This window comes from Aulostomus chinensis, chromosome 23 (genome assembly GCF_037954235.1).
Source record: "Aulostomus chinensis isolate RoL2024-O1b breed Wild chromosome 23, RoL_Achi_v1.0, whole genome shotgun sequence".
Lineage (NCBI taxonomy): Eukaryota > Metazoa > Chordata > Actinopteri > Syngnathiformes > Aulostomidae > Aulostomus > Aulostomus chinensis.
In genome coordinates this window covers 18,972,761-19,115,095 of record NC_141342.1, presented here as the reverse complement: position 1 = coordinate 19,115,095, position 142,335 = coordinate 18,972,761, and the positions used below count along the sequence as shown (strand labels likewise).

Genomic DNA, 142,335 nt, shown 5'->3' with positions numbered 1-142,335 from the left:
GGGGGGAACCAGAGGAGGGGGGGTGTAAGGAGAAATGAAGAACTTCAGCAATGCGCAAGGCAGGTAGAGACAGGACAAAAAATTAAGAGAGAGAGAGAGAGAAAGAGAGAGAGGGAGAGGGAGGACGTGTGTTCTCGGAGGTGGAGAGTTAAGATGTGGCAGACAAAGAGAGAGATATAAACAATCATGAGCTAGCTAAAGTCAGGTTTACAGCAGATCAGTTCTCATGTTTCCACAGCTGCAACGTTCGTGTAGTTCTTCAGTAGACACCATCCCTGCAGATTATGTTGCAGTTCCTCATTATTTATAAGAGTAACGATCAGGAAAGCAGATGCATCCAGTTGTTAAGCTCTAGGAAAAGTGTTTAGAAAAGGAATGCAGACAGCGTGGACATGTTGAGGGAGAGGGCTGAGACGAGTCCAGTGCTGCATGTTTATATCCTCCATAATCTCACTGGGTTCTAGCATGAGCCCCTCTTGCCATGGTAGTCCCATCTGATGTCTTTATCTGAACAAAACATCTACAATTCAACTTTCAATATCCACGTTTCTGGAGGTTTTCTAGAACATACAAACTGAGAAGGGAGTCCTAATTTGTTGCTAAGCCTCCCACTAGCCCAGGTGGCTCTGCAGTGGTCTCTTTGTTTAAGTGCAGTCATTAGAGTCAGAGGGGTTTGAGGGAGCAGGAAGCTAGGTATCCTGTGGGTGGATTCTGTCATTATGAGGTTAAGTATAACCATTAAACTTAATGAAAAGTCTTTCGGCGCTAACTACTAGCCACACGCTGAACTGATTCTTAAAGGTGTCCACTTGGAAACCCGATGACATTTTTCACCCTCTGTCTCTGAGCCAGTTATCGAAAGCAGCTTTACTGTGACATCAGATCCTGTACAACAATATTTGAGTAATCTGCATATTTGATTCTGTTATAGGATCTCCACATTCTTTCCTGGGCTGGACAATATGCTTCTGCTAAGACCATCTGCTTTGAATGAGCAGCAAAGATGAGTCACCCGGTTCAGACTTTGCCTCACAGTTTGCTCATCAAACCAGTGGGATCCTCAAGCAGCGAAGAGCTTATTTCAGATCTAAAATGTCAGAAAAGTGGATTTTGGGAAATGTAAGATTCACACTCACACAGCAACAGTAGAAGCATCAAACTACTGGAGCTAAGTGAAGGTACCATACACGCATATTCACCCACCATCACCAGACAATTTCTGCCAGAATGGACGGCTCCTCCCTTTTTTTCCTCCCTGTGGTCGATTCTTACATTTTTTTGTCTCCATACTTTTTTTGTTCCTCCTCTTTGCACCTCTTTGCCAAGTATACTCCCTTTGTTGATGTGGCAGGCCTGGGAAATGAAAAGTTCATACTTCATGTCAGGCAAAGCCTTGCAAGGAGGAAAAGAAGAGGAGGAAGAAGGAGAAGAAGAGGAGCCACCTTTTTTTTTTTCCTCCTTTGCTTGCAAACGTGGACAGAGAGAAAAAAAAATAATTTGGGAGCAGAATGAAATGACACAGAAAGTCAAGTTGGCCGGATAGGCATGCAAACCCTGTCTGCTCGATTTAGTGATTCATTCAAAAATATCTGCATAGAAAGCGGACTTAAAGATGACGGCAAATGTAGGTTGAGTCTTCCATAATCAGCAGCATCTAAAGGTACCTTAATCTTCAATTCACTAGTTGATGCTTCTGGGCTACAAAGTGTTTCTTATAAGGAACAACAAATAACAAGTCAGCAAAAAGAACACGTTTCACGGCCTCCATTTTTTTTTTTTTTTTTTTTTTTATAAAAAGGTCACCTGAGATGTAAATGTGTTCAGGGGAGCGACAGCAAAGAAATGACAGAACAAGGTGTGAGTCAGAGCCAGTGAACGAGTTCTCGGTGACTTTCCATCGTGTGACGTGGAGAGAGGAGGGGGTGAGAGAGAGAGAGAGAGAGAGAGAGAGAGAGAGAGAGAGAGAGAGAGAGAGAGAGAGAGAGAGAGAGAGAGAGAGAGGCCAACCAGACATCTTGCCTTTCATTCCAAAGCACAGCTGAAGAATACAAACCAGGGAGGGACATGACACTAATCTATATTTGGGCAACAGGCTGCAGCCAATCAGAGCATGAGCATCCATTGTCTCCGCCCACTCCCAACTCACCCTAAACTCTCCACCAGTTTATTATTGTTAAATATGTGACGTGGACACCTTAAAAGCAGTCTCGTTACCATTCCTAACCTCTTTGGCTCAGAGAATTTCTCCTCTGAAACTCCTCCATGGTATTTCCTTTGAAGAGTAATTCACTAAGCCTGTGCTGCAGTCTTCCAACAATGTATGCAGATATCGAAGTATGAGGGAGGCTTTCCACTCCCGATACCTCGATCATCATCATCATAAAATGTAAATGCAAGTCACTTCAGCCCCCACTGACACCTCCCCCGCTAAATTCAGCGTGGAGGTCACAAAGGTCTCAGCCAGATCTCTTAGAGGAAACCACTTCTCAACACCAGGGTGCTCCATCTGAGCAGTGACGTGGAATCTTAACCCAGACTGCGCAGCGTCATGTGGGCTAGCCTGACTGGACGGGGCTACACGTACATCTCACCTTTAAGGTGTTGTCCAGTTACAGTGATACTTCACCCAAAAAAGTGTAATTTACCTTTCAACGAGTCCCCGTTAGGTGACTGGCTCTCAGGAAGAGCATTTTTTTCAGCTAAAGGAGACTAACGAATGACAAGAAAGAAACTGTCCAAAATGTCCATTGAAAACTGAATGCTTCAGTCATTATACTCTGTGTCTTTACCTCGCCATGTGCTCAATCTTCCATAAACGCTTGAAAAACAAAGGTTTGGTTTATGGTTTGGTGCATCGAGCCAAATTAAACTGTGTGATGGATTTGTGTTTGCAAACTGACATTTGGACAGTTGTTAGAAGTTGATCTCCCTTAACGTCAGGCTAAAAAAAAGTGTGGCTAATGTTTTCTAACATCTGGAATTACTGATAAGTCATGCAGGGGTAAAAAAAAAAAAAAGTCTGTTGTGAGTTCAGTACTGTTTTCTGTGAGTCATTTAAAAGCATGTAACGCTTTTGGTTGACGTATCACTTTGAATCTGGGTTCCTCTCCCCAAACGTGAGCAGCCAGCCTCTCAAACACAGTCATGCAGATTGTGTCTCTCCTGATTGCTGCCAGACGGCTTCATATGCTTTGGAACCAAGTTCTTGGACTACAGTGCTGATATTCAGTGACGACAGATGGTCTTAAACTGAACTAAACGCTTGTAAGGATGCAGTCAAGTCAGCATCTCATTAAGATTAATTGCCAATTCTCTGCATCACCATGTGGAACAGCAGCCTCCTCCCCCAATGGGTTTCAAACAGGCAGGGGGTCAGGGTTTACACTTTCATGGCCTAAGTGAGAACACATCTCCTCCAGTTCCAGGCTGCGTAAAACCCACCGCCCCATCGTTGGCTCCCATTACCTGCTACCCATTAGCTGAGAGTAAGAAGGCCACTTTATGAAGCCCTTCACCGGGGAGCCTGATCTCTTCTTAGTCTAAAATGCTGAATAACCAGCAAAAGCTAAGTGGAAACAATCAGTACCTTTGCCTCAGGTCGGAAAGAACCTAAACATTAATCTAAGTCATATTTAATACCAGTCTATGTACGTTCATTTAAGCCTCTTTTACACAGGCCAATAATCAGCTTGTCTGCAATGGGAAATGGTTTAATCGGTATTCAGTCCAGGTCGAATGACCTTAACAGGCTCTGATTGGCACTGATGGAAACACAAAAGTTGGTGGAAACTGTAATTTGAGGTCTGCTTCCGGTGTGATGCTAGAACACATTAACCTTAAACCTAAAGGTTGCAGTCAGGTGCCGGAAGGAGATTTCAAGCTCATCTTTTTATTTTGATGATGTCTGGGCCCTTCATAATCAACTATCACCATCGTTTAAGGTAGAATAAAACTTCAAGCTCAACAAAGAAAATCAACATTATCATATGTCTAGTTTAATATGCTGATAATATTGTATTTTTTTCTTCTGCTTTACTTATTAAAAGAAGCAGGATGTTCTGATGGGCACAGTCATTAATTATAGTCAATGTTATAAGTCATAAATAAGTCAATATTATTATTAACAATTAAGGGGGCTGCACTTTTCCATATTAAGTGTGCCATAAATATGACAGTGGACTCCAATTCAGTCCGCATCAGGGGACTCTTTCAGACCCTTAGCCCCCTACTGTCAGTTTTCCAAGGGCCCCATACTGGTTTCTGGCTCCCAATTTAACTACAGAAGCACCTAGAGCGATTGTTAAACACCCAGGGGTGCTGAAACACCTCACATAAAAAAAGTCCTTGATCTTCTCAGTTGGTGGATAATGAGAGCAGCAAGAGAGCCGCTTTTAAACAGGCCCTTACGTATGAATTTCAACTTAAACCAATCAGCACTTGTGGAAAAGGGCTTTTTTTCCTTCAAACCAACAGGAGCTTTGATCTACTGGTGGCGGCGATGATGGAATACAGTTTTATGATATAAGACAACAAATGTGAAGTGTTGAAAAGATGCTTGAGAGGACCATCCAGGAACACTCTTCAGAGCGCACATTCGTCTGCACTGAGGAGGCAAGGCACTTGTTTCAGTGAATATCGATCAGACAAACTGGCTGCGGCAGAGACAATGTTCACTCAGGTTGTAGCACCAGCGTCCAAAAACATCTGTTTTTTCACTCTTGGACAAATTTGGGGCTCAGCCATGAAACGCATCAGACAAGGATGTGCCTGGGAAAGAAATTAGGAAGAAGATAAAGCAGTGTCTGGGAAAAGTTTTGGGAAAATTTTGATACCTGTTGCAAAACCATATCAAAGAGTGAGATGGAGCATGTCAATAAAGAATGCAATAAAGAAGAAAACTTTATATCTAGTTATTTTATCTATTTTATAACATTTCTTTCTTATTTCAATATTCCGACTTAATATCAGAAACAAAGACCTGGGAAATATTTCTTTCCAACGAGGATGATCAAGGATTGGTCAGTCACTCCAGAAAGTTTTTGCGTGATTTTAAATTGTGTGCTGTATGCATATTTTTGATGAAGTATTGACTATTCACAAGGACTGCTGGAATACTGTTGTATTTGACGAGCCAACTGCAAGCACCGGCTAGTTAGTTGGGAGTTTTCTAGCACAAGTTCAGCTGAGCTCCGCCCTGCTAATAAAGAACCTGATAATTGACAGTTTCAAGCTTTCTACCTCAGCATACTTTCATTTTGTTCTATCAATTACTCAAACTTCACTGCAGGAAAAAATGCACTCTGACAGATTAAAGGCAAGTTGATGGTGTAACAGAGAATCTACCATTTGTGTATTAAAGTTCACCAGTGTTGAAACTAAAACTGCTCCTGGACAAGCGTTTTGTTTCGTCTCGAAGGAAGCTGAGACTAAGTATATTTCAAATGTCACTGTGGTTTGTGACTTCACTTCTCACAAACTGGCAGCCCCGGCTATGCTGCCTGGTTTAGCTGAACAGTTATTCAAATGGTTGTTTGAAAACTGTCCAGATCAGAGCATTGCTGGTACTTTTGCCTCTATCTGTTTCAGCTCTCCCTCTCACTCTTCTTCCTTCCTTCCAGCTCTCTCCCTCTCTTGATTCATCCAGGCTGAAGACCAGGAATAAGAGGAGACAGGAAAGAAACTCCACAGCGACTGTGTGTGTGTGGGGCCAAGAACCAAACCCAGTGGCCTTTTTTGTGCACAGTATAGCCCTCTAATTTCACATTTATTTTTGGACAAGGGTTTATTGAACTCTCCTCCTCAACACAAAAAGCAAGGACCTCAGTCACTGGTGTGCTCACTAGGTGCCCTCTCTTCCCATCTATGACTCGGACAGATCTATGATGCCAGTCTTTGAGTTGTAGTGCATATATCATTGGAGGTCGGTCCGGTGTAGACTGATGGAACACGGAATTTTTATTGCTCTTACGATGCAGAAGAATAAGGCTTCAACATACCGCTAATGGGACTCAAGAATGATCTGAAAAATGTAGTTTCAAGATTATCAAACCATATTGCTGCCACCATCTTTTTTTCTGGCAGTTTTGCTAAACAACAATCTATAACTCATGCACCTTTGCTACAACCAAAAACAAGAAGTCAAAGCAGGAAAGAGGTACAAAATGTTGCTTAATTTCACTAAGAAGGACTACAAAAGTGCCAGTCGTAATACCTTTGATCAATTCAAGAAAAGGCAGAAATACTAGCATGCCGAAACATCTTATAATAATGGCTTAAATTACAGAAATACAGGTGAGATTGGTGCTAGGCTGGCTTTGCAGATTTTTTTCTTCAACAAAGAAAACCTAATTAATTGAGCAAGGTGCAAATATCCATCAAGTTCAGATGCTGACGCCTTGTTGCTACAGCTTGCTCACAGCCTGCAGCTAGCGCTAAGGCTACAGCCGGATCTAGGGCTTTCACAAGCTCTCAGGCCCCAGCCACATCTACGGCTGAAACAGGGGGAGCGGTTTGTCTTTAAGAGACGTTTTAAAAGATGCCGTTAACGACAACATAGCCACTTTTAAAATTCCTGAAGCTGCACAGCACAGCAGAAATGGAAATATCTGTGCCCTGATCACCTGGTTTCATAAGTATCCAGGTGTCTAGGCACCGTAACAAGACGCAAGTTGCATGGAGCTGAGCAAAAAATTACAGTTCTGTGTTTTTAACGACAGCATGGGGCATCAGAAAGACCCTTACTGACACTGACGATGACAAACGAGACTTGTCAGTGATTATTACTTTACTTTGACGGGCACCTAAAATAAGTGGGTGATTACTTGCGACTGACAAGATTACTACTGTTACCAACAACTTAAACAAAATGAAGGTTTCTATTTTCTCAGGATGATGAAGAATTATGTGTGTGTGTGGTTTGTCAGTGTCTGTTGGGATGGTTGTCATTCGTCCATTCCTGATGTTCATGTGCTTTATTTCAAATCTCATGCAATTATTGTGTGTGTAACTAACAAGGTGCAAAAATTACTTTAAAAAACAACAACAATGTGACCGATTGCCTACGTCACACAAGACTCTCAGGTCCAGTAAAACCGAAGAGCGATTTGTTTTGGGCGTATTTATGTGTAAAATCATGAACCTAGCAAGGAACTTGACGCAGATTTTTACTGGCGGTGAATGTTCTGCTTTCAGGACTACTGGCTGTAAAACTGGCCACTTTTGCTAAAAAAAAAAAAAAAAAAAGGGGGTGAATAATTTACTCTTGTGGCTCTCTAGATTTTCCAAATGTTATCAGAAGACATGACTCCCCTCTTGATGTCTTTGGACTGTGGGAGGAAGCTGGAGTACCAGAGAGAACCCACGCAGGAACAGGGAGAACATGCAGACTCCACACAGACAGATCCCGTGCTCAAGCTGGGGCTCGAACCCAGAACCTTCTTGCTGTGAGGCGACAGTGCTGACCACTGCACCACCGTGCCATCCGTGACAGACACATATTGTTTGGTATATAATCGCAATGCAGTTTTTCTATTTTTTGACAAACATTTGGCTCAAATATAGAGATAAATACAACAGTAACAGAGGGGCGCGATTAAGACTGGGGAATATTTTCATTTCATGAGACCCCTAAGAAAACAGTGCAGTACAACAATGAACATCCCTTTACATAATAAACCCAGCAAACTCTCACGCTGTACCTTCTTCCTACCCCTGCCCTACACTGTAAATTTCAAAATGCCACATATTACCCATCCTACCCCTCAGCATCATCCTCCATATGTCCTTCCTGAACAACATCTGAAAAGTGTTAGTCCTGCATTTCCAGGGTGACACAGGAGGCAAACATAAATCTTAACTCCTCCTCCAGCAGCAGCAGCAGCAGCAGCAGAGGTTTTTGAACATGTGGCTGGCACCAGGATACTTCATCATGCATGAAATTCTCCTCCTGATGCCGCCATTATAGAACCTAAACATAGTAAACAATGCATACAATGGCAGCAAAGCAGACACTGATGGAACTGTCAGCATCAAAGATATATCTTCAAGAGCTGGGAAATCTGGTGATAATACAGTCACAAAATTAAGAACTGAAAGATCTATTTAGTTTGTGAACTGACTTTGTGTGTGTTGTAGAATAGTGCAACAATAAAGGCAAAGTCTTCCGCTACAGCAAGCTATTAAACGCTATCGATCAAAAAAGGAAGGCAAGGCATGGCAAAAGGAAGTATAAACTCCTATCAGCATGTGTGATCTAGTTTGTTTACTTTACTCAGAAAAATGGCATTCTCAAAGCTTCTGCTGAGACTGGATGAGGCCTGAAAAGAGCAGCAGACTTCAGTAAGTCAGAGTCAACGTACACAAGCACAGGCACAGTTTTTGGGAAATGTTGCAAACTGTAATGAAAAGCAAATCGGTGCACAGTGAGTGTCTGCCAAGATCTTCTTACAAAGTGAGAACAGTTGCAAAGGAAGAGAGGGAAGTCATCTAATCTCGCAGCTTAACTCCCGTCCTCCTCTAAAATGAGGGAGAAAGAAGAAGTTTCTCTATGTGGCCATTTAAATGATTTAAATCGTACACACTCCCTGGGCTAAACAGTGGGTGAGGAGAAGTCATTTTTACCAGTGCTGGATGTTAAGGGGAGGGAGAACAGACCACACTGCATTCTTTTGTATTGAGCTCACTTTTTTCTCCTCAACCCTTCTGAAGTACTCAGCAAACTTCGGGCTGGACTGTAAACTCGATCTAATGGAGCACTCAGGGATCTACTGCACATGCTCAGAGGTGACACCCGTTTCCTCTTTCCCAAACAGACATGGAAGTCCAATGGAGGAATCATTAATTCAGACGTTGCGAACTGGATTCGACCATAATCTTCACCATCATCACCAGTATTTTGTCAGACTGAAGTGATGAGACAATGGTGGGATGCTGCGCCGACTAAAACATATTTTACTGGGAGTTTTAAAGCTCGTGTGTCAGAATACAGCTGAGAGTTAGAGTAGCCCGGCTCAAGTAACTGATACACATCTAACGGATGAGCCCCTTTCAAATCAAATCAAGGAAAACAAACCCAAAAATCTACATTTCTTGCAATGGCTTACCTGAATTTTTAAATTCTATGTTTTTGAAATTAATACAACGCATACTTCACAATTAAATGGCATAAATTTTATGCCATTTTCCTTTAATTATCAAAGATCTATTGAGATTTCTTTGTGACCGTGTCAGACAATAATTAAGCCTTTACCCGACACCAGGGAGGTTCTGTTTTTGCCCATGTTTCTTATTTACTTGTCTGTCAGCAGAATTACACAATTCAGTACAAACAACCAGGTCAATATTTCACTGAATATGGAGGAGCACAGGCCAAGAACGCATTAAAATTTGTTTTTAACATTGTTTTTACCCACGTCTGTTTCGTTAGCAGGACTGTGTCTATGAGCAAGATTATACAAATAAATACTAGGCAAAACTTCACTTAACGTGGGGGAGGGGCAAAGGAGAACATATTAATTTGGAGGATGATGTGATTGATATGGTGCAAAACTGCATGGTACTTGTTTTTGTTTTGTTTTTTTACATTAATGTAGCAGCTAAGCAAAGCCAAGGTGGTGGAGATGTGTAACAGAGGACAGAAACCACATAAAATTTTGTGGCAGATCTATTTAACATAGCTTGGTAGTATCAAGCCCCCCCCCCCCCCCCCGGTCATAATTAGTTCTGATATTACCTTAATCGGGCGGCACGGTGGTGCAGTGGTCAGCACTGCTGCCTCACAGCAAGAAGGTTACAGGTTGAGACCCGGCAGGTTCTTTCTGGGTGGAGTCTCCATGTTCTCCCTGTTCCTGCGTGGGTTCTCTCTGGTACTCCAGCTTCCTCCACAGTCCAAAGACATCAAGAGGGGACCAGGTTAATCCAGACTCTAAATTGACCATAGGCGTGGCTGGGAGAGCCAATGGTTGTCTGTCTCTATGTGTTGGCCCTGCCATGGACTGGTGACCTGTCCAGGGTGAAGGCTGCTGGGATAGGCTCCAGCCCCCGCCACCGCCACCCTTAACAGGATAAGCGGTAGAAAATGGATGGATGGATGGATGACCTTCATCAGTCAGAAATCTCATTGCTATTTTCGAAGAGTAGTTTTTTTGAGATGTAAGACTTCTGAGTAACACTTCATTTTATTTAAGTGGACACTTAAAATGTAAAATGTATCACACAAAGAGAACAAATAAACACAGTAAGTGTTATTTACCCCAGCAGACCATCCCAGTGATTTCCTGTCTCATGGTGGAGGGACTCCAAAAAACCCAAACAAGGAGACACTTTTCCATCCCTCACTGCGATGAGTTGGCATTATGTCCTGAAACACAACAATGACACAAGACATGACTATTCCTAAATATTTAGGTTCTCATATCATATACCATCTATAATATTAAAACTAGTCTAGGATTTTTTATTTTTTTTTTAAATTTGCAGGGCCTCACAAGTTTTCTTTTGCTCCATACAGCAAAAGTAACATCTGACGTCATCACATGTGGCACACAGATGAATACGCATAGACTGGCGTTGCCTCTCAGGAGCCAGATTCTGCAAAAGAGAAGACAAAGTATCAGGAACAGGGATTTTGTACCAGACTTGAAACTTTGAGTTCAAGATTGACAAAACTTTCCTGCACACATTTGTTGACCAGAGTTGATAGAATATCAACAATTGGCAAGAATTCTTGAGAAAAAGAGAGGAAGGAAAAAAGCAGAGCATGAATTCCTTCTCTGATAACGATCTATAGTGGAAAAGGGGCTGAAATTATTCCAATCTGTGACGTCTTTCCCTCACAAATTTGGATTATCAGAGCAATGCCAGCTATATGGAGCAAAACAAACCTCTCTCACTCTTAGTTGATAAGATAAATGTGAACTTAACCACTTATTAAAAGTAAAGACGTCAAGGTTAAAAGTTGTCAAGGTTAGTTTAGCATAAACACTCACATTAGCCTGTGCGAAATGATGGTTAAAACATATAACAACAGTTACAAAATAAATTAAGGTTTGGATTACGTTTTGTAAACTAGTAAGAGGAGTGTGTTGTCGCTATTTTTTACCAGCCAGCTTGAGCAATTAGCTAAAAAGAACAAGCTATTTTCTTCATCAACCTAGCGAGCTAACCTACGCGCTAGCAAGCTAACCAAATAGCAACGGAATTATTCAGGGGAGCTGTAACTCACCGGGTACGTGATGAGAACAAAGGTGTGTTTTTAGTCACACGGGTCCTGGTTGTCAGTCATTGTCTCAGGTGGGAACAACACCCCTCAAAAATGTCACAAACGGTTAGGAGTGAGATGTTGGACGGCTAAACTCGCGGCTAGGCTAACTCACTTAACCGTTCGTACCAGCTAACTTCGGCTAGCAGTGGTGACATCTACCTTTGTATTTTATGCACTAAAGAGGAAAGCCAGGGTAATGAAGTTTGGAAAGTAATATGAAGAATATGGTTTCTTTCTTATGATAAACACTTGTATAAAGCTACATTTTCATGTTGCTGTCATCATGCTAGAGCAACAGGAAGCTTCCTACTGTACAAATCAGCCACTTCTTCTGTGAGCAACTCCGTCTTTGAATTTTTTCTAGAGAGTGAAAAAAAAATAAAATAAAAACATCCAAAACAAAAATATGTTGTGTACCCTTACAAGAAACACAAGCCTTTCCTTTCAGAAGCAGAAACAAGGTCATATTTGGCTTCTTTTTTTTCTTTTTTGCACAAAATATAACTAGAGTACAAACCTACTTCTGTTTCAACAACAGACGGTGTTGTCTTAATGTGACTGTACTGTCTTATGTGCCACTACAGCTCGATAATAACTGTAATCAGAACCTATTCTGATGTTCATCTTTCATGCGTGTAGGAGATGAATGCTATTGCAGAGAGCCACAGCAAAAATGCATTCCACGCAAGGCTCATGTAAGTTACCTTTCCTCTTTTTCTAAAGTGACGTGAAAAAAAAAAAAGAAAATCTAAAGATTAAACACCATCGCAGGCAGGTTAGACTTACGCTTTTAACATCTGCTCGTCAGTATCTTGGAAAAAATACGGACAAAATCCTAAAAGCACATTGTAAAGTTGTCTTGTCTCATGGTAAAATTGTTAACTTTGACTCAGCAAACCTTTACGGGGTCAACAGCTGCAACCGTTCATATCAGTATTTGAGTTGATACACACACTCATGAACAATAGTCATTGCATTCATGTTCATGGGATAAGAGTGCATATAAAATCACAACTTTGCCCTGACTATCTTAGCACTTAAAAGTGCTGGGACATTGTGAGTTTTTGTTTCTGTGGCTGAGGGGAGAGTATGAGTCATCCAACAGATGGGAATTTTTTTCCCCACATAGTTACAGGCTTCCCTATTTCCATTTTCCAGTCTCCCTCAGTTGGAGTTTACCTGCTGTCTATTCTGCCTTTCTTTCCTTGAATGCAGAGAAATAATGCACTTCTCCTACTTTCACTCCATCAGAGCACCTAAAGCCTCCTCCTACACACTCTTCTTGCTTCCTGTCGTTCTTTTCCTCTCTCTTACTCCCTCCTACTTTCCCCCTGTTTCCCCTCACATGTGACCATCTTTGTAGGCACCAGTATTTATGAGGGCTTGCCGAGGGGCGGCAGGCAGCTGCAGTAACGACATTTCCAGACAGCATCCCTGAGCTCATTTCCCTCTGATCGGGGCCTTGCGAGCCTGCCCCGCGACGGAGCGCTCGGATCGCGGCCCCATCCTTTAAACTGTGCAAAAGTTTACAACTCCTGATCGAATGTGAGAAATCAAGGTTGCTTAGCATGGCTCAGACAAAACACAGCATTATCCTGAATATAAATCAATACCAGTCTCCTATGGGCATACCAGTTGAGCAGATAACGAGGAGAAAATCTGAGGTTAAAAAAAGGGGGGGGGGCAGCAGAGTTAAAGCACAGACCAGTTTTCCCAGATGTTGGGAAATACTGGTGACGAACCACCCTGAAGGGACTGCAGGTCAACTGGAAACATTCAGACAGGAATGGGTAGAAAACTGCAGCGTGAGGTCATTTGTGTTTCTCCTCAAAATCTGTTAACATGTCAGTAAGAGTTTACTAATTTTTTTAAAATAATCTGGAGGTTAAAAATTGGAAATAGTTGCTTGCATATGTATCCAGTTTGGAAATGGCACTTTTTCCTTTTTTTTCTTTTTAATCTCCCATATTCTGTCCTAATTCCGTTGTGCAAACTCCCCTCTGCCTTTATTGGACAGGCTCCCTCACAGCTTGAACTATGGTGGCTGGGAAATATGACACCTCCATGCACAGTGGGGCTCTTTTGTTTTTTTGTTTTTTCATGTCTGCTAGCATGTAGATAATCAACATAATTTTGAGGGTTTGTCTGTGAATTTACGGAGTTAAACTGAAGCGCAGAACTCATTTCTTGTGGAGGTTGAGTTGTTTAGACTCGGAGGCTTTTAGCCTAAAAATGAAGACAAAGTCAAGCATTTACTTGCTGAGACACTAAGAGCAGCTCTCCACATAAACTCCTCGCTGTCCTGTGTGCTCTTTCTCTGCCCTCCTCTGTTTTTAGTGGTAACGTGCTTGCCAGCAGACTTGCACATTATCTGAAGTCAGGGAAGGATCCTGTCATATTTTCCATCCGCTCTCGGTGTCTGACTGGATGTCTGCGCGAGTGGGGGAGTGGAAGGATGGGAGGATGGCAGTAGAAGGAAAGAGGGAGGGATGGAGAGTGTGGATGGGGGCTGGGATGGTCGGAGAAAGCCAGATGCAGAGACGAAAAGAAAAACCAGACCGAGAAAGTGAGAAAAGACCTCAGTTGAAATGTGCAGTCTGGCCTCGTAGATAAGAGCGCGGCACGGCTCGTGTCAAACCCTGAAAAAAACAAATATCATGCAGGTAAACAGAGGAAACTGCCTGGCTCTGTTTTTGATATTTAACAGTCACCGGACCGTGATGGTGGCTATGGATAGTTTAGGTTGCTCGCTGTTTTTCTCTCACACACCAAAGGGGAGGTGATGTGTCACAGTAGGAGGAGTTTGGGAGAGATGGTCAGGCAGCTGAGCTGTGATTCCGATCACAGCTGGAATGGTCAAATTAGCAGGCGGCCATTTACCCACGACAGGCACGCTTCTTCTACATCGTATGCAAGCTTTTGAAGCCATTTAATGGTGGAATTTTTACTGTCTGCCTTCACATTTTAGGAGGATGCGCTCAAGTTTAGCTGAAGATCATCCCACTTCTGATGACACGCAAAAATAAATTGATACAAAAATAAAATGCTGTGTATGTGCTGTGTTATTTTTACCTCCTTTAATAGCTCCGATTGCTCTCCTACTACCATGGTTAACAGTCACAGTAATATTGATCAGATGAGACCATTTTCTAGTTTTGCGCTAGAAGGGAATTTACAACCAGGAAGAGAAAAAAAAAATCCCTTTAACAATTTTACATAGGAATTAAGAATATAGCGTCATGCACATATTCCCCATGAACAATACGGAACAAGTGGCTCTAAAATGGCAGAGAGATTTTCTGGAGGGTCACAACAACCACACAGTGACTCGTTTAACTTCCATAATGCGAACCCTTTGGTGCCATTACATTTGAGAAGGCTTGGAAAGTCACCAGATGGAATGATTTCATACCCACTGGTGTTAGCCGAGGGCTAAACTGGCTCTGCCAGCGGGCCGGTCGAAGGTTGCTAGCTTTCATAGCAATGAATGGGATCCCGCCTCCTGCGCTGTCTCAGCTCTATTTATATATCTATGGATTTTATTTTGACTTTTAGGGAGAAACACTTATGGAGTTTTTTGTTTGTTTTTTGACAGATAAGATGATCAATTCCACGCTAATATCTGTTTGTGAAACAAGGAGCTGACATGCTAAGCTAAACCAGTGACCTGGAGTCTCCACTGGTTACTTAGCAAATAACTGGGTTTTTTTTTTGTGGTCTAGAGTGAAATTTCGTGCTTGGGCCTTAAGCTGAATATCTTTCCTGTACGGTACAGACAGACCAGATGTATGTAAGTTGATTTTTTATTGTGTTTTTATACGTGTTCCAGCCTCCCATCGCATGCTAGTGCAGAAAATGACCAGCCTGAATGTAAATGACTACTGTAGTGGTGAGAGCGGTGCCCGGCCCACGAGCACTAACAAGACAGGAGTCGGGCCCTCATGAGATGATTGCCGTTCACGTAGAGCTAAACTTGAAGTCACAGTCTGTCAGTAGGCTCAAACATTCACCCTGTAATTGAGCATTTAACCATAATGCCGCGTGGAAGTCCCTCTTTTTTTCTTTTTTTTTTTTCTTTTCAACCGATGCTACTGCAGTGAATGAACTTGCAGAGTCTGAGCCACGGTTTATTTTCACTGAGGTGGCTGGTGCAGTCACACTAGTCATTTGCCAGTCTGTGCACGTATACGGCAGCCCGGAGCTGTGCTGTCAGTGGATGAGGATCTCTCCCCGGGACGCGCCGAGCAGCTGACTCATGTCAGATGTTACTGCGAGTGCAAATGTGTGAGCACTGGTCTGCCAAAGCGATTGATGCCCAACACTGCAAACAAACAGGGGGCAGCATGTTGCTGGTTGTTTCAGGGTCAGTCTAACTGAGCAACCATCTATTTTACACCTTCCCGCACGAGGAACTACTCTCTGTGTAACGTGCACCGGCACACAGGTTTCACCTGTCTTCATAATAAAAAAATGTGACAGCTCTCTGGTTACAACTCTCTATTTTTCATTATTAAAAAAAAAATAAATTCTTGCCAGGTATATTTTTACTCATTTCGAGCCAAAATAATCCCCAGTGAGATACGGCTTGTTTTTTATGACAGTATCACTTGGTTCCAAGGAAAACCTGAGGAGTGTGTCCTAAATCTTCTTCACTACTGTGGAACTGAATGGGCCACCCGGATGAAACGTTTTAGAAATTCATGCAGTTGCTTCTTTTTAGCAATCAGACGCACCGTGATAAAGAAAAAATAGATTTAAATATATATATATATATATATATATATATATATATATATATATATATATATATATATATATATATATATACACACACACACAATTTTGCATGCCATTGCATTGCCAAAAGTTCATCCTCGAGTGGAAGTTTCTGTCAGATTTGAAGAAATCCGCTCCTGGTGCTTCTAGCATGTCATGCTATCAAGAAAGGGAGGGACAAACAATGGAATCTGTTGCTGTCGACCCAAACAGGATTTGATGTTTGCGGGGCCGACACTTAAATTCATCAAACCCTTCGAATTCAGCAAACTGAGAGTTGCATTGGAGTGGGGGCTGTTGTGTTTAAGCTCCTACAGTATTTTCTATCCAGCTGATGGAGTTCACAAAGAAGAACGTGTGCCTCAAAATAAAAGAGCCAGAAATTCATTTTTGTCGTCATTATTATTTACTAAAAGCCCACATGATATGGTAAAATAATTTTGCGAAATATAGATAAATGTTTTGGCAGTGGTTGTGATAACAGCCTTTTAGACCTTAAAGATACTGTATATTGTACAGTGACTGAATGCATTTGTGATACTGTACAATTTTCCCCATCACACCCTGTAATTTGTCTGAGGCAGGTGGGCCTGCAGTGGGTCTCTACCCAAACAAAGCATGAAATGACTCTGCACAACCCCTTAATTGAAAAATAATGAACAAAAATCATGATGGCCTGAAACAAAGGCTTAACAGCGAGTAATAGTGGCCTTATCACTGACAGTTGGGCAATATTATAGGTTAAAAGAGGCCAAAACACCTGTAAACCGCTCGGCACCTAGTTAAGGTGGCAGACAAGGTGCCTCCAGGTGCTGGAGCAAGAGACTGAAGAAGGTTTGGTGTTGTTAGCGTGGAGAAGCAACAAGCTGAGAATCCTACAAGTAGAAACACGTGGGCACGGCCAGGTGAACGTATGTTGGCTACGGCTCAGGGGCTTGCTGGGTTTTACAAGCTCCACCAAGTCTTTTTAACGCGACAGCGCCAATCAGTGCAAAGCGGAGCGATGAGGTGAACTCATATGAGGTCAGGGCGCAGAGCTCTGGTCCGGAGCTGGATCGTCAAATCGGCCCCAACACAGAATTATAGTTGAGGAACACCAAATAGACCGTTTTTCACCAAGCAGAAAAGATGTCAGTATTCGCAGTCGCGATGGCTCGGTTCCATTCATTGTGGCAGTAAACTCAGCGAGTGAAAGAGGGGGAAAGTGACCCTCATTATTACCTGTCATGGCACCTGTTATTTTTCTTGCTTTGACACGTCAAACAGCGTGATTCCACCAGGAAGCCTCAGTCTAATGTTATCTTACAAAGGCGACCCAGCGCTTCAGAGCTGTCGGCCTCTGGAGGCAGAGACATTAAAAATAATCTGCAAATTTCCCCTCTGGATGTTTAACAATGGCAGATTTACACAATACTTGGAGAAAGAGGGGTACTGGAGCAGTTTTCCTGTCCGTCCATGCTTATGGAGATGCGCTGTACTGAATATATGCTGCCGTTTCCTGTCTGAAGCGTTTGGGTTCTGTTTATCATTCAGCCTCAGGTTCGACACTCACGATAGTTCTAGGTACCGTGAATCATCCTTGTATTCTATTCAATGTCAGTGGAGAGAGACATGGTGTGACCTTCAGTCTTACATCCATTCATTATTACTTATCTTGGACCCTAACGACTCCCTCTAATTACTGTCCCACATTTAAAATTCAGCGCTACACTGAAATGTGCTCCAAGTTTTTTGTGCCCTCTACGCATTGGAAACCCTGCGATTTATTTAAAACCCAGAGGTGTTAAAAGGTCAGTCCAGTTTCTCTTTTTTTTTTGTATTGACCTTGTCTGTCAGCTTGTGTTTTGGTTCGGCGTTACTCTTTATTTTGTATTTTATTTGTATTTCAAGTTGCAGAACAATAAAGCTTTCAACTAAATGAAGTATATAAATGATTCCTTTGGTTAATTAATGGTTAATTTTTCAAACCTTTCAGTCCCTACTTAAGGATCTATCTCTGGCAAATATTCTCCAGACATAAAACTAAAGGGATCCGTATTGAAATTGATGGGTTTTACTCTGTGCTTGGTTTAACAAATGACCAGTCGGTGTAATAGATTAAAAGCCCCATCATCCCTCTTTCCTTTTCAGGGAGGAAAGTGATGAAAATGCTGTCACTGTGACGACGTTTATTCCCACAACCTTTTACATCTAAGATTCATTTACTTCCTCAAGCTGACGAAGATAAACTTGGAGTTTCCTCCCCGACTTTCAGAATTATTTTAGATGATCAGAACCAAAGAAACAATGACTCTGTCCTCAGACATGCTCAGGGAAAACACTCGCGCTGCAGCTCCAAGCGCAGTTGCTGGATTATCTGAATGCAGCTAAAACACCATAAACTTGTTTTTGAGTGCTCCCAACCCAAACCACCAGTCTGAACTCTTGAGAGGCTCGCAACTCAAAAAAAAAAGAAAAAAAGATTGCAGCAACTGGAGTCCAAGGCAAACACCAGAAAATTACCGGTTCTATTTAAACACTGTCCTGTGAGCTTCGGCTTCATTTCACTTATGGAACGTTATTTGCTGCCTGAAGCTTTGACTCCATCTTCTTCTCACCTGATATTTATTTTACACGATGGGACGTAAGCATGAAAAGAAAAACCAACAACAATAAAACCTTTTCGTGAAAATGGAAAATTTTATTTTCAAGGTCAAAAATCATGTGCGTAGTGAGAAAAGCAGCAGTACTTCCATCCATCCATCCATCCATTTTCTACCGCTTATCCTGTTAAGGGTGGGGGGGGGGGTGGAGCCTATCCCAGCAGCCTTCAGGTGAGAGGCAGGATTCACCCTGGACAGGTCACACACATAGAGACAGACAACCATTCACACTCACAGTTACACCTACGGTCAATTTAGAGTCTGGATTAACCTGGTCCCCTCTTGATGTCTTTGGACTGTGGGAGGAAGCTGGAGTACCAGAGAGAACCCACGCAGGAACAGGGAGAACATGCAGACTCCACACAGAAAGACCCCGTGCTCCAGCCGGGGCTCGAAACCGGAACCTTCTTGCTGGGAGGGGACAGTGCTGACCACTGCACCACCGTGCCGCAGCAGCTGTACTTTCCTATTTTATTTAATTTGAAAGCCTGTTTTGTTTTTTTAAAGTATAAAATATGACACTTGTTGCAGTAAAACAACTTTTATGATGCTGTTCTCACACTACACCTTACGCTTATTGCCAGCAGGTAAATATCTCTGTGTTTCTTTGGCGAGGTTCCTGGTCAAGCTAACCTCTAATTAGCTATCTGCTAGCTTGAATGTTGACTAATAGCTTACTTTGTGGCTCTTCCGGACTTTCCAGTCGTTGTGCCGAATGGATAACAATCTGAGAGTGAAATTCATATTTTGAAGAGGTTACGTGAAGCTCAAAACGATTAATCAACTCTTTGAAAGTCACAGTGGTAATGACAGAGTGTGATGCGGCAGCTACTTCCTGTTAGCCCGCAGCTAACAAATGTGGATGAATAGTGTAGTTCCTAGTCTTTCCAAATGTTATCAGACCAAAAAGACGGAAGTCTGACAGGGGCATGAGTCAGTTTGTGGTGGTTATTAAACACTCAGAACAATTAACCCACCATTTTATGGACTCATTATCAACACAGGCTTCATGGAGACTCTTAACATGTCTCTGGCTTGAGGAAGGTGATGAAAACCAGGAGATAGACGATGACACGGGGAGCAGACCTACAGAGAATGAGGTGCAAGTGTCTAAAGAGTAATAGGAAGGGAGATTGACAGCTGTCTGTCTGCTTGGCAGGTGTTTGCGCTACCACCCAGGTTTCACGAGGCCAGGAACAGATGCGAAAAAATACCAGTTTTATTGCTAGCAGCACGACCAACCACGCGCGCCTCCCCGGAGCGTCTTCATTTTCAAGTCTTATTGTTAAAAAAAAGTGCCCTCGCCAACCCTGCAGGTAAAGCTGCTGCGTGTGGAAGCAACGATAGATTTAATGAAATGCCTCACAAGATAGCAGATGTTGTTCGATAGCAACATTTAAACCAAATAATATAGTAGAGTGGAGCGGCACGGTGGTGCAGTGGTCAGCACTGTCCCCTCACATTAAGAAGGTTCCGGGTTCGAGCCCCGGCTGGAGCACGGGATCTTTCTGTGTGGAGTCTCCATGTTCTCCCTGTGCTTGCGTGGGTTCTCTCTGGTACTCCAGCTTCCTCCCACAGTCCAAAGACATCAAGAGGGGACCAGGTTAATCCAGACTCTAAATTGACTGTAGGTGTGACTGTGAGAGCCAATGGTTGTCTGTCTCTCTGTGTTGGCCCTGATGGACTGGTGACCTGTCCAGGGGGAACCCCACCGCTCACCCGAGGGCTGCTGGGATAGACGTTCTCATGCTAGCGAGAGCTCAGACTCAAATTCCCACACTTTTATTGCGCCACTCTAGTTTCTTTAGTGCCGTTAAATTTCAAATGATCCCAAATTGTCTATACCTAAGGAGTAAACCTCTAAGACCTTTGCCTATTTTGTGGATTACACAAAAATTAAAAGAGCGAGTTTCAGCAACCTAAAAAAACATAATCGGAGAGTAAATTGGACCGTAAGAGAACCCGTTAAATTTGGGGACAAATCAGTTAAATAAAGCCACATTTGGGTAAACTGGTTTGTATTGTCGCATTTCTGAACTGAGGTGAGGGTGTGAAAACTCCAAGGAGCCGGAAAGGAGCTTAAAATGCTTTGAGGATGGAAGTTTCCCCAGTATCCCCCGGTCCTGGAACTGGTACCAAACGATGGTGCCGATACTCAGCCCTCGTGCTACTTCCTGTGCAGCTCTACTTCAGTGGTTGGTGCCACATTTCAGTCATGATGACATGTTTAAGCAGAGGACTTCATTGCTGCAATTTTTCCTCAAATCACAAACATCTGTCCATTTTCTATATCACAGGGGGCGGAGCCTATCCCAGCTGACATCGGGTGAGAGGCGGGGTTCACCCCGGACGGGTCCCCAGCCCGTCACAGGGCCATCAGGAGCAATTAGGGGCTCAGTATTTTGCTCAAGAACTCTTGGACATGGCCATGGACATGGGGAAGCGAGGACCGAACCGGCGACACTACGGTTGCTAGACGGCGCCTCTACCTCTGAGCCACACCGCCCCACCAAATAACACACACTCATCTGTGAATCAGCAGTTTTATTTCATGACACTTTCGATTGTTCATCACAGGACGAAGTCTCATTTTTAGAAACTCCCAATACTCCTGGAGTATTTTGGAAATGGAAAAAAACAAAAACAAAAACCTCCCTCGCACTTCAGTGCTCGACTAAAACAACAGAAGCGATATTCCACTTCAGGAGTCTAACGAGTTAGCTAGTTGGCTAACTGTCTACCAGTCATCACCGCTCCCAGCTGGTGACAACAGAACGGGTTCACGAGGTCTGAACGTGGAAAAGGAAGAGGAGGGGAAGCGTCAAAGACGGGAGAGTAAATGAAAGGTCAAACTGGGCCATGCTGTAGTTGTAGAAGCTGCAACGTGTCCACAGTGCAACCAGACTGCTTTGTGGATCTGCCAGATTTTCTTCTCCCTCTCTTCTTCTCTTCCCTCGCTGCCTCTCCCCCTCCTTGCCATCATCATCATCATCATCATCATCCCCATCGCGGGATGGCCACACCTCTTTTGAAAAAAAAAAACAACAAACCTGGATTTTAGTCACAGGTGGTTGTACATGATGGTGTGTTCAGGTTGCTTGTGGTTTACTGCACGATGGTTGAGGAAGAGCCTTTCATGTGGGGGGGGGGGGGATATTCATTCTGCATTTTGCATATTGACTTCATGTTTTCCAAAAAAAAAAGCTCTGCTTGAGGATGAAAAGAAGAAGATAATATATAATATTAGGGAAAGAGCAGGGTTCATCCTGATTATCAGGGAATTTTAATAAGAGCTTTTTCCAGGCCTGGAAAATTGTTTGAAAAATAAATACAAGTGACAGGTTTTTGAGAATGTTCTCGACAGATGCCTGCGTTTTAGGATCACGTGACTGACTTTAGAAAAAAAAACAGCTTTATGTTGTCTTACTTGAGTTAAGTGTGTGCTGGTAACTTGGGCTTTTTTTTTTTAGTGTGTGTCTTTTTTTTTTGAGTGAGAGAGAGAGAGAGATGACACATTTTCACCAAAAAGCACGGAAAAATCATGGAAAACTCATGGAAATATACTGGTTAAAAAAAAGAAGAAGAACCCTGCATGTAGAAAACGTGTGAACCCCTTCAGAGGGAGGTTTTAAATATCTGTTGGGTCTGTACAGTGAGTGATTTAATCAACAAAACAGTTAAAAGACCTTCCCTTGGATTGCTGAAGGCTCTTCCTGTAAACTGTACAACATCCAGTGGTTCTCTCCTCTTTTAACCAAATCTAAGAGCAAGATAATCATTGCGTATAAATCCTATAAGAAGACAAATTCTCCCTTTACAGTGAATCAAATGATCCAATATCCAAAAAATAAATAAAAATAAAATTAAAAAAAAAAATGAGATCAGGTGGGAGCCGTCAGTGACCTCTCAAGAGGAGTCACATGAATGGAGATCCGTGGAGGTGCCACCACGCGTCTGGAGAGCCGGCGCAGAAATGAGGACTCTCCTCATCATCCACGTTTGAGCTGAAACGTGAACTTGTTGGACATGGGTTTTTTTTTTTGGTTTTTTTTTCTAAGACGGCCCCCTCTCTCTCTGATGAAGGAGGGACTCTGCCTCCTCAACATGTACAAGTTATCTGGTGCGCGCAGGAACCTCCCCAAAAAGTTTAGGCATATAAAAGCCAAGCTAACCCATTTGTTTAGGCAGTAGGGAGTTTCTGCTAGGGTCTGGATTGGAGTTACACACAGACCGGACCCTACCGTGTATGAGAGGTGTCTGAGGAGAAAAAAGGATTCCCCCCTTGACGCAAAGAATCTACATGTCTAATATTTAGACATGTTCAGCTTTGTGGATATTCGGTTAGCGCTTTTGCTCTGCGCAACTGTGCTGTTGGCGAGAGGTCAAGGCGAGGATGATAGTAAGTATCACTTTGATCAAACGTTGATTTGACTTGTTGTGGGACCCTCAGGAAGTGGACAGCCCGCGAGGATGCTGTGCTTGAACTGGGATATCCTGACTCCAGTGATGGGGGAATGTTGTTGATGGTTTTGGGGGATCTGGAGGAAGCGAATAGGGATTTACAGACTGGATTTTTTTTTTTTTTAGTGTGTGTGTGTGTATGTGTGTGTGTGTGTGTGTGTGTGCGCGCGCGCGCGCGCTGCTCTGGCTGACGTGCAGATACACGCTCAGTGCGCGTCTTGCGCAGAACCTGAGGGTGTGCTACCTCTGATGCGCAGAGCCTCAGAACTTTAGGTTCTAAGAGCGCAGAAGCACGTAGCTCAGTTTAAAAGATGAAATGTTTAGACTGGAAGGCGTCAGGTTTAAACCCCACAACTCTGTGACGAAGTGGATTTTAAAATTGATTCAGCTCGAAAATGTGCAAAGCAGTTTGTTCTGGATTAAAGCGCAATGAAGAGGAGACCCCCCCCCCCTCCCCCTTGCAGCCATAAAGTTAAAAGTTTTGCCAAAAAAATAAAAGGCCTCATGACAGTGAGACAGTCAGATAAGCAACATTTCTAAGCCACTTTTCATCTCGGTACTAAACTGCTGCAAGTTAACTGAGAGAAAAAGACGATGGAAAAAAGTCTGACGTCGTCAGTGAAATAGTCTAGACATCAATTAATCAGCACGCAGCAGCAGGCGGCGCCGCAGAGCTCCGTTTTCTAGCTAACAGCGCCGCGCAGTGGCCAACACCGGAAGCAGCTCCCAGTCTAGGATGCCCCTTCATCCCACCTCAAGGCCCATACACTCAACCACCAGCCTGCTTGGCCCTGTGTCATTTTCCACTCTTTTTCTTTCTGCTTAGTACCTCAAACCACCTTTGGCAGAGAGAGTTAGAAAGCCTCTCGTTCTGCTTTTGCTTCTTCTGCGCAAAATGACCTCGGTTTCTGTCCCAAGGCTGAAAACGAGCAACTCTTGTTTTCGAGCTGTAATGTCACACTTGAAAAACATCCAGTCCCTTCATCAGATCATCGGTCAAACACATCCTGGCTGCTCTGAGTCTTGATTACGGTGGCTGTCGCACCTTCAGACTGCAGATCCAAAAGGCTGCTGCAGGGGAACTTTGAACCACCACAAAAGGTTATGTGGTGGGCCACAAACCAGCTCTGACTGATACCCTGTCAGGAATACCAGTAAATAAAGTAGAAGGGGTAAAGATAAGTGAGTATTTTGCTGAGTATTGTGTTCTGCATGTCCACTGTCAGGTGTAGGCCTTCTTGTGGGCCCTGCTGCAGCGGTACAAACCTTATTTTAAACCATCATATAGCCTTGATGTGGTTATTCACTGTCTTTCTCATGTTTATTTTACTATTATGCTCAAGCTCTTCATGTTCTTGTCCTCTCAGGCACATCTGGCAGCTGCACATTAGATGGACAGTTGTACAACGACAAGGATGTATGGAAACCAGAACCCTGCCAGATCTGTGTCTGCGACAGCGGAACCGTCATGTGCGACGAGGTGATCTGCGAGGACACCTCCGAGTGCGCCGATCCCATCATCCCAGACGGAGAGTGCTGCCCCATCTGCCCCGATGGTATTTTCACCTTGGTCCTCCTCACCATTTCTGCGGTTCAGATAGCTTTGTGGCGCCACCTTGTGCCTCATCTATGGCTTTCTGGCCACAAATCGGACCCCAGGCCCTAAGCCTGCCTGCCTGCTTGCTTACCAGAGGATTTTCACTCAGAAAAGAATCACTTTTGGATTTACCTTTTGTTGAGTTTTTTTTTTTTCCCCCCCTCTCTCCAATATACATAAAATGGATTATAACCACTCTTTGGCGCAGTCCACCAGTGAATATGTAACTTCCCAACAGTGCAAAATGGCGCACACGTGTCGCATGTCTTCAAAAGCAACATTTATAGCATTTACTTTCCACTGCAGAACTGACTGGGTAGTTTCACGCGCTTGGTGCAGTCATTCATAGAGTCTGCAGCTTGGCCTGCTTGTGGCTCATGCATAATTGTGTGTACAGTGATGGTTGGTGTCTTAAAGAGGTTTTGACATACTTCTCCTTCTCTTCTGCTTTTGTTAAAGAGCCTGGGATTGACGAGCCTGAGGTATTTAGCCCTTTTTACTTTGTTTAACTTGATATTCGGGTCTTAAATTCATGTGCATGCGTGGGAAGCAGAACTGAACTTCACAAAGCCTTTCAGTGGAGATGTTGGCACTTTATCCTGGGGATGCAGCTTATTTTTATGTGACGGATCAAACTTTACAGTGTAGCCTAACTCTCTCTTCTGTCTGTTTATAGCCTACTCCAGGAGCGCCTGGCCCCAAGGGAGACCCGGTAGGTTCACTCTTGCTTTTAATATGAATTATAATTGCACCCCACCTGACTTTGTGGGAGAGGTTTGTCTTTGTTTTGACAGATAAGTGGAATGTATGATTGTTTTCTAGGATGCATACGTCAGCATCCCCCCGTTTGTTGTGTTGCTAGCTGGTACAACTCAAGCATCTTGGCCTCATTTCCTCAAATTGATGACGTGTGTTTTCTTGAGGTCCCTCCAAAGTTTCAGAATTTGTCATTGTATTATAATGCGCTGGACACATACAGGCTGAAATGTACACGCCCTAGCTTTGCCTTGCCATTCTAGCGAAGCCGCTATGATGTCACTGTGGCAATGACCTTTGATAATTAGGTCAAAAGGTCACCAGATCATTAAAAGGTCACCCATCGTGAATCTGTTTGCAGACGTAGAGTAACTCGGACGTAGCAGCGAACAACAAAGTCGTCATTTAGCTCTTAACTGGGAGAGATCTTGCAGATGTTTTTTTTTCTTTTTGTTTAAACGCACAAGTAACGAGATCATACAAGAGTTCTCAGAGACTGTAGCTTTAAAGAAATGGGATCTAATCTGACATGGTTGTACCCGTAGTTATACTTCTAAATACTAACTCAGTGGAAGTAAATTGCATTATTTTTCAGCTAATCCATCATGTCCGTGTGCCATTTTTATAGGGTCCCCCTGGTCCTCCTGGCAATGATGGAATCCCTGGACAGCCTGGCCCCGCTGGCCCCGCTGGCCCCCCTGGCCCCCCTGGCCTTGGCGGAGTACGTATCCCCATGTCGGAACAAGTTCTTTCTATGACTGGATTGTGTTTACAACTGAGATCAAATCTGTATTTGTTGCATCTAGAAGCTCACCCTCATTTCTGCTGTGGTCAGTGACTTCTGTCACTGATCCTCCATTTTACACACAGCTGAGGTGAAAGGTCACGAGTGAGCTAGGGAGCTAATGATTATTTAATGGCGGGGCCTGGTCTGGTGTTTCAGTGTGACCAGTGACCTTAAGTGACACACGATTCTTCCATCATATGTTTCTAACTTTTGAAAGTGTTAGACTCTGAGTGGGACTGATACATTGCTCCAGATGTTGCCAGACTAACGCTTCATATTCCTCCCTGACAGAACTTCTCTCCTCAAATGAGCTACGTCGACCACTCCAAATCCAGCGGCCCACCTCTCCCTGGCCCAATGGTATCAAGGCTTCACCACTAAACACTCAAAAAGTCCTTTTTGTATTTGTATGAAATCATAGCTAACGCTAACTGATAGTACTCCTTAGTTTATGGTTTGCGGTCTCATGTTACAGATAAACAGGATCTAACAGCTTCTTTTTTTCATCTTTATCAACAGGGTCCTATGGGTCCTCGTGGTCCTCCTGGACCCTCTGGCTCCGCCGTAAGTATTCATTTCTCAGTTATACAACAGTTCCATTTCTGTCATACTCACTTTTTATTTCAGTGTGTGTGTAAAACGTCATAGATGTTCATGTTTTAATCTGTTGGTCTTGTCGTCCTTCAGGGTCCTCAGGGTTTTACTGGTCCCCCTGGTGAGCCTGGTGAGCCCGGAGCTAGTGTGAGTACATCAAATATTCTTCTAAACAACCGTCTCTCTTGGTTTCACGGTGATGAGTTTCTGTGAAATGTTTTTATTTCTTTCATGTATCTCTTACAAACTCTGATCTACATGACTACACTTTTTTAAAAAAAATGCTCTAAATTCATCCTGCTATTACCTCCAAGTGCTTGACTTCCTGTTCTCTGTGTGTCACTTCCTGTTGAAGTCACTGACCCACTGACACACATCTGCACACACCACTTATTGTCACCGCCTTCTCATCCTCACACACAGACACACAGCAACCTGCATAACGATCTCATGTTTACAGACTGACTTATTGAGAGATTTTTTTTTTTTTAATGTTTTTAGGGTCCCATGGGCTCTCGTGGTCCTGCTGGCCCCCCTGGAAAGAATGGAGATGATGTAAGTGAATTACTGATCAGGAGGTTGTATTCACAAAGACGTAGCTTCTAATAATTCCAAAGCTAATGATTCTTAGCCTTGATTGTGTCACTTGTCTGAATGACATCAACGGCTAACGCTAACCTGTTCTTTGTGTCCCTACAATAGGGTGAGCCCGGCAAACCTGGACGCCCTGGTGAGCGTGGAGCCGCTGGCCCTCAGGTGAGTGAAACCCATCAAGGGGGATGGATGAACATATTCCACATCAAATTACCTGTCTGTTTTAGTCATTTCATTATCAGTTTTGCCCTGTCATGCTTTGCTAATTCATTAGCAGAACTTGCATAGTTATGAACTTATAACACAACATTTTCATCTTCTTCTCCAGGGTGCTCGTGGATTCCCCGGAACTCCCGGACTTCCCGGCATCAAGGGACACAGAGTGAGTTTTTGGAAGCACGGATTTGCTACATTTTGCTTTTTTTTTTTTTTATGAGCAGCATCTTGACGTAAATCTGCTGATTTAATCTGCAGGGTTTCAGCGGTTTGGATGGAGCTAAGGGAGATGCCGGACCTGCTGGACCTAAGGTACGATAGCAGGACGTAAAGTTTTCTTGACTAGACTGATGTTTCAAACTGAAATAACCCATCCTAGAGAACATCTGCTAATCCTTCCTTCTGTCCCTAGGGAGAGCCCGGTGCCCCTGGTGAGAACGGTATCCCTGGTGCCATGGTAGGTTTCTCTCTCCATCCATTTGTTGACTTGTACGTCACATGAATGCTGTTTATACGCTGACGACCTTTTCTTTTACATACAGTGCATATGATATAAAGTCCCTGACAATCTCATGCTAAAAGCACCTCCCTTTACGTCTCCCTCAGGGTGCTCGTGGTCTTCCTGGTGAGAGAGGCCGCCCTGGCGCTCCCGGACCTGCTGTAAGAAACTTGTTACTGCCAAGTAACAACACACTTGTTTCTGCCTATTCAGAGACGTGATTGCAGCAGCTGATATCATTTCAGATTCTTTGATTCAAACTATTTTTCACTGTTATTTCTTGCTCTCATTTTCTGTAGGGCGCTCGTGGTAATGACGGCAACGGTGGACCTGCTGGACCCCCTGTAAGTATTATTTTATAAAATGATAGCACAGAAAACATCATGACTTGTCGTTATACAGCACAATGTGTGTGTAAACAGCGTTCCGTGATGCCTTTTATTCTATTTGTCTGTTGATGTCTTGTATCTTTATTCTTTTAGGGACCTACCGGACCCGCTGGTCCCCCTGGATTCCCCGGTGGTGCTGGAGTGAAGGTAAGTCATACCATTATTTATTTTTTTTTTTTTTAAATTTTGAGGTGAGAAGTTAGAACAACTGTGATGAGGTTGCTCTTTTGGTTAGGAGGACAAATAAGAAAATTCCAAAATAAGAGCCTTAAATCGTGAAGCTTTTGTTGGATACGCGGACAGGACACGTTTGTTGGATTCTCCTTAAATTTTATAACCTGACAAATGACATGTTGCACTATTTCACAGTGTACAATAAAAGCCAGTAACTTAACTCTTAGAATAAGGGTCATCCCCTTTGTTGTCCAGCTCTCCCATCATCTCCCCGTTCACTGGTGTTGAAATTTACATTTTAGCTCCAGATGATTATTGATCTGATTACATTAGTGGGATAGGCTGCAAAACAGAAAACTTCATATTCAGCCAAAGGGTATAGTATTTAACCCAAATGAGCCACTAGATGGCATCATTGAGTGTTGCCTAGTAACTTCTTCTGCACCGCCCTGCTGCGACTGTTCAACTACGACCAGACAAGAATTAAACAGTTTTAACCTGCAATAATAGTGTGAAGAAAAAATATGAAATTAGAGTAAAATTTTTATTTATGCAGCTTGACAGTAAAATGTGGGGGGTGGGGGGTGGGGTAAAACACCCTCTGTCTTCGGGTGAAGTGAGGAAGGGTAAACTACCCTCTTCTAAAAGGGAAAAAAACAGGAAGGAAAGATATGAAGAAATCACAACATATACATTATTTGATGATAAAAATTCAAATACATGTATGTTTGCATCCAGATGTTGTGTTTGCTGAGCCACAGGGGACACAACCAACGGGCCAGAGAGATCACGGGTCTAAAAGGACAAACATTATACTGAATTAATTCATATATACTGCGTTTTACTTATAATCCATATTTGTAATTTCTTATTGAATCTTTCGTGGTAAAATGCCCCCGGAGACAATCTGGTGTATGTGAAAACACTCAATATCAAGGCTCCAGATGGTTGAGTTGCTCTTGTTTGACCTCCTCAGGGAGAGACTGGACTCCAGGGTGCTCGTGGATCTGAGGGACCCCAGGGAGCCCGTGGTGAGCCTGGTAACCCCGGACCTGCTGGCCCTGCTGGAGCCGCTGTGAGTAATTATGGGATTGTCATAGTTACACATTTTGTCGAGGAAAAGTACAAAACGTGACTTGACCTGAACATGTGTGTTCTTCCTATAGGGTGCCCCTGGATCTGATGGTGCCCCTGGTGCTAAGGGTTCTCCTGTAAGTATCACACTCATTGATCACACTTAACTCTTGATCATAAACACCAGATATTATAACACCCCAACTTTCCATCCAATAGGGTGCTGCTGGTATTGCTGGTGCTTCTGGTTTCCCTGGTGCTCGCGGTCCCGCTGGAGCTCAGGGAGCTGTTGGTGCTCCTGGTCCCAAGGGTAACAATGTGAGTAGACGATGGATTATGTCATTTTTCATTTTTGGTGTTTGCATGCAATTGTGTTATACACAACCAGGAATTTTTGACAGCCTCAATGTAAGTGTGTGTTTCTGCCTATAGGGTGACCCCGGTCATGCCGGTTCTAAGGGAGAGCCTGGTGCCAAGGGAGAGACTGTAAGTCTGATTCATGGTCACCGTGCGGCATAATTTTGATCGTTTACCAGTCTGTATGCCTCTTACATGGATTGACTGTCTGTCTTTTCCAGGGCCCCGCTGGAATTCAAGGACTTCCTGGACCATCTGGAGAGGAGGGCAAGAGAGGACCCCGTGGAGAGCCTGGTGGTGCTGGACCCCGTGGACCCCCTGGAGAGCGTGTATGTCTCTGTGATTACAACACTGATGACAACTCTTTGATTGAGATAACTCCAGGGCCACGATGTTGAGCAGAATTCCTTGCATTGTGACAGTAATAAATCCATCAAAGATGCAGCAATCAGATATCTCGTCAGAAAACTTATTGAGTAAATTACAGTACATTAGAGTCCCGGGGGGATTCACCCTTGGAGATGGAACCATTTGCACCTCAGATAGTGATGCAGTTGGTGTGTCTGCTTGTTGTTGTTTTTTTAGGGTGCCCCTGGTGCTCGCGGTTTCCCTGGTTCTGATGGAGCTGCTGGTGGCAAGGTGCGTTCATGGGGGTTAGATGTAGCTCACACCATCACCAGATGACTCATTTGAACAGGTCCAACAAGTCTCTACCTCTCTCTCCTCACCTATGACAGGGAGCCCCTGGTGAGCGTGGTGCCCCTGGCCCTATGGGAGCTCAGGGATCTACTGGTGAGAGCGGAAGCTCTGGTGCTCCTGGTGCACCTGGATCAAAGGTGAGTTCTGTGACTCAATTCTTTGTGTGTTGACGAACCATCACCGAAGCTAGCAGCTACTTCACATGTGGTCTTCTTTCTGTAGGGTATGACTGGTAGCCCTGGTAGCACTGGCGCTGACGGCAAAGCTGGACCTGCTGTGAGTACCGGCTCTTTAATACTTCCTTTTCTTACCAAGTAACTTCAGCTGTTCATTCATGATTGGATGACTAGATGATTACCATGATTGCTAGGGTATTGCTGGAGCAGATGGACGCCCTGGACCTCCTGGACCTGCTGGACCAAGAGGACAGCCTGGAGTGATGGGATTCCCCGGACCCAAGGGAGTTGCTGTGAGTTAATTGCATCACAAATATTTAAAAAAATCACACACACAAAAAAACAACAACACATCTTCAAGATGTCAGAACTCTGCAGTCATGATGTTTTGTAGCTCATCACATGATGGTGCTGTTTTCAGGGTGAGGGTGGAAAGCCTGGTGAGAGAGGTCCCGCTGGTGCTACTGGCTCTATTGTAAGTATAAAAATCAAACTCTACCTCTAAAAATATGAAAATGAATGTACATAAAAGCTTATAGGACAGTTAATCACTGGTTGTGTTGGGTGTTGTGTTGTGTTTCTAGGGTGCTCCTGGCAAAGATGGTGACACTGGTGCTCCTGGACCTTCCGGAGTTGCTGTATGTATCCAGAATCATATCCAGTGTAGTTTTTCTGGCTGACTGTTGAGAATGACCATGAAGGCATCACAGTCGAGGTGGCTGATCATTTTGTTTGGTCTGGCCTGTTCAGGGACCCGCTGGAGAGAAGGGAGAGCAGGGACCTGCTGGTCCTCCTGGATTCCAGGTGAGTTCTGAGAGCATCTCTGGAGCTTCAACCCTGTCATTTCTTTGGTTTATACATGTTTTGGGTGTATGTCATTACTCCACCTGTTAAATGTTCTGCTTCTTCTTCTGCCTTTGCAGGGTCTTCCCGGACCTCAGGGCGCTACTGGTGAGACTGGCAAGCCTGGTGAGCAGGTAAGGGTCACAGGGACTACTGTGGAATCGTCCGGATTTGAATATTTAATCAAATTGTAAGCATCGAAAATCAATATTTGATTGGCTGTCCACCGGCTGGGTGATGGGAGTCAGTTGGTGAGAATGAGATATAGGTCAAACTGAACAAAGTAACACAGACCCTGTGGTAATGATGGTAGTGCAGAGAAAGGGTTTTGCACTTTGGACGCACCCAGTTTCACCAGTATGGATATTATTCAGATAATTGAAGAGTAGATTTGTTATGAATCCAACCTGTTGTGACTCCGCAGTGCAGATAGAGAAGTCTATGAGAGAAGTCTAAGTTGAAATACACCTCTTATTGTGTTTCCTTGCTCTCTTGAGCATAAAACTCTCAATAACATACATTCAGATCATTCGAACCTGTGTGTTTTGTTAGGGCGAATCTCCAAACGTCATTTACTGCCTGAACATCTCAGGCCTCACAAGTCTACCATTAGAACTTGTAATGTCGGCCCATATTTGGGGAGTGTTAGCTAGCTGGGTTACAGCGCGTACAAACACCAGTATCATGATACTTCAAGGTTTTACCTGTGTTCTTTCTCATATGTTTTATTGATCATGTTGCCAACAAATTAGTGACAAACTCTTTCTGTTGTGTTCAGGGTGCTCCCGGTGAGGTCGGACCTTCTGGCCCATCTGGACCAAGAGTGAGTGTCTCAAACCAGTTCCAGCATACATAGTGGTACCTGTGCTCTGGAGCGAATGGTGGTGACTGATGTGTTCTTCCTCTCTTCTAGGGTGACAGAGGTTTCCCTGGTGAGCGTGGTGCTCCTGGTCTTGCTGGCCCAACTGGATCCACTGGTTCTCCTGGCTCCGCTGGTAACGATGGACCTAAGGTAGGGTTTGCTACACTTGTAGAAAGTGGGAGCTAAAGACAGTCAAAGCAGTTTTTCAGTGACTATTAAATACATTTGGCAAGAAAATATTTACACAGGCCTACAAAGAACACTCAATAAGTCATTCTGATTGTTGCATAATAATAATGATAATATTAATAATATAAACTATATTTTTATCGTGCCTTATTTACAAAGATTGCAGCTCAAATTGCTCTATAACAAAGAGAAAAGAACATTCAAAACACTTTAAAATAAAAAAATTAAATTAAAATCACAATAATTAAAAAACAAAATAAAATCACAATAATTGTCATAATATAGCTTAGAGCAGGTAGCTACAGACAGTGGGACTCATTTATGTGCTTTTCTTATGTTCAGCTTTGTCCTTGAACATTATTTAACCCTCCATTTAGTCTTACAGACAGGAAGTGAAGCCTGATAGCTATTAGTCATCTTGCAAGGGTTGTTTGATAGATGTCAGCATCAAGTCGAGCCTGCTCCGCTCTGACAGAGACTAAGAACATCCTGAGACATCCATGTTGTCCCCATGGTGTGGTGCATGCTGGGAAATGACACATACGATGTGTCACTCCTCTCACAGTCCCATCTGACTTGTTGGGATTAAACAGATCATGGAATTACACCACAAACTATGTAATACAGTCTCAGAGCACACAAAACGACACTTTCCATTTGGTAAAATTATTATTTTAAATGAATGCTTTTGAGCACAGTCCCAAGATTGATTGATTGATTTTTGTGTCGTGTGGGTTTGGCTCCCAAATAATATTCCAAAGTTTATTTTGAAAAAATTAACATAAAAAACAACAGGGGGAAAACAACATGATCAGTAACTTTATTCTAGAGGTTAATTTTTTATGAATTTTAAGTAAACAACTAATCAGTTAATTTCAATATGAATTCATTAGTAACGTTTCCTGAAAATGCAGCTCAAAAGTGCCTAATGTGATACCAAAAAAAGTTTGGATTAGAATTATTTTCATTCAATTTTTACATCATTAATTATTTAATAAATTGAATAAAATAGATGTACAGTGTTTTTATATTAAAGGAATGTATAGAGGAACATGATTCCCCTGTTTTTTTTTAATAGATATAAAATCATCACTTGTGTATGCAAACACATGCATCCGTCCTTATTGTTTCCTGACGATTATATAAAACACTGTTGGTCATTCCCTTGCAGGTTATATGGGATTATAACTTGAACATATCTGTGTTTGTGTGCAGGGAGAGCCTGGTGCTGGTGGTGCCACTGGTGCCGCTGGTTCCCCCGGTATGCAGGGAATGCCCGGTGAGCGTGGCGCTGCCGGTCTGCCTGGTGTCAAGGGAGAGAGAGTAAGTGTCGATTTTGTCTCTTTTGCTCCATCGAACAACTTTTAAGACTGCGGCACTGACAGTGCATCGTGTTAGGTGTCACGCTACGTGTGAGGAGAGAGTGGGATGGATGAGGAAGAACATGATTGTTGCTAAAAAAAAGATAGTTGCCAAGGAAGAAGTCGTTTTGTAATGTTAAAGGTTAGCAAGGACTGAAACCACATCCATAGAAACTGACTGAATATTCTTCTTCCTTATGAGGCCTGATGCTGTGTCAGTGTAGGTGTTGTTTATTGATTTTTTGACAATAATCAATGATCGCGAGAGCAAATGTGAGTCATTTTACATGAAACACAACAGTCTAAGCTTGAATTTGTTTTTATTTCCTGTTTCTACCTGCTTCAGAGGCAGAGAAGTAAACTTTTTACTGGACTTGAACTATTTTTGTAAGGTTTTTTTTCCTTAGGTCTAATTGAGTTTCCCATTTTCTCAGGGTGATGGTGGCGCCAAGGGAGGTGATGGTGCCGCTGGCAAAGATGGTGCTCGTGGTCTGACTGGTGCTATTGGAGTACCTGGACCTCCTGGTGCTCAGGGTGAGAAGGTGAGACAATTTTGGTTGTTTTTTGTTTTGTTTTTTTTAAATCTATGAATATGTGACATTTCACAACACAATTTGTAGAAGTCATAAACCTGGTCCTCTGGTTAGCACAAAAACATGATAGCATTTGTTTGAAAGAAAGTGTTGAGAACCAACTTGTTCTCTCATCTGCCGGTTCTAGGGTGAGCCTGGCCCTGTTGGAGTTGCTGGACCCACTGGACCCCGTGGTGCCCCTGTAAGTTCTTTTTTAAACACATGCCTGATTAAGAACTAGACAAAACAAGTGTGTTGTGAGCCAATTGGAATCTTTGGTAAAAACTTGTTTCCCTCCAACAGGGTGAGCGTGGAGAGACTGGTCCCGCTGGACCTGCTGGCTTTGCTGGACCCCCTGTAAGAACCTCGCTTTTTTATATCCAAATTAGAAGAGATTGATGTGAATCCCAGGATGCATGTGCTGATGGCTCCTCTTGACTTTCATCCTCAGGGTGCTGATGGTCAGCCTGGTGCTAAGGGAGAGAGTGGTGAAACTGGACCCAAGGGAGATGTTGGTGCTCCTGGTCCCGGCGGACCTGTCGGAGCTGCTGGTCCTCAGGTGTGACTCTATATCAGACTTATAACCTGCACCGTGGAAAATTTAACCATCGATGCCATTTGGAAATTGTCCGATGAGTCATATCCTCTCTCACTTTCAAATGTTTGTGTCAACAGGGACCTGCTGGTCCTACTGGAGCCAAAGGTGCTCGTGGTGGTGCTGGAGCTCCTGTAAGTATCCCATCAACTTGTGATCATTAGTGGAAAAATTATTTGTAAGTAGATGACATGTACACTTCATTCATATCAAGACAGAATGATCCATAATAGTTTTCTTTTATGCCAAATCTGTAGACGTTTCATGATAGAAAGTTGTGGTGAACTCTAATAGCTGCATGTGCCATGATCAGACTACACAGGAAGTTTTGGTAATCAGACCCTGAACCATGCTGTAGCACTGTCCGTGATTGAATCTCCCAGGGTCTGGATGATTCTCCTGATACTCGATGAATCTCCCGGTACTTGATGAATCTCCCAGGGTCTAGATGAATCTCCCAGGGTCTAGATAAATCTCCTGATACTCAAGGAATCTCCTGGTACTTGATAAATCTCCTGGGGTCTAGATGAATCTCCTGGTACTCAATGAATCTCCTGGGGTCTAGATGAATCTCCTGGGGTCCAGCTGAATTTCCTGGGTTCTAGATGAATCTCTTGTTACTAGAAGAATCTCCTGTGGTCTGGATGAATCTCCCGGGGTCTAGATGAATCTCCTGGGGTCTAGATGAATCTCTTGGTACTAGAAGAATCTCCTGGTACTAGATGAATCTCCTGAGGTCTAGATGAATCTCTTGGTGCGAGAAGAATCTCCTGTGGTCTTGATGAATCTCCCGGGGTCTAGATGAATCTCTCGGGGTCTACTTGAATCTCTTGGGGTGCAGGTGAATGTGTAGGACTTAATAAACCAGGAACATCTGAGATAACAGCTCTGATTGGTAGGGGTGGGTTGTGACTTCATGAGATTGATGGAGAGACGCTGATATTTCAGTGGGAGAACATTCTTATGGGTCTCACCTATCCAGAGAGTCTTAGTTCATGCAGGTGGACCTGATAAGTCGCCTGAGGTGGTCTTGATTTATTTTGGGTTTGTCTTTTACAATGAACATGACCTCTGGCACCCTCAGTGCTTAAGAGGTTAATTGATTTTGATTGGCTGTCCATTGCCTTTTAGGTTTTTTTTATTGATCTTTCAAGGTGCACTTAATCCAGCATATAGCAAACAGGACAAGTTCCGCCTCCTCGGATCATAAGAAGCCAATCATATCACATGATAATGGCACCTGCTGTGATACGTGCTTCTCCTTTTATTAAAAATCATTTTACATCTTTCAGCAAGATGGTTCTTACTGAATTCTGTATGTATGTAGGGTGCTACTGGTTTCCCTGGACCTGCCGGCAGAGTTGGACCCCCTGGCCCCGCTGTAAGTGTCATCATCCTCCACATAAACACAATATTGCCTTTGGTGCCATAGTATCAGTTTGACTGACTCCTCACTCAATGTCTCCAGGGACCTGGTGGACCCATTGGACCTGGTGGACCTGTTGGCAAAGATGGAGCCAGAGGAGCTCGTGGTGAGACTGGTCCTGCTGGTCGCCCTGGTGAGACTGGTGGTCCTGGAGCCCAAGGAATTGCTGGAGCCAAGGGAGCTCCTGGTGCTGATGGTGCCCCTGTGAGTATAAATTGTACCTAGCTGTTAGAGGTCTTGATGTGATTCCTTCTCTCGTGCCTTTCAACTGAATGCTGTGCCCATCTCTGCAGGGTGCCCCTGGTATCCCCGGACCTGCAGGTCTTGCTGGACAGCGTGGTGTTGTAGGTCTCCCTGGACAGCGTGGAGAGCGTGGTTTCGGTGGTCTGCCTGGACCTTCTGTGAGTCAAGTTTTACTACCACTATGTTCTTCCTAAAGCTCTCCTCAGGGCTTTCAGATAACTGATCCCTCTTGCTTGTACTCAGGGTGAGCCTGGAAAGCAGGGACCCGTTGGACCTGTTGGTGAGCGTGGTGCCCCTGGACCTGCTGGACCTCCTGGACTGTCTGGTGCCCCCGGAGAGGCTGGTCGTGAGGTGTGAAACTTCAGAATCTGAACATTTAAAATGGCTGCACACAGTCTGGATAAAATTTTGGCTTCAATTGGGAGTGAATCTTTTAACACTTTGCTGCTCTTCCACAGGGATCTCAAGGTCACGATGGTGCCCCTGGTCGCGACGGACCTGCTGGCGCCAAGGTAACCTTCTTATTCCATTCTTGACCCCCCTCCCCCCAATTCATATCTTTCACTGTGCGGTTGAATCTTTGGGCCACTTTTCCTTAACAGAAAGTTCCTAATTACCCTTTAGCAGCCAAAATGCCTTATCAGGTGTGTACTTCTTTTAGGGAGACCGTGGTGAGTCTGGTGTTGCTGGACCCCCTGGAGCTCCTGGTGCTCCTGGTGCTCCTGGAGCTGTTGGCCCCTCTGGCAAGAGTGGTGACCGTGGAGAGACTGTAAGCTCCCGCCCTCCTGATCATCTCTGATCCTGCAGAAAAATTCAACAAAATTTACAAAAACTTCTGATTTCACTTTGATCTGAATGTCCTTCATTTCAGGGCCCTGCTGGTCCCGCTGGTCCTGCTGGTCCTGCTGGTGCTCGTGGAGCTGCTGTAAGCTCTTATACTCTGTATAATCTATCATATTCAATCATATTTGAGTGCACCTGAGATGGTGGGTTGACCCATGGTTTCTCTTGTTTAGGGCCCTGCTGGTGCTAAGGGAGACAGAGGAGAGGCTGGTGAGGCTGGAGATAGAGGCCACAAGGGACACAGAGGATTCAGCGGCATGCAGGGTCTGCCTGGACCTGCTGTGAGTACAGATTTCACAAAAACGTCATTGGATAAATGATAAAATTGTTTTTACACAAACGTGATTTTTTTTAAATTTGAGGTTTAATCCTTCATCTGCCTCTAGGGACCTTCTGGAGAGAGAGGACCCGCTGGTGCATCTGGACCTGCTGGACCCAGAGTGAGTGCAAACTGTCACTTTGTTTTTTGTTTTTTAACACAAAACGTCGCTCTCCACCAAGTTACCACTGTTATGAATCTACTCTAGAAAGTCAGCAATATTATGAAATGATCAACAGCAACCTGAGGTATTCTCTTGTTTCACAGGGACCTTCTGGATCTAATGGCTCTCCTGGTAAGGATGGCATGAACGGTTTGCCTGGACCTATTGGACCCCCTGGACCTCGTGGTCGCAATGGAGAGATGGGACCTGCTGTAAGTGACATTTTTAATCTTATTCCATCTTTCACCTTCAGACATTTCAAATGTGACCAAAAGCCCATCTTTTCTCTATTAGGGTCCCCCTGGACTTCCTGGACCCCCTGGTCCTCCTGGACCTCCCGGTGGTGGATTCGACTTCATCAGCCAGCCTATTCAGGAGAAGGCCCCCGATCCCTTCCGTGGCGGCCACTACCGTGCTGATGACCCCAATGTGATGCGTGATCGCGACATGGAGGTCGACACCACACTCAAGACCCTGACTCAGAAGATTGAGAAGATCCGCAGCCCTGATGGTACCCAGAAGAGCCCCGCCCGCATGTGCCGTGACCTGAGGATGTGCCACCCCGAGTGGAAGAGCGGTGAGTGCAGATCGACACCTGAAGTCAGCCTTCAATTTCATGACAACGAGGTCACAACTGAGTTCTGTCCCTCTTTTACAGGCACATACTGGGTGGATCCCAACCAGGGCTCTCCTCTGGACGCCATCAAGGTCCACTGCAACATGGAGACTGGTGAGACTTGCATCTACCCCAGCGAGACCATCATCCCCATGAAGAACTGGTACCTCAGCAAGAACATCAAAGAGAAGAAGCACGTCTGGTTCAGCGAGTCCATGACCGGCGGACACCAGGTGAGAATCCAAATGTTCCCTGCAGTCGCAAAAATCGTCCTGGAGAGATTCAGTGAAAATAACCCCCCGCACCCCTCGCTCCTCTCTACCTTACAGTTCCAGTATGGCACCGATGGAGCTGATCCCGAGGATGTCAGCATCCAGATGTCTTTCATGCGCCTGATGTCCAACCAGGCCTCTCAGAACGTCACATACCACTGCAAGAACAGCATTGCCTACATGGACTCTTCCTCCGGCAACCTGAAGAAGGCCCTGCACCTCCTCGGCTCCAACGACGTCGAGATCAGAGCCGAGGGCAACAACCGCTTTACATACAGCGTCAGCGAGGATGGCTGCACAGTACGTTTGATTTTAGCTACTTTGATTCAGCGTGAATAACCCGCTTTATGTGTGGAAAGACTTTTTCTGACCCTCTTTTTCATTCTCTTTGCAGTCACACACTGGCTCATGGGGCAAGACAGTCATCGACTACAAGACATCAAAAACATCCCGCCTGCCAATCATTGACATTGCTCCTATGGATGTTGGTGCACCTGATCAGGAATTTGGCGTTGAAGTTGGCCCAGTCTGCTTCTTGTAAAAAAGAAAGAAACATGGACATGACGTTGTTGTTTTTTTTCTAGCAGTCATCTCTAAATCCTTTTTCCTATGCATTCATTCGGCTGCCATTGGTCCACATGCTTAAAACCACTCTACTGAAGACGATGTTTGTTTCATTCCAATCATGAAAAGTTTTGGGACTGCTACTTCAACCGAAACCAACCACGAGGACACTTTAAAAAGAATCTTTTGTTTCCACTGGCAACAAGAAAATGATATATTCTTGTGTAAAATTTCCCCCTGGAGATTGAGAAAAAAAAACCCAAAACAAACGAAAAGAAAGATCCGCACAAGCAATGAAACACAGGTGACTATTTTTCTGCCACTGCGGAAGGACATTGAAAACAACAAATGATATGTACCATTTTTCTGGTGTTAAATAAATTGTAAAAAGTGTGAAGTGTCTCCTTGTTATACAATTATGACAAAAAAAAACCCGCGTGAAAGTTACTCACAAAAACGTGAAGAGCGAAACAACAGAGAAGCTCACCTTCATTGCAATATGTAGATGGCTACCTCATAAGAAGTCACCGCCATTTTTTTTTTCTTCAATGAAAAGGGTATATTTTACACAACACGAGTCCATTGGGAGGGGGGGAGGGGTACAATCATTCAAAGGTGCTATAACCAATTCAAGGTCCAGTTCTTGGTGTTTGATGGTGAAACTCTCACTGTCATACTGTAATTATTGCCACTAATGCCTGCAGAACTTTTGGTGCTACTAAATTGACTCATTGTCTTGTTGTCTATGCAGTGCAATTGTTTTCTTCTTAAGTGCTGGCTTGATAAGAACCGAACCGTCCTCTTAAAAAAAAAAAAATTGATCACTGCAGATGTAATGCATGCAATCATGTCATTGTAAAGCAAGTGACTGGTTCAATATCATGTCCCTGCCCGTGTGTTCATCTTTATGTCTGTTTGCCCCTGTGGAAAAACTCCTCTTCACTAAAAAAAAAAAACAGCACACTTCTCCCACCCTGTTGTTTATGTTGTTTGTTGATGTCTTTTTCGCGAAGGGTTTCTTAAAAAAGAATTTGAAGCAGACCCACTTTCATGGTTGAAAAGAGAGATTCTGTACTTATTTTGTACATGTATAATAATTCAAGATGTTTTTAATTATTTTGGGTGCTGAAATAAAGCATGTGAAGTGGTCTACTCAGTGGCGGAGTTTTCACTGTCCTGTTTTGCAACTGTTGTGAAACTGAAATCTAGAATTTAAAAAAAGACAAGAAAAAAGATGTCGCTGCACAACCAGGCACACCATTTTTATATTTTCAGACAGCAGGGCCTTCGGGAGAGAGGTTTAAAAAGGCGAATGTGGAAAAAGGGTTCAAACGGGGTTTTAGGCATCAACTGTTCCACAGCAGTTGCACTTGTGTTTCTATTGAGCAGCAGTGAAAACAAGGCCCATTTTTTTTACCTTCCAAATTGGCTTTTTGTGATCGATACACGGCTACAGATTTTCACGACAGTTGCTTCTGAATACCTTTCGATTTCTAACGATACAAAATATGTCGGTTGCATTAAAAAAAAAAAAAAAAAAAAAAAAGGACCCGCAGCCTCATTGCAGTTATAGGGTCATGTCTTTGTTTTCATCCCCACAAAGAAAAAAAAGAGAAGAAAACAAAAAGGCTGATATAAAACTTCCAAGAGAGTGCGTCATCACATCAGAAGAGAAGACACCAACGACATCTTGTGGGCACCTACTGCAACAACAGCTGCTCCAACGCCGTATACAAGACCAGCAGCACCTTTACTTGTTGGCCTTTCTGGCCTGACCCCCACCCCCACAGAGGGATAGGAAAATGTGATATGACCTGAGAAAAAATGCTAAAGCTGAAATGAGAAACGCCTTTTTAACCATATTGATTCAGGTCATCTGTCCCTTTGCTCAGAATAAATGCAAGAAAAAAAGAATACTGTGTGAAAATGAAACAGTTTCACCGTCCTGTAAGAGAGAATGAGACGTGGCAACACACGGTAAGCACGTACAGGGCCAGCCAGTCATTTCAGGACCTGTCAACAGAGACGGAGGCGCCACAGATTCTCTTTTTTGAGCTCATACCAAGTACCAAGGCTAATATCCTGGTGTCCATACTGATACTTTAATATTGAAAACCAAACATTCAAGATGAAAAGACTCAATTTTTTCCCCCTTTTTTTTTCAATATTTCATTTATTTAAATCAGTATTTTTTATGAGGGGATTTTATGTTTTCAAAAGGACACACAGTAGTATCAACGTTTCCAGTAATCCACTCCTTCCTACTTGTTCAACAATTAGTGGCATGTATCCTGGCAATGGCTACGAATTTGGTACGATCCAGCATGGTGGAGTATACAGTAATGTATGGCACGATAAAATACAATACCGCACTATATGATACAATGATAGACAGTACGATACATACTGTACAATGCCATACAATATGATAAAGTACAATACGATGCTATAAGTACAATACAATACCCAGCAATACGATATATGATTCAGTACAATAGGATATGATACTATACAGTATGATACAATACTGTATAATACAATACGATATGATACAGCACAATACGATACAATATCATACAGTACGATACGATACGATACGATACACGACTGTACGATACAATACAATACAATACAATATGATCAAATACTGTACGATATGGTACAGTAGGGTACAATATCCTGTATGATACAATACAATATTCAGTATGATATAATATGGCACACAGCAATGTATAATATGATATTGTGCGATACAGTAAATTACCAAATGATATTGTCCCATATGGTACAATACAACTTGGATGTCGTCTGAGTCTTTTTCTTTCACACCCCTGGGTAACGCCGTTCAAGAAACTGTACACAGACTGTGCCGCATACAAAATATCACACAAGTTGTATATTTCCACATGTAACAGCTTCCTAGACGCACAACATACATGTACGGCAGCATGTTACACCGTCATTTAGTGGTGAAACAATTCACAAATGCTCAAGTGGAGTTTCTGATATTTTTATTCGTTATGAAAACTGGTGAAGTAAAAGTGGATCATAAACAGCAAGTACAACATCTGAGAAACTGCATACTACTCATGTTATTACAAGCACTGGAAGATTAAATATTGTCCACAGCAAATTAACAACAATGTAAGAATGTGGCAGGTGCCGGCCTTTCACACAAATCCACCGCGGTTCTCATTTCCTGCAAAACAGTGATGATGAGTGGGTGGGTTCTTTGCATCAGAACTCTGCGGCCTGAATGTGGGATCTGATTGATTTTACCTGGGCAGTGTGTCACAAAAGGGGTCACTACGGAAACAAACAGAAAACAATCCGGGTTATGAAGTGATGTGATCCGTTTCATTCACGTACCCGCTCTCGGTGGTGGTCGTGCGCTGAGGGTCTTACTGCTGGGCCATGATGAGGGGGATGCTGGGGCTGTCGGACTGCAGCAGCGGCGGCCTCTCGCCCGTGCGGCTGTTGAACATGGGCAGCGTGGACAGAGGTGGAGACGCTCCACGCTGTCCAGCCATGTTCCTCAGCTCCTCGGTGTTGTCATGAATAGTGTGGTGGTGGTAGAGCTGAATCCTGACAACGAAGTGTTTGGTATTCAGTGTACTGATTACATAATTCATCAAGTGGTTGAAAGTCTGACATAAAATTTGGGGTGAGTGAATATTTGAACATTTTCCGGCACCTTAGCTGGGAATTTGACAAAAAGAAGAAGAGGTTTTTTGCTCTTCAAGCTATAATGAAAATGAGCAAAAAACAGAGTAAACTGGAAATATGTCAGCGTAAAGTACACAACTTTGTACTTACTGGTTTGTTTTTGCATTCCTTTTGGCACTATGAAAAAAAAACAAAGAATAATCTGTCACCTTCATGTATATTAAGTAACGGGTTCTTCCACAGTTTAAACAGAACACTGCCATGATTTTCCAGGCAGCTGAGGGAAATTTTTACGACCTCCCTGAAACGTCTGTTTACTCGTGGAAAATAAACCAAGAAATCCATATCAAAATGTGACTAAAGCTAATAACAGCCTAAATGATTTGATACAACAGGAAACTCGAGGTCAAAGGTCACTGTGACAGACACACACTGTGCAGGTATACTGAGGCAATGCCTAATTTCCAGATCTCAGCATGAACTGAACTCAGGAAATCACCATCATTTTTCAAACCTTCCTAGCTTTACTTATGTCTTAAAGATTTTCCAGGCATGGAATTAGCCAAATTCCATGACTTTTCCGGGTTTTCCATGACTGTATGAAACCTGAGTTAAGATCCAAGTAAGATGCGTACACTCCCTCTCGTCGGCAGAACATGATGAAGGCCAGCAGCAGACACAGGATGACGGCAAGGATCAGCGGCACGATCACCGTCACAATGTAGTCGGGCAAAAAGTCTCTGCTTTCTGGAGATTCAGGAGGGCTGAAGTCGAATCCGGACTCCAGAATCCCCGAGCCCACGGTGGGAGCGGGCGGAGGCGGCGTCTGCAGGGTCAGATCAAACTGCGGGGGGGGGGGCGGACAACCACAGAGATCATTCAATTAATGAAATATCCAAAACGGTGCGGCAACACTGGCGCCCAACCTGGGGGGCGGGATCCTTCCCTTCCTAGACTCACAGGGAGGTTCCAAGATCATCAACAAGACTAAAGACAGAAGAATGCGGTCATCATTTTTGTGCTGTGAGAAAACAGTCAGCCCTGTGAGTTGTACTCAAGTATTCATCAAGTAGCTGTACTTGACCGGAGCTGCTTAGCCTTAGCGGGTGTTTTTATGCTGACAGCTGGAGGTGGGAGGCACGATGTGCTTGCAGGTCGTCCACCTGTCCCAGTTTTCATCAACGAAACCCTACAAGTTTGTCACAAGCATCCACTGGGACTCATGGATGAACAGACAAGACTTTGGAGGTCAAGGTCACTAAGGGCATCACAAGCTAACACGCCAGTACGCTAACTTAAGTAAAAAATCTCAACTGAGCCACTGTCATTTGTGTCGGAGCAACATTTGACGAGGAGTATCTGTACTTTACACCTGTACTTTGATATATATTTTATAACAGTTGTACTTGTCTTTTGAAAAAATTGCTCCAAAAGGGAGCTGCACTCCTGTTTCGTTGTGTGCTATGCAATGACAATAAAGGCTTCTGATAGTGATCTTTGATCTTTGAAGGAGTACGTGTACTTTAACTCTGGGGTGGAGTACTTTGTTACTGCAAAAATGTCAAAAGGGAATCTGAACTAACTCTAATTACAGCTTCAATATTACCTTTTAATCTCACATAACAGTTGCAGCACAGACTCGTTTGTTTGTTTGTTTGTCTGTCGTCAGGCCTCACCAGCTCAATCTTGCACCAGCTAACGCAGTTACTGGAAATGCTGCAGAAGTTACAGTCCCCAGGAGTCTTGACTTTGGCTCCGGGTTTGCACAGTTTTTGATATTCGGCTGTCAGAGACCTCTGGAGGCAACTTGAGAAGTACTGGTCAGACCCCACCTTCACGTACACACTGACACAAATCAGATTTTAGAGACAGAAATATTGATTTTTTTTTTTTTTTTTTTTTTTTAAAGGAAGAAGAAGTGTTTCTTTTTACCCTTCAAAGTGACCTGGAACAGGCAGAGGAACTCTGCCGCCCCGGTCCAAGGCGTTGGTGATATTAACAAATTCCAAAACTGTTGTGTTCCACAGCTTCTGTAAATCCTCCTTGATATCATTCTGAACAGTAGAGGGCAGCACCTTCTCAATCTCCCTCAGCGGGAGGAAGAATTCTGCCTGGTAGGGCAGGACGGAGGCTGGGAGCGACACAGACACGTCAGATGTCAAGCTTTTACGTGCATCATCTTCTTTTTCCACAGCACACGTTCTCCTCTCGTGTTCCTGTGCCATGCATTGATGAGAACTTGGAGTCACACGTACCATCTTTTATCTCCAGGATGATGGTGTGTCTGATGGCTGCGTAGCTTCGTTTGTTGATGGCGTGAACCTGCCAGACAAGAGTTCATCAGTACCACAGCGACGCTGTGAAAGACAGAATCTATTCAATAAATGTCACGCTTGGTTTCTCGTGTTATTCAAATCTTCTTCCTATCTGTCCGCCGGCTCTGTTTTTTTGCATTAGTTATTGATAGCCTACATGTCCCAGAATGCCTCTTGGTACCCCACTGAAAGCGCTGTAAATCCTGTCTACATGTTTTTGGTCAGAGGTACAGCTGTAATATTCGATTCCATTAAAAATGTAAACGTTTTTTAGGGTAAATTCAGTTAAATGGAGACTACAGAGCCACGGCGGAGATTCGTATCGCTTCCGTTTTTTGTTTTTTTTGACAAGTTGTTGACAAGAAGACAAGAAGTTCATGAATATTTGAAGATTTAGAAGGAAACTCAAAGCTTTTGTCTCTGAAGGTTTGACGTTTACCACTGAGGTTTCATGAAGCTGAAATTTCTTTTTTTTTAATATAATCTCAGTTTAAGCTTAAAATGATTCTCCTCTACCATCTCCCACAGGATATTTTTATCCTTCTGATCCATTAACCGATTTAAAAACAGCCAGAGACACTGATGGAGTTTTTATAAATATTCTCCTAAAACGCGAGGATTGTCTGAGGAACCTGGTAGAACTTAGATCGCCCGCCAAAAACTTTTACTCCTCAGCTTCTGTAGAAAATAGAAACAAGAAATACAAACAAACTGGAAAAGATTTTGGGCTTTTATGTAAATGTAATTGCCTTCACCCAACAGTTGTGATTTAGAGAAACCGTCAAAAAAAAACACAAAAAAAAAGGGTGGGTGTCCCCTGGGTGTCACGGCCGCGTACCTCAATCACAATGCTCTCTGCAGTTGTCGGAGTGCCGTAAAGGAAGCCGTTATCGCTGGGGGTCCTCTGGGTGAAGCGGAGCCACCCTGGGAGGTCTGGGAAATTCTGCCTGTTGCACTTAAAAACCATGGGGTCGTCGTACCACTGGCCTATTTGCATCCCACCAGAGGGAGGACAGGAATAAATAAGACGTTCAAGGACATGCACATGCTAGAGGCTGACCACATGATTCCGGCTCTTACTGAAGAGTTTTGACATGGGTTCAAAGTCTTTCAGGAAAATCTCTCTGTCCAGCTCATATGTAAATAATTTCCCCACTTGAAGGGCTTCAGGGTGAGCGCTGGCCCCCCAGGCGCTGACAGCACTCACTGTGACAAAGTGTCGAAAAAAAGAAAGAAGAAGAAGAAGCAGTGAGCGACTGAGATGAATGAAACAAAACTGCAAGAAATAAAACAAAACAAAATAAAACAAACACCCCCCCCCCCCAAAAAAAACATAAATCATGACATGAGACGTGTACCACAGCTGCTGTTGTGGTAAATCCTTGACATCAGGACACCACGTTCACACCAAGTAACACAAAGTCCAGACCAGCAAGACTGGACGGTGCGGTTAGGAACTCATGAAGCTGAATATTTTCAGGAGCGGACGTACCTGCGAGAAAGAAGAACCAGCTCCTGCAGCCTGCCATCTTGTTTTGGCCCGTGATTGACAGAGGCAAGTGGAGAGGGGATGGGCCAAGTTAGACGCCGCGTCCGAGTTATTTTTGCCTCGCTCGCCTCACAACACTGGGACGGGTGTCTGGGGCGTGCGGGTCAGTGGTACTGGGACTGCCGCTGTAGAACAATAAGCTGGATGAGCGATAAGTAAAAAAAGAGATTCTGAGTGTTAAGTTCTCTCACTGATGAGCAGCAAAGCGCTCAGGATGCTCTTCTTTTTTGAAATAAATTCATTTAGGGACTGAACTTGGGGAAGAAAAACAATGAATTTGGTAAAAATCTAAATCTCTTCAGTGTTTCTCTATACTGAAAAAGTTACAGTCCCATGTCATACAATCGCCACATTTATGGCACAGGCAGTGAGCTTCTATGCAACCCATTTCAACACTTAACTTCTGCTGAAGTTTGAGTGTCGCTCTCTCCAACGATCACGCTTCTTTAACTCTGCAGTACTTTGAGATTCGCCACGGATGAAAAGTGCATTGTTAATGCTTTTTTTTGTTGTATTTAAATGTATGATTCTACTCAAATCAAAGTTTTGAGCGGTAGCCATTTTAAAATGTGTAATTTTTATGCGCGCGTCCTTTTTAATGAATTGCTCACTTTTGCAAACATACAGCCAGTAAATGTGTCAATAAAAAAAACAACCCACCAATTATTGGCTTAACTGGCTCAAGGGCACCAGCGTGTTCGCCGTGCAGCAGCACCGGTGAGAACTGCAGCTGTAGACGGCACCACCGCCCCTCTGGAGCGTGATGCACATCCTGTCTGCACGGAGCCTTCGGGCAACATTACTGTGTCCTTCAGCCTGGACCTTCACCTGCTGTGAGGCAGGGCAGGAAGGAGGGGGACGGGACGTGGAAGATAGTCAAGTCTCCATGGAACTGTCGTTTTTTGTTGTTGTTGTTGTTGTTTTCAGTGGGTGGGACAGTTGTGTTTGGCTCTTCAGTGAAATCAGCCGCCGCGGGATTGAGAAGCGGAGACAGCGTAGGAAGATGTTAAACCATCTCTCACCAAAAATAGGAAGTGCTTTGTCTACCTACAGAGTTCATGTGAAAATGCAGCCACCAGCAGCACAGATACAGGGTGCAGGAAGCAGCAATGTGGCCTGCAAATAAGGGATGTCTTATTGGTCAAGACAGTTTGAAAGGACTACAGATGTACTGGGTCCTAAAGCCAGACCACTTCTCTGATTTCTACACGGGCCTGTTGAGCTCTGGCTTGTGGATTATGTGGTTGTGGTTACCGTGCGGTTATTACCTTAGCTAATACAGCAGTGCTGTTCAGAGCGTGTCGTCCGTCTGTCTCTCAGCAATATTACACCAAAACTACAGAGTCGACTCTGATGAAGCTATACGTTTATGCTTTACGTTTATGTGTTTTCTTTCAACAAAAATGTCCAAAAACTACTAAGGTGAAGTGGAGCATTGGCCAAGATGGACATTTGTACACTTTGGGGCAGATGTTTCCTGAAAAACCGCATCATTTCTGACTGATGTGACAAACACAGGTTGCCTCAGTCATAATTGATCAATTTTTTTTTTAATGATACACCCCTCTGAGTTTGCTATGCAACTATATCCATTCACTTACTTCTTCAGCATTGGTACTTTTAGCTAGTTAGCCACTTGAAGCTAGCATAGCCAACCTAACCTACACTTCAACTATTTATTGATTACTTTTTCACTTCAGTCGTTTCCCCTTAGAAACCTAAGAAACTTCTTAACATTCTCAATAACAGCTTAATATATTAACTGTTTTATCCTTACAAGGTGACCTATTTTTACCGTTTATTAGGACATGAAGCTAATTAGCTTTAACTAGCTTCCGGCTTGCTAACTGTTTTCATATACAGTACAGCAGATTAGCTTTACTTTCTCGTAGTGTAACATCAGACTCCGTATTTGCATATATTGTATCTATTACTTGTGTATCCATGAATATTTCTTTTTTTTTTTAGTTCATTTTAAGATTTGTTGTTGTTGTTGTTGTTCAAGCTTTTTCAAATACTTGAGCGTAACACCAAGCATAGATTGCTGAAAGTATTCAAGTATTGGAGTGCTGGATCATTAGGTTAACGTTACAATGAGAGATTAAATAACTTTACTTATCACTCAGAATGTTAAATACAGTATTGTTAACAATTCTTTTGCTCTGTTACCACTTTGGCGACACATACAAAAAAAAATGCCTTTATGCAGGGCAGGCTAATGCTCACTAACCATTTCAGTTTCTTTTAGCTTCAGTCATTTCCTTTTCAATTCTTATAACACTCAGTTACAGCTTGTTTTATTTTCAACTGTTTATCCTCATAAGGTTTGTTATTTTCACAGTTAAATAGCACATATGAATGAATAGCTTCCTGCATGCTAGCTGTTTTCACAGAGTTACTTTCAGGTACTTTTCCACTGGACTCAATATGTGGATTTGCAAATTTTTTTAACTTATGGATTTATTTTTATCGATTGAAATTTTTTTTGTTCTTATTTAATTGTTTGAATTTAAATTGGCTGAATAAACCACTTTGCATAGATTGCTAAAAAAAAAAAAAAGTAAAATATTCAACTTTGCTATGAGATAATTTTACCCATCAAAACAACAAACAAAACTTTTCTTCTAGCGCTTCTTTTGTTAACAGCTTCTGATAGTCATAATAAATCAGTTGTGTGTGTGTGTGCGTGTGTGCAGGCTAGCTAACGTGCAGCTACAGCTACATCCTGGAACAGGGGAGGGCGCTAGGACCCAGCGGCTGTCTCCTCCATGCAGCAGCGCTCTGCCGCTGCGAGAGGAGGACCAGAAATCTGCAGCTCACAGAATGAAGAGATCAGAATGATGCTGCCTTTAAAAAGGGATTAAAACGTAAGCAATCTGTCGTCAGCTGCGGTAAATCCGCGGCTCATTACTGCTCTGCTTTTCGGTCAAAATGTTTTTTTTTATTTTTCAAAGTTGTTTTTTTAATATAACGATTAATGCAATCATCTGTGAGAGTTAGATTTGCAACGCTGTTACTGCAAGCGAGCTACTGACAGATGCATCGTGCTCACTTTCTCTGTTGCATTGGAGGAGAATTGCAGCGGATGCAGGCGGGCCTCTAATACGAGCTGTTGTTTTTGTTTCTCTCCATCTGCCGGTCCAGCGTGAGCGCCACCCCGCCACCGTCAGCCTGCCGGGGGGACGACGGAGATTCGCCAGTGGGAGAAGAGAAGGGAGACATGCCGTCGCTCAGCATCCGTTGCGACGCTTGACTGACCATGATGAAGACCGAATCCACATCCAAGAGCACCGGCTCTGGCTCCTCGCTCAGGAGCCCATCCCCGCATAGGAACGCGTACGAGGCGGGGATGCAGGCCCTGAAACCCGTTAAAGACAATGCTTCAAACGGGGACATGCAGGAGGGCCCCCGAGGGCGCAGGTACGGCTCCAATGTGCACCGCATAAAAAATATGTTTCAGCAGATGCAGACCACATCCTCTGTCGATGCAGAGGGGGAGGAGGGCGCAAAGAACAACGACAAAACGGTCCGTCTCTCCCTCCCTAGAGCCGGGAGCCTGAACGAAAACGTGGACCACAGCGCGCTGCTGAAGCTCGGATCCACCGTGTCCGAGCGCGTCAGCAAGTTCGACACTAAACCGGAGAACGGGCACCAGCGGGCCTCCTCCCCCAGCTACTCCAAGCTGCAGGAAACCCGCCGCATCTTCGAGCAGCAGCAGGAGAGACAACAGCAGGAAAAGCTGGCCACCACCAGAGTCCTGCTGAAGCCAGACAAGGCCTCGGGCTTCCAGGATGGCAGGTTGGACGTGGTGGCGCGCTTTAATGGCAGCACAGAATCCTTAGACAGCCTGGACACCAGTGATGCAGTGTCCCCCACGGTCAGTCAGCTCAGTGCCGTGTTTGAACGGGCAGCAGAGCTCCGGAACAACCTTAACCGCCTCTCCTCTACGCCACCACTCCCTTCCAGGGGGGTCAGTGCCAAGGTGGGTGTGTTGAACTCCAAAATAATCACCAAGAGGGTCAGTTGTACCCTTTCCAACCAGGAGGAAGACATTAGCAATCAGAAGGGTCAAGAGGGGCCTTCGAGGAGCTCCAGGAGGGGGCTGACAGCCGACAGCATCAACGGGGGTCAGTTTTCTAGTGGTTTAGGAGAGCAAAACGAGCAGAGAGAAAAGACTGTTTCGGATGCAGGCGTCGAGGCCAAAGCTGAGGAACGCTACGGCGCCAAGAAGCCCACCAGCACAACAGAGAATGGAGAGACCGACAAGCAAAGCTCCACAAAGGGCAGCGAGACGCTCAGCCAGGAGGGGGACATGGTTAAAGACGAGGAGGAGGAGGAGGAGGAGGAGGACAGGACTCTCAGAGACGACCAGTCGGGCCGAGACTCTGTGGATATCAGTAGCTACAGCGCTGTAGGGGGGGACTACGGTGGCAGCCAGGTGGATGAGGAGGAGGATGAGGAGGACGACCGCTATGAGCCTGAGTCCAGCTGCGTGGAGATTTCTGGGTTGCCTGTGGAGGAGGACCCGCCCCCTTCTAGGAAGATCCGCTTCAGCTCGGAGCCCATCAAGGTGAGCAGATGTGCAGAGGAGAAACAGGTCATCTTTATACTCTCGGAGCTTCTCCAATTAAGCTGAGCTGGAGGATTCTCACTCATAATTATTTGAGGAGGACCGTTGAACTGGCCCTTATCGGAAAAAAGTCTTACCCAGCACCTCTGTCAGCTGTTTGGATGAAATCACTCAGCTCCTGCTGCGGTCAGAAGGATGCTGACATTTTTATTTTAGCCTGGTTCAACATGGGGGTTTTGTAAACACTGCTAACACCCTCCCTCCGCTGTAGCCACACACACACACACACACACGCACTCAAAAGTGGAGGTATGAAATAAGAATAGAAGCCTCAGAGGAACATTTGTTACCTCAAAAGTACAACGTAGTCTTCAGGAGGCCAGAGGTCAGAAGCCTCACCAACAGAAAGGCTACAAAGTGAACTACATTTGTCTTCCCCAGGCATTTGTACCTTTTACATAGACACCATTTTTGAGTATCCACTAAGTGAGGAGCAGGCAAAGAATAGATCTGTCTTGTTTTTGTAAAGGTTCTCCGCCGTGACCGGTAAAAGGTCAGCAGATCGGCAGCTGATTGAGGTTGGAATGGAGGGTTTTTAGTGTTTTAGAAAGAGGAAGTGATGACTGGAATTTCATCTTTGGCCAGTCGGATGAGTGAGAGAAGAGACAAGGAGGAGGAGGTAGAGTTGGTTTTAAATGTCTCTGTGCGTCTGGGGGTGTAATGATCCGGAGAACAGCATCAGATCCTCTCCAGCTCAGACTCTCGGCTCTGCTTTTTGCCTTCAGGACTGACTCTGCCAGCTAAAGTGGGTCCTGACATTGTGCATCACACACACATTCCTTCACGCAGAAAGCCATTTCAGTGACTAAGGGCTCCTGTCCCGTATCACGAGCGATAAAGTTGCTCTATGCTCATCGCTGCACATCATCCAGTAATGTTTGTTCAGCCAAGCTGATATTTCACCAGCCAGAGAGCCTGACTCCCTTTAGACATAAATACTTTTTGAAGAGGTTTGGCAGAGATATAAAGACAATTTAAATCAATACACCCTTAAAAGAAAAAAGTTTTACATTCTGTGAAATATATTGTATCTGTGTAAGTTAGCAGATGTAAGTTAGCACAACAGGTAGGACGTCTGGTTCCCTCAAATTGAGTCGTTTTCTGTTTAATGCCTGAAATAAGGTCCGTGGTTCACTCAAGGTTCAGATGTTTAAACATTTGGGCTCGAAAGTGTGTCAGTAAATAACAAGTGAAAACAGCGGTTTGCTAACGGGTGGCGGAAAAAAGAACAGAAGTGAAAACTAGCTAGAGGCCTTGTACTTCAAGTGACAGAATTATGCTTCAGAAATCATAACCGTGGTGTTGATTCCTGAAGTTTATCTTGTGAAACAAACTGCGTATGTTCCATATACTTTTTGGAGACGCTAACTTCCAGGTTGGCACGGAAAACTACATCATCCCTGCTGCACTCTGTTGAATTAAGTTGATACGCCTCTAGAAATACACCCAGGAGTTGCTAGCTTAGCTTAGCACAAAGACAGGGAACAGGGGTAATGGCTAGCTTAGCCTCCTTAGCTCCTCCCAAAGAACATCCCCACAGCTCTTTGCCTGAGGTGCAGTCACATATGTCAGTGCACCAATCAGGATTATTGGATGATTTAGCCTCTGTCAATACAATCTAATCAGTCCACATCCGCCCAGTAAGGGTGGGATTTTTTTCAGGGATTTGCACCACATAAATTTGTAGGCTGGGAATGCAGGCTGGGAAATCTCTGCAGCGCCACAATCTTTCATCTGGAGTGGGATTTTGACACACATTTTGCCTGTAGTAAATATAGTACCTCCTTTGACTGAGGTATTGCATAAGGCCAATGATTCCAAAACAGAGGGTACATAGTTTGTCTGTGGGTATGCAAAAGTATTAGTAGTATCCTTTCACAAATAAACCAGCGTTATGTGTTTTTTTTTTCCCCCTCACTCAGTTTCTGGAAAGAACTGCTCCTATTGTTCCTCTGATTGGCTCTGACCCTGAGCCATCGCACGAGCCAATCAGAGACAGAGAAGGGCTGTGTGGGAGGGTCTTCTGGGTATGTGCCTGCTGTTGTGTGTCCTGTCCCCGCAGGGTAGCATAAAATCAAGGCCTTTAATCGAGGAGAAAACGGTCAGTAGACGCAGAACGTCACCTGACGACTGAGTCCCGACTCTTGAAACATCTACATCAGGGCCGCTAGCTCCAAGTCTGCTAGCATGAACGTTAGCACTGCTAGCATTCATGTTAGCGCTGCTAGCCTAGCCACTGGTGGTGCCAGCGCCAGGCCAGGAAAATATTGGACTTCTGTGCTGGGGCAATTTTGATGCACGAGTCTGCACCAGGGTGCTTCATTTTAAATGGTTTGTTGTGACAAACGCAGGAACTTCATCAACAAAACAAAACAGCTCCTCTAGTGTTCTGGAGGCTGTCAGTACGCATTACCTATTTTGAAATCAACATAAATAGGATTAAAACGCAGCCTGTAACACCTTATAACGCAAGCATGTGCCGCTGTATAATAAATGTTTGCTAAGCTTATACTGAGCTCCAATATGGGTGGGAGCGTGCTTCCTCCGCCATTCTGAAAATCCCACAAATCCGTATAGTCTGAGCCCACTATGTCTGTCATGCAATTGTAATGCAGGCAGGGGGAACAACCAGACTTCTATCAGAATATTTCATCCTTGGGAGATCAAAGATGGAGGAAGTGTTGCGAAGGGGTGTGATAAAGAAGTCGTAGCTTTGATAAAAGCAGAATTTGGTTGTGATCCTGCAGCCGTCATCAGAGAATAACCTCCTCCCGAGTCCCTTCACACTGTATCATTGTGCCCTTTGTTATGGAGATTGATGCAGGGGTGGATGAGAGTAAAGAGGGGGGGTTGAGGTCAAATGGGAGGGGTGTTATTATGCAGCTCAAATGTCATGCGACTGTATAACTGCCAGCTCTTAAGTCACAGTGCTCTCTTGAACAGGAAGTGACAGTTTTTAGTGCATATTTCCCCTCTGTGCTGTTATTCAGCTCTGGGCCTCGGTTGTTGTGGTGATGTTGGCTGGTTGGACGTCTTGTCCGTCTTTGTCCCCGTTTTACACTCCCCTCTGTCTGTCTGTTTCTGTCGTCTCGAGCTGAGAAAAATAGCAGTTCTGCTTGTGGTAGAGTTCACACTCGAGGCTTTGTCTGCTCCTCCTGACACTCTTTCCCTTGCTCCTTCTTTTTTTTCCCCCCTCCCTTTCACTCTTTGTCACCAGTCTCCTACTGTTAGTAAAAATAGCAGCATTGTTATCGTCACAGACTCGCCTCGCTTTCAGGGCCGCCGTCTTCTCGAACACAGGAAGCTGCCTCTCATGTCTTATTTATTGCGTTAGCTTGTTTGTTTAGGCTTCATTCAAAGTCTTTCAGTATCAGTCCACTATTTTAGCATGTCGTGTTAGCATGTACTCTCCTGATGTGCTGTTGTTTTTAATTAGTCATTCTACTTCCTTAAAACACACACACACACACACAAACACACACACACACACGATGAGATAATCTTGTGTGTCCTCGCTCCAAATACTGTTAAAATCTGATTTATTTTTATTGCAGCAGAATCCCCTTCCTCACTCATCATGTAACCTGCTCTCACTCACACTACCCCCCCCCCCCCACACACACACACACACATACACAAACACTTTCTTGTGGGTTTCTGTTGCCTAAGCAACTCTGAGTCTTGTCATCCTGTTCAAAGAACACCTATGATTTTCTTTCACGCTGTATCATTAACACAAACAACGACTGTCCTTATGCTGCGATAAACAGGAATATCAGCTTTAAGGTTGCGGCCACAACACTAAAACGCAACCTTTGGTGGATTCCGTTCAAGCTCAGGTCAGCAGACGAGAGCTCACCTGGGGAGAGATAATGCATCGCAGTATGTCCAGGTATCCTCAAAGTGTCCATTACTTGGACTCAGCGCTACTGCAGTATTTCATACCGCACATTACTCACAGCAAGGAGGCGTTGGGAGACCAGACAGATTATCAGCAAGGTCACGCTGCCCCACTTTTCCATTCAGCGGCAGCGGTGGTGGTGGTGGGCTGCGTGTGATGTGCCCAATCGCTCAGGTTACGGCAAGAAGCCACATTATGCAACGTCTCACTGGTGGTGTCTGAGAGCTGTTTTGTCACTTCTAACCTGCCATTATTGCGTCAATCACACAGCAGACGCTCGCAGTGAGCCCAGGCTCTTGTTCCAACTCGCTCCTTGCAATGATTAATTGATCCCCTGGGAAGAAAGTGAAGGATAAGGCTTGATATTCCGTAATTGCTGTATTTATCATACATTTGCTGATAATATCATATACATGTACAGTGTCATAGACGTGTACAAAAGGGTTTGTAACGACAAAAATCATCACATCCAATATTTTAAGGACTCTGTATGGCGCACAGAGCAAGTAGAAGTACGAGGTTCAGGGTGTCGGATAAAAGAAAAGAAAAACTGGTTTGTAATTAAGATTTAAATGTTGAGTCGTGCTGATTAATGAGGCGCTCGTCAAGGAGCTCAGCAGGGTGCAGATTCTAGAGATTCTGATACTCTGATAGTAAGTTTGTTAAACACCCAAAAAAGTGTGCATTCGCTTCTCACAAATAGGTGTCTTGAGCTCATAAAAACATTTTTTTTCTTTCCTGCATCACTTCTCAGTGACGCAGGAATGCAGAAAGAGCCAGCCATGTGAAACCAATGGCGACTGACGGCTAACGATAGCAGCGTAACTGTCCAGAAACATTAGTTCACAAGCTGAAGTGGATCATCTGCTGTAACCCATGTCTTCTTTATCCAGCCGTGCGCTCGGCAATCCACAGACGCTTTGTTTTGAGCTAAAAACAAATGCTAACTCTCATGTTTGGCGCCCCTTCGGAGTCGCAGCAATCACGACCGTGTCACACCTCCATTCGAGCCAACTCGCTTGTTCACAGTCGCGTTAAACTTTTTTTTTTTTTAAGCTCAGATCAAAGTGACGATGGACTCGCGTCAAGCTAAATCTCCGTTGCTGGCTCTTGCTGCATCCTGATGAAGTGATGCAGCCATGAAAAAGAAAAAAGAAAAAAAATCACCTTTCATGAGCTCAAGACACTTATCTGTAAATTTCCATCCATCCATTGTCTTCCGCTTATTCCTGTTAAGGGTCGCGGGGGGGCTATCCCAGCGTCAACAGGCGAGAGGCGGGGTTCACCCTGGACAGGTCGCCAGTCCATCGCAGGGCCAACATACAGAGACAAACAACCATTCACTCTCACACCTACAGTCAATTTAGAGAATCCAGTTAGCCTAGTCCACAATTGCATATCTTTGGACTGTGGGAGGAAGCTGGAGTACCAGAGAGAACCCACACAGGAACAGGGAGAACATGGAGACTCCACACAGAAAGATCCCGTGCCCCGAGCCGGGACTCGAACCTGGAACCTTCTTGCTGTGAGGGGACAGTGCTGACCACTGCACCACCGTGCAGCCCTTATCTGTAAATTTGAAAGGCAAAACTGGGGTTGTTTTGAGATGACGTATCACGTTAATATCAGCATAGCATTGAAGTATTTAGTACAAGACTGTGATAGTAGAACCCTGACACAGTCGTTCTTAAATAATCACTTCAGTGCAATAGAATTCATTTGCGGTCCATCTCAGTCCCCGTGCAGAAGAAGATCAAACATACCAGCAAAAAGGCAAAAAAAAAAAAAAAAAAGCAGGAATCAAGCGTTTATTCACTGCCTTGTCACGTCAGTGTCCAAGGAATGTGACAACTGAGATGAGATGAGATAAACAACAACAAAATACAAACACAAGCACCATGTACGACTTCCTTTCTACAAACTCCAGCTGGTAGCAAAGTAGACATTTGGATATTCAAAATGCAGCGCAAGGTGAAAGATGCAGGATGTTTTTTCCTTCTGATTGTAATATAATGTAGTACAAATATACACACTGCTTGTAAACAGTCATAGTATTACGGAGAGTTCCAGTAGACTCGATCAGCTCTCAGCAGCTGATGTGACTCCCCAGAGTCGCAGCGTTAAGCCCAAACATGACTGTGAAGCAAAGACTGGCCTGCCAACATAGATGGGCCCTGTCTGGTGCCGTGCAACCGTTACTATGACGAACTGACCACATCCATTATTCTCTGCCTGCATGTATTACATCTGGGATCTGGATTACTGGCCACCAATTTTAAAGGGCTTTAGAAGCAGTTACGTGACTCTTTGTATGATATAAACCGTGGCGTTTTACGCGCTGTTACGTGTTATTTTGACGGTGACTTGAAGCATCACTCATGCATTCTCTCTCTAATGGGTGGTGTTGTGGTGCGTTTGCAGCGTATTAATGCTTCAGGAAATTTCTTTACGCATCAGCGTTAATGGCTTTTGGTTAAAAATAAAAAGGGAAATAGCAGCGAAAGTTGAACGAGCCAGTAAACGAGTGCAATAAGAGCGAGAATTGTGTGACGGAAAGTTGGGTGCTAGAGAATGTGGAGACTGAGTGGAAACACTATTCCTGTTGTGAAAAACCGATGGCACAACCTCCACACATCCTATTGGCGGCATCCAAAATTAGATCTCTTTTTGGAGAGTCAAGAAGGAAAGAAACACAGCAATTGACGTGCTGCTGTGGCCGGCGGGAGGGGAGGGGAGGGAGGAGGGTTACTGACTGTTACCCAATCACATGGCAGCCAGCAGGCCGTCGTGGGGAGGGAGCAGAGAGAGCTCTATCATTTTGCCATCTCTTTGTCACGACAGCAGCATTGTAAAATGGTAGTTGTCACCATCTTCAATATCTTTTACAGTCCCAGAGGAATGCTGCTGGTGAGTGGTTGTAGCTAGCTGCCTGCCTAGCTTTTGTAGGACATCCCAGGCGGCTGGCAGGCAGAGGGAGGGAGGGAGGGAGGGAGGAAGGGAGTTTCCTGGCCATCTGTTAGCTCCTCTGACCTACTATCTGCCACAACTGGAACAGCGTCATTCTCCAGCCCTGCCCACCCCCACCACCATGCCTTTAATCCAACTGTTTGTCTTCCAAAGATAGCCACCTCACCATCGGAGTTGAGCTCCTGCTCCACATACGTAGGTGAGGTCGGGGTGATCATGTAGGACTTGATTAGTCGGCTCGGGGCGAGGGATCATCTCACATATAAAGAGAGGGAGCGCATTTTCCTCGTGGAAGTGAAAGTGTTAATCCTCTGTCTGCATCACAGCACCCGTCCTGAACTCGTCCAGGGCCGAAGGTCATCACATACATCTGATCTGGAGTGTTTTTTTTTCTCAGTGCCACGTTAAATGCTGCGTCTGATCCTCTGCAGTGTCGTGGGCGTAAAACGAGGGCGCCACAAACCGCCAGCTGTGGCGCCCTTGATCTCTAAACTCAAGGGGTGGCGCAGTGCCACGTGAGAGCGTCACAGCAGGCACGGAGGCTTTGGAGCGCACGCTTGTTTATTATTTTTTTTCTGTGTTACTTTGGATGCAAACAGTGTGTTTTGTGTGTCTGTAATCCACGTTCCGCTAATCCTTCTAAATACAAAGGTAACCTAAATCAAGACCCATTAGACTCCACCGCATGCTATCTGTCAGAGGCAGCAGCATTCGGGTCAGTTCACTTGAATTTAACCCTGGACTTGAAAAAGAAAATATCCCAATGGCTGCAAGCGCCTCAACCTCCACCACCGAGGTCACGCTTTCACCTGCTGCTCTCGCTTTGTTTTTAGGTCTTCGACAAAAAACTACCAGGGCACAAAACCTGCATAACTCAAAAAAGAAACATATATTATGTTGAGCAAGATTTTGCTTTGTTCTGTTGCTCTGGTACTTTTCAAACTTGATCCCCTTTATTATATTGTACACGACAGTTGCAGTGTTTTTTTGTTTTTTTTTTCCCCTCATCAAATCTCGCAGCACCGCTTGGTTGGAGGGTGCGGGAAGGTCGGAGGTAGAAGCCGTCATATTCCAGGGCCGGGTTTGATCGTATTCTCGTAAAATGTCAAGAAATGCGGTGAATTAACGAACACAAACTACCTGAGCCCATCACAACAAGCGTCTTTGTTTTTTCTGGGCCTGATGTTAAACCAGTAATGATATTGTCGTGAGGATGAAGGCAGCGGCTGAAGATGTGGATATTTAAAGTGTAAAGTAACACGAGAGCCACGACTGATAGAAGTGAGCGAGACGTAGATGAACTGCGAGAAAGGAACTAAGTACAACCGGACTAACGACACAACCAAGAACAGGTGGTAGAACAGGAGGGCCAGCCAGGAGCCGATTGGTCAGAGACAATAGGGACACGGCTGCGCAGACCAGGACCCTGATGAGCTCATGAGACCAGGCTGCGCAGACCAGGACCCTGATGAGCTCATGAGACCAGGCTGCGCAGACCAGGACCCTGATGAGCTCATGAGACCAGGCTGCGCAGACCAGGACCCTGATGAGCTCATGAGACCAGGCTGCGCAGACCAGGAACCTGGTGAGCTCATGAGACCAGGCTGCGCAGACCAGGACCCTTATTAGCTCATGAGATCCGCACACAGCATGAAGCTCCAGAGAGGATCATTGGCACTCTTTGACAAAAACGCTGCAGCCATTTTGGACTGATGGCATCTTTTAATAGAAACGGTACGACGTCGACAGACCCGCAGACAAGATGGCAAAATAAGAGTTTTTAGAGTTAAAAGTGGCGTCATTAAGTTCTTGACACGCTACCACGTATTCGCTGGTTTGTTCAAGGGAGGTTTTCTGTCTCTAATGGTGGTGAACGCCACTCCTCATCGAGCTTTCACGTCTGTGCCTGCCGATCACAAGAACACAGGAATTTAACTACAAATTAAGACAGCAAATGACGACAACCTAACGCCGAATCATGAAAGTCTAGACTGAACATCAACGGTCCAGAAAAACACTCTAAAATAACCGATAAACATTACTGAATTAATGATAAATTGAGAACGGCTTGTTTTTCTTTTATTTTTTTCGCGTTGAGACAGAAGAGAGGATCAATACCTCAGCTCACTAATTAATTAAATTAGAATCATTTCATTTTGCCTAATCAATTTCTCCTCTCTGCATTAAATACTGAAGTTCAATTATTTTCAGTAGATTATCTGAGAGTATAAAATTGGCTTGTATTAAATGGATAGTGTGACCCTGAGCTCTGTATTAGCGCGTAGTTTTCAAGCACACCGTTGGAGAGTAATTTCTCAGAACAGACAGCGATGGCGGTGATTTGGCTGAAGGCCACGTGTTTTAAACCCCATTCTGATGGCTTAGGAAGGCTTGAAAGTGGAAGCAGCAGCTTGTACAGTGATCAATGATGCATGAAAATACAATAATACCAAATAAATCTCAGCGAGGACGGGCTGGTTACATTTCAAAGGCCCTGTCAAAACTGACATGCTCGTCAGTGCGGGGTTGCTAGGCAGAGGGGGCCTGTGTGGCTGCGGGGCAGGGCTGAAGCTATGAGATGCTACTCTGAAACACAGACGGATGCCGAAAACCACAGAGAGAGAGAGAGAGGTGAGAGATTCACAGCATGAAAGTAAGAAGACAAAGTGTTAAATGTTGCAGCAGCGAGTACAAATGATTAAGAAGAGTAAAAAAAAAAAAAATCAAAAAAAGCACTGAATTAGTGAGGCGAGTAGAGCAAGTAAGGTGGTGCATGCATAATCACCTTGGAAGATTGACAGCGAGGGCTTTAAAATTCAAGATAGCTGACTGTGTGTGTGTGCGTGTGTGTGTGTGTGCGCGCGCGAGCGCGAGCAAGCAGCAGCTGCAGAGGGCCTGCATTAGCATGCTGGAGGTGGTTATGTAAACTGCCATGCTGTTAAGCCAGAATGAATGTGGGAAGTTGGGCCCTGTAACAGAGGCCTCTGTCTTCATAAGAGCCTCTTCTGTGGTAGCGATAGATTCCCCCCCCTCCACCCTCGTGAGGTGATGTGGCCTGGAGGAAACGCAGCGGCTGATTGAAATGGTCTATAAATGTCAATGGCATCATGCCTGCACGTCAGTTATGATTGAACCACCAACGATCTCAACCGTGTGCATCACTGACAGCATCCCCGATAAGATAAGAACACAAGTTCACTTGCACTGCTGCCTGAACATGCTAGTTGTTTTTGGGAGGCTAACTAGGAAGTTAGCATGGGTTGCCCTAAAGCTAATGGGATTTTTACACTGGATTTGTTATTATTCCAGAAAATCACCTCCTTTTATTTAGCCTGATGATTCTCACAAACTAGCACAACTTTTTTTGTGGTTTTTGAAGCGTAAATGCAACTGTTGTTAGCACAGGGCTAGCGCTTCTACGGCTCCACAGCTAGCTTAGCGCCTTTTCCCTCTCCGAGCGAGTTATTTCACGTTGTTGAGCTCATGAAAGCTTCAGTACGGGGTTTGTCTCATTTTGTCCAATGAAAATCAAACTGGTGGCACACATCTCTGCCTGTTACACACTCAGTTAGACGGGTCGTGTTGGCGCTTAGTGAACATGCCCTGATGTAGCCCAGGGGCAGCTAGCTAGTTTATTAGTCAACATTATGCTAACATCACCATCTGTACAGGGTTCATCTAAAAGATGCAAAGGAGTCCCGATGATGTGAATCAAAGGCTCCTCATACGTCGCCTGCGTCAAATACTTGGTTCCAACTGTGAGATGTTTTGTGGTTTTGTGACTGAAAGGTTTCCGGTGAGATCGACTTAATCGCCTCTTGAAGTCGCACACCACCGACACGTAAATGAAAGTACGGTGCTCTGTTTTTTTTGTCACTCGGTGACACAAACACAAGTGATTCCACGGAAACTGTGCTCACAGGAAGTGATACGTTTCAGTGTCGATCAGCAGTTTCAGTATGAGAGCAGATGAGCTGATAATTTAGAGAGGTCGTGTATTATTTTTGGGGATGTTTTCTTCTGCGGAGAGTTGGTTTAATAATGAAGCTGAAGTCATCTAATTACACAAACACACACACACACACACATCCTTGCACTTATAACTTTGTGAGGACTTTCATTGACGTAATACATTCCCTGGCCCCTCACCCTAAACTTAACCATCTCAACTGACTGCCTGACCCCAACCTTGACCCTAAACCTAACCTGAACCCGATTCTAACCTTGACCCTAAACCTAACCAGAACCTGAATCTAACCTGGACCCTAAAATCAAGTCTTGACCTTCAAACAGCCCTTTGAAGATGTGAGGACCGGCTAAAGTGTCCTCACTTTCCAAAATTGTCCTCACTCTGTTGGTTAAATACGTATTTTAGTCCTCCATAGGTAGCAAATACAAGAACACACACACACACACACACACACACACACACACAAAATCACAAAGATTCTCCCTTTGCACAAATATTGTAGAATCTCAGGCGACTCTAAATGTGACGCTTCCTCCCTCAGGTGTTCGCCACCTACCCCAACGAAGACTACGACAGGCGCAACGAAGATGTGGATCCCATGGCGGCGTCTGCTGAGTACGAGCTGGAGAAGAGGGTGGAAAGGCTGGACCTTTTCCCCGTGGAGCTGGAGAAAGGTACCCAGCATTAGAACGTCGCCTAAAAGGTCTGCTGGTACGGAGGGAACCCGGCGCCCGGTTCTTGTTAATGACTGCCTTCCTCTGCACGTCAGAGGCCTCGTGATGCGTGACTGATTCAGCTCCGTTACACGAAAACGCAGGTTTGCCAGATCCAAAAAGACTCTAGTGGAGCCAGACTGATACTGCAAGTCAGCCTGGTTGATCGTTTCCTCTGATGTCATCAGTGTGTAAGACACCACATCAAAAACTCGTGTAACAGAACAGAAAAAACAAAAAAAGATGCGGCGAATTATTTACACTCATTACATTTGCAGGGAGGTTCGTTGCCTCTGTGCTCTGATGTCATTTTAACCTGAAATATGCAGCTGCTGCTACATTTGTCCGTCGGATGCTTCTCAGATTTATACTTTTTTTTAAATCAACCACGCGTGAACCATCGCCGCTGGTCGCTGCACTGATTTATTCATTTGTATGTTGGGAGGATAAAGTTTGCCCTCCTGCCTCTGTGTCAGATTTTTATCACAAGCGTTTGATAATTTTAGGTTTCATTTAAAAGAAGTTTGGACTTTTTTTTTAAATGTACGTTGTGGCTGATGTACCGACATCAGAATTTGCTCCTTCACCCTCTCGCGGCTCCTGTGCGGCGGGTCCTCGCACGTCCGTGGTTGTAGCCTCCATCTCTCCTCGGCGAGCCACACTTCCAACATGCCTTTAACGTTATGGCGCATGAATACATTTATACACGACTATATTTAGAAGTGTGTTCAGGGAGGGTTAGAGAGGATGCGACCAGGGTTTACATAAACGATGCGTACGCGGTTTATATTAACTCCGTCTGGGAAGGAGGGAATATTCCACCTCCGGGCTGGAAACCTGTTTTCACGGATCACCTATGAGGCGGGTGAATAAAAACGCCGCTCAGTTATTTCAAGAAGGCGCCGTCGTCAGGTTTTTCTCTGTCCTCCAGGAGCAGAGAACCAGAGGAGTCCCAAATTCACTTTTTAGCTCACCAGAACCAAAACCTGTAGTTTGGGGGGGTTGAAAAAAAGAAAGTCTCCCTGCCAAGAAAAGTATGTGACATTAGAAACAGGGTCAAAGGAGACTGGTTGACTGCCAGCAAGCTGCTTGTGTTTTGTGTGAATGATAAATGAACAATTCAGCAAAGCCTGACGGCTGCTGATGCAAATTGTTTTATTTTCAAAAATGAGAATCTTTCTGTTGCTTCGCTGTGGGATTATTAAAAATAGCTGCAGCGAGTAACTGGAGATGTATTCATCATCAGAAACGAGTCTCAGCTCTTGTTACCGAATTCCCAAATGTGATGATGCCACAGCTTTGGAGTCAAAGTCACAGAGACTCTCCCTGGATTGACTGGCCAAAGCTGTTAAACCTGGATTATAATCTAACCAGTCCGCTGGCTGTCGTTCAGATGGCGACGGCCTGGGCATCAGTATCATCGGGATGGGTGCGGGAGCCGACATGGGCCTGGAGAAGCTGGGCATCTTTGTGAAGACGGTCACAGAAGGAGGAGCGGCGCATCGGGACGGCAGGTTAGTCGATCCCAACGGCTTCGCTTTAAAATTCCGTCGTTTTTTTTGTTTGTTTGTTTGTTTTTTTCTTGAGCTAAAAATGGCTTGAGAAGAAAATGGAGAACTTCTAAACTTGTCTCGTGTCTGGTCCAGGATCCAGGTGAACGATCTGATCGTGGAGGTGGACGGAACCAGTCTGGTTGGAGTCACTCAGAGCTTCGCCGCCTCTGTGCTGAGGAACACATCGGGAACCGTCAAGTATGTGTTCCGACTCTTGTAAACATCCCGAAACACACGAGTCACTCCCACACGGCGGAGGTGGGAGCCCAGGCCGTGGCTCTAGGAGGCTCATCTGTGGGTCGCTCCTCCGGCTTCATCCAGATTAAAGGTGTTTTCACACCTGCCCTCTTTGGTCAGGTGTGTTGATTGGGATCGTTTGTGCAGGTGCGACTGAGAGCTCGTTGAAGTGGTGGTCTGGATGTAGTTCCACTCAAAACCCTGGCACGGTTTGTGTTTGTGAACTTCTGAACTCGAACCCACCCAACTACCAAGTGAGGTCTTGAGCTAAACAGCTTCTGTAACCAGGCTTGCTTTTTTTTTTTAAACTTTGGAGCGTTTTCACACCCACAGACTGGAACAGAGAGTGAAAGAGTTCATACGGTCGGAAAAACCCCCAGTAAAGTCAGGGAAAACAACGAATCAGGCCTGGAAAAGTGTTTGAAAAAGGCAGGAAATTAAAAATATCAGACTTTATGCGCCTCTGTTGAGTTAAATCAGTTTTAGTTAGCATGAATTAATTTGGTGAAATGTTTTCGATGCATCAAACAGCGTCGGGTGTCATCAGTTTTTTTGTAATCAAACCCTGAAAAATTCTGATGTGGAGATATTTTTGATAGCGAGGTGTCAGTGAATGTATGAACATGACCATTATTTCCCCAAAGCTGTGGAAACGTCATGGAAGTTTCATGTCAGAAGTACATGGGAAACCCTGTAGAATTTATATTCGCCAAAGTCGTAGTGACATGCATCAAACGAAAAACTCATTCAGACCAGAGCAAACGAACTAGAGCTGTGAAAAACAATATCAGAGAAACTGTAGACTTGTAATGGTTTTCCTCTTTGAATGAACAGCGCTAACAGCATGCTAGCATGTTTAACTGTGAGCACGCTAGCCTGCTAAATTTAGCATTTAGCTCCCACCGCCTTCGCTCGCTGTCGTCTCGCCTCTGCTCTCGCCCTGATATTGTTTCCTCTAGCCGGCCTCCTCTGTGACCAGGACCAATGTGAGTCACCGTCACTACTTTAGCGCCGAGACCTGGTTTCCTCTTGGTACGTTCCTACTGTCAGTGTCACTCACGGCGCTGACTTCTACCACATCCTGCCCATTCAGCTCCCCAGACAGCAGATTCCTATCTCCAGTCTCAGAGGGTCACCATTATACCCTTCACTGGTGCACCGCTCCTCATGGAGGCGTCCTGAATCAGGCCCAAAGAATGAAAGAATAAAAGTCAGCATCAAATATGCGTCTGAAATGCCGGGGCGTTGTGACTCTCGCACAGTTTGACCGTTCCCATCTCTGCTGTCAAAGCGCATTCATAATTCAGGCTGTAGTGGTCGGCACCGGTGGGGTCCTCGCTGTGTGCCTTGTGAGGAACGGAGGCCTCTGTAGATGCCTCATACATTATGGATCTGTTATGACGAAGGGCTCAGACCGACTCGTAAAAACACAGCCAGACAAACAGCGTGTTAGCGGACATTTAATTATCCGAAAGACGGCAGCGGCGAGCTTAATAACTCGTACGGGTCCCGCTGCCGGTTTAATTAGACGGAGCCTCAACCAGGAAACTTCTGTAATGAACTCAAGCGCAGATAGAAGCAGAGCTGACGGGTTGATCTTAATCATAGGCGACTGCGTCTAAACAGGAAGCAATTTTCTGTCATCAGAGCGCCGCTGCATTCCTCCCCACGTGAAAACACGACACCACGCCACCGGCCTACGTCTAAAAACACTCCAAGGCCTCACGGGCGCAGTGTTGGTGCTCGGCAGTGGTCAGGAGGAAAAGAGCCGTTGTCTGTTATTTAGCACACCCCCATATGAATTCATCCCACCAATTGTACAAATGCAGGTTTTTCATCGGACGGGAGAAGCCTGGGGAGCAGAGCGAGGTGGCCCAGCTGATCCAGCAGACCCTGGAGCAGGAGCGCTGGCAGAGGGAGATGATGGAGCAGCGCTACAACCAGTACATGGACGAGCAGGAGGTGAGACGGCAAAAGGGACGACTCAGACATGGGCGGTGGGATCCAGGGGTGGTGCAGGGGTGAGGGGGAATGCTTACTGAACAATTTCCATCCCTCCCTCTGTCTCCCTCTCTTTCTCTCGCTCGCTCCCCTGCCTCTCTGAAAAGGCCCTCACCTTCTAAATTCTGTCAAGAATAATAAAAACACTCCAATGCTGCTAACAGGCCTTATTTAGCGGTGATTACTGGCCATTTTAGGGATCTTTATTTGTTTTTTTACAGTTCAAATGCGGTCTGTCAGGCAATTATCAAACCGCTGCAGTGTAAAAGAGCTCACTGACACTCCCCGAAGAGCTTTATGTCACTGTATCCTACACAGTACAAGATATCAGCCTCTTAAAGTAATACTCCACCCTAAATTTTTTTTCTCCTTTCAATTAATCCGAAAAAAAGGTGTTTTCAAATCAAGTAGAAGTATCTGCCCTCCTGCAGTACTTCCTCGTAACTCCTCGTAACTCCTAAATGCCGAAAGAATCAGCCACATTTTTTTTTTTTTTTTTTTAGCTGGACGCTAATAGCTTCTGACGGCTAACAACAACAAAACTGTCCAACATCATCCGTTCACGAGCTCTCAAGTGTAAACCACGTCGTGTTCGTTTGATAACCCTTTAACACTTTCATTTGAGCTATAAAAAAACCCCAAGAACAACAACCAGCTGTAGCGCTTTCCGTTCAGCGCCGCTGTGACTGAGCGTCGAAGAACAGGAAGTATTACAGCTTGTTGGTTTGTGAGTACTGAGCATGTGGCTGGATGAAGAGGACGCTGGCAGCTGCACTTGAGTGTGTTTCTGGCCATCGGAAGCTGTCAGTCGCCGTTTAGCTCCAAGCTAAATACACGTGGCCGGCTTCTCCTGCTCTCTGGAGTCAGAAAGAATAAAAATGCAGGAGGCAAAAAATGTTTTTCTTTTAGTACTGGAAAGGCAGAAGCCCCTTTCTGGGTGATGTATCACTTTAAGGCCCAACATAACGGCCTGTTTTACAGTTGTTGCCACATCAGCATGATCTGGTTCCTCTTCAGGATTGTGACATTCTTCCCAGTGTGAACAGATCTGACCCCATCTGCTTCTGGCACGAGGTTCTGTTGCTGTGTCCAGCGCCTGGGTTTAGCGTGGTAAAACGTTAAGCTCCGCTCTAAAAATGAGGCCGAATCAGGGTGGCGCCGCTCGTTCCTCAGATGAATGTTGCGTCCGTGATCTTTGTCTCAAATCGTCTCTCTGGTTTGTTCTCAGAAACGTCTTTCAGTTCCATGAAAGTAACGCAGGAAGTTGCTCCATTCATACAAGGGTGATGGTGGGTGGTTCTTGAAAAGCATGAAGTTGTATAATGGGGAAAAAAAAGGGAGCTGTCTGCTTTATTGAGTTTAGCACCATCTAGTGTTGATGTGCTGCCACAGTGCAGAATAAGTTTAGCGTCACCGTGTACCCGGTGTCTCTAGACCTTCTTAGCCAAACATTTCAGAACAAAAACGTGGGATTTTCTTGGTTCTTGTTTGCTTCCTGGGAAGAGTAACCCACGCATCAGATCAGGTATCAGACTCTGGTTTGCCCTCAACTGCAACACCTCAAGAAAAAAAATACACTGAATAAAAATTTGTATTATGCAAAATGCAATGCTCTCATTTGCCAAAGTGCGTGAAGTGATAGCTGAATGATTTATTCATTTTCCTTGACATTCGCACAGACGTGTTGTCGTGACTCTACGCTCACGGTTCTTAGACAGCCTGGTAATCCATCTGGAGCGCAAGAGACGGATATTAAGATTCTGATTAGAGGCCATGATCCCTGCCCAGGTTTTGAGTGCTCACGCCGGGGTCAAGAAGAGGTCACCCCAAATCCTCCAGATCCGGCTCATCATAATGCTGCAGATGTCAACAGAGAGGGACGGGTTTCTGGTGAAAGTGCCTGCATTTTCTTGCATTTTGTTGGTTTTAAGAACCTTTTTTTTTTTTTTTTTTTTTTAACCAGAACTGCATCGGGTATACAAGTGTACAGGTATACACAAAGTACTAGGTACAGTATAGGAACCCAAATGCGACCTACAAGGCTGTTCCAGCCTAAAGAAATGTGTATTTTCTAACTCGTCTCCAGTAATCGGCGGCATCCTTAAGCATCTAGTTTTTTAGTAACTGAACTCCGTCGGCCCCGGAACAACGAAGGTGGAAGCAGTTTCATTGCAAACGAAGCAAAGTTGTGTATCACAAACGCACGAATCTGGATACGGTACATCTGGACTGAACAAACAGCAGTCCGGGGAAGTATTTAAAACATTCACGAGGTCGAATGTTTATCCAGCCTCATCTTCGCCGCTGCAGGGTGGTGAATATGGCACAGATGAGGAGGAGGAGGAGGACGAGGAGGTCAGTCCTCAGTATCCCAGCGCCATCGAGGTGTTCGACTTGGCAGAGAACGAGGACATGTCGCCTCTGGAGACGGACCCTGAGAAACTGGCCCATAAATACAAAGAGGTGAGGACTTATTCAGATCTGTAATCACAGTCGATCTCCCCTGAGGATCCTAAAATTTACACCTGTGTTTAAAATTCTCATTCAGCTCCAGATAAAGCACGCGGTCACCCAGGCTGAGATCCAGCAGCTGAAGAGAAAGGTACGGTCCATCAGCCACAGAGCAGGATCTCTGGTTTCTCCCGGTGTTGCTGAAACAAGTGCTCCCCTCTTCCTGCAGCTGCATCATGCGGAGCAGGAGAAGCAGCGCTGGCGTATGGATAAGGCCCAGCTGGAGCAGACGCTGCAGGAGAACAAGGAGCGCATGGAGAAGCTGGAGGGCTACTGGATGGAGGCTCAGAGTCTCTGCCAGGCTGTGGACGAGCACCTGAAGGAGACACAAGCTCAGTATCAGGCCTTGGAGCGCAAGTACAGCAAAGCCAAACGCCTGATCAAGGAGTATCAGCAGAAGTAAGACACACACACACACACACACACACACACACACACACACACACAGCAGTTCAACAGGATCGATAGTGTGTGAGCTGATCGATGTTGCCCTCTTGAACAGGGAGATCGAGTATCTGAAGAAGGAGACTCAGCGTTGTGCACAAGTCGGAGCTGAAGCCTCGCTTCTGAAGGAGGAGTCGGGTCAACTCCAGGAGCAGGTCTGACTCTGGGAACAGCCCATCGCTTGACACTTTGCGTTTTGGAAATAAAATCTGAACGTCAGAAAAACTCTTTGCTCTGTTCATTTTGAGCCGTGAGGCTGACGATACTGGTGAGCTTCATTATAGCACCAATTAGTGCGTTTTAATTGGATGTTACGTCAGATTGTCTCGCTCACTACTGGCTATATCTTAAGCATTGCCCTAAGGTGACACACAGCCACATGTTTAGGGCCTGAGCCCGGAGGTACTCCCTCCCCTATTATGTTTTTACATCAGATTTCTTCTTTTTTGTTTCCAGAGGTTGAGAAATACAGGTTTTAGTGGGATATAACCATTTGTCAGAAAACTCTGAGGTTTGAAGAGGTTTTTTTTTTTTTTTTTTTTTTTAAAGTTCAGTTTTCTTGGTGTTTTTACATCTAAAATGGGGGAAAAAAAGAGAGAGAGAAGCTCCAGAATCCGTGTCATGAATTCATTGTTCTTCTGCTCTGTCCCCACTAGGTGGCAGACCTGGAGTGTCGGGTGGAGGAGCTGAAATCAGAACCTTTATAAAAGCCTTTTTTTCGTTGTTGTTCTCCTGTTACATGGCTCAGAAATCTGAACTGGAGAGGAAAGACTAAGGAGAATACAGTGTTCTTGTTCTTGTGATGAACTGCAGGGTATTCCTTCCTCCACAGGCACAGCAGTTAGCGGTTGTTTACTGGTGATGTGCCCTCAGGCTTTGTATCTCAGCCCCTTAACCCTTTTAACCATCAGTTTTTCTGTTAACATGGAGAGGTGAAGAGCCGAATCATCGCGAATACGGACTCTGTTGAGCTCTAATGTTCTGTTCCTTTTTCTTTTTCCTGAATACAGTATTTAATCCCTTAATTTGTGATTTTGTGACAGACCAAGCTGTTGCTTTTAATTGCCAAAAAACAAAATTCCTTTCTTTCTTTGGCCTAGTTTTGTGACTTTTCTTTTTCATTTTGTACAGATGTGATACTGTGTGGTTTGTAAAAATTTTTAATATGTGTATACCATTTAACATAATATAATTAGATTAAAGGAACACGCCAACTTTTTGGGAAACATGCTTATTTGCCGTCCTCCTTGGAGACAAACAGAGGATGGATACCTTTCTCTGTGCTGCACGAGAGACCGGTTTAATGCTAGTTAGCTTAGCACAATGACTTGTAGCGGATGGGAAGTGCTAGCATACCTCGGTCTGAAGTAATCAATCTTGTGTTCGCCTGCTTTAATAGAACTAGAATTCTGTATAATATCCACTATAAAATGGCAATTAAAAAAAACACATGGTAATTTTAGACATAGACACATATTTGGAACTACTTTCCTGACTAAACCGCCAGGCGGAGTGATCTGACACCACAAATGCCCCACTGTAACGTCAGACTTTGCAAGAAAGGGAAAGAGGAACTACTTCTCGTCCTACCAAGACCCTGAACTTCTGCTATTTGGTGGCTCTTTTCAGAGGTATGCTAACACCTAGGTAAGCTAACTAGCGCTCAGTTTGTAGCTTCCCAGTGCAGCTCGGAGTCCAAGAGGGTGTCGTCCTGTCTGGGTCTGGAGAGGATGACAAACAAGCTTATTCCCCAAAAAGCTGGCGCGCACCTTTAAGGGTCGTTGTATATTTTACGTGATGGAGACGTGTAAAAAGGACAGATTGCACTGAAGAGGACGTCAACAAGGTGCTTCACTGGAATGAAGGAGAAGACGAGTCTAGCAAACGTACAAACTAACCTTTGTAGGGGTCGTGTCACTTACCTTGGGAACCACCTGCTGCCTACCTTTCAGACATGTTTGTGTATTTTTACACACAGACTCATGAACCAGTCCTCCATTTTCAGCCCCTTAACCTCTTTCAGAATGGACCACAGAAACAAGCCTCTGCAGCTGCCGTGCCACAAACGAACTTTTTACCCCTAAAACTGGATGTTGTTAAGGACTTGTGTAACTGGTATTAGTTAGGACTACTGATTTAATAAACATTAGTGAACCGGGTTGTAAAGAAGCCGTTACCAGCAGCAAAGATTAAACGAACAAACAAAAAAAACAAAAAAAAAAAAGGGAAAAAAAAGAAGCTCTCGAACCAGCAGCTGCACTTGACACCGCTGTGTGTAGCACATGGGAAACACTGCCAGGTTTATACCTGTTTAAATTTACACCGTTGAACTTGAGTCATACCAGTACGTTTGTATAGTTCAGGTGAGACCGATATATTTTAACTTAATATTTATAATATAGTCAAGGTGGAAATATGAGCTAACATGGACAAAAAGCAATGTTTAATTTACAAAGTTGTACTGTGTCATGTAAAAAAAAAGAAGTATATCAGGATGACTACAAATGCTAAATTAAGATTAATGAATTGAAAAAAAACAGGCATGGTTATGAGTATTTTCATAATATTAAGGCTTGTACAGTGCACATGCTTTGCATTGTATGTTTTGTGGAATAAATGGTCAACAGTGGTGGTCCAGTTGGGCGTGTTTATTTTGACTCAAACTGCAAAAAAGCATGATTTTGAATATCTTCTTCACATCTCTTACCGAGGTGCAAAAAGCTCCTCTCCATGTTCACATCTATCGCTCCAATAATTAACTGAAGATAACCAGGAATGTGGCCATTTTTGGGGAACAATGCTCATTCGCAAACCTTGCCGGAGCCAGGCAGGCTGCCGGAGAAGATGCAGAGACCAGCGAACCGCTAGTTAGCTTAGCACAGTGAATGGTAGTGGATGGAAAGTGTTAGCATATCTCCTTCAAAGTCCTCTAATGCCTAAGGTTCAGGATATCCTTGCAGATTCAGCCCTGATTAGTGGTAGCAGTCGCTCTCCTAGTTGTCAACAAAGGTTTTGGTTTATTGAGCAAAGTTACAAAGGGCATTCGAGGTCAAATCACGGCGCCCATTTTTTTTCTTTCAGGTAAGTAGTCCCAAATATGCATCTAATAATTTCAATGTCTCCCAATTTAAAATGAGCAATAGTTGGCTAGTTACATTAACGCAGGCAAGACCATTTGGAAAAAAGTGCATGTAACTACTTTTGAGGGAGGCATGCTAACCTGCCCTTGCACTACCATTCACTGTGCTAAGCTAACTAGCATAGGTTGCAACTCCCAAATGCATGCACAGGCATGCTGGGAAGACAACGATTCCCAGAGAGTTTGTAGGTTGCTGTTAACAAAAACTGAAACATTATGACCAGAAACAAACGCATTATTTAAAATGATATTAACAGAACTTTCAAAAATTCTCTGCAGAGCCCATTCATGACCACTGGGAGCAATGCAATTCGACGGAAGCTAGCAAGTAAAGCTCCAACGAAATCTGACTACAAGTGCATCTTCTGATGGTGCCTCCTGAGGTGATAATTTCGGGAAAAGCTCTTCCCGCACTGGGTGCATTTGAACATTCTCTGTCCCAGGTGAAGCATCTGGTGAGCTTTGAGGCTCTGCGGACGACTGAAGCTTTTACAACATTCGGGGCAGCTGTATGGCCTCACCCCCGTGTGCTTCCTCTCGTGTCGCTTCAGATCTCCGGACTGCCTGAAGCTCTCCCCGCAGTGGGTGCACAGGTATGGCTTCTCACCGGTGTGAGTCCTGAGGTGCACGTTCAGCTGGCTGCTGTGCGTGAAGCTTTTGCTGCAGTGCGAGCAGTTGTACGGCTTCTCGCCTGTGTGGATGCGCTGGTGCTGCTTGAGGCTGTAGTGGTTGGAGAAGCCCTTTCCACAGTCGGTGCACACGTAGAGCACCTTCAACTGCTGGAAGCATATGTGGGTTTTGAAAGCTTTGGCGCTTGCGTACGTCTTCCCACAGTGAGGACACGTGTACTCGTTCTCGCTCTCCTCTTGCTCCAGCTGATCCTTGAGGCCGCCGGAATCGTTGAGCGACACGTACTCGATGGGGTGATGCCTCCTGATGTGCTTGATAAGGTAGCTCTTCATGGTGAAGGAGAACTGACAGAAAGAGCAGGAGAACAGCTCTGAGGTGCAGTGATACTTCTTACACGTGTTCCCCTTCTGATGCTGTTTAAGTTTACTGGACGTGCTGAAGACTTTACCGCAGCGCTCGCAGCTGTACGACTTGGCGTTCACGTGCACCATCAGCTCGTGCCTTTTCAGAAAACCTGACTTCTTGAAGCTTGCGCCGCACTGGCTGCACGTGTGCTGCCTCAGAGCACACGTATGAGCTTTGAGATCATCCGGGTTTCCGTAGGTTTGCTTGCAGTGATTACAGCTAAACCATTTGGTTAATTTGCCGTGTCGGACGGCAGGTTTATCTGCCTCGTCGCAGCTCTTCTTGGTCTCAGCCGGGCCGGTTAATGGCTTTTTGCATATGTTTGTCCTTCGTTTCGGAGCTATGAGCTTTGTTATGGCGTAGATTTTTGATCTTGCGCCGCGTCGCTGAGGTCTCTGAAGTTTCTGAACCGTCTCGGCTACAGAGAGTTGCGGAATGAAGTCGGGATCGCGGCTGTGATCGTCCTCGGTATCCTCCTCTTGATTCTCGGAGTGGCTCTCACTGATGTGCTGCTGAAGGGCGTCCACCGAGGAGAACGCCAGCGAACACTTGGCGCAGCTAAAGGGCATTGTCTCAGGTTCCTCTAGAACTGGATTCGGCAGCTCTTTGCTTTGTTTTTGGTGGCTCAGCAGATGCCTGGTCAGGTCATTAAACTGGCCGAAACACTTCTGACACACAGCGCAGACATACGGACGCAACTTGTCATGGACCCACTCCTTATGTTTTTTGAGCGCCGTCTCATTTAGGAAGCTCTTTCCACACTCGGAGCAACTGCAGGACTCCACATCCAGCTCCTGGGATGCTGCTTCTGTCTCTCCTGCTGCGGTTTTTTCACAGTCAGTTACATCTTTAACTTCTGTCTTGCTCAGTTCCTTTGTTTCAGTCGATTCCTCAGTCGTTGCTGCATCCGCTGTATTACACACCTCTGACCTCGATGTCAAGCTGGCGCTCTGCTCAGAGGGGATTTCATCCTGATTAGACACCATGTTTGTCTCTTTTATCACCACGTGTTTTCTGTGCACTTGCTGGTGTCTGATTAATCCGGACGCCTGGCTGAAACTGCGCCTGCACTGAGGGCAGCAGTAGGGACGCTTGTTGGAGTGGACACAAAGCTTGTGCCTCCTAAGGTGTGGTATTTGCTTAAAAGTCTTCCCACAGTCAGAACATGTTTTCGACTTGACAGGATCAACTGATAAAACCACCAGGGACGCTGCAGAGAGGTCGCTGGAAGCTGGATTTCCAGGTTCAGCTGATTCAACAGCTAGTGTTTCGCTGTCCGACTGCGGCTGCGTGTGGAAGCATTCGGTGTGACGCTGGAGGAAGGCCTCGGTAGTGAAGGACAACTGACAGTGGGAGCACAGGAAGATGGGAGATGTCACGGGGGAAATACTCTCTAGAGGGAGACAGGAGTGTCACACTGTTACATGCTGACCGCAAACAGGCACCCATAAGAACTCTGAGATACACACAGTGGGCCTCACGCAAGAGGTGCAGCTGCACGAGTGTGCAAGATTCAGCAAACACGCCAATAACTAGAACCACTCTTATATGAGCGGATGAATCCCACTTATTCAAAAGGAAAGCATATTCCTGAACACAGAAAACTGGTGCTGTCAGCCCTCTTAAGGTAGGGTCAAACATCCAGAACAGTTACAGTACAGAGGTTCTGCTGTCAGAGACGAACCTGTGGAAACAGGAAGTAGTGGCAGAAGCCGCTTGTAGATTTTGTTCATACCTTTTAAGAACCCCTTCAAGAACCTCCCTTAGACGAGCGATTTAAGAACAAATCTGCGCATATAAGTGGCTCTTGAACCGTACCTGCCGCCTTCAACTTCACCAACCACATCTGGGACCAAGCTTCGCTGAAATGGGTGAGAAGTTTGCTGCTGGGCCACACCAGGAGCTCGTCCCCGGGGTTTATGGTGCGGCAGCAGTGGAACAGGATGCTGCCTTTGTACTGGACTGCCAGTAAGTTGGTCTCGTCTTTACTCCGAGCACAGTTGACATACCTGGGAGAGACGTGACGCAAATGTGGGGGTGAAATCTAGGAAGTCAAATATAATGAGGTTAAGGAGAAGCAGTCAAATCGGGACACAAGAGACGTGGCAAATTGTTGGTAGATGTCATATTAGAGGTTGGGCGGCCAGTATGACATCACCTACTGGGTTCTGGACTGGAGTTTTGCCTCTGTTGAGGAGGTTTTAGCCAACATCAGTTTGGCTTCTGGTAACCAGAGTTGCCCCTCGTTTAAGAGGAGCTGAGGCCTCCGACCAAACTACAAATCGGGACCCAACTTTATCATCCATTTGACCCTCAACAAGAGCACGAGGCACTAAAAGAAGCTCCTGCTGTGTTGACTAAGACGTGAAACCAATGTAGTGAGATCATCGGCTTGTTAGGAAAATGACGCTCACAAGAGCACAGATTTCTGTCTGTCCTTTCCTTCTTTTTGCAAGCAGCAAAGTCGCCCTCTGCTGGTCATTTCAGAGAATGCAGGTGAGTGATAGTGATCTCGGGGTTGACGGTTGGCGTGTTGATGAGACAACAGTGACCTTTGAACCCAAGTCCAGTCCTCCAGGACACTTTAATTAAAGTGTTCTGTATTTTTACAGTGAACTGCAATAACCAGATCCCAGAGATCTGCAGGAACACCAGGCTTTTGGAACTTTTAAGAAAAATAAAAACTTTGGTCTGAGCTCCTTCAAGTAGGCTCAACTTAGCATCAGCATGAATCTTTTTAAACAGTTGCTCCTCTTCTCTAGATGAGCGTCGCCCTGAGTCAGAAATTTTTAGGATTATGTTTAAGTGAAGTTATGATGAGAGGGAAAAAAAAAGGCCAAGACACAGTTATGATAATAAATCATGAGTTATTACCTCATCCAGTTTGAGAGCGACTCTCTGGCAGCATCGATGTACTCATAATCATCTTTTCCTTTGTAAATCTGCGGAAAATTAAAAATGATTAACACAAGCAACAACAACAACCACAACAGGAAGTAGCTGAACTACAGCTCACCTCCCAGGACAGGTCACTTGCTACGGCGTTCTCCATCGTCGTCTCCTCGCCCTCAAACGGTCCAAAATGCATCCCAGGAGAGACGACCGGTCCGTGATTTATGACGCCCACACCAGCGTCCGGGATACTGGAGCGTCCGATCATCAGGCCGTAGGGGAGGGTGAGGAGGGCCCTCTGGGGGACGCCCATGCTCGTAGGAAAGTCAAGAATAAAGGAAGGACCGCTGATTTTGGATGTGTCATTCTGCTCTTGGAAGAGACTCAGACACTCCTCACAACCTGGAAAATAAATGATCCAACACGGGGGAATGACTGAGCCACACAAGAATACGTGGTCAACTAAATATAAACGCAAACGCAGTTGAAATGTTCATGTTCCATCTGCTGGCTAGATGTTGCAAAGTCACGATCCTGCTTACAGAAACCATCCCCGGCCTCGGTGTCCAGCAGCTTCTGGATTGGTGATTCTGCTGCCTCCAACACTGGAATCACTGGGAGAACAAAAACACTGAGTTTAATAAAGTGGGATTAGTCCACAACAATCAACTCACGCCTCCATTTTAAAATTCAAGGCAACCTGTATGGGTGATGCTATCGGCGGCTAAGCAGTCTTCAATGATCACCACCTCCTCGGTGGACTCGACCCACTCCACGGCTCCGGTCCCGCTCGACATGAGTGCAGAATCTGAGGAGAGTTCACACGTAGTCGGAGGTTGTAATCTGAGGACAGCTAGTAAACAAACAAACCGCAAAGCTAAGCCACTGTTAGCTAGTTAACTTCAAAGTTAGCACGCTTGCCAATGACGCGATCAAGCAATTCATGGCTGTTACTGGATTTTCAGCAAGAGATAAAAACGTAATGTCACGTTCGTGAGTCCTCGCCAGCTGATGACGAGCATTAACGCTAGCTAACTAGTTAGCTAGTCATGAGCTTATGTGGCAATAGCAACGTAGCCTCAGCAAGATGAACGCTGCCATTTTAAAACAAACTAATATCAAGTAAACACCTTCAACGTCATGGCCGGCAAGTAGAAGCTGCACTTACTCGAATCACATCATATGTGTTGTTCCATTTCCTTGGAAGAAACACGCCGGTGGTTGAACTTTAGGGGCACCACTACAGACAGGGACGCTTCCCCGGAAGTAAATATTCCTTATTGTCAGAATAAAAACCTTTGTTTCCGTTCTCCTTAAAGATATCGGGTAGTACTTAATGAGATGTTCAAGCGTTTGCGTTTTGATTCCAGCCCCTGTTTTTCCTGATTATTTGTCATTCAAGAGACGTTTATGACGTAATATCAAAACTTCGAGTCACCATTTATACATTATAACTATCTATATATATGTTTAAATCTCCACGTTGATTAACGGCGCCGCTGGTGTAGTGGTATCATGCAAGATTCCCATTCTTGCGACCCGGGTTCGATTCCCGGGCGGCGCACGCTCTTTTTCTCCCCCTACATCATTGAAATCATTTTTGTTTTACTGATGACCTTTACCTCAAGATAGGAGGAAGTTAGTGAGTAAGACAATTTCTGCGCGGAAATTAGATGAACTCTATATGTAAAGAAGTAGTCCGATAGTGTTGCCTGGCAACGGTGCAGCCAACAGAAAGCACCGCAAACGCTTTTAAACCATGGAGTCTTCCGTTCAGCCCGGTGGTGCTGCGGTGCCGCCCGAGGCCACCCGATGCGACAACATGTGCGGAATGTGTCCATCGTGCGTCTTTGCGCCCAAACCGCCGGCTTCCACAAGGTGCCAGTGGAAGGCGTCGGACACGTTCAAGAGGAGGTTCGTGGTGGGGCTGCTGTTGAGGTGCGACAGCGTCCAGGTGCTGGAGAGCGTCCAGAGCGCGCTGCGCGTCACGTCCTGGCATTTGTCCACTTACGCACGATCGAGAAGCCAAACGTCCGCTCAGCGTGACCTCAGCCCGGACAGAGCGATGCCCGGTCGACCCCTCGGCTTTGACACGGATGCGGTCCGGCTCTGGTTCACTACCAGCACCGACGCGGTTAAATCCCAGTACCTCTGCGGCCTGCTGTCCGGCTGTGAGCTGGAACTGTTGCGCCTGGTCGCCAATCTAACCAACGTGCTGCTGGTCAGGAAGAAACGAGGCTTCCTGCAAGGTGCTGGTAAGAGCGCAGGTAGATTCAATAAGGAATCAAATCAAAATAGGAACTGCAGGTAAGAAGGTAGGAACTTCTCCAGTAGCGGTGGACGTTACTCTCCTAAATGGAGGAGGAGAAATTAGAAAATATGAAAAATATATCAACAGACAGCCTTTTGCTTTGTTCCTGAAATGTGTCAATTTTCTTTTCTCCATTTCTCTGTGTAATCAACTTATTTCTGGTTATTTTTGTCCTCCATCTTGGTTTTATGTGTTCATGTTCGCTTGCTCCCATCCTCTTCTTCTTCTTCTTCTCCTGCTCCTTGTATATCTGATGTAATCGTCATGATTATTCAATATTCCGGTTGTGGTCAGTGAGACTCAGCGGCGGGGCGACTCATCAACGGGAGGACAGCGAGGAAGACTCCGACGACCCTGCCCTCATGGTGGTCCCCGGATCCTCCAGGTCGATGTCTGGAGTCGGCCGATACCGAGACTTCATTGGCTGCCTCCCTGTGGATTTGTCGAAGAGGATATTGGGTACATGAATACTGAGTAGTCATTAATGTATTGTGGAGTACTCAAAAACTACAAATCTGATTCTAACCACGCTGGATGGAGGGATGTGGTTTATGCCAGGGACTAAATCAGTCAATTTTGATGCAGATCATTTGCACTGCCACCAGGTGGCAACAGGAAGTGACATTTTTGTCAATCTTGGATGCCTGCTCATCACTGCTTGTAGCTTTAATGAGGCACCCACCTGCGGGTGTCACAGTAAAATGTTTCCTCTGTCAGGTTCACTGGATGAAAACACTCTGAGGCGCTGCCAGAAGGTTTCTCGGCGCTGGAAACAGCTGGTGGATGAAGTGATGCAGGAACTCAGCCTCCGGAAAGTTTTCCAGGAACAGTTCAAGGCCATGATGAAGGTGAGGTGAAGAAGCACGGGACGGAGATTACACAGATTATAATCCAGACCAACCTGGAAGTTTGCATAGCGGTGAGCTCCTTCTGCTTCAAACCAGGATTAATACATCAGATTATTGCAGAATAGGATGGGTTTTTTCAAGCATTTGACTAAAAAAATCTCTGATTCTGAGACGAGGGGGAAAGACGTTGTTGCTTGGATGACTTCCAGGTTTTAGGATTCTTGTTGAGTTTTGTTCGATAAAATAACAAACCAGGTTTTGCCCCCCCAAATCAGCAATACAAAGGTCTCCGTTTGGTCAGTCCCACCTATGCCAACATCGTTGACGTTCCTGTACCCGCCCAGGATCACGGGACAGAGGAAACACAACCTACCATCCAAACTGTAAGAGAAAATTAAAAAATATCACCTCACAACCCTCATGGGTTATTTTTTTACAGAAAACTCAACAACCTCTTTTGTGATGCATCCACAGCTCAATGGGCCTTTTGAAGCTGTTTATGCCAACATCAGAACCAGAACAGTCCCGATGGAGGAGCGGAATCTGTACTGTAACGCACACCTTACCGCCGTGCTGCTGGACAAGTGAGCGCGCTTGGGTTCTATTCTCATGGAAATGGAAGCTTAAACATACTCAGTGGACGTATCCAGGGTGTGTGTGTGTGTGTGTGTGTGTGTGTGTGTGTGTGTGTGTGTGTGTGTGTGTGTGTCACAGAGAGGACCCTCATCGGGTGGCGGACTACAGAGGTGGCCCACTCATGGCCACCGGCTCCAAGGACTGTTTGGTGCATCTGTTCTACCTAGGATGCGAGACAAAGCACGTGGCAGTGATGAAGGGCCATGTGGGCAGCATCCGCGCGGTGCTGCTCTGCCAGGAGCGAGACCTGCTGGTAACGGCCAGCTGTGACGCCAACATCAGGTCACACCAGCGGCCACGGGACACACGGGTGTATTCAGTTCTTCCTTCGGCATCTCTGAGTAAAACAAGTTAGAAATAAACAAAAGTCAACAACACAGCCCTCCAAATGCTGCAGTGACACGCTGTATATCGCAGGGTTACTCAACCACTGGTCTGGGACCCATGGGTGGTCTGGGAGTGCCCTGCAGTGGGCCATGAAGCGAAGTTGAATCTGATTCTCTGCATAGGAAATTATATTTATTAAAGGTAGAATATTAATCTAAAAATATGCTGGAAAGAATATGTTCAAACCATCCGTTAATAAATCCGCCTTCAAAAGCGGCAGTCAGTTTGAGATACTCAATTTAGCAAGCTAGCTGCTAAGATTAGGATGAATGAAAACATATATATTCATAAATAATAAAGAAAATAATAAAATGTACAGTTTTAGCTTTACATCCTTTAAAGAACCTGGTTGTTTTTACTGTTAAAAAAGAAAATCATAATTTGGGATTAATGGGTATAATGAATATCTTTTTAGTAGAAACGGTGGAGAACCGCTGACAAATCATTGTAACAAAACCATTTGTAACAAAATATTTGTAACAAAATAAATGTCTCCATGATTTCAAGTCCTAAAATAAATTTCTTTTTCTGTTTTTGTGATTAAAAAGAGAGAGGAGAGCAAAAGAAACCCCGCACAGTGTAAAAAGTTGTAGAAATTCTCCCTTTTTTGTTGTTGTTAATTCTGTCTCTACCGCTCCCTCTGGATCTGGTCGCTCCGCTTTGGTGACTTGAACCGCAGGTGTTGGAGCGTGAAGACCAGCCGCTGCGTGATGGTGCTGTACGGTCACTCCTCCACCGTCAACTGTCTGGACGTCCACGCTGACACGCTCGTCTCAGGCTCGAAAGACTGCAGAGTGAAAGGTGAGCGAGAATCCTATCATCTGGTTAACATGCAAGTTATTTGCTACTTTTATTTTTTTTTATATGTACTGTTTTCAACCAAAAATATAACCATGAATCTGTACGAGATTTGCTTAAAAAGCACAGAACTACAGATGAAAGACTGAACTTTCCTCTCCTACTGTATTAATCTATTAAAAGTGCACAAAATACCGTTTTTAAGTTGGTACATGTCATTTTTCTTGCTGTGAAAAAAAACAAACAAATCATGGCACCAGATTCTAGATTCTGATACTTTATTTCACAAAAATCTTGTGCTGTCAAAAGGCAATTTTTTTCCCCCTCTGTCAGTGTGGAATCTGCAAACTGGGGAGCCTTTTGAGGACTGCAACTTCAAGCACCACAGTTCTGTTCAGTGTGTGAAGCTGAAGGCGGCGACGGTCTGCAGCAGCTGCGATCGAGGCCTCATCAAGCTGTGGGACGCTGAGAAGGCGTGGCTGCTCAGGGTGAGAGCGGCTACTCGCACATGCGGAGTCAAGTAAACAGACTCAGTTCTGATACGCCTGCTGGTGCCAACGCATCCGTTATTGTTCCTCTCTGCTTTCCTGTAGGTGATCGACGCTCACCAGAGCTCAGTCAAATGTCTGTTCCTTGACGAATGGCACCTTTTAACTGGCGACTGTGATGGTCAGGTCATGGCCTGGAGCGTCAGCGGTGATGCTAAAGGCTGTCTGATGACTTTCATCCATCCAAGGTAAATCCCAGATCCCTGAGTGACGCTACTGCTGTAGGAGGCTGCAGACCTGAAGAGGCTCAAGCTGCTGGCCGTAGCTCCACCTGCTCACGTCCCCGTCTGTCCATCAGTCTCTCTCTCTTCATCTCTGTCCCTCTCTTTCCTTCTGTATAGCTGTCCTCCTCCATTGTCTGTCTATGTCTCTGTCCTGCTCTCCTGCTCTCTTTCCCCCCAACCGGTCAAAGCAGATGCCTGCCCCCACTGATCCTGGATCTGCTCCACCTTCCTGCCTGGTAAAGGAAGGTTCTGGTGGCTGCTGTAGCAGGATGTGCTTGCTGATGGAGAATTGTTGGGTGGAGGTTCATTGAAGGAGTGAGGTGCTGGACCTGCTCCACTTGTTAAGTGGCGTGAGATAACGTTTATTGTGATTTGGCGCCGTACAAATAAAACTGACTTGACTTGCTAACGGACGCCTTTGGCACTGCAGAGTTTTCCACTCTTTCACTTTTCTAATTTTACTCATTTAAATCCCCAGAAAATGTGATTGATCTCTTCACGACTTGACTAATTGTGCCCAAACACATCATTGAATTATAAAAACTAACTCTGACTTCCCCGCAGGGAGGTGAAATCTCTGACTCTCTCCTACCTACGAGTCATCACCGGCTGTGCGGACGGAAAGATTCGCATATTTAATTTCCTAACTGGAGACTGCCTGCGAGACATCAGAGCAGAGGCCCGAACGGGATGTTTGCTGTCAGTGCATTGCCATGACAACAAGTAGGTCTGATGCACTCTTGTCATGAAAAACAGACCCTCATAAATAGTGCGGTCTAATTTATGCAGCACTTTTCACATTTAGGGACTGTGACTTTGTGGAATCAAATCAAGCAAACACAACCTCGTATCATCAATGTCTCCTCGTAAATTTCCTTTGAACTCAAAATAGGTTGAAGCTGCAGGAATGATGGATTTTCGTAGACTAACCAGGAAGTTGCATGGGTTCCCTTGACTAAACGCTAATCGAGCGTTAGTTCTGTCAGGCCGTGGTAGTCAAGCGCTATTGGCCTTCCCGTCCATCAATCAAACTGATCAATCAGCCGATCTGCAGCTGCTCCACATCAGCTGATCAAATCCCTCGCTTCTGATTGGCCCCTCTCAACTTAAATGTCACCCGGCCTCAACTACCGCTCTGCTGCAAGCTTCTGGCTATGCTGCTATCTGCTGCTATCTGCTGCTATCTGCTGCTATCTGCTGCTATCTGCTGCTATCTGCTGCTGCTATTTGCTGCTGCTATTTGCTGTACAGTTGCTCCTGCTCGCAACTTGCTACCCTCCACCTCCCCAGCTCCACCTTGTCGTGTATACATGGCATAGATCGTTCCATGTCATGTTGCTGCTCTGTTCACGGGGGTATGTTTGCTCTTCCAGTCTTAAACTGGGAGAACCTTCCCTCGCGCTGCTGGTCCCGTTTCATGGTGCTCATGAAAAATTATCAGGGGACTCCTCTGAACAGAGCCATACTGCCAATTTGTACTATAATAAACAAATCAAGCTCATTATCATCTCTGTGTTTGTTGACGTGAATGGACCTGACAGAACTGGGATTTTTGTAGTAGCCCTTTGTAGTATTTTAGTATTGATAGTCTTTATGATATTAGATATCTTTCCATCAGGTTTAATTAGAATCTTGAAATATCCTGCTTTCAAACAAACAGCCAGTAGCCAAACATGCTGTTCAAAGCAAATTGACACCTGAAAGCATCACGCATGACTGGGTTTATTCCCCAAACATTCAGGAATGTGTACAGTTTCATTGTTGTCATAACAGATGAAGGAAAATCTCCCAAAATGCTTAATGTGTGAAATACTGTTGAAAGGTTTATGGTGTGGGATGGTTGTCTCCTGCAGGATGTTAGTGAACTCCTCGTCAAGAGTGAAGCTGCTGGAGTTCGCTAAGGTGGTCTGGGACTACGCAGGGTCCACAGCGGAGGACGGGAGGGATGAAGGGGTTCCCTCTCACACTGCTGATGTGAGAGACGTGGCTCAGGTGACTCCGCTGTCACAAAGGGTGCTTGGCTGCAGGAGTAAGAAGCCGGAGAGAGCAGCGCGGCGGCGCCGTGCTCGTCCAGCTCCAGGTGCGTTCGGTAGCTAAATGCTTTTAGGATGTGGAGAAACGAGCTGGTGTCCGTGAACACGTTTCCTTGTAGGTGAGGAGAGCTGTGAGTCGGCTAAGGTGGCGCTGAGTGAGAAGGCAACCTGCGACCGCATGGAGAAGAGGGGCCCTCACCATCCTTTGACCCGTGACGCCATCCTGCTCAAGGTCGACGCCATCCAGAGGGCACAGCGCGTGGATGAGGTCAGCATAAACATGGAGCGCAACGCCATGCTCCGAGATTCTTGGGGTCCTGTTCACTCCTCCCAGGATCCATCCTGCACCGATTTCCAGGACACAAATCCAAGACCAGTCCAAAAACAGAACCTGGAGCCAGCGCCGGATCCAGGTTCTTCTGCGCATCGGCGCAGGAGGGTCAAGACGTGCATCCTAGATTCAAGGAGAGCAGCTGCCAATCGAAATATGACACTCAAAGAAGGAGATGGCACCACTGCCCGGGGCACCACCAGGGGGCAGAGCCCCCGCTTAGACGCGAAGAACCCGCAGCCTAAAACAAACGAAAAACCATAGAATGCATGAGATCGTCACTTAATCCGGAACCATGGTCTCATCAGAGCCAGCAGGCTGGGCCAGACTCCATTCACCAGAGAAGAACCTGGACTTAAGGAATGGTAAATAAAGAGAAAGTTACCTGTGCATGAGAGCTGATGTTTTAAAAAAAACTTTTCCTGTGCCTTAAGTCTTCCACATATCACCACTAGAGGTCAGTACTGTATCATTTGGCAGGATCTGTGTGTGTGTGTGTGTGTGTGTGTGTGGGGGGGGGGGGGTGTTTGCAGCAAACATGAGGTTTTTACTTAAATTTGATTCTGATGTTAATCTCATGAATTTCAGATTTGTTTTTATTTGTATTTTGTTGAAAATATGTCGAGTTTACATTCAAACGCCTCCCTTTGTTTGGAGGAAGATGAAGATTTGTTCACACAGACATCAAGTTTATTGTTTTGATTTATTTAAACTTGTAAATAGAAAAAATTTAATTTTCCAAATTGTGCCCCCCACCCACCCAACACACACACACACACACACACACACACACACACACACACACACACACACACACACACACACACACACACACACACACACAGAGGTTTGCATAGCTATCCTTGTTAGGACATTCCATTGACTTCCATTCATGTGAATATCCTCACCCAAACCCTAATCTTAACCCTAACCAATTGATGCCTGACCTCAGTTTACACCTTCACTCTAACTTTGACCAGGTGTTCATAAATTAAGTTCGGCTGCAGGACTGGTCTTTGGTCCCCACGAGGACTAGGGGTCCGGATAAGGTTTGTGTTTGTATCAGAAAAGGTCTCCAAAAGATAACAAAAACCAAGTACACACACACACACACACACACACACACACACACACACACACACACACACACACACTGTAAAAACTGTGCCAGAAGAAAACAGCCAGGACAGGATCAGCTGGTGATGCTCAATGCAACAAAAACAGGTTTGAGACACCACACGACCGTACAATAATGTAACAATAATAAATAAGTGTGATTTAAATAGGAAAAGGCAACCAAAAAAAATCAGATTAACAATAAAACTGAAGGGAGCCAGGAGGGTGCAACCCTTTGCCAGGGCCACTTCAGCCAAAAGAGGAAGTCTTTTTTCGTCTAATCCTGCTAAGACGAGTAAACAAACACACTGAAAACATTCTTGACAAAACAAAGACGCGTGGACGTGAGACTGCAGTAAAACTGCATTCTACCACCGAACTGCAGTTTTTGTTTCCATGAAGCAGTTTCTCATCTAGTTTTGTCCAGCCATTCCTGGATGAATCATCCCGACAATCATTTCTCCATCAACCACGAACCAAAAGTTACTTCTTTTGTGTGTGTGTGTGTGTGTGTGTGTGTGTGTGAAGTCATCAGTGAGAGATGAGCTCGTCTCATCCAGAGGGACCTTTCACCCCGCCACCTGCCCTCTAGCCCCGCTGCCTCCGGGGCATCATTAGGGGCGGGGGTCTGGAAGATCAGGGAGACCCTGACAGCAGCAGTCCAACAGCTGGGCACTCCTGCATAACAAAGGTTTATGGGGACAAGTGATCGGGTGAGACGTCCCACTTTGGAGAAAAGTCTTTCAAGAACTGTTAATTTGGTCTGCAGAACACCGGGGACGATGCTGCCTCCTGCGTCTCCTCCTGCGGCTGCGTGACATCTCAAGACAGTGCAACCCTGTCCTGCCACTCCAAGCTCAGCTCAGCTCAGCTCAGCTCAGCTCAGCTCAGCCCCCCCCATTGTTTCATCAGGTAGAGGCTCCCTTGTCAAGCACCAGCAGCACTGCAGGAGGGATAATGAGCATGAAATCAAAGCAAAGGGAGAAAAGAGAAAGTCTTCATGGAGGAATGCTCTCAGACCTTCTGCTCCCTGGAGCAGGCCCAAGGGTGGGCTGGGGAAAGGAGGGTGCGGGTTTATTTATGCATGAGGCAAAGCTTGAAAGAAATGACAGTTAACCCCCTCACGGCGGCAGGTCCGGAGGGCTGGAGGTTGGGTTACGAAAGACGTTTCAGAGCCCGACCTTTGCTCTGTTTGAATCTCCGCCTCCAAAGGCGCACATTTGCATCACAGTTCGTTTGTCAAATTAATTTTTCAATTATTTCGTCACGCTGCATCATTAGCAGGGTCAGCTTCGACGAGGATCCTCGCTCCAGACCCACGCCGTCCTGGCCGCTCGTGGCGCAGGATGAGATTATTTATATATTTGCATGCTGCTCAGACGGGTGATTTGCCCTGGAGCTGTCCAGATATCACACCGCTACCAGGTCGGCCGAGATGGGCTTCATTCCCGATGAATATGCAAATCCGATCATTCTCATGGGAAATGACTCACTAAAAACAATGACTCCATCTCTCCGTTGTGGAGCACATCCTCGGTCATTTACTTGGAAACCACTGGAGAACCAAAGGCTTAAACAAGAACCATTACGGAGAACTTCAAGGCCCTGCAGAGCAGTGACATCAACGCATGGGAGCGACGACAAGCGCCTTGATCTTAGGACGGCTTCAAACGCCAGGCCACACGGCCAGCGCTCCTTCCAACCGTCCCCCTGTAAGGATCCAGCCGAGCCAGGCTGGAAACCAGATCCATATGCATTTGTGACCTCATTTACAGATGGAGATCATAAGTGAAAGGGGATACCGGCGCAGAGACGGCCCGGTGTTTAGCAGGAACACCATTGCTGAGATACGGGACTGATTAACCTCCACAAATGGCCAAGCCAAATAGATAAGGGGGGGGGGGGGATCTGATTGCTCATTGATTGGGTCTCAGCGGTGCCTCTGTAGCGGGCCGGCCCTTGTTCTCTGGAGGAGCTCGCTGCGTTCAAGGGCCCTTGATTGAGCCAAAAGGAGTGGAGTGAAACCACTGTGACCACACATTGGGACGATGATCAAAGGGCTACTGCTGGCTTCTGCTGCTTTAGACTTTACACCCCACCCCCACCCAACCACCCCACTCCAAAAAAGAAAAAAGAAAAAGAAGCAAGATTGGGATGTACTGGGATAGCTCAATGCTAGCACGTGTCAAACAAGACTGATGGGGTCTGTAGAGGTGACACCTGATTCAGAAGAAGTTGGGGTAAACGATGATTCATCAACCTGTGTAACTCCAGAGGAACTGACATTTCTTCCACTCTTGATTTGTTTGTTTCATTAGGGTTTTTTTTTAATTTATGAACTGACTGGTTGTGCGCTGAGACCATCTGTTTGTCAATGTGGCATCTGGAAAGTATTCTGATAATTGCAAAGAGATTATTTTCTATCTGCAAGACCTATTCTATACAAAAGACCTACACAAAAAGCAAAATTAAACACACCGATGCTTTAACGCTTGAGGCTGTGGGTTATAAAACCCTGGAAAGTTGGATGTCAGCGGCTTTATTCACAGGGAGAGGTGCAGTTTTAGCTCTTGTCCACTAGGGGACCCACTATCACTGCTTATTGAGCTGTGCAGGCCTGAATAATCGATGCTTTTACATGTCAAATCTCCTAGTTCTTTTAAAAAAAAATTTTAAATTTTAGGCTATGTTTTTAATCAAGGTGTCCTCAAATTACTTCAATGATTTTCAAAATAAGAGTAAAGTAATTACATTCAGCACTCTGTCTTTGTGTTGTATGAGGCCCCCCCAAAAAAAAGAAGGGCAAATTTGAATTGAAATCTCCAGCACTTAAAGATTTACAAGCTCGGGATTCTGTTTCACGGCATGTGAAACTGTTCCAGTGTGTCATGATTAAACAGGGAGGGGTAAAGATTGACCCGTGGACTCAGCCCCCCCCCCCCCCCATACACCCCCACCCCGAGTCTTCACACAGCAACTCCAGACACATGTAGGCAACAGTGTTAAGTGTCATAATTCCACTATTTTCTCACACATGAATACGGAGACGTAGAAGTCAAAGGTCAACTGCATAAAACTTCCCTATTTAGAGGTCAGTAGACACATATCGTCTATGAAGGGGGGGCGGTGGCGTGGGGGGGGTTCTTTGGAACAAGAGGGCAATTCATGGAGGAAAGGTTACAGCATCTGAGTTTACTACTGCGACTTAATGAACAGAAAATTAATTGTAATACAGCTTTCTGGAGGTCTTCGTGCACCACAGACGGAAAAAAAGGGGGGGGGGAGGCTTACAAAAAAATGGCATTAATTGGGAAAAAGTGCCACCGCCATTTTTCTATCAGCGATTAGGTGTCACGTGCAGTGACAACTGATTGGCCTTCAAACTCTCTTCAGAATAAACACAAGTGTTTCTATTTCAAGCTCTGAGTTTGAGCAACACTGACAAAGTGTGAGAGAGAGTTTGTGAGTGTGTGTGTGTGTGTGTGTGTGTGTGGGGGGGGGGGCGCTAATGGATGTCGTTATCAGCGCTTCCCTCCTCACTTAATCACAGTCTCACAAACAATTAGCTGCATGTTCTTGTCAAGTACAGATGTTTGCCGTCCCCTGAATCCCGATTTACGCCGGACTCTCGCTGTTTGGAGAAGTGGTAGCAGATAAGCAGCGACGCTCGGCGCTCGCGGCGGGGAGAAAGAACTGGATTTCAATTCTCAAAAGCCGCAAGTTGTTTAGCTGCATAAAGAAAAGCTGGTGTTGGGAGGACTGCTGCTGCTGCGTCAGTCCCGGCAGACGAGGCCCGTCCTGCGACAACGCAAGCAGTGAAACTAAGAAAAATGATGTCACACTTTTTAGAGCAGAGCGGCCGTAACGCATTCATGTCATGCCTTCTGAGGAAAATTTGCAGACAGGAACCACGACCGCTGATCCGCAATTTAACGTGAAATAAAAGCCTGGTTGTTTGCGTGTTTTCAGCAATCTCAGTGTGAAGGCTGATTTTTTAACACCCTCTGCCCACTGCTTTTCCACTTCATACCTGCTAGCCTCAGCTAATATTCGCTAGCTCTTGCCTTTACCCTGCTCACTTAGCAAAGTGCCCGTTTCACTACAGTCGGATTGCCCGCCTGACTCATGGAGGTACAAAACAACAACAACAACAAAAAACTGTAAAATGATCATGCAGCTGTCAGCGAGGACATTGCCAAGCTTATATTTTGAGTGTGTGTGTGTGTGTAATTTCCTAGCAGGTAGCAAGCAAGCTAATTGCAACTAGTTAACGGATTTGTCATTTTCAAAATTGTGCCGCAGGCTTGTGCCACAGGGTGGCTGGTTGTTATGGTGAGGATTTGATTACCAAGGCAGAGAACAGTATCTGCTGACAGAACCAGCAAAGCAAGGCCAGAAAAACTTCTTCACTCACTGCATTTTGCCGTAGTATTTGCCTGGATTTTGTACTTATTGCCTATTTGACACTTTCCTGTGAAACAGAACACTTATCACAACTCAAAGCAGATGTCAGTTTTCCAGTCCTAACGCGCTTCTGACCAGTGTAATTACTGGGTTTTGTCTTTGTCGGGCAGCGCTAGCCGCAGCAAGTTATCAAGTCACAGATTGAGATTTTTAAGTCACAATTTTACTTGAAACTTAAGAAAGGTATTCGGAATGTTAATATTCAGCTATGACAACCCTGCAGATAAACTGACAGCTTTCTTTTCCTAACAGTCACAACAAATACCGCTTCCCAGACACGATAATTCGACTGCTGTTTGTACAGTTAAACCTCTCCGGGATTCTCCTCGCTTGACCCCAACCCAGGCAGAGACCTTTTTTTGAAGCCGAGAGGAACCAACGGGTGTCCCAGCTTAGATATTTCACAGCTCAGCAGGTTCCCAAGCCTGTTGATACAAGTGCTGGGAAATAACACGCGCTCTGGTTGATTTACTCTATTGATGATTTTCACTTAGTTGTCACGTGTAGAAATTTTTGTTGTTGTTGTTTTTTTAGGAGACCCGCAGAGAAAACTGACCCATATTATGGGCAGATGTTTTGGGTCATGGAAGAAAGTGTCTTATGTGTTTTTCCCGGGGAGGGGCGGGGGGGTGTCACGTGGAGAGGCCAGTACAAGTCACGGCCACCAGAGGGCGGAAGCCTTAGGGCAGACAAGCAGCAGGATGTGTGTATGCCTGTTTCAGTGGCCTTGACCTTTGGTCACCAAAACACTCTCAGTTCATCGACGAGTCCGACTTGATGTTTGTACTAAATGCGAGGGAAAACCCATCGAGGCATTCCTGAGAAACGACATTCATGTGAGTTGATGGTGACCTTTGACCTATGAACACCCAAATCTTTTGAGTTCATCCTTTAGTCCAAGTGGATGTCGATGCCCGATCTGAAGAAAAGTCATTCAAGGGGGTCCCGAGATATGTCAGAGACCGGAACATGTATCGCTGATGTGACCTTTGACCCCCAAAATCATTTCAGTTCGTCCTCAAATCCCAGTAAATATGAAACATGAATATAGTCTCTTCAAGTGCCGCTTTTACTTTAAGGCCTTTGATGATGGGATGACTTCATTTGCTGCCCTACTGCTCGCGTTCACTGCGGCTAAGCTAACTAGCAGCCAGTCCTCTGGTGGGTGTCTGGAGCTCTGTAACGCCCCGAAGAGGAGAGATGGTTATGAGCTTGTTTGAAACTAAAAATGACCAATAAGTGTATTTCCAACAAAAAAAGTTGGCACGTTCCTTGAGTATGTGACAAGTTAGGAGTGAGTACGCTAATTGCCTGCTGGCTCTAGCTTTAGTGTACAGACAGGAGGATATTACAAACATATTACTCCCCACAAGAGAGAGAGAGAGAGAGAGAGAGAGAAATGAGAATTCTCTCAAAGTTGCCTTTAAATAGTATTTTTCATCAACTGCCTGTCACTTTAAAAATTCAGGGGCCTGATATGACATTAAATACAAACACCTGTCCACTAAGAAATCCATCACTCCGAGGGAAAACACTGACATCCGGCCTCATGAATGCACACTGCTGAGCCTATTTCGGATGAAACGCCTCATCCTGCTAAACGCTCCGCTGGCACAACAAATCAGTGGCTTGTTCCAAACCTGGGAACTTTGAAATGACCCTTTTTTTTTTTTCTTTTTTTTTTTGTCACAAGTGAGTGAGCGGTGTGATAGGTCTCTCTCCTCGCTTGTCATTCCAGGGATCCTGCAGCCTCTCACCCTGCCCTCCCCCAGGCTACAGCTGTTAAAACAGCCCATATTATTCCCATAATTGTTTCAGTGTGTAGGCTGTTATTTTAATGTGCCAGGCTGGATGAGTCAGGAATCAAAAACTGTTGTGGTGAAAGTATTTTCTGACTACTGACATTCTTCAATGCACTCTGACATTTCTTTCTTGAGTAGGTGTCTTATTATCAGGTGATTACCATTTAATTTGGGTCTATAAAACAAATACAAGCTGACAGAGGAAAGGTAGCGAGCTGTATTGTAATCGACCCGCAGACATTCCGTTCAGGCTTGCTGGATGATACGGCTCCTCCGCACATTTCTGTTTCTTCAAGTTCCTCCAAGACACACTGTGACACATCTGTCTGGCCCCAGAACGACAAGTCTGATATGCCTTTCATAAAGTGTGAAATGGATATAGATGAGGGGGGGGAGAGAAAAAGGAATTAACGGGCAACATTCCCAAGAAATGATCTTTGGAAACAAAAATGTGTCCATTAAGTTTTTTGGATTCAGTAACAGTTTGTGCCGTAACTCACTTTTCTAATATATTCCATGAAATATTCCCTCATTCTTATACGTCTGTAGGCATGTAATTTACTGACCAAGCCTTAAATATTTCTGTTAAATCTTTTTGTCTCGTTCGCTCACATTCTTAGCAATTCAGATTTCTTCAGATGTGGAGAGCTCTCATGGCAGAAATGGAACCTGATTCTTCTTTCAATATGCTATTGTTAGTGATCACTTTACCCGAAACAAATAACTGCTGTTTCGTTAGCGTACGATGAATCCTTCACGTCATTTTTGTCAAGTTTGAATTTTTAACACCATGCAGGGGAAACTGTGGGTGCCGTGTGCTTATTTTTACATGCTCTCATCACGGAATCACAAATTAATTTATCGCATTATCTTAAATATAAAAAGCCGCTTTAAGAGAAAACAAGCTAAGGGACACAAACCAGCATCTAAAAAAACCACGGCCGCTCTCGGCTTCCATACACTAGTTTGTCTCAGCTTGTTTTCTTATTTCTATTGTCATACTTAATTAAATTTTTTACAAGTAGTAATTTATTTAGCAGCACCCTCTCTAAACAAGCCGCCACAACCGACTTTGTTTTCCACTGTGGTTTTACTATTTTCCTTCAGCTATGTTTGTTGCTGAATTCCTGCATGCAACAACTCCAAGGTCACATCGTTTACACCAGGGACCAGCTGATCAGGCTGAAGTTGGCCAGCCGTCATGGCGACCCAAACAACAATAATCCCCATCTGAAATTATGTGGAGGACAAACAGAGGAGGTGGAGGAAGGTTACGGTGATGAAGCTAAGAGACCTGGGTCCTGATGACAGAGACTGAGTATTTTGTGGGCGATGTGATATGAACGGAGCGAGAAATCAGATGGACTGCAGCTACAGGAGGATACACAAAACCTTGATACTGACATCTACAGATTTCAGATAGTTCGAGTTGATGGGGTTAAAGTGGCAGGGCTGATCATTAGCTGCGGGGCTGACCGTTAGCCGTGGGGCTGACCATTAGACTGTAGTTAGCCGCGGGGCTGGCCGTTAGCCGTGAGGCTGACCATTAGACTGTATGTAGTTAGCCGCGGGGCTGACCGTTAGCCGTGGGGACTGACCGTTGGCCGGTCAGCCCGGCGGCTAACGGTGAGCCGCAGATTCTGCACTTCAGTCATGGTCTCAGACAACGTTAATCATGTGAAACTAGAATAATATTTCCTCTTCCCTGTGATTGAGCAATTTTGGGTTACCATATTTTCCCCATTCATGGATCATGCAAGACTTTGTGATTCTTGGTAAGTGGTTGCCGGTGAGAGTTAATCATTTTGAGTTGTTAGAAGTTTAAGAACGCCATCATGTGATCATACGCATCCTGCAGGCTACTGTAGGTCCTTAAGGAGTAGCTCAAGAAGCTACGGCCCATTTATCCCCAGTCCACAGCTGCTCATGATCCACACTAAATGAATGACCGTTTGCCACTATAAAATCACAAAGATTACTTTTAAAAAAACATGAAAAAACCCCGATGTGAATACTAAACGCTGAGAGTTCGACTTGGTTGCAGGTTTTTGACTGTTGCCTTGTGTTCTCACCCTTGTGATCTTGACTTAATTGCAGATATTCGACAAGAGGGTAGCTTCATATTCAGTCCTGATGTAGCTGACATTAGGGCTTTTTTTTCCAGACCCAGCAGGCACAATTTCAATATTTTCATCGAATATGTACAGATTTCTTCATGTAAATCAAAACGTTCAGATGAATTAGCTTCAGCGGTACCACTAGCCATGTCTCCATTTGCAGTTTTACTAACTGTGCAAGTAAACCCCACATGTCTGGATGAGAAACTGATCAAAACCTTCACTTTCGTGTCAGCATTAATAGGTTAAGAAGTGATTCTTTCAGTTTTGCCAAAATAAGCAGGTTCATCGTGCCTGGCAGTCTGCAGCCTCATCTCTAGATGGCACTAAATCTTACACACGGGTCCTTTTAATGTGTCAAGGTCACTAATGACTAATCAGTGTCTTTACCAGGAAAGCCTCAGCCCATTTCTTACAAATCTGCCTGCCAGTAATTCCTCTCTCTTCTTTCTCTGGAGCAACATGACTCCGTGGTTTTTGGCTGCTTTCTCACTCAGTTGGTGTTTTATGTAACCTTCCCCCCGTGGACTTTTAATAATTACAACCCCTTTTTTCTTTCTGTTAACAGCTGTGAGAAAATTAATTTCAAGCCAATGTAGGCAAAGGGGGGGGGGGGGGGGATAAAAAGGGAAGTGCAGATCCGCAAACGGCCACTCTTAAGCAGAACGAGTCCAGAAATTTACAGTTCTCATCGGGAAAACTCTATAAGGTGAGATAAAGAATGTAACTGATCCGCGCGCAGCTGCAGCCTTTAACGCTTGTGAGCGCTTAACAAAGGTGCTCTGCCGAGCTGTTTTTCTTCAACAATAAAAGCATGAAGTAAGACTGACATAGCCGGAGTTGTCTTTCCCTCATGATATCTCATAATTTCCCAGGCTGGAACGAGTGTGCGCTGTCATCTTGTTACTTTCAGGACTTTTATGAACGCAAAATTCAATGTTGACACGCGCGCCTACGCACACTGAACATGCTGAAGGCTGCAGAGAGGTAGAGATAGAGAGAACAGACATGGAGGATATCACTTGTAATCTTTTGGCTAATGAAATAAAAGTCTTTTTTTGTTTTTTTACAAAGCTCGTTCCAAACACCAAGCCGCTGCATACGTACGCAGAGGAAAGCTGATACGACGAGATATGTTGGAAATGTCAGAGCGAGCTTTTCATTCGGCAAGTGTCTACGTTTGTGTACTGAGTGCACTGACTTGGCCACATCAAAAAAACATCTTTGCTGCAAATTTGAAGTTGAGGCTTACGGCTTCAAGAAGGCAGCTCATGTGTTTTGAATCAACCACTCACAGCCTTCTGCCAAAGACGGACTGGGAACCAAAAAATAAAAGGTTCTGTATCTGCAGCGAATATTGGCATTTGAGTTACGCCGGGAGCTTTAATGACACGCTTGCAGTCATGAACACAACCCTGACACACACACACACACACACACACACACACACACACACACAGGTGCCATGTCCTACTGCAGTATCATTTAATACATTTCAGTCTTATTAAATCATAAAACTCGTCACAGTTCTCCCTCTCAGCAGGAAAAATCATGCCAACACGTTTTTAAAATATGTTTTGCGTTAACGGCAGCATTGAACTGGAACTCCTGACCTATGTTTTTGTTTTTTTTGCTTATTCCCCAACTCCACAATACGCTACTATTGCTGGAGTTACTTTTTACAAATTATTTTATGGGCGAAATACCGTAGTAGCTTTTGCTTTTATCTGATTGGTTTTACTTGAATATTTATTCGGTGTGTTTTTTTCAAAAGGATTGCAGTGACAGTAACTTGTTAGTTGTACAATTTATCTTAAAAAATGTACGAGCCCTGTGGCACTTTAGGCTCATCGTTAAACCTATGTAGCTTTACATGGGGCTCCACTTCTTGCTACCTTTACGAACATGTTGAGCTATCGTTCTTTCGTAAGGATGGAGTCTTGCCCTTCCCTGCCCCTTCAAGACTTCCCTCATCTCCACACACACACACACACACATCATTAGTGGCATGCTAACGTCGTGTGTGTGTGTGTGTGTGTGAGATCAGCGTTTTTCTAAAATAGAGCGGCATCCTCTCAACACCGTGACAGCAGTTTGCAGAAACTTTTCTACAAAAAGAAAATGGAAAAACTTGCAATGACAGGAAAATAGTTTTTGACGTTTTCAATAATAAATAAGTTGTAACTCTGAAAACAAAAATGGAAACAGTGGACAACTTAATGATAACTTGTTTATCAAAAGGGGGGGGGGGGGGGGGACGTCTGAGAACAATGTGGAGTCATGTCATCCGCCACGCCGAACACAATATGAAACACATCCAGTGCTGTTAATGTGACAAGATGGTAAACCAGCGATGTGACGCAGCCGGTCTGTTTTTAATCTCGAGTGAACGGCTGACGTGATGATTGGAGGGGAGGGAAGCCAGACGCTCGCAGTGCTGCAGGAAATCTTTACTTCTACAAATCAACGTCAGTAGAAGACCCTTGAGTTTTCTGTCCACCTGAGAGTCTCTTCATAAGCAGTTCTGCATATTCAGGGAGCAGCACTGTGATACTTAGGGGGACGGGGATAAGTCCGAGACACAATTGTGCAACAGCCGCGCAGCCCAATCAGCGTCCTGATAGCCTGCACCTGTCAGGTTGATTGGGTTTCTCCTGATTTGGGCACATTTGTGAACAAAATTTATGAGCGCAAATAAGAAGTCTCAGATCTTTTATGAGAAAGGATTTTTTTTTAATTTTTTTTTTTTTTTTAAAAAGGTACAACAACAAAAAGTTTTGTGTTCATATTTTGGTTGTGTATAAATTAACCAAATGAAGTGTGTGAGAATGTTGAAAAACACAAAATATTTTATGAGACTTGTCAGAAAACATCTCACAGAGCACAAAAAAAAAAATCAAGAAAATGTTTTGTTTTTGTTTTTTTTGGTGTCAATATTTCCTGCAAAAAGACATTTCAGAACCTTTAAGAAAACACAAGGACATGTTAGTAAACACAAGACTTCGCAAGACGTTTCAGAGGAAAAATTACATGTGAAAACAATGTTTCAGCAAAGGCAAGTTTGACGTGGAAACAAGCAACATTCCACAAAACACGAGACTCAGGGAAACGTGGTAGGATACATTTCAGAAAACATTAAAAAATATCATCTCCAAAAACACAACATGTTAGGACATTTCACGATGCGTTTCAGGGAAAAAAAAAGAAAAAAAAGAAAAGTAAACCACATTTCAGAAAACAGCATTTTTGAAAATATGACAATTCTAGGAAACGCATAGCGTTCTACTTATGACGTGTTGCATCTTCTGAGAGGTCATGTGTTCTGACAAAGAATGAAACACACATTTCCATAAATGATTTAGTTTTCCTCAATAGCCTGTGAGTAGTACCACTTCTCACACACACACACACACACACACACACACACACACACACACACACACACACACTTATATCTTTGTAAGGACTTTCATTGACGTAATACATTCCCTAGCCCCCCAATCATAAACCTAACCATCTCAGCTGACTGCCTGACCCTGACCTTGGACCCTAAACCTAACCAGAACCTGATGCTAACCTTGAATCTTAACGTAATCAGAACCTGATTCTAACCTCGACCCTAAAACCAAGTCTTGACCTTCAAACGGCCCTTTGAAGAAGTGAGGACCGGCTAAAATGTCCTTGCTTTCCAAAAATGTCCTCACTCTGTTGGTTAAATACGTATTTTAGTCCTCCATAGGTAGCAAATACAAGCACACACACACACACACACACACACACACACACACACACACACACACACACATGTCTCAGCATCAGTGATGGCCCTCCTCCCTCCTTCTTCCTGATCTGAAATGAAACCCAACCTCAAAGGGCAACAGTGGGACTTGGTGGAGACAAATGTTTTGAAAAAGGGGTGAGTCACACTCAGATCCATCGGAACTGCTCTCCATGTCTAATTAAAATAAACCGGTGACCCGCAATCACTGGTTCCAGTTGGCATAGCCCGTATAAACAGCACGCTGCCTTAAAAAAGGAAGCCGTGATTCTTCGGACTAAAACAGTGGCGTGTGTCCCGGGCGGTTAGGGGTAAGTGCTGGGCTGGACGACGGTACAAAGGCCACATCTGGGATCACTGTGTTGTGAAAAACACTCAAGATGTTGAGATATGCATGTAAAGAGACGGCCGGAATATTTCATGTGAATATTCCATATTTGACCGGCTCCCAGTCAGTTAAGTGTTTACCTCTGGAAACGTCTTTGCTCAAGTGGCATGAAGACGTGACAGTGGATTCTGGCATCATGGCTGATCCGTCCCAAATGGGCCAGCCATCAGCGTGACAGTAGGTGAAAACAAATCCCCTTAAATCTCGTTTGAGGTTAAGTTTTCCCACATGGAGAGACAGACGTTCCAGGAACCACTGGCATGGCTAGAACGTCAAACCTGAGATTCTGGTCGTGATACAGGCAACGGACTGACTTCTATCTTCCTCCTTCTACTGTTTGAGTATGAACCTAATCGTCTATGGCCTGGCTTTTATCAAAACATGGATGCTACATTTGCTTTGTACATGCCAGCAAATATTCATACAAGCAAGGAACGTGCGTGCAGAGGTACTCCAGGACGCGCCCGGTCGCGCTGTTAGCTCGGGCTCAATCTTTTGCTCTCAATTTGCTGTTTTTGGTTGAAGATTTATTGACGCGTTCGCTCACACCCTCTTCATTCTCGCAACAATAACACGCCAGTGCCGGGAGGTTCCTGTTCTCCAGTCCCGCCAACGTCGAGGGTGCAAGGCGAGGTCTGGAATTCTTCTCCTGATGTGATGTTTGTGGTTTTCGAGGAAGAGTGCCACATCCACGCCGTGTTCCATCATCAACACGCCGCTCTTTCCTGAGGGCCCGACGACAGGATGAATTATTAGTTTTAGAGAGGGCTGACTATCAGTTTGGTGTGGCCACACACGCCGTTCACCTCCAAACGGCTCCACCAGGAGAACCTCTGTGGGAACCAACAGATGTTCAAATCAGAGGTTTTAAGTATTTATGTTCAGTATTTTAATTTATTTTACCATCGCTCATTCACACACGTGGGCACGTCATGTCACACTTGGCAATAAACATGAACCGAGTGGGTAGAAATCACTTATCATGAGCATTCTGACATGTAAACCTGGTCAGACGTACTGTGGGTTAGCGTGTTGTGCTGTTGCCGCATACGGCACATAAACATGCCTGGATGATGAAGAGCGTGGTCACACGGCCGCGGCAACAAGAGGCCGTGGAACAACGTGAAGACGACGGAGCGTTTTTGGAAATTAACTTTCTACCAAGAGTTCAATTGGAAGGTCACAGTCGGAAGAGGAGAAATCAATTATGTAAGAGTGGAGATAACCGAGCTCACTGGGAAGTGCGAGGGTCCAGAGCTAATTAATGATGTGCTATCAAATCAGCGCAAAGGCTTGACCCCATGTTGTACCCGGTATCAGAAGTATTTCTGTTACCGGCACTGGAATTAAAACAAATGTTCTCTGAAGCAACGACGGGCCAGATGTGGTAGTGGGACATCTCCCACCTCCGTCCTTTTAATAATTACAAGCCAGTGCAACACCATGAAGCAGCTGAAATTGGTTTTCTAAGGAGGGCGGCCGGTGTCTCCCTTCGGGGTGAGGTGAGAAGTTGAGTCATCCGTGAGGGGCTCAGAGTAGAGCAGCTGCTACTTTGCATCAAGAGGAGTCAGTTGAGGTGGGTTGTGTATGTGGAAGCCCGGAGGAGGTAGAGATCCAGGTGGGAGGGGGGGGGGGGGCATCTCCATGCAGGCCTGGGGACCCTTCGAGATCCCCCAGGCAGACCTGGCCGATGTCGCCGCTGCTGTTGGATGGAGCTGCTACCCCCGAAACCCGCAGCAAGACAACTGGATTTGAACATTAGTCTCGGTTCCTGAGCCAGCAGTGTCTTATTCTGTTGAGAGAGGCTACAAGCCCAACAACTCCAGCCATCGAAACCGTTGCCTGGGACACGATCTTCTCCTGCTGACGGATTACTAGTCATCCTACATGTTAGTCAGCGAGATCACCTGTTTATTAAAGACGATCACATGGATTTGCAAGTCTAATATGACACTTATGCAGTCTAAGCTTTTCAAGTTCCCGCTCTCACCCCCACTCTGCCCCCCCCCCCCCCCCCCCCCCCAGAGATAAGCGACACAGAAACGGAGCAACAATCACTCTCCCAGGACTCTGGAACGTCCCCTAAGGGTGAAGCAAACAGCAAAGGAGACCATAAAATCGACTGTGTAAAAGCAAATTATATCTGCAGACTCACAAAGCCAGAAGTGGCCACATGATAAAGCACCAAAAGAAAAATGCAGATAGGCGCCATGGCAACGTGGATCTCTGAGCAGCACAAACAAACAGAAGAGGATGGAAGAGAGTAGACGGATACCTCCCTCCTAGCTGACCACGAGGTCACCGATGTTCGGGCCTTCGCGGTTTTCTCTCTCTGCTCCCGAGGATGTGAACGAACGAGATGATACTTTGTGATTTACCCTTGCTGTGAATCCTCCCTTCGACTCATTTACCCGCCGACCTTTAGCCTCAACCGAAGGGTCGGCACACGCCAGCTGCAACGATCGACAGGTTGTCCTTCGCCTCAAATACGACCCACTGAAGCGTTCCCTAACTCGGCGCCCCCCACTGGTGGATCTCTTGAATGCACCGTTAGCTGCGAGATGTCACGTTAACTCAAAACTCCGTCTTGTTCACTTGACAGTTTGCGTCACATTTTAAAACTAATAAGCTCCATAAACACGCCTGAGTAAATCCTCCCGAGTGGATTATCTCATTACGTTGATTTCAGTTGGATTAACGTGTTCACATGTATTTAAAAAGTCCTTTTATCTCAAATAAAATCCAAACTTAAATCTCAACTATGTAGGATGAGTAACATTTTATTGATCTTGGTTTTGAAGTGGTTGCATGAATACTAGCTGTATATTTACCACGTCCACGTACTTGAAGCTGTCCGTTTCTGATGTGTGACGGCAGCGCTTACGAGTAGCATTTTCTATCAGCTGTTATTTTTCAGTGAAGGTAACTTTTCTCTGAATTTTACAACAATTTACCTGAAATACACATCACATTTTCCAAGAAAAAGTATAAAAGGAATATATTTACAATTAAAAAAAAAAAAAAAGCAAACCCTACTGCAGTTGTCACGTGGCGTCGTCTCTGTCTCTGCTGCCGATGACAACAGGCAGACGTGCTCCCATTTTAGCATCACTGCCTTGTTAAAGTCTCAGAGTCTAAAAACGGAAAAAGTGGTGCCGCAGATGAAAAGAAGCCAAAAAAGAGGTGTGAGATGTTGTTTCCAGCTGTGCTTCAGTCTCAGCTGAACCCGGGACTCGTGAGTGATGAGGAGGAGGACCTGGAACGTAACGATGAAGATCAAACACTCAGAAACTCAGTCGTGGTCTTCACTGTGGTGAACCGTATGGACGCATCCGTAACACCCATCTCTGCTCTTACATAATTAGTTAGGTTTTTTAAAAAAAAAAAATTTGTCTGGGTGGGCAGGTTCAGATTTAACGCTTGGTGTTCAGGAGTTCAACACATTTTCTGTGTAATATGGTGCAGAGTCTTTGAAGTACAAAGAGATCCCGGCTGGAGCCGCAGTCAGTTATCGCTGGCTTCGCCGTCGCCCCCAGCTGACTGGTGGATTGAATGTTTTTTTTATCACGATCGATTCAGAGTCTGAGGATTTGATTCAAGACGGCTTTTCATGCCAACCACTGCTGATGGGAAACGGTATTTACAGAATTCTTAGCTTTGGCGATGCATCGTACCTGTAACTTGGAGTACAAACACACCTAATATGTGAGTGTCTGTCAGAGCGTGGATCCACCTGTGCGCTGACGGGAGGATGACGAGTCGATGCCAGACAGATTTCTTCCATTGGGACTGTGTTGGCCTCTGAAGTCTTGAAACTAGATGCTCAGCGGTGGTCGAGGGTCTGTTTGAGTGAATACCCCCACAAAGGTTTATCCCCCCACTTATCATTCCTCAGCCGTCAGCAGCTCCACAGAGGAGCGACACCAGAGCCCCTCCACCCAATACAGTACACACACGGTGATGACAACAAGTGCTGATGAAAGGCTGGTGGAGATGAATGGAGAACCCATTAAGACTCGTTTGGACTTCCTTATGCTTCGGCCTGCAAACAAACCGGAATCATTTTAATCATGAGTTGTCATGTACTGAACATAAACTGCAGATTTCAGCCATAGAGCTGCTGATTCTAGATATCTGGAAATAACAAAACTGCTCGTGGCGGCACGGTGGTGCAGTGGTCAGCACTGTGGCCTCACAGCAAGAAGGTTCCAGGTTCCAGCCCCGGCTGGAGCACGGGATCTTTCTGTGTGGAGTCTGCATGTTCTCCGTTTCTGTGTGGGTTTTACTGTAATATTATGGGATGTTTGTAAAAGTGGCACATTTTATCACTCGTGTGATTGGCACAATCTGGACTGATTCAATTCCGCTTCAATTCTGAAATCTTTTTTATCTTTATTGAATTTTATGTTTTAATATGTTTGTTAGTTTTTACACTGACGTTGATCCTTCGGTTTGTGTTTCGATCGATCCTTTTTCAGTTCTCGTTTTATTTTGAAATGTTCTTCCCTCATGTATCTTCTTGTTTTGCTCCCTGTTTTTTTTAACCCCACCCCCCCCACCAATTCACCGGCGTGTTGTTCATCAATCAGTCCTCGTCAGTCACAGCCTTGTTCTCCGGTGTTTCTCCTCCAATCAGCTGCCTCCTTTTCCTCGAGGGCTCTCACCTGATTCTTGTTGTGTCACTGGTTCAATCAGTGTTTTAGTTCCGGTTCTGGGGGAGAAAATCTGATCGTCTGTTAAGCTGCCAGTTTTGTTTTCCTCATGTGAACCTTATTAGTTTTTGTACGTTGTACATCAAATATCAGGCTCAGTCAGTTCCTGCTTTTCTCTGCCATTCTGACAAGAATGCCTCTACACCCACGAGTGCAGCGTCAACGTCAGGATTGTTTTTCCACGGTCTCCTGTACTGTCACATAGGGGCAGATCAGTTCCCGTCACACGTGATAAAAGCACTCGAGTTCTCATTTAATGAAAATACACAGTTGGATCCCTCCGTCCAGAGCCTGAAAGTGTTGAAAGACAAATCGGGCACTTCCTCGGAACATGCACTTCCTTGTGTTTACATCGCCGCCGCTGTCTCCCTCTGTAAAAGTCTCAGGGAGTGTGGAGCCTTTCAGGCTCTTTGCACTGTGGCAGCGATCCAGAGGAAGTGCTGTTACCACAAACTACTGCAGCACAACTAAAAGGAGCGATAACCTTGCCTTTTTATAGCGTGCAGGAGGTTTAGTGAAGACTTGGAATCGGTGGAGGGACGCGGAGGGGACGGCAGAGACAGAGTGAGGACGAGGGAAGATGGCAGGAGGATGGTGGATGTTTTACGCCTGGATGTCACGTTCAAAGTTGAGTTTCAAGTGCAAAGTATTAAAAAGACCTGAGTGGCAAGTCCGATGGCGCGCAGCAGAGCACTCATAACATTTCAATGTGTGGCCCTAACGGGGCAGTTTCCAGGTGCGCCTTTAAAGGAGCCTGTAAAACCTGAAATATGCTTTTGTGCAAGTTGGCATCACCGTCCAGAAAAGGATCAAAGAAAGCTTTACGAATGACGCTGAACATGCACACGTCCGGGGCAATAAGATTAGCAGAGGAGGACTTTGAATTTGTTTCAAATGAATTTCTTGTTGAATGTGTGATATACAGTGCGCGGCGTGCCATCTCTCGTAAAGCGGCAGCAGCCGGAGAGCTCGTACAGATGGGTCTTTTGATGCAGCTTCCCAGGGCGTCCAGCCACCTCCGTCAGGGAGGAGGTGGTTTCAGAGAGAGAGTGGCGGGCTGATGTGTCACCAAACGCCAAAAGAATCTCTTACCTGGCTACCTGCTCTTCTGTATGCCTAGCAGATTAGCGTGACGACAGGACGCAGGATGAGCTCCGGTTGTAGCTACATGTCGACCAAGGTGCCGCTCAATCTGATCTACCACCGTCCTCGCCTCGCCTCGCCTCGTCTCAAAGGAACCAAGATGGTGACAGTTAGAATAAAAAGTCCATAAACTAACAGCTGACGTCACTGTGGCAACTTCTTTTCTCCACTTTGTGACTAAAAAAAGTGTCTCTGAACAGAATTAAAACACTACCGTCAGTCTGGCCGGGCCTGGTCCTGTCATATTTCATTGAAGACGCTGGAGGTGGGCCAGTGGCGTCCTGTCCAGGCTGGGGAACAAAGCCCACTCTCAGCCCTGACAGCGGTTCGTAAGGAGGACCAGGCTTCTCCCTTCACAGCGTGACTCCGCTCTGCCGTGATGAATGGCAGCGCTCGGCTGGCCAGCGCCGGGTGTCAAAGACAAATGAGGGCAAAGCCCACCAATCAGAGAGGAGCCGTTCCTGTCGTCCACCCGGCGGCGAGGCAGTGAGTAATCTGTCTCAGGTTTGAATACATCAGCGGGACTGACGTGAATGTAACTCAAAGCAGCGAGACGGAGGTCTATATGGACTCCAGCGAGCTCATTGTGTATGTTCAACATGCTGTGGGAAGCAATGGAAACCATCCTATTTATTATGAGAGGGAAATTAAAGAGTTCATCAGTGCAGCCTTTTTAACTTGAAGATTTGTCTTTTTACAATATTAAGCAAAAAAAAAAAAAAGAAAAGAGAGAGAAAGAAAAGGTAGCTGCAGTTGGTTTTGCTAAGATTCCCTTGCCAAGAACACGTGCAAAGCTGTACACGGAGAAGAGGAATCTCATGGCGCAGCCTCAGCGTCCCAAAACTTACACAAAATCCTCATAAAAGCTCAGCTTCCAGGCACATAAATGAGGATGAGACGTCGCGGGCGTACGGCCGCATTCCTCTCTGCGATGATGTGTATATTCCCCTGGACATTTATGACCCTCTGTAATGGATTGTGGCCCGTTAAAGATTCTCTAACTGTTCCTCTTTACTGCCTGGCAGATTTGCATTTGGCGCAGATACTTTCTCTAGAGAGCAGCACAGTTTCAATTAAGTGCTAAAACCAGTTTCTAATCCCTCCTAACCTCCACCATGTTTAGTGTTTTTTCGCTGGTGACTTTATTTTTTTCAGATTTTATGAGTAATAGTAACCCCACCACCACCACCTCACCCCCTCCTGCCCTTAATAGCCTCGACGGGAAATAATATTTATTCTGAATTGATTTGGAAATGAAAATACTCCCGATCTACGACTGTGAATTTCTCAAACAAAGACTTGTTCTTTTCACCATCTCACTGAAGGGCAAAAAAAAAAAAAGAAAAAAAAAAAGGGCACCTTCTCACATGCATGCAAAAATACAATCGCTTCATGCACATGTACATCACACACATTACAGCTATTCATCAGTTTGTTTATATCAATAATTTCACATAATTACGACTGGCTTCTGTCAGGGTCCGTGCAGTCGCAGAGTAAATGCTCACTCTTGGCTCGGAGTGTCTCATTCCAGGAGGTGGAGGGGGGTGAGAAATGGAGGGTTCATGAATAATGCCTCTTGCCGTTGGCATAACAAGGACAAGATTAATCTCCCCACACAAACACCAGGACCTTTTTCTGATTAATTTCACATTTATATTTTAGTAATTGCATGACTTGGACAGTTGGATATACAGCTAATGAGATTTACACATGGTCCCTGGACCCGGGTCCCGCTCAGCGCTCCGTGCGCCCGGTGCTGTCTCAGTGAGAGCAGCTTCATTCAGAAATGTGCTTTCAATTTCTCTCTAAATTTGCTGCGTGAATATGACGGAGCATAAGTTTTTCTTTACACACTAGTTTTAGTCATTAATCACCAGGAGGGGTTCCTCATTTTATCATTGGTTCCATAACAGCGCCGGTGGAAACGAGTGATATTTTTAAAAAGGAAATATCAAAGAAAAAAAAAAGAAAAGAACGCATTCGAGGACCAGATAGGATCAAGAAAGAATTTACAAAATAAGGGAGGGTTATAAGGTGTGCTTTTAAGCTGAACTGTAAAAGCACTGTGAGTTTGCGTGCATCTCAGTTGGGTTGACAGTGAACAATAGTGTCATTATTGCTATATTTTATTGTTTTTGAAGTGTGCGCACACACATTTTCAGTAACCAGGTACAGTGGAGGGACTTAACAGCTCCCATGGCAAATTTTGTGTGTCCACCGCTAACAGGATGAACACACGTGAGGGTTTGTTTCTTGGCATTATAAAAACAGTCGCTGTTGGTAGCCGGGTTCAAGTTTGACGAAAATCTCCTTTTTTTTTTTTTTGTCAACAAAATACTTTGAAAAGAGCAAAACTGTAAGCGTTGGTTGTCCGGTGCCACGGGGCTCCTTTTGTTCTAAAAACCAGACTACTGACCTGTGTGGCCTGCATCAGACCTCCACCAAGGTTGGTGAAAGTCGGTCTCATAGTTTTTGTGCAATCCTGTTAAGAGGCACACGAATGCCACTGCAGACACGAACAGAACGCACTGTGACATCACAGGGTGACATCACATGCACGCAGCGCATCTTTTCCACGGACCTTTCTCAGGGCGTTCCTAGCGATTGTAAACACGTCACGTATTTCGCCCTCCGTTGTGGAGAGATGATGCGTGAACGCACCACGTGAGAGACGAACAGCCAGTTTCTCTGGCAGGGGCCTCAACCTCACATTTCTGCAACAGGAAAATTAACGCATGAATTCTGAAGACTTTTGTTTTTGAGAAGAAAAGACTCGTCCATGTCAAATATTTACATTTGTGGTCGCGTTTTAAAACCACTGAGTTTGAAACTGAATATGAACCCTAATATGAATTCCCCGCTCTCGAGTGTTTGGAATACTGGTAATAAAGCAATTCAAATGATGTGAGTTGATGATCACGGTCAGATGTAAACACCCAGGAGGAAAAGGACACTTTCAGTTTACTTTTGAATGCAATACTTGCCTGTTTTTAAAATGTTCATTTGATGGCCATTGGTCACTCACCATCCAACAACCATGTGGATGGAAAGCAAAATGGAAAATAAAACATGGAAATAATCAGGAGACATGCCAAATGCCATCCATACATCGAAGTTAAGGCAGCGAGCAATCGTGCGCCAGCCTCTTTGGCGCTGATTAGTCCCACATTCTTGTCAAAGTAGACGTGTTGTTTTTATTTTCATGCTCCAGCAGAAGACAGGGGAAGCGAGGGGAGAGGCAGTTAAAACGACCATGACCAGAACCATACGCCATAGCTGTGACTTTCACTTCCTCGCATATCATTTCTAAACCGCCCGAAAAAGCACTTCTCTCTGGACACTTGAAGCGATTGAGCAGTCTTTCATCTCCTGCTTTGCCTCACAACCCGTTTTGTTTCTGTCCAATCTGGATTTCATTCCCCGCTCTGTCTCTCTCGCACTGAATAATGTCTTTGTAGTCACTCCCTCCCAACCACACACACCCTTCATGTGCAATATTTAACATGTACCAAGTGACGAGCCAAGGAAGTAACCAAGAATGTTACACACCACTTACTGGCCCCATAAACCAATACACAGGTCAAAGGCTTGGAGACTTTTCCGAGCCGTGACCCAACACATACGAAGTAATCGTGTCTTTAATAGAGCACAATAACGTGAAGAATGTCATCGTCAAATTCACGCGGCTGGAACGAGACTCTCCGTTTCAACTCTTACCCCAGAGGGACGCCGCTGGTGCCAAAGAGCATTTTTACCAGCGTGAAGTGAGAAAGCCAAACTTACTGACACACAAATCGAGTGTGGAGCAGAAATGAGAAATACTTCAGCTCATTGCAGAGGCCCGTGTGCACTCACTCAGCTAATCGCTATCAATGGTGGCTCGCGCCCATCTCGCACATCTGGTTCACATGATCACGCAGCCCATTATTTCTACTGTTTCCAAAAGAGGAAGCAGAATGGCCTGAAATGCTAACTCAAAACACTCGGAGGTTCAAGGGTGCAGTCTGCGATCCAGCAGTAAACACGAGTATCATCCTGACATCAAAGTCCAGAACCCAAAGATGTTTCTCTCAAATCGATTGCCAGGTCTTTGAGAACACGACAACAAGTAGACGCCGCTGTGAAGTAGCCGAGGACAGACGGGCTTGCGATTGCTCTTTTGATGATTTAGTTAATTAATTAGTGTATTATCCCATGATCAAGGTTGATTTATCTGGCCCAGGCAATGCAGCGCTCGATTACACTGAATTCCCAAAGTGTGGTGCATGAGCGAGCACTCGGGCGGGGGGGTGCGCGAGATTAAAAAAAATAAAAAAATTAAAAAATGTGATGGCGGTTTTGCAGAGTTTTTGAAGGGGGATTTCCCCCACAAAATAAAGACGTGTAAATAAACATTTCCTTTGTACAATTTAAAATCCAAAGCTGACATATTAATTAATAAATAAATGCAGGCTTTTCAAAATGCACCTCATCTTAAGATGAAGTGTAGAAGAAGTTATCGTCTGCTCACTTTATGTTGTGTAGAAGATAACTTGGTGGGGGGGGGGGGGGGTTTAAGAAGGTGTGGGGAATTGGGGGTGCATCAACCCGGTTGGGATATAGAAGGGGCCAAAAAAGTTTGGGAACCGCTGGTATACTGCATTTCCTACCAACAGAGGGGGGCACCGCTTTGGTTCCTTGTGTGCCTCTGGATGAGGGTCCCAGTCACTGCTCTAGCGCCACCTCTGGTCGTTGGGGCACCTGTTTCGGGGCAAGGGGAAGTGGCAGAAGGAGAAAGCTCCCGCATGCTATGTTCTCCAGGTGATACAAGAAGATGCGGACCATTCGGGACCAGTTTTTCTTCCGCTTTTAGAAAACATTTCAGGCTGATATTTCTCAAAGTTAGAATAACAACCTAGATGATGTGTTTGGGAACTGAATGACTTTTGTACATATGTGCTTGAATCTGCTTTGCATGTAGCATGTAGCATGTAGCCAGGCATGCCAGTTGCAGGAGTTAGTTGTCTGATTGTACCGAGGCAACAAATCTGAGTCGACTCTGATCATTCTGAAACTAGAAACTACAGCGAAAACACATTTCTGGACAAAGAGAAACTGTATATTTGTCTCAGCGTCAAGGAGTCTTTTTGGCTTTAATGCTTTGTGATCTCTTGCCGTTCGGGGATGTTGAAAAAGAGTGAACCTGAAGGAAGTTACGATACGAATCAGCTGTAAGGGATTGTACTGCTACCCACTGTTCCATAGGCACTTTGACATGGAGTACCAGGATGATGACGCTAGCCTGGTGCATGTAAACCCATACATCCTTTGAGCAGTGAATTCCCAAATCTCAGTAATTATCTTATTGCCTAAAACAACTCAATTATGTCCTCATGACAAAACAAGGCTCCAAGCTGCATGTGTGGAGTTTACTCAAGGCTGCATGTCCATGGTTTAGAGATCAACCTGGAAAGATAGAGGCAGGATGGATTTATAAAAAAACAAAACAAAAAAGCCCCGTGCATCATTTGGAAAACTTGGTTGAGTGTATAACAGTTGCCAGCAAATATTTAAGCCTAATTAGAGGGAATCACGTTTGCAGGTTTCTGTGAAAGTAAGCTTGGGAGAAGCAGACAGACTGAGAAAGACAGCAAAGGAGAAAGAGAGGTTCGAATTTGCCAGGAAATTTAATCATCGCTCACATCTGTAAACACATCTGTGGACGTCACTTTCCTGCTCTTGGCCGAGAAAATACCACATTTAACAGAGATCTAGAGTACGGTCTGGCGCAGGAGTGGTTTGGAGGAAATGGCCTATGATGGCTCGTCCTCACAGACTTCTCCTATGAATCAGTCCTCTGCACACGAGGACGTATCATTAGCCTAGCGTGAGGACAGCTACGCGCCGCCGCATAGGACGAGAAGACGTCAAATCATGACAGACCACACATGCGGCTCCTGACCTACAGTGAACCGCGTGTAGAGCAGCCGCAACCCTTTTGTCTTCACATTTTTTACTTCCTCCCTCATTTCCATCGCCCTTCCCAGACGCCCTTTGCAGCAGACAAAAACTAATGGGATTGGGAGGACGACTGCAGTAGCCGTGATAGACAGAGATTTATATGGAGGGATGAGTGGAGAGAGTGATGGAGTTGTCTGCTGCAGATCCAGTCCCCACATCTGTCCGGTTCTACTTGGCAGCACTTCTGAGCAATTCAGCTGGGAGAGAGATATGCAGGTGTTTTTGTTTTTTCTCCCCCCCCCCCCCCCCCCAACAAACAGATGCATCAAGCTAAGCTGAGCCAAGCAGCAGACGGACGGCACTGTCAAATTCATGAAAAGAAAAATGTTTTGTTCAGGCCCAAGCTGTGCACTTGGGAGAAACATGCTTTCACTACAGTGGTTAAGCAAAGTAGCTGTTTTGCATTTTTTTTTTTTTTTTTTTTTTTTGCCAAACCAGAACATCGTCTTTGTAGTCACCTGAAGCCCGAGGGAACCAGTGGGAAGGGGGAAAAAAAAAAAAGTTTTTCAGATTGATGGAATGTTGGATCATTGAGCACAAAGAGGCATGCTGGAAATACAGGTTAAAACAGCGTAAATGACAAACATCATCTCAGCGTTGAGGCCAGAGGTCACAGGAGCATCTATGAAACCGTCACCTGGGTATTTAATAGCGCTCAAGCATAGTCATGTTGATGGGAATTAACCAAAGATGGGAGACCAGAGGAGAGCAGTCTCCTGTGTCCAAAAACTACCCGAGATGCTAAAATAAGTCTGGTTGATACTAGCAACTTCAGCTAGCTGCAGATTGTGTGTGTGTGTGTGTGAGAGAGAGAGGGAGAGAGAGAGAGACAGCGAAGTCCTCCAGAAACTCCCATTTCAGTAAGTCGCTTTGCTCCAACGTCTTTTTTTTCGAATGTGCATTGATGAGCTGATCTCAGATCTCCTGGTAAACACGACAGACTCCAGCCCAAACTTTTTCCATGATGTCGGATCCACATATGAAGAAAAAATCATAATTATTCTTCTTGCAAATCTAAAGTAACTAGAACTCAACAGATTGCCTTCCATCCCTCCATTTTCTTCCGCTTATCCTGTTAAGGTTCACGGGGGGTGGAGCCTATCCCAGCAGCCTTTGGGCGAGAGGCGGGGTTCGCCCTGGACAGGTCACCAGTCCATCTCAGGGCCAACACACAGAGACAGACAACCATTCACACTCACAGTCACACCTACAGTCAATTTAGAGTCTGGATTCCCCTCTTGATGTCTTTGGACTGTGGGAGGAAGCTGGAGTACCAGAGAGAACCCACACAGGAACAGGGAGAACATGCAGACGGGACTCGAACCTGGAACCTTCTTGCTGTGAGGACACAGTGCTGACCATTGCACCACTGTGCCGCCCCTCAACAACTTTTACTCCTTAAAAGCATCATTTCCATTCAGTCAGGGGTTAATTTGAGCCCGATCCTGCCGGAACAAGATCCAGCACCTCTGAATGTTGGCCTCCCTGTGTTCCGGTACTTATTTTGACATATCCGGTACCTCCGTAATTATTTGGGCAGATCCGGTCCCTCTTGTATTAAAAGAAAATATGAAAACGTTTTAAAAATGTTTAAAATACAACAATAATGTGCAAAGATAAATTTCCAGACCAAATCCTTAGAATTTCATGCTGTTTATTAAGATTCAACGTCATTTGAAAGAGTCGGAGATCTGTTGATGCACTGACGCCAACAAACCACGCCCCCGACACAAACTAATAACCTTCCGAAATTCGCCGCCTCTGAGGAGCAAGCAGAGAGGAAATAAACAGTTCCTATTTCAACGCCAACGTGTCAAAAAGACAGTTAAATTTGCTGTTTTTTTTTCAAAAAGAAGGAAGAGTCGCACGACGCTTAAAAGGAGTCAGAAAAGCCTCCACAAGCGGTGACGACGGCAGCTGCAGCGGTCATGTTGACGATCAAAATAGGCTGGGGCAGGAGGCTAGCGCCGCCGCAGCTAGCCAGGTTCACCTCCAGCTAGCCAAGCCGGGGCAGGAGGCTAGCGCCGCCGCAGCTAGCCAGGTTCACCTCCAGCTAGCCAAGCCGGGGCTGGAGGCTAGCGCCGCCACAGCTAGCCAGGTTCACCTCCAGCTAGCCAGGTTCACCTCCAGCTGGCCAAGCCGGGGCTGGAGGCTAGCGCCGCCACAGCGAGCCAGGTTTACCTCCAGCTGGCCAAGCCGGGGCTGGAGGCTAGCGCCGCCAAAGCTAGCCTGGTTCACCTCCAGCGAGCCATGCCGGGTCTAACGTGATGTGGGGCGTCTTGGACAACTAAATGGTGAGCAGACCGTCTAATAAGAGGCCGCCGTGCCAATCTTTGAATACCGTTATAATAATAATGGAAGATTTGTGTGATTTATTGTGAGCTCTTTTTTGTTGTTTTACAAGTTGGACCTGTTGAGAAACGAATTGCTGACTGTAGACTCTAAGTCTCACCTGTGGTGATGTGGGCATTCACCTGTGCAGGGAGGAGGCTAAATAACTGGGAATTATCGTCATAACATTGATACTATGGACATTATTTGAAATGGAGGCTTGTAAGTCCCACATCATGGCAAGTGGGTTTTTGTATGTTGTTGTCTGTATACGATCCGGGACCTGTGCCCCTCTCTCACCCCTGAGCTGTCATATGTACTTAGCGTTCCGGTACCTTATGATTTACAGATTAAGCACTGCCTTCAGCCAACACACTAGTTTTTTCTTGCAATGGGAGCAACTTTAATCAGCGTTCTGTCCAGGGTCAAATGACCAGGCATGAGTGTTTATCGACTCAGCTGCGATTGGGACTGATGAGAATAGGAAACCCAGGTGAACCCAGTGGTTTAGAGTCACCCTTTTTTTTTCATCACAGCCACAAATCCAGTCTGAAAACGCATCAGAAGCCCCGTGACTGTCCTCCATGCTGCTTTCACTGCAGCCACCAAGGGTTGGAAACAAGCCTAACACGCTACACTCTGTGCTGTTTGGATTTCCCGCGCATCCACCGTGTTTGTGATATTGAACTTTTTCAATATTTTGCTGCGACATGCGATAAGAAATCAGTCCTGTTCTCTTTTAGTAGCGAACATAGCATGCTTCATTCTCCAGCCAGCAGTTAAAATAAAATAAAGTGGCTAGTCTGATTTAAAAATCAAAATCTCTGTGTTCAGCCTGGTGGCCCAGCATTCTCCACCCTCACTGAGCGTGCTCCTGGAAGCATCACATCTCTACAACAGACCGGCTTTGTTCTTTAACAGTGCTTCCTGACAACTTCATCTGGAGGCCACGACCCAGCAAGATGCTCTCATCCCTCCTCTGTTCTCCAGCTGGCTTACAGTGGGAAGTCGTGTTACTGCTTTATACATACCTGGCTGGAGCTGCGGGAGAGGAAGCAGGAAATGCTCGCCATAGCAGGGCTGCTTTGTACACTCTGAGAGATAATGGGTGTCGTGTGGAGAGGCAGGGATGTGCCCCGGGTCATGTTCCACATCAGCACCCCGTTCCACGGTGTCTGTACGGGAATCAGGCTTTCCTGTCGTCCCCTCATCCCCCTGTCCTGACATTCTGATTCAAATTCACAGCAAATATGTATCTTTTAGTGTTCTGACAATGTAATTTGTGTGAGATGCTCTGTGTGCTGTGAAAAAGAATAATGTTATGCTAATCAGCAGGAGATGGACAGGACCATAATAAACCAATAAAAGAGGTCAGGGTTTCATTATCTCTCACCCGTGTTACGGCGAAAAACAGACGTGTAATGAATCATGAATACAGTTTCACAGATTACACCTTGACCTGATCCTGCTCATGCGAAGAAGGCCTCGACAGATTTGTCACACAGAACCGCCAGACATAGATCTCATCAGCAAACCCAACGACGAAAACGGCTGCATCCCCGAGAGCTCGCGCACATTGCGTGTAGCAGCAGCAGGCTGCCTCCCGCTCTGCTCGTCCTCCAGGGAAAGATTGTGAGACACCATTAGCGCCCGGTGCAAACAAAAACAGGTGATATCAATTCACATTTTCATCAGACCACAAGATCCTTGAAAGATTTACAGTAATGGCTGCTGGTCTCCGCTGTGCATGTTTGGTGTACACATGATTATCTCTCAAAATCTTTACTGGGTAATTTTTTGTCCCTCTGGGTAATTTGATTTTTAAACTGTTGACAGTTTAATTTCTGAATGGCTTATTAAATTTTAAAGCGCCAGGCAGCATTTGGAGCAGCAGTGGCAAAATAAATAAGCAATTATCCAACAGCCTTATTTAGACAGGACCTGCATGAGGTTGACGTTAATGGGGAGAAGTTAGAGATAGAGCAGATTAATAGCGCATCCTTTTATCTGAAAACAGCAGTAAAGATTCAGGCCGGAAGCTTTTAACTGCACAACCACAGCAGCTTTTAAATCACTGATGTTGTGCAAAGCATCCTCTCACATACGCCACTTCTACAGGACCGCTGGTTTTGGTTTTGGCTGTTTGTGGCCTTTTCTCAGCCTGGTGGAGTCATTAAATTAATTTGAGATTATCAAGTGAATTTAAAATTTACAGTTTATTCCTGCGTCAGTTAAGGGGTGGGGGGGGGGGGGGATCCATCCATGGAGCTCTGCTTCTCAGGAGAAAAAGATGAACGAGGGATTTCTTGAATATTTTCATCACAGCCTTCAATAAAATGAAACGATGCTGCACACATGTAGTGTTTGTAGTCGTTGCCATAATTGTTATTTGATATTCAAGCTGACAAATACAACCATCACTTTTTCACCCTGAGTTGGCGTGCAGAGTTCAACGCTGAGGGCTAACATGTTCATTATCTTACGAGTATTAGAGCAGCCTGAAATGTCTGTTCCCAATGAGTCAGTTCGATAAACCGACTCTTTTAAGTGAACTGGGTAAACAAAACTGTTCTTGGTTTGCGCATTATTATTATTATTATTATTATCTTTATTTTTTTCTGACTGTAGCAGCTCTGGTTAAATTAGCAAACAGCTGCCGCTTCACTTCATGCATTCTCTCACATGTTCGCACCAGAGAGTAGAAAGTTATTGACATCTTTATGTTGACTAATGGAGAAAACACAGCAGATATTCTGGCTCATAGAAAAATCAAATCAAAGAAGTAGCTGAAGGGACACAACTCTGGTTTAATTAGCAGCCCAGAGCCTCAGAGCTCTAATAAAAACTCCCAGGATGGTGGAAGATGATATTTACAGAACTAAGTGCTTTACCAGTCTTAGGCTTTGTGTTGGCCCACAGCTTTACTGGTCTGAGTTGTCTAGACATCCACACAGATGTTCCACCTGGGCCTGCTCTTTTTTTTTAGGATGGCGCGCATTGGACTTTTCATGTTTTTGAGGACGTTTTTCCCGTTTAACCCTTTGCCAGCTCAATCTTTGTTGACATTTTGGAATATTAGGGAGGGCGGTGTTGAGGAATCCTGATGCCAACACTATTCATCCAAAGCGAAGGAGTTGAACCTGCGTTGCTGCGCCATGAAGGGGACGTCCACTGTGATGTATTGCCCAAGTGTCGCATTGAAATTCTTCTGCTGAGACTCTCATTCCAAAGACTGAGGAGGAATGTGATGAATGCCCCGTCATGTCAGAGACATAAGTGCTCCCATAGATTACTGCAACACATCGGACACTGCCTGACACAAATGTGTTCCGATGACGGCTCATCTTTCTTCTCACTCATCTCTTTTTTCCCCCTCTTTCCACAATATGCCAAGGACCTTTGGACAAACAGGTTAAAAATATCATCCAATCGCAGACTTGTTAGAAGAGACATGATTGAGTGAGTGAAGCGAAATAGGAGGGGTCGAATGCTTCAGCATGCATTTGTAATTTGGAGAGCAGTGAAGGACAGAGTAAAGATCTGCAGTACCAAGGTACATGAAACACGCCCCCCGTCAACCCTCGTCGGGGGCGGATCCTCTGGGCAGATCTGGCCCCCGCCGCTCCTTCTGGCATCTCCTCATCAGCCGTCTCAACAGGATCAGGCAGCTCATCCTCACCACATCAAAACAGAAGTTGCACTTGTCAGCAGGTCCCCTGATGAACATTTGTTCACACTCATCGGTTGATATAAATAGATTCAGGTCTTCTGATCATTGGGAAGAGGATCTGTGAGCATCTGGTAGCTTTGCTGATGTCTCTGCTGCTCTGGCATGTTACAAGACTTCTCTGCTCCTCTATGAACCGAGGCTGTAGCTACATCGCTACATCTGGAAGCTATTTAGCTGACAGCAGAGCAGTAATGGACTAACAGGGGTACCTCAGGATCATGTCTGGGGTTGGGCACCCTTCACATTTGCACTGACATTAGTTCCAACACATTAAAAACTAGAAGTATCAGTGTGTACTAAATGGTACAAAATGCTTGTCACTGAGGGCGTAACCCTGCAATGAGCTTTAAATCACTTAGTACCCTTTCTGTTACACAAAAGGCGCACCTTTTTAATATCGTACATTTGGTGCAACAATTCCAACCAAACCTTTCGAGAGAATATTCTTCAGAAATGTACCTGTAAATACAAAACTGCTAAAACCCAGTACCTCCCTTTTTGAAAGTACACTGGTATCTTGAACGACAAAAATGTGATTTCAGCTGGAGGATTTGTATGTATTCAAATATTGCAGAGAGCGCCATCTGCGTTAAGTTTTGAAACGTGTAACCACACGAGACATTTGTCGGCTCCCCATCAGCATGGTTGCGAGCTCGGTGCTGCCGACGCTCTACAGTCATGCTTTTTCTCAAATACTATCGAAATGTGCTCTTGTGCCGAAATTTGGCCTAGAGAATTAACAGTAATTGGTACTTGGTTGCATCGATGTAATTCATAAATCAATGCCAATCATGGACCAAACACACAATTTACAGCTGATGCTCCCATGGCCCATTGGGGCATCCGATTTTGAAAGGCTCACACCACAGAACCAGGAACTGCCCCTGGAGAAGTGGGTTGTTCTGACACGCCAAAGTCAGTTTGGAGTGGAGGCAACGCGGCAGTCTGATGCACCTCAGTATGTGCAGGTCCGATTCTATGCGTTTGGGTCCTAAGACGATCTCAGTGGTACGCGCATTTTAAATCTGGTGCCTCCGGTACCATAGCAGCACCCGTTCACATGCCAGCTATTGGTTGCTATGCTTTCGGGCCTTTAGAGTGCTTTGACCCACTGAGGCCTATGTAGAACTTAACAATAACTCTCCCAGACGGACGGTGGAGGCTTTCAATCAATGTCGGGGTCAAAACTTTTGTGAACTCATGTATTTCCAATAAAAGCCCATAATCTGTGATAGCTGATAAATCTATTTATGTTAGTTTATGCACATGTGCATATTTAGTTGACGCCACAAGGGTATAAAAGCTGGCTGTGTCGTTAAAAAGATATCGATTTTTACACTGCAGCAGAGTGAGATGTGGCCCATCCGGCATCATGACCAAGCAGGAGTCTGAAATACAGCGCACATCCTATCGCTGTTAATTACAGAGGGAGGTGGAGGTCTGTTCTAATTACAAAGAAGGGCTGACAAAGCCAATGCAGCCCAGAGAGCAGGAGGAGAAAACAAGTTCTCCCTCCCCTCCTCACTCTGTGGTCTGGCTTTAATGAAGACCCTCTGACTGCTCTCTAACCTGCTGGCGTTGGTGGTGGGGGCTGCTGCTGCTACTGTTTTCCCGTAAGCCAGGAAAACACCGCCCAGCTTTAGAGAGCGATTATACTCTCAGTTTGACAGCGCTTTTTTAAGACTGCGGTCTACACTGTTGTGTGTAAAATACATGAAGGTTTGCCCTCTACGATACACAGTCTGGATTTATTTTAAAAGGCTTGCCACCACTACTCATTCCACACGTGCTCGCATTAGTGATTACTTTTAGACGCAGCGGTGGGATGGCTTGGAGGTACCGTGGCTGTCTAGTAACCAAAGGGTCGCTGGTTCGATCCTCACTTCCCCTGGCGGCCATGTCCAAGTATCCTTGAGCAAGACACTGGACCCCTAATAGCCCCTGATGGCCCTACGATGGACTGGCAGCCCATCCAGGGTGAACCCCGCCTCTTGGCCGATGTCAACTGAGAAAGGGTCCAGCCCCCCTGCAACCTTCAATGGATAAGTGGTATAGAAAATGGACAGATGGATTTTTGGCCGTAGACAAAAAATGTTTTTACCGGTGAAGTATAGAGTCATTGGTCCATTCGAGTCAAGGATATTATGTTGGTGCTATCATCCCGAACCAAAGCTTATTGTTGCTCACTATCACACTGAATGGAAAAAAATGAGTGACGCTAGCAGCTAATAGACAGCTGCGTGTATCGTGTGTCATAATATACCAAGACAGAAGATAGCTTAACATTTGATTTTGGATCGTTAAGGATTTGTTTTGCAGGATAATCTTTCAAAACGAACACTGCATCCACGATTTTTTTGAAACGTAAATGTGATCTTTAGCACGACAGAGATGACGTTATGCTATGAACACGCTACGTCGTGGACATCGTGACTTCCAACGCTGTTGCTACTTCTATTCTGAAGATCAAAACATTAAAAATATATAGGCTAAACTGCAGACCTTATTTGCTGTCATTTAACCAAAAACCCCTTCAAAAATATTTTTTCAGACTTTGAGACAAGGTAATCAGGACACTCAACAATGCTAACTGACTTCTCATGCTTTGCTAGGTTATTCTTCTTTGTGATGCAGCCGCATTGAAACAAGTCATGCACAATAACTTTCTCCTGCTTTGTTCTTTACCCTTGGCGCTCTCTTTCACGGTTTCTCTGCATGTGTCCTTATCGCTGATGTCTTTGCTTCCTCCTTTTGCTTTACTGCTCCTTTTTTTTTTTTTTTTTAGCACCCCTACCCTCTCTCTTTCTATCTATCAGTGGGACATCAGCAAATTTCATCTTCAGTGAGGGAGCTTTGTGATAGGGGTTAATGGATTGGGCAGGATGAAGCATTGTGTCCCGCTGTCTGAGATTGCCATTTGTTTTGTGTGGGATCAATGGAGAGATCCACGGTTGGTGGCTGCTGGAGATGATGGACTGATGTCTCAACGTAGAACCATTACAAACTGTCAGAGGGAAAGCACATCACATCGCAGCATCAACTCTGCCTTAATTTTACATTTTCTAGTGTAAAATATTTAAAACCTTTATCCTTAAAACGGGCCCTTTTGGAATTTTATGACACTTTCACGTCACTAGCAACTTGAAGTAGGACAACAGCAGATGTTAATTTGATTCTCAGTGGATGCGGTGATGGCACGAGTGGGATGGAATCCATATTTCTTAATGGTGTTTGCACCCTTAGGGCCTTAATAAAGAATATTTTGCACATAGCAGATAACATCATGTCACGGAGGAGGTGATTTAACTGATAACACTGGACAGCTTGAATTTCAGACGCTGTTTAGCCTGGGTGTTCTACCTAGCTTTCTCATATTTTTGTCAATATTGACTATTAGTCACAATTATTTTGTACCTACTATCATAAATCTTTACAAGGTCGTGTGTAGTAATGCCGGTGCTCATAAATGGCCAAAATTAAAGTTGTTATTGAGAATTTTTTTTCAATCAAATACTTGTCTGTTGAAACCTTTAGGCGTGAAGTAAAAATAGCCAACTTTTAAAGTTCCCTTTCCAACCATTTGATGTTGCCAGATCGTGTGTAAGAGGTTCATCGCCACTTGTTCCTGCTTGGAATGGAGTTGAAGAGAGAATTTATGGAGAATAAAACAATAAGCTGAGCTTTGACATGACACATAGTTATTAACTCCACCACGGAGGTAATATTTTCACCAGTGTGTAAGTGTGTCTGTCTGCTGGTTGGTGGTTTGATGGTGAGCAGCATATCTGGAAACCCCGTGGATGGATTTTCATGAAATTTGGTGGAAAGTAAGATAATATTTTTGTAATAATTGTAGAAACTGACGACTGTTCCGGACCATTGGCAGGATTTAGGGATTAGCTAAATTCCTTGAGTCCATGTGAAGTGATCGAAAGAAGAAAATTTAAAAATCTGGAAATCATCTTCTCAGTTTTATTGTAATTGATGCTAGCATCATCTATGCTAACCTCCTCTGGAGCACTCATTGTAGTTTTGAATGAGAAACACCTGTATCTCCTCAAAGGACGCTGATTGGTTCAAACCACTAGTGGTTTGGAAACAAACGCATAACTTGAAACTTGACAAGACCAGTGAAACCAGCTGTCTCGCAATGAAATCTCAATCGTGCACCCCACAGCTAGCCGCTCGTTCTCAACTTCCCCCTGCTAGGTCAGTGGTTCTCAACCTGGGGCTCGGAATCTCCGCCAGGACCGTGACGTCATCTCAGTGGTTTGCCTCATGGATACGTGAAAAAAAAATGTTTCAGACTCAAAAGCTGTTTCTTACATTCAACAATTTGCTACAGCGATATAATTAGCACTTGAAAACCCGCTATAAACACAACCAGCTCTTCAACAGCTGTGCTAAGCTATACTGTCTTATTTGTACCTGTTGAAAAGTCCAATTGTCTCATTAATATGTATTTATTTCCATATTAATTTAGGCCTAAAGTACACATGTTGATGGTGCTTCTAGTAAATGTAAGACTCTTAACCCTGATTGATCTGGGGGGGTCATGAGTCAAAAAGGTTGACAACTGCTGCCCTGGATGACCTGTGTCTGTTCCAGCTGCGGTCATGGGAGAACTGTGTCATTGAAAGTGAAAATCTAAGAAACCGGTTCCCCCATCCAGGATCTTCCATGTGGGTTTTCCGGATCCCCTAAAGCTGCCGTGCAGAATCGGAAGGCATCTGGGATGGAGGCTCCTTCACTTTGTTTATTCAATTTTGTCCTACATCATTATCTCATGGATGGACGAGGTTTAATTTGACGTGCAGTGATGATTCAGCTGTCCGTACTCAGCATTTACTGTCCAACACAAACATCAAATTTAAATGCCCGGAGGATCACTTAAGTACCCCGCTAGCTTCCACAATTACTCCCATTTATCAATTTAGAACGTTTCATACTAGTTATCAAATTGGGCTCGCTGCCATCACCTTGTAGAGTATATGTGTTCTCTCACCTCAGCTTGGCCCTTGTTAGGTAAAGTGAATTTTACTAATGCCTGGCGTGGGCTAAAGCCTTCTTTTACAAGCCTAATAAGAGTAATGCCTCGCCGTAAATTCGGAGTCATCCTGATCTTATGAGACAGGCTGTAAATGAGTTATGAATTATGTCTCTGCTTCCCGTGCGCTGCTGTACACTGGTGACAGCACAATTTTTAAGAGAGGGTTTCACAAGCTTGTGCAATTTTTTTTTTTTTTTTTTTTTTTTTTTTTTGCTTGTGTTCTGCAAATTTACCAAAAACCAGCCGGTAACAGTATCATCCACTTTGCCTCACGTGGCATTTCTAAATGATGCCGCGCCAGGGTCTAATTAAAGGATTTGAAAAAAATAAAATAAAATGCATATTTTGTGTAATTTTTAAAGCTTTCAGCATGGAGAAGTGCGCGTGTAGAATAACATGTACTGAGTGCGACTGCGGCTTGGTCAGTGGACGAGCGCCAAGTGGATTAGGAGAAGAACAGATGAGTTATCTGATTGTACAGAAGTCATTGAACACAACCCAAGAAGGGCATCCATTTATTTTTAATTAGCTGCTTAGACTGCATAATGTGACTGAGAGCTCATTAGGTTAAATGAGCTGTAATTGAGAGGTAATCTGATTCCTAAACCCCAAACTTTGGAATAACTGTGAAGTCGGAAAGGCTGTGTTTGACATTTTCTCTAGTGGCTATTAGAGTGAAGCTAATGCTGAATGTAGTTTTGCTATTTGCCTTGGCTGTCGCTATCAGCTCTGGATGGCAGCAGTCCTAGACATGGGATATTAGGGCTCAACACCTTCTCTTTAAGTCACTGCCTGGCTGGATCGCTATGCCATCTGTGGTGGGCAAGAGGTGTGATTTGTCAGCTTTTAGGCCTCGGTCTCACGAAGGGACGAACCCATCCAATTAAAACATTGTAACCAGCCTTGGTTAGCGTTTGGTTTATGTCTGTCACCCATAATTTAACGTTGGCTCGGGCTTTTAAATGTCGGGCGTTCAGTTTCACTTCAACATCCCAAAATAATTCTATGGTAATTCGCCACTCACTTGTGGATGTTCGGAAAGAAAAGCTAGCAGTGTGGAGCTGTGGGCTTGGTGGGGAATGTTGTGTTAGGTGGGCAGCGAGTCGTCCTGGCAGTGCCGAGTGCTGATGATTGACCGTGACACCACACTTTGGGGCAATAAGAGGCGATAATGATATCCTTGACATGCTCCCCAAATCTGACCTCAGTTCAGCAAATTGTGTACTACACACACACTAATCAGTACCACTGAGGTCTTCAGGTCCACTTTTGAGCACGCGAGCTTATTAAACAGGTAGATTTAACGGGACCTTAAACATCGAGTATGTCTTGTTTTATTTCCTTTGCCCGAGTCTTGAGGTTTCGAGATGCCCACATGTGGGATTTCCTCACCCAGCCTGAATGTGTAGAAGTTTCTCAATGTCGAAATACATTAATATGAAGATTTATTTAAAGAAAGTTTCTTATTCAAGAAAAAAAAATTGGTATAATTAAATGGCACAAATGCCACAGTTGATCAATGTCCACTGTCAGTGTGATGTCTTTTGTTTTTTGCTGTACTTTTGCTGGCTTATTGTTATAATACAGGTGAGTTTTACTGCCCTGAAAGAAGTTGTGATGAACTTGGTCGCTAATAATTTTCCTCCCAGCTTCAGATGAGTATGTACCGGACAGCCGGCCTTCACCTGCACGTATCTGATTTAAGATGCTGGATTTTTGCTCAGGATTAATTAAATTAACCACCACAACTGTTTTGCTGTTTATGGGGAATTCCCACACAGGATACGGCCGGGACAGCGGGACAACAAAGGCCGACTCCTAACAGGCATGTAATGAAATCGAGGCTCGTCCGGCTTCAGTGCTACCCGTCCCTGGAGGTCTTGATAAGAGGCTAAGCTACCCCTCCATCCATCCTCACAGTTCAGAGGCTAAACCAGCAGTGAAACTGGACACCAGTCTGTTTGGGACTCTCCAGAGAAGGACAAGTAAGGGTTAAATTAAGGCCAATCTTCCCTAATGTTGAGGAGCGGCCCTTGATTGCCCCGGTCCCTGTGTAGTGTGCATCGGGGGGACGGGACCTGACACTGGTGTTGTTATTGAAGTGCTGTAGGACGGGCTGATAGCCAGTCTCATTGGCCCAGGTCCAACGTAGGAGCTGCCTCTCGTTCTTATAAAAGACAGTGGCAGGTGTGTGACAGATCTGGGCGTTAAAGGATGTTTGGGACCCCCCCAGAGATAACAGCCTCTTGGCTTGTCTCAAGAACTGATGAGGGGCCTGGCTGATGGGTATGCCTGACCACTTCTAAGCCTTTATCTCCCACTCCAGATTTTCTGCATGGCGCTGGCACTCTTTTCAACCAGTGACGGGACTAGTTTTATATAAGGGGTGGCCTGGGCTACTTCAGGGGGAGTCCTGGACTTGTCCACCACAACCCAAATCAACCTTCCTTAATTTCTGTAAAGGAAACTACAGACTCAAGAAATATGATTATTGTGCGAGACAAGCAGACAGGTCCTCTCATCTTGGGTGCATTACGGATGTGCAGACCTCCACCAGATGGCTGGCTGCTAGTTAGCTTAGTGACATAATTGTCTCGTGATTCTTCCAGGGAGCGGAGGGGTCGGGAATACTCCTCCGGTAGCTATGGATCTGTGGTGTACATAGGAATTTGTTTATACTTCAAAATACATATTTCCTAATCTTCAGCAAAACTTGCCATTTTCAGCATGTAGGCTAATACCCAGCTAGCTGGGAGTGGGGAGGGGGAGGGTGTAATCAGCCCATGGTAATCATATACCAGCAACATTGTTCCAGGTAACTGAACTAACCTTTTGTAAAGCACCTGTTTTGTTTGTCATTATTTATATTGGCAGCATTATTATAATACCAAGGAGTGTCAAGGGGAGGCTAAAGAGGGATGCTGAGGATTGTAAGGGGGTTGGACTATGAGTGGAATGAATCCTTAAGTCTCCAACTCAACCACAAGTGGCATCATTGTCATCACCTTGTTCTGATTTCATTTCATCTCTCGGCGCCACCACTGCAGGCAATATCTTGGTTTCGAGTTACAGGAGGCCCACCTCTTATTATCTTCATGGGAACTCAAGGACGGGCAGTCTTCTACAGAGATGAGAGGATATTTATATGAATGCATATAATGTTGTGTTCTCAGTACTCAGGGACATTTAGCGCCTATCTGTGAATAGCATCAGAGGCTTTCAGCTCGACAGAGTCATTAATATCAGAAGGGTTTATGTGTTTCATATTGCCTCCATGCCAGCTGGGACCGCATGCCTGATGAGCTGGCTAGTGTTGTGGAGGATGCACCGTTCCCCTCCAGAACCTCATTCACAGTGTGAATTCAGCGTGCACTACTGTCCGGAGATTATCGCTTTGTCTCCACAAAGGTCAAGCTGGCTAAAATGAGCCAAAAAGCATTTGATAAATCGGATTGATCTCCTGGCTCATATCTTCAGCACGATGAGACACATAGACTTAATTTGTCTTGCGTTTGATTCGGTTCCATGTGAATTGGCATTTCTCTCTCTCGCGGGGCTCGGTGCTGGAGATGTCTGATCGTTTTAATTTCACAGTACGAGAGAAGGGAACGTTGTTGGGGGAAAGGACGAAATGTTGGCACCTTCGCAGGGTGGATAGTGTGTTGGTGGGACACTTCACAAGTAACGCAACCTCGCACAACCGGAGAACTGTCATTCATGACAATTAGATATACTAATCAACCCGCTCAGTGTAAACCATCAAATTGCAGGACAAATCTGTAGTGACACTCAGCTGCAAACAGACTTTCCTCCGTGTGTAATAAAAAACCTTCCCCATCATTCTCATGTAAGTCACTTCTCTGAATCTCGGGGAAGCTGAGCAGGAACGAGTCACGGGCTTGTGTTTGATCCAAACGCTTCTTCCTCCTGGAGGGTGAGTGATTTGACAAGCTCGGCATCGGTAATCCTCGACTGTTGTTGTATGAAAAATCCACATGTCGCGTGTCCATCACAGAAAAGAGCCGACATCTAAAAGTTTTAATGAGTTTACTTCTTCCTCACGGATCATTCGCTAACACAGCTCGCGCGTATAATTTAGAAACAGTCGTGTTGAGGCGCCACGTGCAAAAACGGTAAAACAGACGCAAATTAGGAAATTATTAAACCCTTTTGGGGTCTCTTCAGTCATCAAGAATAACTTGTTTGACCTTGATATTCTGAAAAAGATTCATGTTGTGTGTTACGGCAACAGCTGAGCAGATCTTTAACATGTTTTTCGGGATCTTGCGGAGGCAATTGAGGACCACTGACGCTGTGAAACGAGCTCAAAAATAGAATCCAAAATATTAAAAGACACTGCGTTCACACAGTTTTTGGTGTGCGAGCATTTGTCCAACATAGTTGTATTATACTGGCTGTGTGAAGGACTTAAATCAGGTGGAACTAAAGTGATATTAGTCCATGAAGACGAACTATGGATTTACGATACGACCTTAATGCCAATATTACATAACGGACGAACCATGCAGGTACAACCGCGGCGTTTGTCACATGATGCACTGCGACCCAAAAAAAACCTCTTCTCGTACACTTGAATCATTTTAGCAGCATTCATGTTTGCAGTTACCTGGTGCACCCATAACAGCAAGCAGTCGTTTTTACCAATGAATACATCCATAACATTAAATGTTGCTGCTTGGATTTAGGTGGCCCAGCGTTCTTGTATTGTAGATTCTGGCTGTAACACTAAATAGAACACAACCATGATATTTTTCATCAACTACATCTGTGTTTACACGCTTTGAAATGTCAAATAAGGTTTCCTGATGGTACCCAAAACAAGAATTTACACTCTGTTGTCACTGTAAACGGTAAAATTTGAAATATTGACGGTAAAAAGTAAACCCTCAGGGGGAGGCATTGTAACCCCTGGAATTTTTTTTTTCTACTTCAGATAAATGCTGTTCATACACATTTCAGTCAGCCATAGTTTGTCCGTTTGAATACAGATGAAGAATTAAAATGCAGGTGCTGAAAGCATCCTACAGGGATCTGACCAGAACTAATGCCTCATAGGTTGGTTACCACGCAGCAGCTCAAGCAGCTGCCAGCGTCCCCTAGCAACAAGTCCCGCCAACCCCTAAGGGCTGCGAGCGCCGGCGGGAGAGTGACTCACAGTCCATGTATCCCAGCATGCTTTGCCACTGTGATGCCCTTCACCCTGTGACCTGCGTTAATGGCAGCATGGAGAGATGAAAAGAACCATGTGACATGAGCGGACACAGTCGCCGCGGCCCCATGCTGCTCCGAGTCTTTTCAGACACGGCTCACATGGGGAGAGTGAAGACACGGGGCAGCTTGGGCTACAAGAGTCAACACACACAGCCAGAACAGAAGTTGTGTTCTCTTTTTTTTAATACCTGCACGTCTTAAGGATGTTCCGTTATGTATTAATTGTGATGCCTTTTTTCATTTTCCACCTCAGTGATGCAGAATATTTGTGTCTGTTTTAATATATAACCTATCAACACAAACCCTGGCATACATTTACTTACCAGACGGAGGCAAATGAGAGATGTAAAAAAAAAAAACAACAACAAAACCCTGCAACAGTCGCAGCTCTCATTGTTTCGCCAGTAACATTTACGGTGTGAAAAAGCACCATCTGTGCTCAGAGCCAGCAAACCACCGTCATCATTCCTACAGTTCCTGTGCATTGTGACGGTAATGGGACTTTAAATCAGCGCCGAGCAGCCTCAGAGTTCATTACAAGGTGACAGCCCATTGTAGCTGCACTGTGATGACAACAAGTGGCAGGAGAGGGCCTGGAGAAAGTGAGGCAGATGGTACGGAGGAATGACAATGGCTCCATTTCACAGCGAATCCTCCACCTGTGGTGTGACGGAGACGGCTGTCGCGGGCTTTTGATGCCCGCTGAGATGAAAAATAATGGATGAACATATCTTTTACTGACAGTCTCCATATCGCCACTGATTGAAGATTCTAGACGCCCGCAACAGAGAGCCGTGAAACCGCATTTCGAGAGGGAAACTTGCTTTGTAGGAATTACCGTTCAAGGTGTAAAAAAAAAAAAAAAAAAAAAAAAAAAAAATGGAAATAGTAAAGTGAATATTAGGTTAGTGTAAAAAAAAAAGTTGGAAAAGAAGCTTAAAACTTTGGTAATGCTGCTTGGGTGTGATTTTTCATGGAGAGTGAAAAATTTACACCGCACACACACGGACCTTTACAGTTCTCGTTCAACATGAACTAACAAAGCCAGGCCTACGTTGTAACCTAGCCAATAAATTCACAAACATATTTTTGACAGCATTGAGGTTTTCGTTTGTCTCACACACAAAAAAAAAACCTCAAAGGCTGCTTTCACATTTTCATTCCCAGTTTTCGAAAGCGTGCTTCCTTTAGTCCATGCCAATCCCTAATCCATAGTTCCACCATCTAGTTTAGATGATTTTATGTTGTCATTATTCCCTGACCATTCCCCTTGAAACTGTTTGGAATTAACAAAACAAAATAAAAATTGGTGATGAAATATGATGACAATCTGTTTAGATTTCGGCACAGTAAAACGCTTGGTAAGGAAAACGTCTTGGTTTGTGATACAGCTGTGAAACTGGGCAGTAAATGGGCTCAAATGGGACTTAAAGATCCGTCTCCCAGTGCATAGTTGGGTTTAGGAGCAAAACGACACGTGGTGAACTTTGCTGGTTGGGCTCATGTTGTGGCCCAGGACTTGAGGAGACTCGAACACCCGTTCACATGGGGCAAAAAAAAACTGGCATTTGTTGGCGTAACGGTGGCCAGCAGGTTGTGCTGGACATGTTGGAGCAGTACTTCGCCTGATGACTCCCGCGTATGACGAGGTGGTCTATGGTGCACCCTGGAGAGGTGTAACAACCAGGACTGCTCGGGAGGGTGGACTGGCATTTGGGGAGGAAAAAAACAGGTTAACATGGGTTTTAGCCTCCTTGCTAGCGCATGTACCTCCCTGGCTGTGATTGTGGTTTTTAGTCCAGCGTGGTGCTGGTCTACGACATAGGTACCATCAGCACAACCGGCCCCCTAACGCTCTAGAAACTCCTCCCTATCAGGTGAGGGGAAACCAGGTAACTGGAGATGTTCCTGGGTTGCCATCGTGCAATTTTGACACATTCGATGTTAAAATATCTTCAGTGAGGTTGCCCTGCTAATAAACAATATGGCTAGTATTTCCCTCGCTTGCGAAACTCTCCAGTAGTGAACGGCAAACACATCCTCAAACTCGTCACAGCAACACGCTTGTCCGATCTCCGTGTGAGCACGTTAGCGCGGTGAGCAGCGAAATAATAAAAGGCCAGACGAGTTGTTTTAAATGCGAGCAGGTGGTTGGCAGTTCAAGGAGTGCAAGGATGAGGTTGTGTTTTCTTTGCTCCACTTCCCCCCCCCCCTCCCCTCTGCTCTTTTCCTCCACAAAGGATATCGTCCTGCTAGTCCTCCTCCCCAGTCTGCCAACTTCAGAGTTGCATTATTATCAGCAAAGTGCTTTTAAATCCGCTCCTGCTCAGCCACCAGGATGTCTTCTGCATGCTAATCCTCAGGGATACGGATCCGTCACTCCTTCGTCGTTCTCTCATGCCTGGCGTGCCTGAGACAGCTGGGGAAACAGTCTCTGCCTGACGATCTGTACATACAATGGGGATGTCAGGCCGCCGCGGCACCGCTCAGCGCCAGGCGACTACGCCGTGGTGCTGCGAAACAAAAACATGGGATTTAATGGAAAGTCAATCAGTCACAGGCTTACGCAAAGGGAGGTATCCTGGATAAATGTTGTTAGTTACAACATAACTGCACATAAGCACAACTTTCATCATGATCTCTCCAGCTGCAGATTCCTTGTTGCCCTCTTCTGAATGATCATTTTACGTGTAACTACAGCCGAAAGCAGCCGTCGTCATTGTTTATGGGTGAATTTGTCCGCTGAAGCTGTGGATATAAAATTTTGAGTTTAAGCAGTGCAGAGCAGCAGATTAGCTGCGGCTGCGAGCTAATTTGTAATGTTAATGAGCCGTATTTTTCCTGTTTCATACTCACTCCCTTGTCTTGCAACAAAAACATAAAAAATAGGCCCTTTTCACTCCACACACTATTAGATCAGGAAAAGCTTGAGTGGGATTAACAATATTAATAATGCCTGACCTGGTGCTTTGGGTTTTAACATGCTAACTCACCGATACTGGAACATTTAATGGAATAGAGCCATTGTTAATGATGCTTACACCTGTGCCTTTCTTGCTTTTGAAAAGTCCAAATGTCTGCCGGGAAAAGGGCCTACTAAGAACAGCTTCATTGGGAATTCAACTGTATGAGGAGAGACTGGGAAAAGAAACACGTTATGTGCTACGTTATGCTTGCACAGCAGAAAAGAACAGGAATTTGTTCTCGCTAAAAAGTGTATTTTCAGACTCAGTGTTGTATTAATCCTGTAAACATCAAGGGACTGTAGTACTACAACATAAACAAATACTTAATGGGTGGAGTCTTGTCATTATAGCAGGACTTTTGAAATTACAGGCTGAGCTAATGTTAGCATAACTTCTAAGCTGCCAGTATTGGAGCTAAACTGAAACGACGTTTATGGTACATTTAACAAGTCAATGCCAAAATTTCACAATGCTGCTTTAAGGAGTGCTATTGTTCCAAAGAGTTGGTCATATAGTTTACCAGTGTATCTTATATTTCAATTTTTTTTTAGCTAAACTAGCTTGCTGTATCCTCTTGCTAGGCCTTAATGAGCTTAATTTCTTAGAAGTTTAACTTGAGAGAAAAATGTATTTATATAGAAATATTTCAACACACTTCATCGGGAAATTGTATGTTTTTCCATAGTTAAATCAGGTGGCTGACAGCTGGTGCCAGGAGACAACTTGTTAGGATAACTTAGCATAGCGAGTGGAGGCTAAGCTAGCATTGAGGCTAGCATAAGGAAAGCTTAGCCAGTGTCTAGGTCCCTCAGGGGGAACATAGGAAGGACCGTAAAACAAAAATATATAAAACAGAAATATAGAAGAACAATGTTCCATGTATTTTTACAAACAAAATAAAACTTCTGACTGCATTCACATTATTTCAAATGATGAGATTCTTGTGGGAGCTCTGATTCTAGTGTGTAGGCAGTTTTATGTATCTGGCACCTAAACCACTGACGGCTGGTGGATTTTTCACGATGAACTACGCTACATCTATGCTACGCTATGATCCAGGCTTAGAATTTTGGATTATCACAAATGTCAGTGAGATTTTTATTTAAAAAAAAAAAAAAAAAAAATTTTAATCACACTGATCACACAGAATCAAAGTTCTGTCTTGACTTTGCTTCTCTACACAAGTTCCTTTGAATCCAGCTTCGGTGTCATCCCGTCCGATGTGTTTTACCTTTTTTTTTTTTTTTTTTTTTTTTAATAAAAGTTTAAAAGAAAGTGCTTTGGAAAGTTGAAGCGAAAGTTCAAAGTACTAATCTCTTCAGGACTTTGGAAAAGTGAACAGCATCACTGAAATTAAGATTTACTTCCCTGAGAAGGATGAGAGAGGGTCTTCGAGCTGCAAGAGAAGGAAGAGAGTGAGGGGGGGGGATAAATATAGAGAACAGTGATAAAGAGGTAATCATCTCCACTCAAAGCATATTTTATCCAGTGGGGTTATTAGGAGAATGACGATGAGTCAAATCCGCATAGACATGTCTCTCTCTCTCCCTCTCTCTCTCTCTATTTACCAGCTCTTCATCCTCTCTCCTCCTCATCTCCATGTCCGACCTGCCTTGGCAGCGCGCCCGGCTCTCTCCTCTCTCTCCTCTCTCTCCCTCTCTCTCTCAGCCATTCACAGCAATTTCAATGTTTCACTGATTCACGCTAATAGCTGATGAATGGGTCGTACGGCAATATGCAATACATACAAAGCGATGGTTTTTAATTAAAAGTTTCACTTAAGCTTCAAGTCATTTCTCTGATGAGTTCTGGAGCGGCAGAGTTCCGTGGTGAGTCGGGCTTTTAAACACAGGAGGCGTTGCTGTATGGTTGTCACAGATAGGGGGCAGTGTTCTCAAGGGTAAAATGTGAGGAACACATTTGAAGTACATTTAGAAGTTGACATGAATTGACCACAGGATGGATTTTCCATGTAATACATATGTTTCTATATTTGCAGTACAAATGTAGTACTCTAAATTAATAAAAAGAATAGAGAATAATGCTCTTGATACAGCATATTGTCCATAAACTGCTTATTATTGAAGTAATACTTACTCAAGCAACAAATATCACCTCCAGCATTACATGTGACGCTCTAAATGTCAAAATCCCTCTGACGAAATGAGTGACGTTGCAGTTTCTTTTAACTTTTTTTTTTTTTTTTTTAATCTCACTGTTGAAGTTAGAGCACAGGCCAGCATCAGCCTTCTAATTCAACACCACCTTCCCCATCTGGACAGAAATAGCTCCTAATAATGAAAGATTGATGCGAAGTAAGCGCGTCATTACATGCTGCACTAGACAATTAGGTGCCTCCCAACATACCGTCCTCCCTGAGTTTCTGCTTGCCTCCTACATTTCGTCTCTTCTTACTCCCAGTTCCTCTCTTGTTCCTCCAGTATGACAAAGTCACTTAGTTAAATGTGCGTTTGGCTTGTTGTTTTGTCCCCTCAGACTCCAACAAGTGATTTCATTCAATGGGCTGATGGCAAATACTACATTGGACCTACATTGGACAAGTAAAACTTTCAAAGTAACAAAGGCCGTTTTATGCTAAGCTAACGGACTACTGGCTGTAGCTTGGTATTCATCATCTTTTCAACGTATATCCCAAAGTACTGAGCTCTCCCCTTTTAAATTGAAGTCACAAACACACACTTACTTACTTTGATCAGCCATGTACATTTAAACAATTTAAATTTCAGATTGTTTTCATCTTCTCCAGACATGCAAACTGCATTCAAGTAGCTCCCAAATCTGGGACTTGTATCCTTGAACACTTGGACTCATGTGTCCTATGTACTTTCAATTTTTTTTTTTTCTAAACAGAACAACTAATCTTACCTCAGTTGAAAGCCCTATAGAACATTTAAGACTATATACATTTTTATAAACTAAGTCACTTTGTAATGTCTAGAATGAAAACTAGCTAATTAGCTAACTATGGTACATTTATAATGACGTGGAAACTGAAATGTTTGATTAACGTGCATTGTCCCTGGCAAGAAAATCAAGAAAATTACATGTAAAATTCAATAATTGCATGACTTTTAAATAAGCTACTGCTACACAGACCTGTTGGTATTATATAAAAAAAGAGAGCTGATGTTAAAAATGTGTGCAAATGTATTTAATGTGTTAAAATTGGAGTTGGATTGTGAGATGCATTCATGTTTTGTTTTTTTTTTCTTTCAAAAAAAAAAAATTCTTACCCACAAATTGCTGTAAATCTTATTTTTCATTAGAGGATCATGTAATAATATGTAACCATTAGGAGTCCATTTCCTCTCCTCGTAGCTTCATGTCCAGTTGCAGCTGATAGTTGTGAGTCTCCAAGGAAAGCAGGAATCAATCTGACCAGCAGTGACAACTGTAATACTAGAGGGTGGGGGGGCACATTGTCTATTGCTACTTTAAAGGTCTGTTTCCCTAACTGAGACCAGCTGCGCCATTTGTCCCCCTCTGACACACAAACATTTCAATGTCTAACCCCGGTCCGTTCGGCCAGGTGTTCCTATTAACATGGCAGCTCCGTTCCTTCCCTCCATCGGCCCTGACGCTGCCGAGCTGCTCGCCATGACAGTGGCTGAATGCGTTTCATAAACAGCAGGCGGACTGACATCTCAATAGGCCGCCTATTCCCTCGCTATCAACTTACAGCCCATAATTACAGCCAATCATCTTGGATCAAGCATGTCTGCGTGAACAGGCTAACATCTGGTGCCTGGGCTGGCAGGCCAGGAAAGACTTTTATACTGAAAGGTGAGCTAATCGTGGCTGACGATGGGAGAGGGGAGCGTTACGCTAACAGGTAGGAAAGGTTATCCGGGAACACAGGAGGGCTGTTTCCTGCGCCGAGCAGGTGCCCTGAAGGCATTCCTTATCTTTCTTTTTTATCACTGAAGAATTTTAGCAGCATGAGGAAACTCTCGAGGGCATAATGATAAATCTATAGGCAGTTATAGCTGAAGAGGAGTACGGGGAAGCGTGGAGAAACCTCGCGGTGCAAGCTACGGGAGCCCATTCCTGCCAGACAGAGACATTAAAAAAAAAAAAAAAAATCAATAATAAAACAAGCTGCACGGTATGTCATAATTATGATGAGATGAAAAGCGATGATGAGGATTTTTAGTTATGGTGTGTTCCAACTTTATGTCAATTAAGGCTTTTTACCTCATAATTTAGATTTTCTACGTCATGTTACTTATTTTTTTAATCCTAGACGTCAGGAATTTTATCTGATCAGTTGGAATCATAATTTTTGAATTTTTACCTCATGACTTACTTTCACCCTTTGGAATATTCTATAATAGGCTATATTCTTTTGTTTGTCCATGTTGCTTTTAACATATGCGTATTTTTAGTCATTTTGAAGCTGTTAAGTCACTAAAATGTGACTGGCAGCAGGACCTTAGTTTGCAGATGAAACTGCAGTCGTCAGTTTATGCGAGTTTCTCATTTCTGTGTGATTTAAAAAGTCAGTATTAATCATAATTATAAGTTTGATCATGATTTGGACTTTTTACCTCAAAATTTATGATGTATGAGAATGTGTTATTGTCAGGGCCACCTTATTTGTTTTAATTTTTTTCTCTTTCATGACAGAAATGTACCCCTTCACATCCCAGCTAAATGCTTCAAGTCGTGCTGGACTCCTCTAATTTCACCACGTCACACTAAAACGTGAGCGGCAGCCGCAGTGAGGCTCATTTCGTGGGCTGCAACGCAGGCGTCGGTTTATTTCATCTGCAAACCCAAAAACCACATGACGACGTTGAAGTGCAGAGTCTCAGCCAAAGATGGAGCGAACACCTGAGAAAATACAGCCGAGTGTCCCCATGAAGACGTTCATTACTGCGATGGGAATCGTTCTGCATGGTTCTTGTCCATCAAAATACCAGACGTGTTTGTCTGTCTGTGCCTAACTAAGAGGTTATGTAACATTCTCCAATGGGAGGAGTGATAATTGGGAATCCTCCCTAATGAAGACACATTCTGTACATCTTTTTCTGCTTTCTCCTGCACCCACTCCTGTTTTCTGTCTGCGTAAACAAGTTAATCAGCCTCAGAAGCCTGCGGGCTATGAAACAAGCCCCGGCCCTACGCTGGGCCTTCCCACCCATCAATCATTTCATTTAGACTTTGGTGGAAAACCAAGCAAACACATATTAAATCACACCCAACTCGAGCTCTCTGCTGAACTCAGCAGCTCAGAACTGGCGACGGCACAAACGGCAGCCAAATAGACCCAGACCCAAGAAATAAATTGACACTACGGGAGAGTCAGTTTCGACAGCAGCAACTGAACGTCTTCCCGCCGCAGACAGCGAGACAGGAGGGGCTACATGAGAGGCCGTGTTTACACTTTTGCACTCATGTAGTTAATTTGGCTAATTACGAGATCCAGATTAAATATCCAGGTCGCCCCGTTCATCATAATCTGAGAGGCATCCAAACATCCACCCTTTTAATCAGTGCGGATTCTCTTAATGCCGTGACCTTTCGGCAGGATTTCTCCACATGGCTTTTAATCTAGAAAGTTTTTTTTTTTTTTTTTAATGAAAGTAAGAGGTAAAGAATCCATCCATTGATTCTCAAAGTAACATCTTGCATTGCTTTTGAAATCCCAGTGAATTTATTATTTTTTTTTTTGTGCTGCTAAACTGGAAAAATGCTTGCAATTCACCAGTTTTCCACATTAAAAATAATCCAATAAAGACCTACTGTTGAATGCCAAAAGACAAAATCAAGTCAGTCTCCACAAAATTACTCGTAACAATGCAGGGACCTTTTTCCTTCAGCTTGTCTTCTCAGGCAACACTTGCCCCCCCCCCCCCCCCCCCCCCCGAGCTGGGAGGACCAGGCTTCTACCATTTTAACATCTGCACAGTCACAAAACAGAAACGTTCCTAAACCCAGAACTGAATCTGACTGCTTTCAGTGGAATCAGGCTTGGGTCTTGCTTGTCATCGTTGAATAATGTTGGTTTTTATGGTCTTATTGATCCGTTTTGAAACAAAACAAATGAACAACAAACAAACTAAAAGTAGTTTTGAGTTTGGTGTGGTATTCCTCTCAGCCACGTGGCTTTACTGCAGTGGGTGATGTCGTGACACGGGCGCCGCCATGTTTGTTTTTCATCCCGAGTCTGATCACGGTGACCGCTAGCTTGGGCAGCTAGCTTCACCGCAGCCTCCTTCAAATTATCTATGGCCAAAAGTGAAACACTCAAGAACTTCTTGATCAAATTCCTTCCTATTCTCCTTCTTCTTCCACTACCTAATCTTTGGCACTCCATCTTAGCTAACTCGCTTAAGCCAAGCTAAGCTAAGCTAAGCTAGCCCCCTGCACTGCCAGCATGTCATCAGTCTTTAACTTCAGGGTTACGGGTGCCATTTCCTCTTTAGCAAATCGGTAGCTGGATGGAGCTGCAGCAGATATCCTGTATCTTCTTCACTCCAGGAGGGCAGCTCTGTGTGTGTGTGTGTGTGTGTGTGTGTGTGTGTGTGTGCGCGCGCGCGCGTGTGTGTTCTACCTGGAGTACCTCCAAAGTCATCAGACAGCAGATTTTATTCTCGTTAGTGCCCCTCTTATCTATTGTGAAGTAGAACAGCTATTCTGTTCATTATAGAGGGAACACCGGGAGAGTTTCGTTCATTAAGAACACATTTCTAGCCAGCTGAAATACTTTAAAAGGACTTGTTATATTGACTCTGTGTCCCGGTGATTTCATTGCCGTGTAGAGGCGTAAAGAGGGCGACTCACTTGCCGCCTGTCCTGCTTTTTGTTGAGGCTACACCCTGTTTGACCTCATGTTAAGTCTTAGAAGGGGGTCATTAAGGGCTTAAGCTGCAGTGTAATGAAAATGTTGTGACAACAGCACAGGGGTGAAGGGGAAACAGCTGAGCCCCCCACTCGAGGGACCAACAGGACAGGGAGGAAAATGATGGTTATCTGTGCACCCTTGAGACATTGTTATTAGCCTCGAGACTGGAGGATGGACTTGATGATAACCCTGAGAACTGCTGGACGTCTGTTATAATCCTGGGTGTTGGCCCTGTCGTGGCGAGGTAGCAACTCCATTGAATATTTGTGTAAAATCTAGGATGACTTGCAATCAAAATTACACTGTCTCCCTGGATAACCCCTCCAAAAAGAGCAGTGTGAGGAATAGAGGAGGAAATTTGATTAATTTGGCAACAGCAGTGATCTAATCTAATATGAAATGCACTGCCGCTCCCTCAAATGAAACTAGATTTAAGGATTGTATGCACGCAGCTTGTTACAAGTTAGCAGCCGCTTCCGCCTTTTGACTGCATTCATCTTAATTCTGCGGCTTGTTTTTCCACCATATGGTTGCAGGCGAGTTGGCTGTGACAAAAATGAAGAGTTATTGGCTTTGTTTCAGCTCCTTTATCCCAGAGCAGAGGTCACTTTTGCCACTGTTCATTTTCTTTTATTTCTTTCTGTCTTTCTTCTTCTTCGTTTTTTTTTTTTTTTTTGACTGCTCGAAATCCTCAAAGCCAAAAGCAGTTCCACATGCTGTACTAGAAATCCACCACTCAGAGCCAGATTGAGAGTTAGCCTCGGTTTTGGACGCCATCCGCCTCTAACCTCGCTGTTTTGGAGCAGCTGCACCACCCTGTACTTTGCAGCAACACCACAGGTATGCTGTACGCTAGCCACTCTGCAGCATGACACACACCCACTGCAAACTTGCGTCAGAGTGGAAGAACATGCCTGAAACTTGTCGAGAAATGTATGTAATTTACCCCCAATAAGTAATAATTTAGTAGTTTACGTGGCAAATTGATTGCTGGTTCTTAAATCCCAATAAAACAAGACAAAGGTATATATATTTTTACTTAATAGTATAATAATAATGAGTCAAGAAGAGTACTCACAATAATGCCTTGGGAGTGGAAAAATAATCTCATAAAATACTTCTTTCACATTATGATTTATTACATCTATAATCTAATGTATCAGCTACATTAACATTAAACAGAATATCAATTTTATACCCCCCCTTAAAGAAAAATCCTTGCTGTATAAATACAACATAAATCTGCTCAGTCAAATAGTAAATCACGTTCCAAACTTAAAAAAATGAAGAAAACTAACGCCATGTATTTCCAAAATTACATAAATGAGTACAAATCATTGGAAACATTTACAACAAATCCATGTCATGGAGAAAAGGGAATGTGTTCCGTCGTGGTTTGCGGGTTCCTTTTCTGGTTGATGCATCAAATTTCAGTGTATTCTCATGCAACATTCACATGATATCATCTGAAATGTTCTGCTCAGTTTTTGGGTTGTTGTTTTTTTTTTTTTTAAATGTATGCCTAATCCTAAAAAAGTCCAGCAACACCAGCGATCACTACATCTGTGCAAACCTCCGCAGTGAAAACCTCAAGCTAAATCCTGGACATTCCTCGTCTTCTCAGAGGGAAAGGCAACGTATGAGTGCTCGGGCTGAAGCTGCGCGCTTCTTTATCTCACGTAGAGCGAGACTGAGGAGAGACTTTGGCCTTTGCACGATGACACAGACTAAGACATCTACTGTGGTGTGTTTCCTCCGTCCATCAGATGCCCTTCAGTGAAAACTCTTTATTTTTTGTAGGCGTTCTAAGAATAAACCAGAACAGCCTTGAAATTCCAAAGCTTTCGGAGCATTTTGAACAAAAATAAATCGGTCTAAAATATGAAAACCTGGTTGTCAGCAGTGCAGTTTGATTACAGTAGTTATGCACGAAACTGATGGAAGCGTGGGCCGCCTCAGGGAAAGGTTCGAAGAGGTGTTGGCTGACTGGAGCTTTGGGTGTTGAGCCCAAATGTGATTCCCAGAAAGAGACGACGAGAAGAACAGCACTGTGTTGAATCTGCTCAACTTCTTATGATGCCGTTAGTTCTGCCAGCAACTTTCTGTTTATAATAGTCTGTCTCCATCAAACATCTAATTATTCCAGAGTCGTTCCAGCACGCCATTTAATGTTTCCCAAACTGAATTACAGTAAAACAGTTTTCACTTATTAGTTTAACGGCTGAGATAAAACCGCAAGGACTGACAGGACGGGACGTGATGACAGACTCGCTGCTGCGTAATTGCTACATCCTATAGTGACCTGGAAAAGTGAGTTGGCATCAGCCACAGGAGGAATATACAGGTCGATACAACCGCCACTTCGATTTCCATCACCACAAAACAAGGCCTGAGATACTGCCTCCAAACTGCCAGCACATGAATCATGGCAGTATGACATCGCTACGTGCCCCAGGCCAGAGTCTCAACAACTGCTCTCCAATCTTTTCACCCGGCCCTCCATCCTGTCCGTCCCCATACTTTTCCCTCCATCTCATAAATGGCCATTCGGCTTCACCGTAAGCAGACAGGAGCCTGGAGGAGGGACAAAGCTATTATCTCTCTCCCAGCAGAAGCTCATGCAGGAGCTCGGACAGCAGATAGGATTCTCGGAAAGGCTGCTGTCTTCACTCAGATTGTCTGTCCTTGCTTTCCAATCTCCAGCGTGGTCCGCTATCCCAGTCGTTTTCTGACTCCTTCCTTTGTGCCATCGACATACACGATCTGATTTTCTCTTAACTGCTGTGACAGCTTGTCTGATTGAAAGTTTGCCTAAAACAGGTTATATTATGTCAGTCAGTCTTTTCCATAGGAGAATTATGCAAAAAAGGCAATAGAAAATTTGGCCATTTTATTTTACAAGACATTCTGTGTCATGAAACGGGACAATGTCTACCCAGCCTTCAAATGAATATTTGGAGATCACAATGGGCCACAAATTACAAGTTATTAGAGCACAACTGAATCGAGGGAACAGTTTATATTTTGTGGCTTCAAAATATCTTTTGAGGAAAATGTCTTAGTGTCAAAGGCAAGGGGGTAGGGGCTTTGGTCTGTTGAGTGCTTCTGTCGATAGTCATCGAGGTTGATGATGTCATCACACAATGTTGTTGTTGATGATGATGATGGCAGCTCCACCCACTGGCCCAAGGTGGGGGTGGGGGGCTGGAGCCTATCCCAGCAGCTTTCGGGTGTGAGGCGGGGGTCACCAGTCCATGGCAGGGCCATCACATAGACAGACAACCATTGGCTCTCACAGCCACACCTACGATTAATTTAGAGTATCAATCAGCCTCGTCCCCTCTTGATGTCTTTGGACTGTGGGAGGAAGCCGGAGTACCAGAGAGAACCCACGCAGGAACAGGGAGAACATGCAGACTCCACACAGAAAGATCCCGTGCTGGAGCTGGGATTCAAACCCGGAACCTTCTTGCTGTGAGGCGACAGTGCTGACCACTGCACCACCGTGCTGCACCCTGCCATGAACCCCCTGCTCGTAATAGTTTCCTTTTCTCAAATGTAGCACATGTAAGGAATAATTTCAGAAATGTTTTGAATGAGTTTATTGAGTAAAATATGCTGAAAGCGAAATTCGTCAGTGCTATTCAAATATTCTGAAGGTTTTACAAAGGGGGTTTGACAATAAAGACAAAAATAAAATTCCAGAGAGATCGCATGAACAAGATTGGTACATAAGAAAAGGCGGTCGGAAAAACAACCTGACAACGTAATGTTTTCAATCTACATCTCTTCCTGTCTGGAGGCACAAAAGTGAAACTTTGAAAATAAGTTCATAGTACGCACCGTCTCATGTGAATATTTTAACATAAAATTTAAGAATATTCATAAATTAAATAAATGTTGCAATGTAAGTCATTAACTGTGGAACTATCATGTTGATATCTATTAGTTAAATCTTCCCCTCCTCACTTGTGGTGCCTTAAAGCCTACTGAACACTTTACGAGGCAGCTGTGCTGCAGCAGCCCCTCTTGTTACTTGCACTCACCACACAGACTCTCAGTTTCTGCCCCATTACCCCCCATTACCGGCCCACAGCCAGCAGAAGTGGGAAAGTCAAGCCATGTTGATGCAGGGCCGTCCGGGTCCACTACAGGGTCTGAGGATCCGAGTGGCTCAACAACAGGAAACTGATGAAAGAAGCTCCACTTATATACAGCAACACTTACATTTATACATTGAGATTGATGGAATTTTAATGTGAAATAGATCAAAATGTTTAGGTTTTTTTTTGCCGTGGAAGCACAGGTGGTAAATGTTTTAGCACATCCATCATCGTGCCGCTCCCAAGCCACACACATATCTGTAAATGAGGAAAACTTCCCGGCAAGTCTGTCACATAAATAGGATTTCCGGCAAGCTCCTAAGAATGGTAAACTAGATGTCTGGATTGTAATTTTCTTTTCACCGGAGAATCAATAGATTCTGCAGCGTTCTTGACTGAAGCTGCTGAAGCGTGATTCTCAGCCTAATGGACCCGCAAGTTCCCATCTGTTAGTGAAAGAGATCTCAGCGGGTCCTCTCCCCTAGCAGTGTCCAAACACCAGATACTGAGCACAGACAAAAATGTGATGACTTTTATTGGAATTCCAGAAGTCGGCTGGAAAACAAGTGCAGGACAAAGGACATTAAGCTGTAAGGAGCACACAAACAGCTCACAGCAAAATGTTACGAGGTATTTTGTCACTTGGTTTTGTTTTGTTTGTCACCAACTTGTTGGCCAACACTTCAGTTGTTCTCAGTCATGCAGAGTGCTGTGCCCACTCTCTATTATCCTCTTTTTCAGGCCATAAGACATCAGTTTGATTGTTTCAGTAGCTGATTTTTTTTTTTAATACAAATTAGACACGTTTCCATCAACTTACTTGGAGCAAGTAAATGTATTTTCATCAATAGATGGCAGTACAGGCACCATTACGCATGGCTGCAGCAATCTAAATTCTTTCGGGGATCAGGCCTCGGTCTTTGCTGTCCACTCATACCTGTTGCTGCTGCCACCGGCCATGTTCTCACACATGG

The 142,335-nt window shown here is 44.7% G+C and overlaps 5 protein-coding genes and 1 non-coding gene across 13 annotated transcripts; 4 read left to right on the top strand and 2 right to left on the bottom strand.

Annotated features, from left to right (window-relative positions):
* Positions 1-22,851: 22,851 nt before the first annotated feature.
* Positions 22,852-41,075, top strand: col1a1b (collagen, type I, alpha 1b). Its single transcript, XM_086195281.1, has 51 exons — positions 22,852-23,077; positions 24,507-24,695; positions 25,196-25,218; positions 25,413-25,448; positions 26,121-26,213; positions 26,571-26,639; positions 26,799-26,843; positions 26,967-27,020; positions 27,375-27,428; positions 27,576-27,629; positions 27,796-27,849; positions 27,942-27,995; positions 28,096-28,140; positions 28,290-28,343; positions 28,482-28,526; positions 28,665-28,718; positions 29,722-29,820; positions 29,912-29,956; positions 30,039-30,137; positions 30,252-30,305; positions 30,398-30,505; positions 30,762-30,815; positions 30,914-31,012; positions 31,098-31,151; positions 31,246-31,344; positions 31,473-31,526; positions 31,636-31,689; positions 31,802-31,855; positions 31,975-32,028; positions 32,673-32,717; positions 32,808-32,906; positions 34,161-34,268; positions 34,741-34,848; positions 35,027-35,080; positions 35,182-35,235; positions 35,330-35,437; positions 35,554-35,607; positions 36,801-36,854; positions 36,942-37,103; positions 37,193-37,300; positions 37,386-37,493; positions 37,601-37,654; positions 37,804-37,911; positions 38,014-38,067; positions 38,159-38,266; positions 38,372-38,425; positions 38,572-38,679; positions 38,762-39,044; positions 39,126-39,316; positions 39,413-39,655; positions 39,750-41,075. The coding sequence occupies exons 1-51, from the start codon at positions 22,996-22,998 to the stop codon at positions 39,894-39,896; spliced, it is 4,344 nt and encodes a 1,447-aa protein (XP_086051407.1). The 5' UTR covers positions 22,852-22,995; the 3' UTR covers positions 39,897-41,075.
* A 1,050-nt stretch (positions 41,076-42,125) lies between these two features.
* Positions 42,126-51,229, bottom strand: sgca (sarcoglycan, alpha). 4 transcript variants are annotated; one of them, XM_086196559.1, is made up of 12 exons: positions 50,502-51,229; positions 47,393-47,589; positions 46,981-47,106; positions 46,739-46,887; positions 45,841-45,907; positions 45,518-45,716; positions 45,262-45,430; positions 44,221-44,429; positions 43,736-43,762; positions 43,325-43,504; positions 43,199-43,225; positions 42,126-43,118 (listed from the first exon to the last, which is right to left on the bottom strand). In XM_086196559.1, exons 2-12 carry the CDS (start codon positions 47,427-47,429, stop codon positions 43,112-43,114), a joined length of 1,197 nt encoding a protein of 398 aa, XP_086052685.1. In that variant the 5' UTR covers positions 47,430-47,589; positions 50,502-51,229; the 3' UTR covers positions 42,126-43,111. The 4 variants fall into 4 exon arrangements, with proteins under 4 accessions (XP_086052685.1, XP_086052686.1, XP_086052687.1 ...); XM_086196560.1 differs by lacking the exon at positions 50,502-51,229 and adding an exon at positions 48,110-48,478; XM_086196561.1 differs by having other exon boundaries at positions 42,126-43,225.
* On the top strand, positions 50,174-72,600 carry LOC147239912 (neurabin-2-like). 3 transcript variants are annotated; one of them, XM_086196556.1, is made up of 12 exons: positions 50,174-50,316; positions 50,594-50,869; positions 50,996-52,019; positions 63,459-63,591; positions 65,024-65,144; positions 65,277-65,381; positions 67,250-67,382; positions 69,732-69,884; positions 69,970-70,023; positions 70,102-70,331; positions 70,435-70,531; positions 71,033-72,600. In XM_086196556.1, the coding sequence occupies exons 2-12, from the start codon at positions 50,709-50,711 to the stop codon at positions 71,081-71,083; spliced, it is 2,262 nt and encodes a 753-aa protein (XP_086052682.1). In that variant the 5' UTR covers positions 50,174-50,316; positions 50,594-50,708; the 3' UTR covers positions 71,084-72,600. The 3 variants fall into 3 exon arrangements, with proteins under 3 accessions (XP_086052682.1, XP_086052680.1, XP_086052681.1); XM_086196554.1 differs by having other exon boundaries at positions 50,594-52,019; XM_086196555.1 differs by lacking the exon at positions 50,174-50,316 and having other exon boundaries at positions 50,348-52,019.
* A 116-nt stretch (positions 72,601-72,716) lies between these two features.
* Positions 72,717-78,755, bottom strand: prdm9 (PR domain containing 9). Its single transcript, XM_086196553.1, has 7 exons — positions 78,611-78,755; positions 78,143-78,250; positions 77,985-78,056; positions 77,567-77,844; positions 77,425-77,492; positions 76,369-76,559; positions 72,717-75,943 (listed from the first exon to the last, which is right to left on the bottom strand). The coding sequence occupies exons 2-7, from the start codon at positions 78,237-78,239 to the stop codon at positions 73,866-73,868; spliced, it is 2,784 nt and encodes a 927-aa protein (XP_086052679.1). The 5' UTR covers positions 78,240-78,250; positions 78,611-78,755; the 3' UTR covers positions 72,717-73,865.
* A 180-nt stretch (positions 78,756-78,935) lies between these two features.
* On the top strand, positions 78,936-79,006 carry trnag-ccc (transfer RNA glycine (anticodon CCC)). The gene has a single exon. It is a non-coding gene; the product is annotated as a tRNA-Gly (tRNA).
* Positions 79,007-79,151: 145 nt separating this feature from the next.
* On the top strand, positions 79,152-85,978 carry fbxw10 (F-box and WD repeat domain containing 10). Of its 3 annotated transcripts, none has more exons than XM_086195103.1 (12): positions 79,153-79,709; positions 80,048-80,212; positions 80,471-80,601; positions 80,877-80,984; positions 81,076-81,185; positions 81,316-81,519; positions 82,304-82,425; positions 82,756-82,910; positions 83,016-83,158; positions 83,759-83,917; positions 85,048-85,274; positions 85,347-85,976. In XM_086195103.1, exons 1-12 carry the CDS (start codon positions 79,202-79,204, stop codon positions 85,820-85,822), a joined length of 2,508 nt encoding a protein of 835 aa, XP_086051229.1. In that variant the 5' UTR covers positions 79,153-79,201; the 3' UTR covers positions 85,823-85,976. The 3 variants fall into 3 exon arrangements, with proteins under 3 accessions (XP_086051231.1, XP_086051229.1, XP_086051230.1); XM_086195104.1 differs by having other exon boundaries at positions 79,154-79,697; XM_086195105.1 differs by lacking the exon at positions 83,759-83,917 and having other exon boundaries at positions 79,152-79,709; positions 85,347-85,978.
* Positions 85,979-142,335: the final 56,357 nt, after the last annotated feature.

Bases quoted from the DNA above. Each gene is read 5' to 3' on its own strand.
- LOC147239912 (XM_086196554.1), top strand. From the start codon at position 50,709: ATGATGAAGACCGAATCCACATCCAAGAGCACCGGCTCTGGCTCCTCG. The intron at 63,592-65,023 runs GTACCCAGCATT...GCTGTCGTTCAG, and splicing joins CCCCGTGGAGCTGGAGAAAG to ATGGCGACGGCCTGGGCATC. The intron at 69,885-69,969 runs GTGAGGACTTAT...ATTCTCATTCAG, and splicing joins TGGCCCATAAATACAAAGAG to CTCCAGATAAAGCACGCGGT.
- sgca (XM_086196558.1), bottom strand. From the start codon at position 47,242: ATGATTTATGTTTTTTTTGGGGGGGGGGGGTGTTTGTTTTATTTTGTT. The intron at 44,430-45,261 runs GTGAGGCCTGAC...CCCCCCCCGCAG, and splicing joins GCTGGTGCAAGATTGAGCTG to TTTGATCTGACCCTGCAGAC. The intron at 43,763-44,220 runs GTACGCATCTTA...TTTTTTTCATAG, and splicing joins TTCTGCCGACGAGAGGGAGT to TGCCAAAAGGAATGCAAAAA.
- fbxw10 (XM_086195103.1), top strand. From the start codon at position 79,202: ATGGAGTCTTCCGTTCAGCCCGGTGGTGCTGCGGTGCCGCCCGAGGCC. The intron at 81,520-82,303 runs GTCACACCAGCG...CTTGAACCGCAG, and splicing joins AGCTGTGACGCCAACATCAG to GTGTTGGAGCGTGAAGACCA. The intron at 82,911-83,015 runs GTGAGAGCGGCT...GCTTTCCTGTAG, and splicing joins AGAAGGCGTGGCTGCTCAGG to GTGATCGACGCTCACCAGAG.
- col1a1b (XM_086195281.1), top strand. From the start codon at position 22,996: ATGTTCAGCTTTGTGGATATTCGGTTAGCGCTTTTGCTCTGCGCAACT. The intron at 30,506-30,761 runs GTATGTCTCTGT...TTGTTTTTTTAG, and splicing joins GTGGACCCCCTGGAGAGCGT to GGTGCCCCTGGTGCTCGCGG. The intron at 31,013-31,097 runs GTGAGTTCTGTG...TTCTTTCTGTAG, and splicing joins CTGGTGCACCTGGATCAAAG to GGTATGACTGGTAGCCCTGG.
- prdm9 (XM_086196553.1), bottom strand. From the start codon at position 78,239: ATGTCGAGCGGGACCGGAGCCGTGGAGTGGGTCGAGTCCACCGAGGAG. The intron at 78,057-78,142 runs GTTGCCTTGAAT...TTGTTCTCCCAG, and splicing joins CGATAGCATCACCCATACAG to TGATTCCAGTGTTGGAGGCA. The intron at 75,944-76,368 runs GTACGGTTCAAG...GTCTCCCTCTAG, and splicing joins GGTGAAGTTGAAGGCGGCAG to AGAGTATTTCCCCCGTGACA.